This window comes from Helianthus annuus, chromosome 16 (genome assembly GCF_002127325.2).
Source record: "Helianthus annuus cultivar XRQ/B chromosome 16, HanXRQr2.0-SUNRISE, whole genome shotgun sequence".
Taxonomy (NCBI): Eukaryota; Viridiplantae; Streptophyta; class Magnoliopsida; order Asterales; family Asteraceae; genus Helianthus; species Helianthus annuus.
Genome location: NC_035448.2, coordinates 143489741 through 143633919, shown reverse-complemented (window position 1 = coordinate 143633919; position 144179 = coordinate 143489741). Strand labels below are relative to the sequence as shown.

At 39.4% G+C, this 144179-nt stretch overlaps 7 protein-coding genes, 1 long non-coding RNA gene and 3 other non-coding genes across 11 annotated transcripts; 5 read left to right on the top strand and 6 right to left on the bottom strand.

Annotated features, from left to right (window-relative positions):
• Positions 1–3709: 3709 nt before the first annotated feature.
• On the bottom strand, positions 3710–4958 carry LOC110919704 (bromodomain-containing protein 4-like). Its single transcript, XM_035985523.1, has 2 exons — positions 4113–4958; positions 3710–3847 (listed from the first exon to the last, which is right to left on the bottom strand). The coding sequence occupies exons 1-2, from the start codon at positions 4956–4958 to the stop codon at positions 3710–3712; spliced, it is 984 nt and encodes a 327-aa protein (XP_035841416.1).
• Positions 3735–3840, top strand: LOC118488556. The gene has a single exon (XR_004885100.1). It is a non-coding gene; the product is annotated as a small nucleolar RNA R71 (small nucleolar RNA).
• A 35908-nt stretch (positions 4959–40866) lies between the features above and the next one.
• On the top strand, positions 40867–42172 carry LOC110919737 (uncharacterized mitochondrial protein AtMg00810-like). The gene is made up of 2 exons (XM_022163995.1): positions 40867–41148; positions 41435–42172. The coding sequence occupies exons 1-2, from the start codon at positions 40867–40869 to the stop codon at positions 42170–42172; spliced, it is 1020 nt and encodes a 339-aa protein (XP_022019687.1).
• Positions 42173–44847: 2675 nt separating this feature from the next.
• LOC110919738 (plant-specific TFIIB-related protein PTF2) lies at positions 44848–48589 on the bottom strand. The gene is made up of 3 exons (XM_022163996.1): positions 48267–48589; positions 47237–48177; positions 44848–45041 (listed from the first exon to the last, which is right to left on the bottom strand). Exons 1-3 carry the CDS (start codon positions 48587–48589, stop codon positions 44848–44850), a joined length of 1458 nt encoding a protein of 485 aa, XP_022019688.1.
• A 24449-nt stretch (positions 48590–73038) lies between these two features.
• LOC110916397 lies at positions 73039–80973 on the top strand. Its single transcript, XR_004883873.1, has 3 exons — positions 73039–73457; positions 73548–73741; positions 79393–80973. It is a non-coding gene; the product is annotated as an uncharacterized LOC110916397 (long non-coding RNA).
• On the bottom strand, positions 74174–77729 carry LOC110915992 (E3 ubiquitin-protein ligase AIRP2). Its single transcript, XM_022160740.2, has 5 exons — positions 77449–77729; positions 76654–76804; positions 76496–76562; positions 76152–76386; positions 74174–74733 (listed from the first exon to the last, which is right to left on the bottom strand). The coding sequence occupies exons 1-5, from the start codon at positions 77526–77528 to the stop codon at positions 74523–74525; spliced, it is 744 nt and encodes a 247-aa protein (XP_022016432.1). The 5' UTR covers positions 77529–77729; the 3' UTR covers positions 74174–74522.
• A 7243-nt stretch (positions 80974–88216) lies between the features above and the next one.
• Positions 88217–88319, top strand: LOC118488640. The gene has a single exon (XR_004885184.1). It is a non-coding gene; the product is annotated as a U6 spliceosomal RNA (small nuclear RNA).
• A 14069-nt stretch (positions 88320–102388) lies between these two features.
• Positions 102389–106468, top strand: LOC110918615. The gene is made up of 3 exons (XM_022162903.2): positions 102389–104171; positions 104978–105068; positions 105983–106468. The coding sequence occupies exons 1-3, from the start codon at positions 102495–102497 to the stop codon at positions 106174–106176; spliced, it is 1962 nt and encodes a 653-aa protein (XP_022018595.1). The 5' UTR covers positions 102389–102494; the 3' UTR covers positions 106177–106468.
• Positions 106469–108761: 2293 nt separating this feature from the next.
• Positions 108762–108833, bottom strand: TRNAQ-UUG. The gene has a single exon. It is a non-coding gene; the product is annotated as a tRNA-Gln (tRNA).
• Positions 108834–116910: 8077 nt separating this feature from the next.
• LOC110916165 (mediator of RNA polymerase II transcription subunit 16) lies at positions 116911–127261 on the bottom strand. Its single transcript, XM_022160915.2, has 16 exons — positions 126774–127261; positions 125984–126052; positions 125126–125214; positions 124745–124857; positions 124433–124534; positions 123772–123856; positions 123091–123684; positions 121239–121860; positions 121075–121154; positions 120900–120982; positions 120586–120822; positions 120341–120512; positions 119314–119807; positions 118610–118786; positions 117421–117795; positions 116911–117334 (listed from the first exon to the last, which is right to left on the bottom strand). Exons 1-16 carry the CDS (start codon positions 127055–127057, stop codon positions 117185–117187), a joined length of 3726 nt encoding a protein of 1241 aa, XP_022016607.1. The 5' UTR covers positions 127058–127261; the 3' UTR covers positions 116911–117184.
• A 7761-nt stretch (positions 127262–135022) lies between these two features.
• LOC110915963 (actin-related protein 2/3 complex subunit 1A) lies at positions 135023–141242 on the bottom strand. Its single transcript, XM_022160715.2, has 16 exons — positions 141082–141242; positions 140911–140986; positions 139639–139724; positions 139216–139292; positions 139040–139134; positions 138863–138932; positions 137898–137967; positions 137737–137810; positions 137591–137639; positions 137407–137488; positions 136839–136927; positions 136671–136756; positions 136506–136569; positions 135540–135631; positions 135395–135453; positions 135023–135304 (listed from the first exon to the last, which is right to left on the bottom strand). The coding sequence occupies exons 2-16, from the start codon at positions 140978–140980 to the stop codon at positions 135240–135242; spliced, it is 1128 nt and encodes a 375-aa protein (XP_022016407.1). The 5' UTR covers positions 140981–140986; positions 141082–141242; the 3' UTR covers positions 135023–135239.
• Between the last annotated feature and the right edge of the window lie 2937 nt (positions 141243–144179).

The window sequence follows — 144179 nt, the reverse complement described above, 5'->3', positions numbered from 1 at the left end:
TTTGCGCACCAAACACCTCTAAGCCTATATCTAAGCTATATAAATAATAAATGGGGTATGTTTAACTCATGGACATATTCCGGAAGGTCCGTTATCAAACGATTCGACCTCCTTTTGCAGTTTGACGTAATTAGTCCCTTAATTGCGCAAAGTTGCGCGAAATGCCGTTTAATGATATCTAAGCCTTCCATGGCCCATAATAATCATTCCTAAGCATATACGTAAATAATAATACGCTCTCGTTCGCTTAAATGGTCCCCGAATGGCGTAGATTCAAAAGTTGACGCTTTAGGTCCCTCTATTGCGCAAACTTGCGCATCTCATCATTTAATAGCATTGAAGCCTCATCTAATCCATATTGGGCATTCTTGTAAGTATTATTAAACATCACGATGCTTCGGGTTCGCTAAAAGGTCATTCAAAGGTATAATTAAACATATTGACACTTTTAGCCCCTCTAATTTGCAAAGTTGCGCGTAACTTTGCTTACAGGCATCAAAACCTTATATGGCCATTACTTGGCATTCCCGAGAGTATAATTAAACATCATGAAGGTACCGGTTTGTTAAAAGGTCACTCAGAGGTAAGGATTAACATGTTGACGCTTTTAACCCTTCATCGCGCAAACTTTCAATTAATCACGCAAACGGCTACACTTATTCATCAAGTGGCACATTTGTGAATATAAACATTGTAAGAGGTTATTTAAAAACTTATTTTAGGTATGCTAACACGTTCAGTCCTTTTATAATCAAAGTTTTAAATTTCTCGAAAAAATTAGTCCCTAAATTTCACTGTTTGACTTCATTAGGGTTTATTACACGTGTCAATACATCATTGGACGTGATTTTACAAGGTGTTACAACCCGTCACATCCCCACACTTAACCGTTGCTTGCCCCAAGCAACCCGTTCAACAAAACACAATTTATTCAAGCGATCAAGCACAAACCAAGCAAACAATCCTCATTTACTAATTGTTTCTTAAAACCGCGCATAACACACCCCTCACAATAACTCTCCTCTCAGTGACAAATAATACTAGCAAAAATGAGCTAGAACACACTAAGGTAAATGGGTAGTTGAACAATAATATGCTTGTACTCAAATCCGTCCTTCGCCTAAAGAATTTGCTAAACATGCATGCGGATCAAAGGGACTTAAATGTTGTAACACGGCTAGGCATACGGGTAGGATATGGAAATATATGTAGTAGCTAATGATTCGACCCGGTCTTTTATTTCTATCTAAACATAACATCTATATACAATACATCAATCTCTTTTTCTCTTGTTTTTTCATTGCTTTTTCTCTCTTTTTTTTCTTTTCATTTTCTTCTCATTTTTTTTCATTTTCTTTTTTTTAACAAACAATTGAAACATCACATAACAAACATACTACTACAAAATGCTAATACTACTAGACCGGGTCGAATACGGGTGAATTTTTTTGGGAACTAGCCAAGGGTTAACAAATGATTGGCTTAAAGCTCAAAATGGCTACTAAAAGTCCAAACCCCCGCCCCTCTCGCTACCATGCTCATATATATGACTTATGACTTATGAGGTCCAACCCCCCAAATTCCACACTCGCACTCACCAAGACGAGGCTACCTAATTGCCCTAATTCTTTTCACATGCATATCAAGCTAAGGCGTCAAACCGCATTCAAGCACAAGTTCTAATGCACCACCACCCATTTCCACTCTCATCAAGAAAAATGGATTCTAATAAATTCAAGTAGTTGCTCAACTCTCACCAAGAAAGAATAAGGGGATATGGGTTGCCGGTGTGTCATGCAATTTAATACTCAACTGTTCAATTTGGACCATTTTTTGCTTGATTTTAAAAAGATTCACAATTTTTTAAAATTTCCCCTCATCCCCACACTTGGGATACATTGTCCCCAATATATGGTTTTGAAGGGAAGATCGCTTAAACACTAAAAACATCAACTTTGTTTTTTTATTTTTTATAAATAAAAGCAAACTAATAAACTAACAATATTTCAAACTAAAGAACATGACAAGTCTAAGGAAAAAGTACATTGACATGGTGAAGTTTGACACAACAGATATTGTAAATGATCCAATTTCCTATCACCACCTTCACACAAATATTCGCACATCTTCCCCACACTTGAGTGTTGCCATTGCCCTGAAACATAGAAAACTAGAGAAATAACAAGATCAGTATAAAACCCCAAGTTGCCTCCCGAGCAGCGCTAAGTTTTCAGTCTTCAGCCAGACCATGCCACCCCCATTTATGGTGGCTCAAAGAATCGGTTCCTATCACCTCCCCCACTGTAGCTTGTCATTGGTTGAAATGCATCCATCAAATGTCCATTCGGTGGATAGTCAACTACATATCTGCTCGAACCCTCATACTTCTTTTTACACCCTGGTGGTTTGTTTGTTTTTATTCTTTGGTGCACATTTTTCAGATGGTCACTAGACTCTCTACTCTCCTCTTCAATAGATTCATAACTAATCTCCCTAGTATGAACATCAAAGTGCAACTTACGGTTCTCTTCGGTCATAGTAATGATCCCATCTCTACAGTTGATTTTAGCACTCGCCGTATAAAGAAATGGTCGACCTAAAATTACCCTTTGTTGTGATGCCAATTTGGTAGGGGCATAATCTAGGACCAGAAAATCCACCGGGTATTCGAATTCTCCTAACCGAATCATAACATTCTTAACTATTCCCCATGGACGTCTCCAACTTTCATCCGCCAAACTCACCATGGTGTCTGCATCTTGAAGCAGACCAAAATCATACATATCATATAAGTCACCTGGTAGCACACTCATACTCGCCCCATAATCCAATAATGCATGGGGAATTTTTAATTTTCCCACTCGGATCGGCACAAGTGGTGCTCCATGCTTCTTGTCCGTTTCAACCTCGGCATCCCTTCCTATACCTGCACTCACTTGACAAGAAGAAGCAAGAAATGTTTCATTATTAGGAACGGTGCTTACCACATTGATATTAACGCTTTTTATGTTCTTGGGATTTGTCACCGTGTCACTTTGTAGTTGGCCTTTTGCTTTCTTCAATATCGCCACATCACTCACAAGTTGACTCATTTGAGTAGTCAACGACTGAATTGCTTTATCACGGATTTCATCTTTTTGAATGCGAGCATCATCAAGCTGATTCCTTTGTTGCATCTCAATTTGCATCGCTTTCAACATCTCCATGACTTTGTTTCCACCCGAAGAGCTTTGACCCGAAAACCCACCATGCACATGACCCGTTTGATATGGCCTTTGAAATCCTTGGTTTCCTTGGAAGTTCGGGTTGACTTGATTTGACGGATTCCCGTATCTAAAGTTCGTGTGATTTCGTAAACCGGGGTGGTAAGTATTGGAATTCGTGTTGTAATTTCTACCACCCCCTCTTTGACCTTGCACAGCATGAACCTCTTCATATTGCCCTTCACCTCCTTGGCAATTTTCAGCCGCATGTCCTATCTCATTACAAATAGCACAAACATCATAAATTTTGTTAGATGTTTGAACATTACCATCGTCTACCGCATGCACTTGAGTTCGGGTAATGGCCGGTCGTGCTCTCCTTGATGCTTGAGCTTTTCTTTTTGATGTAATTGTCATTTGCTCCAAAAACTCCCAATCATCATGTTCATAGTTTGTGCCAAAAGTGCCATTGGTAATAGACATTAAATCACGAGCATCTTCGGTACTTAACCCCTCATGGCCCAAAGCTCAATCCCATGATGAGGACAATTCTTTATCATCATGTTAAAACGTTCAAAAGCCTCATGGAACATTTCACCTTGTTGTTGTTGAAAACTTCTCAACCCTTTCCTAGCATCATTCGTCTTTTGAGCGGTATAAAATTCATCTAAAAATATTTGTAGGCATCTCCGCCCATGTGTAGATAGATGCTGAAGGTAGAGTGTAAAACCACTTCTTTGCTTTGTCTTCCAAAGAAAATTGGAATAGTACCAATTTGACATCGTCAGCCGAAAATCCTTGACTCCCAAGAGTGTTGCAAATCGAGTCATAAGCCTCCAAATGAAAATAAGGCTCCTCCGTTGCTAGACCCTTATATTTTGGCAAACTTTGGAATGAATTGGTTCTCACCTCAAATGTCCTCCCTTGATTATTGTGAGGAATAACTACCGGTGAAGGATTGTGAGTGATTACCGGCCTAAAATGCGCTTCAATGCCTCTCGCATGTTCTCTATGATGTCTTCTTGGTACACCCAACCGACCCCTTGGACGAATAGGACCCATTGGTCTTTGCATAGGCCCTTGGGGTATATGTGGTTGAAATTGATGTTGTGGCATCGGTGGGTGTTGAATTGGCCTTTGAAATTGATGTTGTACATTTTGTGGACGAACTTGTTGCAATGGTATAGGACGTTGCACTTGTGGCCCTTGTGGCCTTGGCCGAATATGTTGTGGTATAATTTGTTGTTGTTGAATCCCACCAACACTTGGTATTCCTTGAGTTTGACTTTGTACATAAGTAAACTCCCCTTGATCTCCATCACCCCCATATGTATATCCTTCTTCCTCATAACCCTCAAAATCCTCATACCCTTCGTCATATCCATCTCCTCCTATACCCGAAGATTGCCCAAATGGAAAAGATGAATATTGAAAACCCGACTGGTTCGATGGTCTAAATGATGAAGTAGCATGAACAATGGTTGAATTTGGTGGTATTGAATAGGTTGAAGATGATTGACCCGCACCTGGGGAAAAATGGGAAAATGGTGGAATTGTGGTAGAAGGGTTAAACGTAAGTGTCGGTTCCTCTTGGGTGGTAATAGGTTGTGTAGTGTTGGTTGGTGTAACATCATGAGGTGGAGTAGGGTCGGTAGTGGTGTTAGGCATGGTGGTATTTGGTGAAGGTTGAGTTGATGATGGTATGAAAGGTGGTATAAGCTCACCCGTAGTGGGTGGTGGTGGCGGTGGATCCATGTATCTGAGTGGTGTAATTGGTGTAGTTGGTGTTGTCGGTGAACCGCTGATTTTGTTCTCTCTTAACAAGATTCTGTTTCCTCTTAAAGTTCGTTCAATCTCTGGATCAAATGCCAATGGTGATAGCTTGTGAGAGCTTCTAGTACGCATGAACCTATAAATACCTGCACACTAACACACCCAGCGTTAACCAGAAAAATAACAAACTTAAAGAGATCAAAAATAACACACGTTGCGCACTACTCCCCGACAACGGCGTCAAAATTTGACACGATGTCGTGGACACAATCAAATTTAATCCAAATACTACTAATAGATAGCGGTAAGTGGGTATCGAACACAGGGAGTTTGTGGAATGTGTGTTATTTAAAGGTTTATCTAACTTGACTAAAATTAAACTAATTGCAATAAAAATAAATTCAAGAGTTGGTTTGATTGGTTGATTTTTAAAACTAAGATTACTAGTCTAATTGCAAAATGAGAATTTAGGTTGTAAACAATTTAGAGACAAATGACCATCTTTAGTTTCCGGTTTGCTTCAACATTTATGCTAACATTCCACTAGAAAGAACTATATAGACATAGTTCATGTACGATTACTTGTTGTGATGAATGGGAACTAAGTACTCGGATTCCTAGAACGCGAGGTTGTTACCCGATGACCAATTAATCAATACCCAATCCTAATTCTACCCATGATATCTCGAGTGCCAATAGCACCAAGAACGTATGGTTTCAAATTAGATTAACAAAAGAATTAACAATTTACAAACAAGCAATCACACACCATAACAAACAAATCATAAAGACAAGTTCATTATTCTAGAAATATGAAATACAAACATAAAGTCTTACGCAAACCTTCAACCAAAGATAGTCACCATAAGTTTAGCCACTCATGACTTGGACAATCATCATCACATACATATCAATGTTCATAAGAATTAAAAACACTAACGAGATGTTTAAAAATTGTTTCAAGCTCTCAAGAACACCCAAAATTCGCCTCTAGACAGCTGGTAACCGAATGGGAATGATTGGACTTGAAAGGGCATCATAAATCCGCATTAAAAGGTGGAAGTTACACATTTACGTAGGTCAGCACCGTAAGCTACGGTGGCCACCGTAGCTTACGTTGGCTTGGAATGGCTTACGGTGGCTTTATCTGCCATACAGTGACAAAAAGTGCCAGTCGGCGCCGTAAGCTACGGCCCTTGCCGTAGCCTACGGCAGGCGTCAACATGAAAACTTGTTTTCAGCACAACTTTTTCGTTTCAACTCCGTTTTCTTCACCGTTTTCACCTACGTTCTCGTAATTCCGTCCTCTATCATGCTTTCCTCTTAATTCTTCAATTCCAAAAATTGATTTTTTTCATTTTTTCTCCGTGTTCCTTCCATTTTAAGCTCCCGTTTGTACCTGAAACACAAACAACCGTAGTTATCCAATTCTAGACGACTACCTGATTAAATGAAGGATTTTATTATCATTTATACCACTTAAGGGTTGTCCTACGGACTACCCGTCATCTACTTGATATTGAACGAGTATGGTGTAACCATTACCGACAACTATATAATGAAACATGCCATTATTAAAGTAAGATGAGAAATTAGTAAAAAAATTGGTTATATGATCAGACGTACCTGTGTCCATGGTCCACGATCATGATCTCGATTAGTAGACGCGTTGAGAGCAGTGCACGCAATCTGGGCAAATTGTTTGGCTTGATTAATTTTGCATTCCCAAAATAGAGGAGAAATCTTGTAATATTTATAGGGATTGAGAGATCAATGAGATTCACGTTCAGTTTCAAAGACATGAATTGTTGTGTTTCTATGTTATTTATCCGGGAATACAAGCTTGTGGTCTAATGGTTGGCTATGGGTGCAACTTGGCACTTATAAATGTCGACCCCGGCTTGACTTTAAGTCCATGTTAATACTTAAAACGCGTGGGTTTGGATGGGATAGTGATATGTTGGCCTATTAAATCCATGTGAATACTTAAAACGCGTGGGTTTGGATGGGATAGTGATATGTTGGCCTATGTTCAAGTTCTGATAATTTTGTGTTTTAAATTGTTTTTTACAAGCTAATAATTGATTGTTGTACTTGATTAACAGGAAGGGCAGATGATGAAGACTATAGTGTACTTGGAACCTAAGCAGTCAATCTCGGTGCTATATCAGTGATATCTTGGTGCTATATCAGTTATCGGACATCGAGTAACATATCGGTTTCAAATATCAGCATTAATCTCGGTGCCGAGAATATCGGCGATAATTACCGAGATATCGCCAATATTTTGTGTATTTCATAACAGCCATCTCGCCGAGAATATCGGTAGGCCCAAATTTTGTTCTTTTCCCTTTAAAATCTACCATATCCTCCTCAAAGCCCATTCCATTTTCATAATTAGGGTTTTATTCTTTGAAGATGACGGCTGTATCAACAATTAATGCTTACCTGGTGTTGCGCTGAAGAAGAAAGACGACAGATGGATGTGTGGTGTGGATGATCTAGAAGAAACAAGGCATATGGAGAGTTGATGAAGTGAAGAAACAAGAAGATGAAGATGACAGCTGTAAAAATATAATGCAAACTTAAATATATGGTAGGGTTTTAAGATGTTTCATTAAGCCCCTTCAAAATTTAAGTTTCACCTTTTTATGTTTTTGTCTTTTAACAATTCTCAACTTCGGTCCAAGTCCATGCTCTTTAACCAACTAATAACTCCATAATTTTATATTTGTTTATCGAGTAGGCTACTTATGGCAGATTAAGTTTTTGGATGTAAACTACGCATCTATGACGGTGAGGTGAGTATTTATAAAAGTGGGATTTTCTTAAAACTTGGGCCTATTCCTAAAAATCAAAAAATTTTGACTTAGCCCAATGAGTTCTTAAGGTATTTATTGGAAATTTAAAGTATTATTTTATTTTTTTATAAGATATATATAGATATATTTATGTGTGATATTATAAATTACCGATATCTCACCGCGATAACCGATATCTCAAAAATATCGGTTTTTGACCGATAACCGATATTTTTCCGCATTAACTGCATAGCTTGGAACTTGCGGGTCATGCTGATGAGACTGGTGCAGTTCATGTGACGAATGTTAATAAAATAACTTTCATTTGTTTTTAGTAAAATAAAGCATCTCAGAAATCGGGTTGTTTGTAGAACTTAACATTCGTTTCACTAGACTTAGGCTACTTGATATGATGACCATCCTCTAAAGGAGGATGATCCGTCACCTAGGCGTCACGTCATTGTTCCTTTGAGGATGGTCCAAGACACTAAATCAAGGGAAATAGGAGGATGATTCTACCCCACTAGTTTACCTTTTTTTAAATCATCTACTTTTTTTAACATTTACTAAATAAAATAGAAAAATAATTTCAATAATATTAAAAAAAACCATTACATAAACTTAAAAAAATAAACATAAACTTAAAAAAATCATCTACTTTGATGCTTCTTCATGATGTCTTCTTACATTTTCTTTAAAGTGGAGCATTTTGCTTTGGGATAATTATCAACATCCATCATCAATATCTTCCACTCTTTGAGCCGAACCTTATCATCGGCCACGCGTACCTTTTCTCCCGCCACGCGTACCCTTTCTTCGACCGCCCGTTTCTTCGCCTTCGCCTTTTGGGCCGTGACCTCCGTGTAAGTTTTAAATTGTCATAAACGCCTCCATCTTCGAATCGCTAACCTTTTGCTTTTCTTTCTTTGAGGCCGCCTCCCTCTTTGATTTGTCCCGGCCCGTGGGACGTTCCTCTTCCCTTACGATGTACTCTTCTTCATCGAACTCGGCGTCGTCGTTTAAATTAATGTGACATCTCGTGTCCGAGCCGCCGGCGCTAAAACTACCGGTCTCCAAGGTTTTTTGACGTTTTGCCATCTCAACCTCGTTCGGAACTGGCGCCCACTTTGGGGCCTTTCGCATAACTTCCCAAGCCCGAACGTATGGGAACGCGGTTTTATGATTAGTCTTGTATTTTTTCCAATGCCGCATTGAAGACATCCTCGTCGCTCATCCAACTACGACGCCTACTTGTATATATTTTATTATATTCCTCTGAAAAACCGGTTGACGATCCCACTCATCTTTCGCCACTTCGAAGATACCGAGTCGAGATCTCGATACGGTCCTTGTTCCATTAGATCAAGAAACTTCGCTGATGAAACAATGGTTAACCGGGCAGGGTTAACACACTGGTCTCGTCAAGAAGGGTTAATCCCTTCCTCTCGGAGATCGCTGGCTGGGTCACCGGTGGATGATCTCCTGCACAAGGAAACAAGCCGTGACTCGTAACAAGGAGGATGGGGTGGGGGGTGCTCCTTGTTACCACTCTCCGGCGTGAGAATCAGTAGTTTGCTTGGGAAGCAAAGTAAGATAGTAGTAGTAGTGAGAGAGTTGTGAAGAGAGATATACCTCAAACCTGGTTTGGGGTCGGTATTTATAGCCGAGGAGTGAAGGAGGAGATTGATGGATGGGCTGACGACGAGCTGCACCGTTGCAGGTGTGTCAGTCTCGCCGGCCGTGGGGGTTACGCCACGTCAGCCCATTGCTTTAATAGCTCTGACAGGGGACTGTCGCCGGCGCCACTTGCCTCGTGGTGTCAGCCACTTGCATGGCGTGTCAGTCCACTTGTTGGATATGCAGGATGCGGTGCGAGCCGCATCGCTGCATGCGGTAACGTCTGAAGTTACCGCGTCTCCTACTTGTGATCAAGAAATACGCGAGATGCGGTGTTGGCCGCGTCATCGCATGTGGAGACTATTTGCTCGCTTCCCTTGTCGTGACGAAAATGGCCATATGATGCGGTGCCAGCCGCATCGATATGTTCATCTTCTTTCGTACTTAGGTCAAGCTATTCATCTTCGGACCGAATGGGTTCGAAGGATGTGACCGCGTGGGTGCGGTTTGCTTACTGGTAGGGGTTTGTTTGATGCGGGTAATGGTCGTTTTGGGACCATACCCCTTCAAGTCCCCCCAGTCTAGTGTTGCTACCTTGTGCAAGTTGCACGTGGGAGGAGCACTGGACTTATGGTGTAGGAAGGTAGTTTGGCAGTCTGGAGAAAATTCTAGGCCAGATCAAACTGGTGATCTGGTAAAAAATCCGGCTATGCCTCTTCCGTACCGGTGAAGGAGTTTCGCTTGATGCGAAATTCTCAGCCGTTGCATGTCATCAGGTGGGTTGCCACCTGTTGTTGTGTTGAAGGCCTGTTAGGAACCTTCATAGTAATGCTGCACAAACTTCGAACCAACCTCTAGGATGGTGGTTCGAAGGTTTGCACATGTTTCGAACCTCTTGGGGGTGGTTTCTTCTTCGAACCATTTGCCAGAATGGTGCACGAAGAAGAAAAGAAAAGCTTTTAAACCAACCTTTGCGGTCGGGTTTGAAGGTTTTGGATGTTGTGTTAGAACTTTGCTCAAGTTCTATGTTCAGCATCCTATGATGAGATGACCATCCCTTTTTTGTGGGGTGTGCGTGTTCATCTTGATAGCTCTCAAGTAACCGTACGTTCTTTGCGGTTACCTCGTTGCGTCATTGTTTGCCCTGTTTGGTCGAACAATGTGGATCTAAACTATGGGTAAATAAACATGGTCATAGGCAAGGGGATGCCCATCGTTGTTTATTCCATGCGGTCCATTGGTAGGTAAACAAAGTCCTAAGCAGACTTGTTACCGCGGTCCGTTGGCAGGTAAACAAAGTCATAGGGAGACTTGTTACCGCTGTTCGGACACTTGCTGCTTGATAAGTGCTTGTTTAGAGCACGTATCTGCGTTCTTTCTGGAGCCACTTTCCTTCACGCTCCAATACCGAGTTTACAACGAGGTAGCCTCGTTCGGTGATGTGGAGTGAGCTTTGCTCTACCATAGCAACCACTCTGCGGAAGCTATGATTATGTCTGTAGCTCTTCATGGGTGTCTGCGATGTTGCAGTCCCATTTTCGCTCAAAGTGTGCTTGTTGCACGGATGTAGCTCTTGAAGGTTCAGGAGTCAGGGCTGCTGATGTGCGGTCGCGTAGATTCCGTTCCTTCTTTTTGCTGAAGAAGTTGTTCATGCACCCTCTGTGGTTGTGAACCGGACAGGAGGGATTTGAAGCTTGAAGAGAATGAAGGCAATGCGCTTTGCCTGTTCCTGAGATGCGGTTCAGTCCAAAGAACAACACTGGTTCTGAGCATCTGACACATCTGAATGGGTTCATGTGTGTCACTTCCGCATATTTCACGTGTGCTCGTGAGTGATGCGGAAAAGGTAATATATCCCTTTATAGTATAGATAGATATATTTCTACCTATTTTTTAGGGTATATAAAAAAACGACATGCGGTATGGGTTATGGTGCGGTAAACCAGAGAAACCGCATGCCGCTTATATTTTGTTTGGATAATGTTGTCGCTTTTTCTTGCCTACGTGGCTTGATCGCACGTGTGAGTTGGTAGAAGTTGGTGAGACGTTTCTGCATGTGCTGAAATGAAAGGACACTCGCACTGCCCGAGGCATTAAATGCACTGTAGCAGGGAGTGTAAACGTCTTCTTTGTCAGGCGCGTGGGCGGCCACGCGCGCGTGATAACCGTCAGCTAAAACGGCGCTCGACACGTGTTGTTGTAAGATACGCTCTTTTTGAACGTGATGATTTGCTTTCTCCCTCCGCATTAATTGCGATGGGTATATAAGGGGAAAACCGTTCGTGGTTTCCTCTCACTTGGTCGAAAATTCAAAAAATTTGCCGTTTGAGAGAAAGTTGTCATCTGTCTTCTCCGACGATTTTTTCTGAAATTCCGGTGAGGGTGACACTGGTGCCGACGCTCCGGCCGGTTATGTGACCATGTGGTCTGATTTCTTCGGAGATTGTAACCTCCGATTACCGTTGACGGTGTTTGTTGTGGATATCTTGGAGTGGTACAAGGTCCACATTTCTCAAGTGAGTCCGCTTGGGATGATTCGGATTCGTAATTTTGAGTTTACCTTCCGTGCTCTTGGCATAGAGCCTACCGTCGGAGATTTCCGACGGTTTTATCAGATGACAGTGTCCATGGGGTTCTTTTCTTTCCGTCAACGAGACGGTACCCCCAAGCTGATGACTCCCCCCAAGGGGATGACGATGTGGAAGAAGAAATTCTTCTACATCAAAGCTGCTGCCATTGTTGCAGATATGACGTTTCGGAATGTGACCGAGACGATCATCGCGGAGACCATTGCGGTCCCCAGTTTGAAATCAGTGCAGTGGTTTCCGCAGCTGCAGACTATTGAGTCTGTGAAGCTGACAAATACGCAGCTGTGGTTGTTGCGCATGATGCTGAGGAGGAGTAAGAACTCGAAACCCGTGGTGCGGGAAAAAAGCGGTGGTACGTACTTTTTGTTTGTTTACGTTCTTTATCCTCACGTGCGTTCCTGACTTTTGTGTCTACTATCAGAAGATGCTCCCGCATGGAGGATGTTTGCTCCGGATTTCGAGGGTACGGTTGAGACCGTAGTTTGTGCGGATGGTGAACAGGATCACAATACTATCATCCGTAGTAACTTCCGGGTGCCTACTGAGGCTGCACTGGCAGTTGAGTTACCAGTAGGCAAAGGTATACTATCGAAGCTTTGCTACTTGTGTTGATCATGTTGTGTTATTGACGTATTGATTCCATGCAGGTGATCTTGGGGCCTTGGGGGACCCTGAAGCGAAAGGTGTGCCAAAGAGGCAAACTGTGAAGGGCGTGCGCTTTCGCCAAAAGAAGATAAAGGAGGTCACTACTGTGCCTCATCTGGTGCCGCAGGCAGCAGGTATCTCTCATTCCTCTTTTCGTCGACACAAGGATTATGTGATAGTATCTGATACCCTTGAGGGTTTGGGTACAGCCGCGGAGTCACTTTCTGGTGCTGCGAAGAAGCAGGCAGAAGAGGCGGCTGCGGGAGGGACAGCTGCGGGTCCCCCTGTGATTGGTGAGAAGAGGAGGCCAGAGCAGAAAGCTGCTGGTGGTGTTGAAACCAAACGTCGGAGACTAGTAACCAAAAGGTCTGCTCCGACGCAGAAAAAACCTGCGGTTGTCGTTGGTAAGTGTAGGCTATCTAGTCTTAACTGTTGTGTAACTAGTTTTGATAGCTATTTGACTTTTTTGTAGAGCCTCAAGATGAAGATTTTTCTATCTTCGATGCTCCGGAGTCCCCCCCGCGTGCCACGGGTGCGGGTGCAACGGAGGTGCCGTCGACACCTCCCGTCAAGGTGGTACCTGAGTCAACCGTGCAGAAGGAGGGTACCGCAGAGAATGCTGCGGCCCAGATATTTGATACTGTCGACTCGTCCAACAATCTGATCTCTCCCAATGAGGGAGACGATTTGAGTGTGCGGTTCACTGCTACTGGGAAGCAACATTCTGATGCTGAACCGCAAAAAACTGGCGCTGAAGCGCGGCAGCATGATGCTGGGCCGCAGAAGTCTTCGGTTGATAAGGGTACCAGCTCGTCTGCCGGTGGTGCGGGGTATGACGGGCCTCCAATTCAGCCTGGGGAGTCTGAATTGGAGTATTACTACCGCACCTACTCCCAGGATCGCAGTACGGTGTACCATCGACCCCCCTGGACTGTATTGCAGGGGGATGATATTGCTAACGACCCTGCGGCCTGCAGGGAGATCTTGGGTGGTCTGGGGACCCCCTTTGAAGTTGAGCGGGCTCGTGCCGCATCGCGGGAGCTGCGTATAAACCAGCTCTCGACCATGTTGGTAGGGACTTCCATTGTGGCGAATGCCATGTTGGAAGACTATAAAGTTCTGAGCCGCCGTGAAGAAGAGGCTGTCCGCCTGCGGGCAGAGGCGGAAAAGCTGGTCCAAGCTGCTCGTGCGGGTGCAGAGCAGCTGGAAAAAGATAAAGCTGCTTTTGAGAAGCAGAAGCAGACCTCTGAGTGGGCTGCCACTGCCCAACTGAAACAGGTGCGTACCCTTGCTAAACTCCTTGCTGATGAGCGTAAGCGTTGGGAGGAAATTTCATCCAACGAGCGCAAGAAGTGGAACGAATCTTGGGCTAAGCAGAACAATCTTCTGTTTCATACTCGGCAGGAGCTAGCAAACGCCAAGGCGGCAAATGTTGCCTTGGGCAATGAAAAAGCTGCGGCTGAGGCCGCATCGGCTAAAGCGCTGCAGGCGAAGGACGAGGCCCTGAAGGCGCTTGAAGAGGCCAAAGAGGCCGGGGCTCGTGCTGTGAAGGCCCTTGAGGAGGCAAATGTGGAGCGCCTCCGTTTAGACCAAGTCGTTACCAGCTTGCAGGTATGTCTCTTTAACTGTGCTTGATATTTCATCGCTGGTTCGTAAATGTTTACCTTGTGAACTGTTTGCTATTGTTGACAGGCTGATGTTCAAGCCCGGGAGGTCGCGGTTACAGATCTTACTGCCCGCGTGTCTGCTGCGGAGGAACGTGCTGACTCCGCTGTGGAGGCCAAGGATGCCTTGGTGTCCTCCCTTAATCAGTTGGAGGCTGACCGTGAGTGGATGCGGTCATGCGGTATTTCGCGCGTAAGTATCTTCGTGTTTTAGCTTTCTGTAGACTAACACATGGGACTTACGTGTTGGTTTGAATTTGCAGATTGTCGAGGCGATTATGAATGCCCCTGAGACTGCCGCTGGTTTGAATCTGGTCCGGGATCGCGCTCGGGATGCCGGTTTTAAGGCAGGGTACAACCGCTGCATTGGCCATCTGAACGTGATTACCAAGGGTAGTCATACGGATGAGCGATCGGGGTTCCGTGGCGTGGATACCGAGTCGCACCTGAAAGCAGCCGAGGCCTCCTTCTATGACACGTCCCTTGCTTGTATAGAGGAATTGGACAGTTGTTTGGAGGCCGCGGACTATGTAGACCGCTTGCGGAGGCTGTATCCGGATGTGGAAGAGGACGACGCTGCTGGTAACACTAGAGATGATGCGGGGACCAGTGGTACAAAGTAGGGTTTAGGTTGGCCGGTGTGCCCCTTTTTTGCTGTCCTCTTGTATAGAATAGGAAACCTTATGTAAATCTGTGTAAGCATCATGTTGGTGCCTGAATTTTTTGAATATAAGGTGTTTTGTTCCATTATACAAGTATTGTCAGTTCTTGTATGTTTGAAACGTATGTATGCGGGTCTCTACCCATTGTGAATGGGGTTGAGTATACTCTATACTATTGCGGTATGAGCATGTGTCAATTCCATTGTTTGCCTTTCTGGGCTCAGGAATTGTATTAGGTAAGAAATATGTTTATCCGGTTGGATAGCACTTAAGTCTTTTTTTGCCTTGTGTTGGCCTATTACAATAGTTGCGTGTGGCTACCACTTTGTATAGGTATCGTAAATGAAGATTTTGCCAATCTGTTTTTTGGATACCGCGAAGTGGAAACACGCATTTGTAATAGTAGTAAACAAACAATAATGTATAAAATGACTTGTTTATTTATTTGCAAATGACCTGCGGTCCGTTAGGTTACATGGGGAGTGTAAGAACATAGCTTACATATAGCAGCGTCTAAGCTGTTGTGCGTTCCATGTTCTGGCGATAGGTTCGCCCTCTAGTGTTTGTAACCTGTATGCGCCCTTCCCTAAGACCTCGCTGATGAGGTAGGGTCCTTCCCACTTGGGGGCAAGTTTTCCTGGGCGCTCGGCGTTAGATGCCTCGTTGTCACGTAGGACGTAGTCCCCTGGATTGAAAGTACAAACGCGGACTCGCGCGTTGTAATACTTTTCCAGTTTGGATTTGTATTTGGCCTCGTTGATGGCGGCGTTCTCGCGCCTTTCTTCTAGGAGGTCCAAATCGATCCTACGTTCCCTGTTGTTGTCTAGCTTTTCGATAGCCAACATTCTAGGAGATGGGAGGCCCATTTCCGCGGGTATCACCGCTTCAGACCCGTAGACGAGGCTGAAAGGTGTTTCCCCATTGCTTGTTTTTGGGCTAGTGCGGTGAGCCCATAAGATGCTTGGGAGTTCATCGACCCAGCCACGCCTGGCTGTTCCCAATCGTGCTTTGATTCCTTCGACTAGGCCTTTATTTATACTCTCGACTTGGCCGTTCCCTTGCGGGTGTGCGACTGACGAGAATATGTGTTTGATGTTCAGCTCTTCTAGCCATTTTTGGAATTCGTCGGCAGCGAAGTTGGTGCCGTTGTCGGTAACAATGTACATTGGTAAACCGAAACGGCAGATGATGTGCTCCCAAATGAACTTTCTTGTTACCATAGCAGTGGTTGAAGCGAGTGGTTTCGCCTCTACCCATTTTGTGAAGTAATCAACCGCCACTATGATAAATTTAACTGCACCTGGTGCGTCCGGGAATGGTCCCACTACGTCGATTGCCCATTTTTGAAAAGGACATGCAGTAGTGACGGGGACCAGATTGTTCTTTGGTCGCAAAGTTTTTGGAGCATGGCGCTGGCAGTCCATTGATCGGAGTGTCGCGCTCCGGTCAAAGATAATATTTATATACCCTAATTACCCTTAACAAATAGCTAGTGGTAGCAAGGGGTCGAACCACGAAGAGTATGTGGTTTGTGTGCGGATTTGATTGAATTATGAATAGTTGTCACTTTTATGAAGCTTGCTAACTTGTTTTTGAATATTTTGGTTTGATTGAAAGATGTGAGTTGAAATTACTAAAACGATTAACTAAAATTAACTACTAATTGCAAGAAGTGGAAATGATTGTTTAAACAATAATAAGCAAACAAGGCTCACACCCGGTTTCAACAATTGCAAGACCTAGGGTTACTATGTATTTTAATTAGCTTTACTTGAAATAGTTCGTTAACGGGTCGCAATCACAAAGCTTAGGTGTCAATCGCTATCAACGTTGTAAACAACGGACCATGATACACTTCGTTACTTTGGACTAACAAATCCTACCAAAAGACAAAGCATAAATACGTGCATTCATTTCACAAAGTCAAATTTAATCATTCACTCGACAATTTGCAAATTCAATACCAACGTAGGACAATTGTCTAAGATTCAAACGCAATTCAAGTTGTCACAAAACAATCAACAAAACATAGTAAACCCTAAATCTTACAAAAGTCTACACCGGGGTGAAACCTCCAAGAAATTAGCCGCTCATGGTGTAAACGGTACAATCAACGGATGCACAAGACTTCAATTGGATCATCTTGGAGCTTGAGGATGGATGATAGAATGATTAGGGTTTGGAAACGGTTGGTGGTGATGGATGGATTGAAGGTGGTAGAATGGTTGTGATGATGATGAACTAGGGTTTGGAATCAAGAAGATGATGGTGCCTTTGTTCTTGATTCCGGATGTAGAAGTGATGAATGATGGATTGGTGATGAGATGATCCTCGAATAATGGCTCCAAGTTGTCTTTTCAAACTCAAAACTAGGTGTAACTCCCGAATTGAATGAGCTTGGACCCATCAAAATCGAACTAAACCCCAAATTGATCAAATTCCCGTTTTCTGTTTTTGGCAGGCCGTCGCCGACGGCCATCAACCCGTCGGCGACGGGTCTTGGATTTTCACTTTTTGTCCGACGGCTAAAGCACCTGGTTACGGGCATCACTAGCCTACGGGCATTTTAAGGGGGCGTCGCCGACGGCCTGGTACCCGTCGGCGACGGGTTCTCAAAACCTGATTTTCAGTTTTCGCTTGTTTCGCTCCCGTTTGATTCGTAATGCGTTCCGATGTTCCGTTTTTCAATCCGATGACCCGTAAAGCTCCCGAAAAGCTCCTTAAACTTCATCAAACCTGCAAAACACATTCTTGATTAAAAGTAGGCTATTCGAAACTAAAACTCACGTAAAAACGTTAAGTTAAACAATTACAAGCACCGGTTTTCACCCACGTATCACATCCCCACACTTGTCTTTTGCTTGCCCTCAAGCAAATCTGTTTTTCACTTTCACGTGGGTCAAACAACGAACATACATCCCATTCCCGAGACAAGGTTAAGGTCTAATGTCATACAAAAGTTCAAACTCTTTATAATATTCAATGAATTTAGCGGTGACGTGCTTTAGATACACAAATGGTTACCCAAGATTAACCCGCCCGTAAAACTAACAAATCATGCATATCCCTCACAATGTGCTCTCCACTCGGCTTAAAATTTGCTAACATGTGTAATGTGTTAGCTTTTCAACAATTAATCGCTCAAAACCAAATAGAACACGTACCCGCATAGGCTTGCAACTCAATCATTCTCCACTATCGAACACAAATACTAAGCACAAGTCAAAAAGGTCTTTGAGGGGTTGTAACGGGGCTAGGCGAAGGGTAGGAATAGGGTATTTTTAAGTGGCTATGGTGATGAGAAATTCGAATTTTATTACCAAAGACTATCCTAAACAAAAGCAAACTATAAACATCCAACATGGGCAAAAACTTTCGCCTTTTATTCAACAACTACTAACACATCTTTTTGTGTTTTTCTCACTGCTTTTTCATTCTTTTTCGTAACATTTTCTGATTTTTTTTTTTTTTTTTTTTTTTACAAATATAAACCACAACTATACAAACAAATAATCCTAAAATCGAATTTCCATCACACGGGTTTAAAAGAAAAAAGATTTACGGTTATGGGCTATAGGGTGGTCAAATGAAAGTTTTAGGCTCAAAGTGGGCGACTAGGGGATTTATTTGGGTAAAGGTAAGCAAATGGTGTAAAAGAAAAAGGTTTACCTAATGCCTTAATCATTCTCGTGCTTGTATTCGGTCTATAGTCTCGAATGTATCAAAGTTGCAAGTTCTACGATACGCGACTAATGGCCCACTCAACAAGGAAACATGTAAATGTGAATCTATGATGTAGAAAGGCTCAAACCTCACGTATAAGGGTATGATATGTGATATGCATACATTGCTAGTTCCTTAGGCGAATTATTCTCAAATAACCACCCACTAAATACCCGATATGCTTATTAATTTGAACTTGACCATGACAAAAGACCAAATGGTTTGTGACATCCCTCGTTGACTTGGTTACTTGTGCTTTTGAGATTGCTTTGAAAACAAGACATTTTTGAAAAATTTTTGAAATTTTCCCCCATCCCCACACTTGAGGTAAACATTGTCCTCAATGTGTAGTATTTAAATGATCGGGTCAAAATCGAAAATTTTTACTACTCCCCCATCCCCACACTTGAGGTACATATTGTCCTCAATATGTAAGAACTAGAGTTTGTAAAACGCAAGGAATGTGACACGGCTAACCTCCCCAAAATTACACCCCGGAAAATAAAATACAAAATACACTCCACTTATTTGCTAACTAAAGATCAAAGGTAAAAAGAAACGTATGCACCTGGTTTTTCGCTAGTTCCTTTTGTGCTCTTCATCTTTTCACCAAGCAGTTGTCTCACGAACATAATGTACCTACAAATCTTAACCCTTGTGTAGAAGCATGCTTCTCACAACCATCAAAATTTGTTAATTGCCTAGTTCTACCACTTTTATGAAATTATTACCAAGCCATACGTTATTGTACCTTTGACTTTATGTGGAACATATTTTACAACAACAATCAACCTAACTCACTTTCGTAGGAATCACGGTTGCATTTAGCTTATGCAACAAGCCCTTTTAAACCTCCCGATAGCTCGGGAGGACGAGTAGGTCTCGTGAGGGTTATATAGGGAACACACCCACAAAGTTCATTTAACTAGGCAATAATTAAATAAAAACAAAAAGAAATAGCGGAAAATAATATACAACAACAACAACATAAAACATACCATACCTCTACCGCTGATATCGCTCGTTTGGATCCATGGGCGGGTTGGGTTGGTATGGATAACCAATGAGGGCCTCGAACATCTCCCTATAGTTATCTAAGGGGCTTTGCTCCCCTTGGGGTGGTGGTTGGTACGGGATTGGAACGAAGCTAGACCCTACCGCTTCAGGCCAATGCGGAGTCGGGTCGGATGGGCCTTGAGGATAGGGAAGATCGGAGTAATTTGTCCACCCCGAGTGCTCGGCGTAGGGGAGGCCAGCTTGGTAGTCTCTGTGGTGTCGCTCCTGATCATGCAACACTTTGGCGTTATTAAGCGCCATCTCTTGAGAGACATACAGGGCACTCCAACGGCGGCGGTTCAATTCTTCTTCTTGTTGTCGACGCGCCGTTTCCGCTTCTTCCCATGCCCGCCTTCGGGCTGCTTCATCCTCCTGTTGCTTTGCTAACTGTTCCATATGTGACCTTTGCATGGCTTGAAACAGTTCTTGCTCTTCCATGAACTTATTCATTCTTTCACGTTGGGCTCCTTGAGCGTCCCAATATTCTTGCATTGAAGCTCCGTAAGACCCTTGCCAAGCTTCTCTCCTTTGATTGTATTCCCGACCCTCTCCTATACACGCGGAGACATTATCATATATCTCCTGTTGCCCCCTGTCAAAGTTTTTGTAGGAGGGTACCCGTCGTCGGGTCACAAAACCTGCCACCTCAGCGTTTATCTCCCTATGTGGCCGCATATAACGTTGCCTTGGCCTTCGTGCCTCGGAGGGTTCAGCTTCCTCCTCTTCTTCCTCTTCTTCCTCCATCTCCACATCCTCTTCCTGCACGGGTGGTGCCCCGGAAGTACGAACCTCAAACTTGTTCCCCAACTCATCGGTCACCACATACCTATTTCCCGAAAACTTGACCTCTATCTTCCAATTTTTCTTCATGTAACCCCAAGTAAATTCCTCCACTGGCTTAGAAACCCATAGCGCATCCACGGGCAAACAATTCTGCTGCACAAGCATGGCACTAATGAGGCGTGCATACGGAATAAACCGCCTCTGAGACGACTCCCTGGTAGCCCATGTGTTCATCATGACTATGTGCCTCCACGACAGTGTCGGGGTCCCATACAATAAGGCATGCGCCACCCTGCAATCACTTACTCTCACACCCCCACGATCACCAAATCTTGCTAAAATGTTCTCAACCGAGATCCCTTGAAGGATCTTTCCCTCGAGTGACATATGCTTTCGTTTCATATCACCCCCTGGGTGGGTTGGCAAGATAACATCTACCAATTGATCTATGTCGTTGGTGTTCAAATGATTATCCAAAAAATTTTCAATGGATGGATAATCATAGGCTTGTACCCCCAAAGAATCAAACCTAGCAATACGATTCATAGTTTCAAAAGACATCGTCATGTTTCCTCGAGATGTCTTCCCCACTAACTTCCATTGCGAAGGGGGTTCACTCTTGTTGACAAGCTTCAATGTGGACAACCACTCACATACTTCTGACAAGTAAATCCGGTGAGTGTTGTCTTCACACCAATCCAATACACTCTCCCAGCCCAACCTCTCAAACATTTGTACAATCCCGATGTTCCGGAATTCTTCTACATTCACGGTCCGTTCACATATCACTCTTGTTGGAACCGACGTGTTCACCCCATTTGTCATCTTCCATTTCCACAACTTAGCTTCCAACTTTCTATCTTGGTAGCTCGACAACTGCTTGTTCTTCTCATCTTCCCAAATTCGGGCATTTTGACTATCCCTGAACTTTGCCCATTCCCAATCTTGTCGGTATAATCTTGGATCATTTTCTGCAACAGTGCTCGGTTGTTCCCATTTCTTCGGTATTAAACCGGAAGAAGACCCAATCCCGGATGATGACGCTTGACCCGTAGTCTTTTGTCTCTTGCTTCCTGCCATGACTACAATCACAAACAAGCAAATCATCAATATAGATTCAACCTTCATTAACTCCCAAACTTTGAACATGAAGTATGATGTTGACAATTTAATTAACGAGTATATGTAAAGTCGCCTCTTTAAATTTCCAAAATCGCTTACTTTATCATAACTTATTAATCTTTTGTCAATCTTACAATATCTTATAATTTCAACAAGAATCAACATCATATTCATGTTCAATCATGTTCATAACAGTGTAATTACTTCACTATAGTTATGGCATGCTCAAATTCCATTCAAAATTACTAATCTTGCCCAAAATCATGCTATCATAACATACATTGTCTAAACAACCTACTCTTAAACCAAAAAGTTTAAAATTTCGGAAGAAAAACATTAATATATAATAATCACGCATAAATTTAAGAGAAATCCATACCTTTGATGTTGTTAGACAAGAAAAACTAAGAAAAGATGACAAGCAAGCACTTTGATGAACACCCTTTCAAAAACCCTCAAGAACACGCCAAGAAATCTTGCACAATAGCAAGAATTGATGAAAACCGTGTTAGGGGTTTTGTTCGTCTTGAAAAACTACTCAAGATGGACCCAAGAATCAGAGGATTTGGTGGAAAATTGAGGGAGTTATGGAAGCTTGAAGGTTGCTAGGGTTTGGGGAAGAAGGTGAAGAAGATGGAAGTTAGGTGAGAGAGTGTACAAGGAATTTTGTGGTGAAAAACTGATATGGGGTGATGTGGGAATGATGTGGGTCGAGTTATGTGGAGAAAACTAAGTTTAGGAGGTGTTTGAGAGGTTTAAGAAGTGTTTGGTTCGGTAAAAAACGCTAAATAACGAAGCTGCGTCGGACCAGATTTGAGAACCCGTCGCCGACGGGTCCCACCCCGTCGCCGACGGGCTTTGGATTTGAGGTGTGGGGCCGACGGGCTAATCATCTGCCGACGGTCAAAAGGGTGCCCACGGGTCATTTGCAGAAGCCGTCGACGACGGTCATGACCCCGTCGCCGACGGGTTGTCAAAAACATATATATATATATATATTTTTTTTTTCTTTTTTTTTTTTTTTTCTTTTTTTTTTATAGAGGAAGAAACTTATGAATATTTACCAAAGGGACTATTTACATCAAAAAATTCCTACAAATTATTAAAAATGTTTTTGTGATTTTTATAAGTTAAAATTTATAAACAAATAACCGTTAACGGCCCTACCACCCCCCAAAAATTCGTGTATTGTCCTCAATGCACCAAATCAAGTCTAAAACATACCTTGTATCGTCATGACCCGTTTGGAATGCCCGAACTTCACACAATCAAGAAAGGTTAGTATGAACCGGAAACGATTCACATCCAATTACGCAAACAATTAAATAAGTGTACATAACTTTACAAAACGTGTTACCGGACCTTTTAATTTACCTCATATGTTGGTACGCTTCCCAAGAAACATACCAACTCCACATTTGCATCCTTTTTCTCTTCATTACCATCAAGGAATGGTTTAAGGCGGTGACCGTTAACCGTTTGCTTCGACCCGTTCTTCGGGTCCTTGATCGTAACATCTCCAAGTTTCCCGACTCGTGTTATCACATACGGGCCCATCCACTTGCTCTTAAGCTTTCCCGGGAAGTATTTAATCCTCGAATTGTAGAGCCAAACCTTTTGACCCACTTCAAACTCCTTTGGCTTCAACTTTGCATCGTGTGCTCTCTTCATGTCATCCTTGTACTTTGAAGCACACTCGTACGCTTCTTCCCTAAGCTCCTCCAACTCGCAAAGCTTCAACTTTCGCTCCTTTCCTGCATCGTCATATTTCATGTTAACCTCTTTTATAGCCCACCAAGCACGATGCACAAGTTCCACCGGCAAGTGACAATTTCGCCCATAAACTAAGCGATAAGGAGTAGTTCCAATAGGTGTTTTATGAGCCGTTCTATAAGCCCATAAAGCATCATTCAACTTTGTTGACCAATCCTTTCGGTCGGGTCGAACAGTCTTTTGCAAAATTTCTTTTATTTGCCTATTGGAAACTTCAACTTGACCGCTTGTTTGTGGGTGGTAGGGGGTAGCAATTCGATGGTCAACACCATACCGTTTCAAAAGTTTGCCAAAGTTAAAATTTTTGAAATGAGATCCCCCATCACTAATGATTACCCGGGGAACCCCAAATCGAGAAATTATATTTGTTTGAACAAAATTGCAAACAACGGTATGGTCATTCGTTTTGGTGGCAATCGCTTCGACCCACTTGGATACATAATCGACCGCCACCAAAATGTATAAATTGCCATGCGAATTAGGGAATGGGCCCATGAAATCGATCCCCCATACATCAAAAATATCTACAATAAGGATCGGTTGCATGGGCATTTCATCCCTTTTTGAGATACTCCCCAACTTTTGACACTCAACACAGTTTTTAGCGAAATGAAAAGCATCCTTAAAAATAGTCGGCCAATAAAGACCGCTATTCAGCACTTTGTGCCCTGTTTTGTGACCACTAAAATGGCCCCCACAAGCAAATGAATGCAAGTGCATCAAGACGCTAGGAATCTCCTCGTCGGGTATGCATCTTCGAACAACTTGATCCGGACAAATCTTGAATAAGTCCGGTTCTTCCAATGTGTAGTACTTGATTTGAGACAGGAAATGCAACCTCTTCCTTCTATCCCAATGAGCCGGCAAGTCACCTGTAACCAAATAGTTGACAATATTAGCATACCATGGTAATATGCCAACTTTTAAAATGTGCTCATCTGGAAAAGTCTCATTAATTTCTTCACAGGAAGAATCCTCTACACTCAACCGAGACAAATGGTCCGCGACCACATTCTCACTCCCTTTCTTATCTCGAATCTCCAAATCAAACTCTTGTAATAGGAGTACCCATCGTATCAACCGCGGCTTAGCATCCTTTTTCTCCATGAGGTACCTGACAGCACTGTGGTCAGAATAGATAATAACTTTGCTACCCCATATGTAAGCCCGGAATTTATCTAATGCATAAACTACCGCAAGTAGCTCTTTCTCAGTTGTCGTATAGTTAAGTTGTGCATCTGAGAGAGTCTTACTTGCGTAGTAAATGGCAACCGGCTTTTTGTCTACCCGTTGACCCAACACGGCCCCAACCGCATAGTCGCTTGCATCACACATAATTTCAAATGGTAATGACCAATTTGGTGATTGCAAGATTGGGGCTTCAACCAATTTCTGTTTCAACACATTAAAGGCATTTTCACACTGTTTGTCAAAATTAAAGTCTCGGTCTTTTAACAAAAGATTACATAGGGGTTTTGTAATATCACTAAACCCTTTTATAAACCTCCTATAAAAACCCGCATGACCTAAAAATGACCTAATACCTTTAACGGTCGTGGGATACGGTAAAGTAGATATGACTTGTACCTTAGCACGATCAACCTCTATCCCACGACTTGACACCACGTGCCCCAACACAATTCCCTCTTGAACCATAAAATGGCTCTTTTCCCAACTTAGGACCAAACTAGTTTCAACACATCTTTTTAACACTTTGTCTAGTTGGTCCAAACAAGTCTCAAATGATGATCCAAAAATTGAGAAATCATCCATGAAGATTTCTAAAGACTCTCCCACCATATCGGAGAAGATACTCATCATGCACCTTTGAAAGGTGGCGGGAGCATTACATAATCCAAACGGCATCCGCCTAAATGCGAAGGTACCGTAAGGACATGTAAAGGTAGTCTTTGCTTGATCTTCCGGATGGATGGCAATTTGGTTATAACCTGAATAACCATCTAGGAAGCAATAAAATTTTTGCCCCGATAATTTCTCAACAATTTGATCAATAAACGGTAAAGGAAAATGATCTTTAGAAGTTGCGTTATTCAACTTCCTATAATCAATACAAATTCGCCACCCGGTTACCGGCCGGGTAGCTACCTCTTCACCTGCGTCATTTTTGACGACTTGTATGCCGGCTTTCTTGGGAACCGTTTGTGTTGGGCTTACCCATTGACTATCCGAGATCGGGTAAATGATACCCGCATCAAGCCACTTCAACACCTCTTTCTTCACGACCTCCCTCATGTTTGGATTTAACCGTCTTTGCGCATCTCTAACGGGAGTCACATTCTCCTCCGTGATGATTTTGTGCATCACCACCGAGGGGCTAATACCTTTCAAATCCGCGATGGTCCATCCAATCGCCGCCCGATTGGTGACCAACACCTCCATCAACTTTTTCTCTTGTTCTCCGGTTAAGTTGGATGCAATGATAACCGGGAGAGTATTGCCCTCTCCAACATAAGCATATTTGAGATGCTTTGGCAATGCTTTCAACTCAACTTCCGGAGGCTCCACTAAAGACGGCTTCAATTTAGTATCAATGCTCTCCGGTAAGCTCTCGACTTGGTGCGTCCATGTCGGTTTTCCTTCTCTAACCGCAAGCACCTCTAAACTCCTCACTTCCTCGTCCATGCTTCGTTCCACCTCCACCTGTGACCTGTCAAACACATAACAATCCTCCATTGTGTTTTCCCCATAAACGACTGTGTCGCAAAGAGGTATACACGTGTCAACAATGTCTGCCATAAAGCATTCATCATCAACTGAAGGGCTCATAAGTCCGGAAAAAACATGCAACCTCAACCTCCGGTTTCCAAATGTCATGTCAACCGTCCCCGTTCTGCAATCAATTTGAGCATTTGCAGTTGCTAAGAACGGTCGACCCAAAATCACCGTAGGTTGCTTGGTTGGGTCCTTGGCCACATAATCAAGTACAAGAAAGTCCACCGGATAGTAAAAATCCTCGATTTTCACTATCACATCCGAAACAACTCCACGGGGTAGTTTAGGTGTCAAATCGGCTAACACCACGGTGGTGTTTGACGATTGAAGTGGACCAAACTCATATTGGTCATATAAACTACCCGGTAGGATGCTTACACTAGCACCAAGATCTAGAAGTGCCCGGTTGATTTTAAAATCGCCCACTTGAATTGAAATGATAGGCGCACCCGGATCTTGGAGCTTAGGTGGAAGTGTACCCGAAAGGATCGAACTCACATTTTCGGTTAAATCTAATTTCTTTGGAAATTTGTGAGTGCGTTTTTGGGTACACAAATCTTTCAAGTACTTAGCATAAGACGGTACTTGTTTAATTGCATCCAAAAGAGGTAAATTGATTTTTACTTGTTTGAAAATTTCCAACAACTCTTCTTGTTGTGGACCTCTTTTGTTTACAACCTTTTTTGTTGGTCCCTTCAATGCTTCGAGATAAGGGGCGGTATTAACCTCCACACCCTTTTCCTTAGCCTTGGGGACGGGGATGGCCACAACGGGGGTAACATTATTTTTTTTCAAATCGTTTTTGTTTTGACCCGTTTGGCCATCCTCAAGCTCATCATCACTAGCATCTTCCACCACTATCAACAACTCTACCACTACGTAAAGTAACTTTATTAATTGGTACCTCACGTGTGTTCCTTGAATTCGACCCTTGATGCTTAGGGTTTACGGTGGTGTCACTCGGAAGCTTTCCCGTGCCTCCCTTGATTTGGGCTACTTCTTCCGCTAGTTGGCCCACTTGCTTTGCTAATGCCTCATGTGCTTTGTCTCGAATCTCATTCTCCTTCTTAGATTCTTGCATCATCGAGAGCATCACATCCATCTTTGTATTCAAGTCATTGCCACCGGTTTGGTTGTTTGACCCACCTCCGTTACCGCCTTGGTTATTGTAATTCTTTTGGTATCCACCTTGGTACCCTTGATTGTAATTTCGTTGGTAGCCTCCTTGGTTACCACCTTGGCGGTTTTGGTATGATGACCCGCTTCCCCCTTGATTACCCGCTTGGAAATTCGGGTTCATTTGATTTGAAGCATTACCATACCGAAAGTTGGGGTGATTTCTCAAACCCGGATGGTAAGTATTGGAGTTCATGTCATATTGCTTCCTATCTCCATACACTTGATTGACTTCTTCGGGGTAACCACTCGAACCCATTGAACATTGCTCGGTCGCATGTCCAATATCACCACATTCCTCACATACTTCGAATTGGACCGCGTTCACCTCTTTCTTCTTTTTCAATTGAGCTATCTCCCGTTCTAAGGAGGAAATCCGATCCTTGGAATCAAGATCAGGAAGTGATCGGGAAACCGGATGCCTTTTTGCTCTATCGGCCGATTCTTTTTGCTTGGACCGTTTGCTCATCCTCTCCAAAAATTCCCAATCGTCATCCTCATGGTTGCTCAAAAGTGTGCCATTGCTTGTCGTCTCAAGCCGATTCCACGTCGCATCATCTAAGCCCCGTACGAAACATTTCACCAATTCCCATTTTTCTATTTGGTGATGTGGGCATCTCCTCATTAGTTCTTTGAATCGGGTGAAGGCTTCATGTAAAGGCTCACTTGAAAGTTGACTAAATGACCGAATTTCATCTCTAGCATCATCGGTCTTGGCCATGGAATAGTACTCGTCCAAAAATGCTTGTTGCATCTGTTCCCAAGTTCGAATACTATTAGGTGGAAGTGTAAAGAACCACTGCTTTGCCTTATCCTTCAATGAGAATTGAAAAAGGCGAAGCTTCACTTCCTCCAATGCGAAGTTGTGTCCTCCAATAGTATCACAAATGGATGAGAACTCCGTTAAGTGGTTGTACGGCTCATCATTAGACCTTCCGTTGAAATGAGGAAGGATGTTGATGTAATGTGGTTTACAATCAAACATCCTCCTTTCACATACTATTGGAGAATTGTTTTCGGTCACTATCGGTCGGAAACGGTCATTGACTCCCCGTGGAGGTTGTGGACGACGTTGTGGCCCGTTGACTTCTTGATCGACTTGTCTCCGATTATCCCGTCTTTCATCCCTTCGCTCCTCTCTTCGATTATCTCTCGGGTTACCACCTCCCACAAAACGAGGAATCCGGTTAGGGTTTACATTGTTGTTGTTATTGTTGTTGTTGTAAAACCCTTCATTCCGGTTTCGTCGGTTGTTGTTTTGTGGTTGACGGTTGTTCCCATAACCCTCATTTCTTCCACCTCCATAACCATATTCATCTTCCCCAACGTAATTAGCGTTTTGAGACCCAAACTCCTCATCATCATACCTTCGAGCATTATATACGTTTCCCCTATTCAAGTAACCCCAATCTTCATCATCATTGGCTCGATCATCATAATAACCCCCATCGTCCGAATTTTCCGTATGAATACTCACGTGCTCCGGCGATTGATAACCGGGAACACTATACAGTTCGTCATCGGGAATTGCATTCCTTAAATCGTCAATGTTAAAGAATGGGTCTTCGTTCACGGGATTGCCGTGATCACGGTTACCTCTTCGATCGGAGTTGACATTCCGATCATCAAGGTTAATAGGCAACGATGCTTGTCGGTGAATAGGTTGTTGCTGAGGTGTTCGTTGGGTGTTGTTGGTGTTTTGGTTTCGGAAAGGTGGAGTGGGTGGTCTTGCATTGGTGTTACCACCCGGTAGCTCTTGAGCGGGGAAAAAGGTTCCTCGGGTTTGGAATTGATTTGGGTGGAGGTTTTGGTTTGGGTTAAATTCTTGGTTGGAATTGTGGTTCGCCATTGAATCGGTTTCAATGGTCGGTGTGAGTGGTGGTGTTCGGTTGGTTTGATTAGAAGCAAGAGTTGCTTCTAACCGGCTTGCTAAGTTTCTTCTTGCGAGTCTTTCAATTTCCGGTTCGTAGACTAGAGGTGAAGTCCTCCCGGAATTTCGTGTACGCATGCACTACCTGTAACCTGCACAAGTAACACACCCCGCGTAACAAGGAAAAAGACAATACAAAAAGAAAGCAAAACAAATTAAACAGTTAATCACACAACTTCAAACAATATCCAAACACAAAGCGCACGCACTCCCCGGCAACGGCGCCAAAATTTGATCGGAGTGTCGCGCTCCGGTCAAAGATAATATTTATATACCCTAATTACCCTTAACAAATAGCTAGTGGTAGCAAGGGGTCGAACCACGAAGAGTATGTGGTTTGTGTGCGGATTTGATTGAATTATGAATAGTTGTCACTTTTATGAAGCTTGCTAACTTGTTTTTGAATATTTTGGTTTGATTGAAAGATGTGAGTTGAAATTACTAAAACGATTAACTAAAATTAACTACTAATTGCAAGAAGTGGAAATGATTGTTTAAACAATAATAAGCAAACAAGGCTCACACCCGGTTTCAACAATTGCAAGACCTAGGGTTACTATGTATTTTAATTAGCTTTACTTGAAATAGTTCGTTAACGGGTCGCAATCACAAAGCTTAGGTGTCAATCGCTATCAACGTTGTAAACAACGGACCATGATACACTTCGTTACTTTGGACTAACAAATCCTACCAAAAGACAAAGCATAAATACGTGCATTCATTTCACAAAGTCAAATTTAATCATTCACTCGACAATTTGCAAATTCAATACCAACGTAGGACAATTGTCTAAGATTCAAACGCAATTCAAGTTGTCACAAAACAATCAACAAAACATAGTAAACCCTAAATCTTACAAAAGTCTACACCGGGGTGAAACCTCCAAGAAATTAGCCGCTCATGGTGTAAACGGTACAATCAACGGATGCACAAGACTTCAATTGGATCATCTTGGAGCTTGAGGATGGATGATAGAATGATTAGGGTTTGGAAACGGTTGGTGGTGATGGATGGATTGAAGGTGGTAGAATGGTTGTGATGATGATGAACTAGGGTTTGGAATCAAGAAGATGATGGTGCCTTTGTTCTTGATTCCGGATGTAGAAGTGATGAATGATGGATTGGTGATGAGATGATCCTCGAATAATGGCTCCAAGTTGTCTTTTCAAACTCAAAACTAGGTGTAACTCCCGAATTGAATGAGCTTGGACCCATCAAAATCGAACTAAACCCCAAATTGATCAAATTCCCGTTTTCTGTTTTTGGCAGGCCGTCGCCGACGGCCATCAACCCGTCGGCGACGGGTCTTGGATTTTCACTTTTTGTCCGACGGCTAAAGCACCTGGTTACGGGCATCACTAGCCTACGGGCATTTTAAGGGGGCGTCGCCGACGGCCTGGTACCCGTCGGCGACGGGTTCTCAAAACCTGATTTTCAGTTTTCGCTTGTTTCGCTCCCGTTTGATCCGTAATGCGTTCCGATGTTCCGTTTTTCAATCCGATGACCCGTAAAGCTCCCGAAAAGCTCCTTAAACTTCATCAAACCTGCAAAACACATTCTTGATTAAAAGTAGGCTATTCGAAACTAAAACTCACGTAAAAACGTTAAGTTAAACAATTACAAGCACCGGTTTTCACCCACGTATCATCCATGCATTTGCGTAATTCTTTGACGGCGTCCAGGTGCATGCCGGGCCAGTAATACCCGGCATTCATGATTTTTGCCACGACCGTGCGTGGTCCAGCATGTATGCCACATATGCCCTCATGTATCTCTCGGATGAGGTATGTGGCATCTTGTGGATTAACGCATCGGAGGAGCGGTCCGAGGTATGACTTTCGGTATAAGATACCGTCTCCCATTTGATAGTGGCACGCTTTGTATTGCAACTTACGTGCCTCTGTTTTGCTCTCGGGAGTCACACCTGACTGAAGGTATGCGATAATTGGTGTCATCCACGACGTTGTTCCGTATTGGATGACACTGACCTGGCGTAGAGGAACCGAAGGATTTTGCAAAATCTCGATACGTACCTCCTTTGCCAGGTGTTGGAAGCTGGTGGATGCAAGCTTTGATAGTGCATCCGCGGATTTGTTTTCGCTTCGATTAATGTGTCGAATATTGAATGAAGCGAATTTGGATTTTAGCTGCAGGGCTTGCTCGAGGTAGAGGATCATGATATCCCCTTTGGCGGCATAGTCGCCGCGTACCTGGCCCGCAACTAACAAGGAATCGACGTGCGCTTCCAGATGTTGCACGCCGATTTTGACTGCTAAACGTAGCCCGGCTAATAGTGCTTCATATTCTGCCTCGTTGTTTGTGCTTTTAAAATCGAGGCGGATGGCATATGTAAGCTCTTGGCCGTCAGGGCTGACGAGTCGCAGACCTGCGCCCGCGCCTTCCTCGTTGGATGCACCATCGGTAAATAGTGCCCATACTTCTGAGGAGGGCGGTGGGGGCGCAGGATTTTGGGATTCTTCGCATTCTTGGATGCGATCCGCTGGTACTTCAGCGGCGAAATCAGCTAAGATTTGGCCTTTGATGGCAGGGCGCGGTTTGTAATGTATCGTATGTGCGCCCAGCTCAATTGCCCATTTTGCTAATCTCCCAGAGATGTCGGGTTTGGACAGGATCGGGCCGATCCTGTAATTGGTTAGCACTGTGATGATGTGGTTTACGAAGTAGCGTCGTAACCGTCTTGAAGCATGTACCAGTGCTAGTACCAATTTTTCCATGATTGAGTACCTCGTCTCCGGGTCGTTGAGCATTTTGCTGATATAATAGATGGGTGTTTGAACCCCCGCTCGTTCCACTATTAATACCGCGCCCACTGCGTTGTCTGCAGCGGATAGGTATAAGATGAGTGGCTCGTCTTTGCATGGTGCGGTTAGTGTTGGGAGTTGTATCAAACACTCCTTCATTTCCCGGAAGGCCTTTTCAGCCTCTGTGGTCCACTGGAACTGTTCTTTCTTTGAACAGCTTCGCAGGGTCTTGATGAAAGGGTATGACTTGGCTGCGTGGTTAGCCAAGAACCTGTTGAGTGCCGCCAGCCTTCCGGCCAGGCGTTGCATATCTTTCATCGATGCAGGCGATGGCATGCGCTCGATCGCCTGCACTTTTTCCGGGTTTACCTTGAATCCATCTTTGGTGACGATGAACCCAAGGAATTTGCCTTCTTCCATTCCAAACGAGCATTTCCCTGGATTGAGCTTCATGTTGACGCTTCGCAGAGTTTGGAATGTTCGTTCTATATCGGTGAGCATGGTATCTTCCTCCATGCTCATGACGACCAGGTCGTCCATATAGATTTCGACACTTTTGCTTATTTGACCGCGGAAAGTGTCGTTCATCAGTTTTTGGTAGGTTGAGCCCGCGTTGCGCAACCCAAACGGCATTTTTGTATAGCAGTAATTTCCGGTTGGGGTCCGGAATGCCGTTTTGTCTTCATCCTCAAGTGCCATTTGTACCTGGTGGTACCCTTTGTAGCAATCGAGGAAACACTTCCACCTAAATGGCGCGAGGTTATCGACCTTTTCGTCGATTTCTGGAAGCGCGTAACAATCCTTGGGGCAGGCCTTGTTAAGGTCCTTGTAATCGACGCACATGCGCCAGCCCCCGGATGGTTTTTCTACCATGACCGGGTTGGATAACCAAGTCTGGTACTTGACTTCCCGCAGTATACCTGCGGAGAGCAGTTCTTCGATCTGCTCTTGCATCGCCTGATTTTTAGCTGACCCAAGGTGGCGTTGGCCTTGGATCACTGGCTTGATGCCTGGTTTGGTATTCAAATAGTGCTGCGCTATTTCGCGTGGGACCCCTGTCATGTCTGCGGGAGTCCACGCGAAGATGTCTTGGTTCCTGAAGAGGAGCTGCTTCAGGTGCGCTCTGGTGGTCGAGGATAAGGCGTGACCCAATGTGACCTTCTGTTCCGGATGCTTTGGGTTGAGAACCCATTTTTCCGGTTGGCCGACGGGGTGGGCCTTGCGATCTTTGTCGGACGTGCTTCGTCCGTCATCATGACGTCCTTGCGGGCGTAGATGATTGCAACCCCCGATTCGGTTGGGAAACCAACCGCGGAGTGGGGGACGGATGTGATCATATTGAAATCTCCCTGGGATTCTCTCCCAAGGAGGACGTCATAATTGGAGGTGTGAGGTAAAACCATGAAGTTTACCTCCTCCGTCCGCGTGTGTTTACCATTGGTAAGACGCACGGGAAATGTAATTTGACCTAGGGGAAAGACTGTTTCCCCTGCGAATCCGGCCAGCGGGTAATCTACGGCTTGCAACCGATCTTTGTCCTCTTGGTCAAATTGATTGAAGCATTGCTCGTAGATTATATCGGATGTACTGCCCGGGTCGATGAACAGACGCTCGGTGCAGTAATGGGCCAGCTGGCCTGAAATGACGACGGCGCGTCTATCACGCGGTCCGCCTCGGACTTTTGGGAAGACGACTTGCTCGTCTTTCCAATCATTGTCCGGTCTTCGTGCCGCTTTGCGCGGCCTACCCTTGCCTCCGTAGATCATGTGGGTGGAAGCCACGTACATGGCTTTCTTCCCGGAGGAGGTACCTTCGTTGTGAGGGGTGATATGCTTGGTGGGCTTTTGTCCACCTGGCAAAAGGTGTTGCAGTTTCCCCTCTTTCAACGCCCGCTCAATCTCCAGCCGGAGACTGATGCAGTTGTTGGTGGTGTGGCCCGAGTCCTTGTGGTACTCACAGTATAGTGTGAGGTCCTGACTTTTCTTGGACTTCATTGGTTGGGCTGGTCGCAAGAATTGTGGGTCTGCGAGGAGGACCTCTCTTGGCGATTGGTTGATCTCGGTCCATTTGCGGTCCCGAGATTCTTTTCTTGGTGCCCGAGTGTCTCGGGCAGGGTTGTAGCATTGTGGGTCAAACGTGTTGGGTTGCGGGAAATACGGTTTAGTAATATCCCGATTTCCTGCATCCCGGTTTCGTTTGTTGTTACGTTTGGACCCTTGGTGGGATGTTTCGGCTTGGGGCTTTGCCTTTTTGACGTGCGGTTCGAGCGACCGCTGTGTCTGGGCATATGTCTTGACTGCGGTCATGACATCCTCCCATTTTTTAGGCAAACCCTCCTTGCCAGAGATGGTCATGATCATCTCTCTGTCTTTGACGGCCCGAATAAAATGGTTTCGCGCCATTTGGTCCGCCACGTCGCCTATCTCTAGGCATTCTTTATTGTAACGGATGACGAATGCCTCGAGCGATTCGTCATCCCTTCGCCAGATGTTCATGACGTCCAACGAATCGCGTTCGTGGCGTCGCTGCTGGCTGAAATGGGCGAGGAACTTGGCGCGCAAGTCCTCGAAAGAATCCAGTGATCCCACTGGCAAAGAATCAAACCATGCCCTCGCCAGACCGATAAGGGTCTGGGGGAAAAAATTGCACCAGGTGGGTTCGTCCCACCTGCCATTGACGCCTGCGCCTGTGAAGATGTTCATGTGGTCGTCCGGGTCGGTCGAGCCACTGTATTTCCCAATGTTGACTGGGAATTTTGTCGTGGTGATATCGGCGTTGGCGATGTGCGGGACGAATTTTGAATTTTCGGCCGCGGCCCTTGGCCTGTATGGTTCGTGCACAGGGCGCTTTGCCGCCCTGAGGTATGTAGTGCGGGGGTGACTGGGAGGAACATAGTTGCGTCCCCCCAGTCTGCTGCTGGTGTCGTGAGACTCCCCGCGGTAGGTTTGATCGTCAGGGTCGGTATGACCGTACCCTTCCGTGTAAGGTTGCGGGCCCAGTCGGCTCTGGATGCCTGGGCCGCGCCTGGAGGCTGACCGCCTCCTATCTTCGCCATAGGGGCCCAGGCGGGTATGCACTGGCCCTCTGGAGCGGGACTCATATGAGGAAGTATCCTCGTTGAGTGTATCGACCGAACAGTAAGATGATCCACGGTCGTCATGTCGGCTTCTGGAAGCCGGACGTGAGTGTAACCTGCCATCGTATTGGAGTATACGGTTGGCAGGTGTGTGTTGTATTGGAGTAGGCCCAGCTTGTACGTTTGCTTCCGTACAAGCGCGGTTGTAAGCCGCTATCAGCAGGTCAGTCTGCTGTTGGTACCAGGAGTGTAAGTCCACGCCTGGTGGGAGCACAGTTGGGGCCTGTGATAAATCGTGTCCGAACGCAAAGGATGGGATCCTTTGGGTGGACGTGCCAATGTGTCCGGGTTGGGGGGTCGAAGGGTGGACCCCTGTTGGGACCGGGGGATTTGGATTATCCGCATTGGTGTTTTGGTTATCAGTCATGATCTTGAGAGGGAGAGGGATGGATTAAAAAGTGCTAAGAGTAGCGGTGGGCGCCAATGATGAAACAATGGTTAACCGGGCAGGGTTAACACACTGGTCTCGTCAAGAAGGGTTAATCCCTTCCTCTCGGAGATCGCTGGCTGGGTCACCGGTGGATGATCTCCTGCACAAGGAAACAAGCCGTGACTCGTAACAAGGAGGATGGGGTGGGGGGTGCTCCTTGTTACCACTCTCCGGCGTGAGAATCAGTAGTTTGCTTGGGAAGCAAAGTAAGATAGTAGTAGTAGTGAGAGAGTTGTGAAGAGAGATATACCTCAAACCTGGTTTGGGGTCGGTATTTATAGCCGAGGAGTGAAGGAGGAGATTGATGGATGGGCTGACGACGAGCTGCACCGTTGCAGGTGTGTCAGTCTCGCCGGCCGTGGGGGTTACGCCACGTCAGCCCATTGCTTTAATAGCTCTGACAGGGGACTGTCGCCGGCGCCACTTGCCTCGTGGTGTCAGCCACTTGCATGGCGTGTCAGTCCACTTGTTGGATATGCGGGATGCGGTGCGAGCCGCATCGCTGCATGCGGTAACGTCTGAAGTTACCGCGTCTCCTACTTGTGATCAAGAAATACGCGAGATGCGGTGTTGGCCGCGTCATCGCATGTGGAGACTATTTGCTCGCTTCCCTTGTCGTGACGAAAATGGCCATATGATGCGGTGCCAGCCGCATCGATATGTTCATCTTCTTTCGTACTTAGGTCAAGCTATTCATCTTCGGACCGAATGGGTTCGAAGGATGTGACCGCGTGGGTGCGGTTTGCTTACTGGTAGGGGTTTGTTTGATGCGGGTAATGGTCGTTTTGGGACCATACCCCTTCATTCGCCAACACCGATTTTCAAAACCCCTCACCCGTTTGATTGTTACCTATATTCGACAAAAATATATATTACAAAAAAATAAAAAATTAATACTAAAAAGTATATACTAAAAAAATTACAAGTTAATTTTACCTACCTTTAATGGGGTGTGTAGATGAGCCTATATAAGCCTTCGCTAAGGCTTCCTCATCGAGTTGCGTCCATTGTTTCGGCTTCGGTTTGGAAGGTTGGCTTTGGTCAACCGCAACTTGCTTTCCTTTTTTTCGTTTGGTTGTTTGCGGCTGGGTATTGGGAACGACTTCAACGACATCTTCATCGGGAACTATTGGTTGAGAAGTTCGAATGGGTTGCGATGGTTCGGAAGGTTGAACGGTTTGCATGTTAAAAGGGTTACACATCATCAAGTTTTGTAAGGCATGAGTTTGTTGCGTAGTCAAAAAACGTTCGGAGAATTTTGGAAACCCGCAAAAGAGGTGGTGGAAAATTGACCGAAAGGGTTCAGTTCCATTGTGGGATAGTACCCCGGCACCGAAAAGACATTCGGGTTTGGATTCGGGTTGTTTGGGTTGAATGGATCCATTGTAGAAGAATGTTTTATAAAAAGGGAAGAAGGTTTAAAAAAAATTGAGAGAGAGATGGGGTTGTAGCGGGTGAAAAGTGGTGTAAAAGTGTTGAATTTATATAAAATTTGGTTGGATTTTGGGATAAATTTGAATTATGGCCGTTATTTATTAAATATGGAAATTATTTTTTTTTAAACAGTCAAATGTGTGGGAAATGGACATCTTTTTGTCCTTTTGTGGAACGTCCCCAATGTCCCCAAAGCGATGGATACGACGAAGCCGGGGGGTGGCGGGATGGTGTTTGGAACGGCGTCGATCCAGAACGGGTGAGGGACGATCCCCATACCGTGTAGTCTTATGCGGCAAAATTACTACAAAAAGTCCAATTGTGCGCGTTTCACTAATTGTACGCGTTACATTGACTTTTTATAGTAAAACGAAAGCATTTACTTTCTTATATTTGATTTGAATGTGCATGCATTCCAGCCCAAAAAAACATTTAATCAGGACAAAAAGTCTTGGAAACTTGCATTCAAACTTTCTTGTTGCGGACACTAATTCACCCGTCAAACGCCTCATTCCTTCGACGTCATATGAGCGTGACATCCCATAACCGATATACCTTTGACACTAACGTACTTTTCCTAACCGGTTGGTTGAGTTCTCACAATAATTTTCCTCGTTTCATTAAATAATCAAGGTATCTTATTAACACCCTAAACATTCTCGTGTAAACATTACAACTATTCATATAAATGTTCCACAACTTTTGTGTATCCGGTCCTAGTGTCGGGTAATAGCATACAATTAGCCTTATATTGTGCATAGTTTGTTAGGCATTTATTTTGTAAATGTTATCTCCAAAAATAGGAGATTTCTGTATTGCTATATATTGTTATCAATTGAATGAGAATAGACACTTCGAATTATTCTATTCTACATGGTATCATTACCTATCGATCCTCTCCTCTTCTAACCCTAGTGTCGCCACCTCTGCAGCCCCTCATTCAGCAAGGCCCTGCTCCTCATTCAACAAGACCCTGCTCCTCATTCAACAAGACCCTGCTCCTCATTCAACAAGCCCTGCTCCTCATACAACAAGGACCTGCTCCCTTGTTAACAAGGCCCTGCTCAATTCTTCTTACCTATCTCTCTCTCCCCTCTCAATGGCTGCCCCAATACACCCTGCCATGACTATTTCCAACATCAAAAACTTTATACCCATTACCCTGGAAGTCGAGACTGACCACTATTCCACTTGGTCAGAACTATTCCAAAACTGCTGCAAAGCATATCAAGTTTTTGACCACCTTCAACCTCGTCCCACCGCTGCCACCTCCTCCACAACTGCTGATAAGGCTGCTGACCAGACTGCCGACAAGGCAGCCAAGGCTGCTGCAGAAGCCTTATGGTCCAGATTGGATACCATCATCAAACAATGGATTTACGGCACTATTTCAACGGACCTGCTCCACACCATTCTGTCCCCCGGGCAGACCGCTCATTAGGCATGGACCACCCTTGAAAATCTCTTCAAAGACAACAAGAACTCTCGGGCTGTTTATTTGCAACAGGAATTCACCAACGTTTGGTTAGACAACTATCTGAACATGGCAGCCTACTGCAGGGAAGTCAAGCTTCTGTCTGACCAACTCAACAGTGTCGGGTGCCCTTGTTGACAACCAACGTCTCGTTCTTCAGCTACTTACAGGTCTCAGCGAGCAGTATGATGGCATCTCCACCATTCTTCAAAACCGTGACCCACTACCAGATTTTAACGAAGCTCGCTCTCGTCTATGGAAGAGAAGAAAAAATCTCACCAAGCTGCCGCCAATGCCACCGTGTCCGCCACTGCCTTGGCGACTTCCACTCAGCCATCATCTAACTCGGCTCCTCCGACCCACACCAACCTTGCTCGATCTTCAGGCCGCCCCAACTCAGGCCCTACCAACAGCCGCAACCGCAGCCGAGGCAGGGGTCGTAACACCTCGGGACGTGGAAACCGAGGTCAGCCCTCCTCCCAATCGTTCTCACCGACATCTTTGACTCAGAACCCTTGGGCTGCTCAGCTTGCTGCGGCTGCCTCCGGCTTTCCGTGGCACCCGTTCACGGCTCAACCACCCTGCCCATTCCCTTCCACCCCACGTCCCAATGCTGCACCCGGAGCAGGCATACTTGGACCTCCTCCATCTCAGGCGTACTCAGCAGGCTATACACCCACTGACATTGCTCAGGCACTTTACACCCTTTCTCTGAACCATCCTGACAATTCCATTATGGATACTGGTGCAACCGGCCACATCGGTACCCAACAAGGTATGACTTCCCCGTCTATTTTTAATACTTGCACTAATAAAAACATTATCGTCGGCAACGGCATGACCATACCAGCTCATGGACAGGGCAACATCACTTTACCTCCTCCTTTTCCTCCTTTAAAACTTAATGATTACCTATTTGCCCCAAACCTAATTAAAAACCTCATTTCTGTCCGCCGCCTTACAACCGACAATCTTATTTCTATAGAATTTGACCCTTTCGGTTTTGTTTTAAAGGATCACAAGACTCGGGAACCTATCCTACGATGCAATAGCACGCGGGATCTATATCCGCTCACCTCACCTGTTTTCTACAACTCTCGTTCTTTTTCAACTTTTGCAGCCATCACTCAAGAACGCTGGCATCAACGTCTTGGGCATCTTAGCATCAATTTATTACAGTCTTTAAAAACATCTTGTATTGATTTTAAAAAAAATTACCGATTCCCATTGTCAATCTTATGTGTTTGGTAAAACAGTTAAATTACCTTTTCGTGAGTCATTAAACCATACATTGTTACCCTTTGATATTATTCACAGTGACATATGGACCTCACCGGTCCTTAGTACCAGTGGACACAAATATTACATACTATTTCTTGACGATCACACCAATTTCTTATGGACCTTTCCTCTTAGTCACAAATCCCAAGCCTTCTCCTGTTTCACCACCCTCTATACACTTATTAAAACTCAATTTGAACGTCAAGTCAAACAATTTCAATGCGATAACGATCGTGAATATGCAAACAACAACTTTTATAATTTTTGCAAACAAAATGGCATGACGTTTCGTTTCTCTTGCCCCCACACCTCCTTTCAAAACGGGAAAGCAGAACGTAAAATTCGCACCATCAATAACATGGTACGCACTCTCCTTTCCCAAGCCTCCCTACCGACCAATTTTTGGCACTACGCTCTTGAAACCGCTACTTACCTCTTAAACATTCTTCCTAATAAAACCCTCAAATTTCTCTCACCTACCACTCTACTCTACAATTGCAACCCCGAGTATGCACACCTACACGTCTTCGGGTGTCTATGCTACCCACTTATCCCTTCTACTACAATACATAAACTAGCCAACCGCTCTAAACCTTGCGTCTTTCTAGGCTACCCACCCGATCACCGCGGGTACAGGTGTCTTGACCTCACCAATCACAAAATCTTCGTCTCCCCTCATGTCCATTTCGAAGAATCCATCTTCCCCTATAGCATTCGCATTCCCACTACCCCAACTTCTTATGATTTTCTAAACACTTCTCTCCACCCGATCTTCTGGAACCATATATCTCAGTCGAACCCCATCACTGACCCGCCTCCTACCTCCCCTACTTATAACAACACTGACCCACTCAACACTAGCCCACCTCCGTCCCCCACGGGTCCGTCCTCACCAGCCCGAAACACCCTTCCACCCTCCTCTACTCGGCCCATACTCACCTACTCACGCCGCCCACCCCCTACGGCCCAACACCCACCCCCTACGGCCGAACAACCGGCTCCTAACCAGCCCACTACTGAACCGTCCACGACCCATTCTCAACCTGAGCCCAACCCTCATCCTGTCTCACAACAAACCCCGTACCATCCGCACTCGTTCTATGGACGGTATTACTAAACCTAGACAACTATTCGACCTTCACACTTCCACCCTTGTCCCACTCCCCAAGACACCTAACGCTGCCCTGTCCTCGCCTGAATGGTACAATGCTATGTATGACGAGTTTAGTGCTCTTATTAAAAACAAGACCTGGGAACTAGTACCCCGGCATCCCGACATGAATATCATTCGGAGCATGTGGTTGTTTAAATATAAGTTTAAGTCTGATGGCAGTCTAGAATGGTACAAGGCTCTTTTGGTGTGTGATGGTCGTAAACAGCAGGTTGGTATTGATTGTGGTGAGACCCTTCAGTCCAGTTGTTAAACCGGCTACTATACACACCGTTCTCTCCTTGGCTCTTTCAAACTCATGGCCAATTCATCAGTTGGACGTGACAAATGCCTTTCTTCACGGCAACCTGGATGAAACCGTTTATATGTATCAGCCCATGGGTTTTTGTCATCGGGACTACCCGGACCACGTTTGCCTGTTGAAGAAGTCTCTCTACGGCTTAAAGCAGGCACCTCGGGCGTGGTATCAACGTTTCACTGATTTTGTTCTTTTGCAGGGATTCTCTCAAAGCAAGTCGGATAACTCCTTATTTATTTATCACAAGAATAATCAAGTTGCATATCTACTCATTTACGTGGATGATATAATTCTCACCACCTCTTCCGATGCTTTACGTCAGCAACTTATACGTCTTCTTGCTGGAGAGTTTGCCACGAAAGACCTTGGACCACTTTCATATTTTCTGGGCATTGCGGTTACTCGCACGGGAAATAACATGATTTTGTCTCAACATTCCTATGCGACGGATATCATTCACCGAGCTGGCATGGAGTCGTGTAAACCGGTAGCTACTCCAGTTGACACTCAGTCCAAGCTTGGTAGTAATTCAGGGCCCCTCTTTGAAGATCCTACTTTGTATCGCAGTTTGGCAGGGGCTCTACAATACCTCAACTCCACTCGTCCAGACATCACCTACTCTGTTCAGCAGGTATGCATGCATATGCACTCTCCATCCGTTGAGCATTGGAATGCTCTAAAGCGCATCATACGGTATCTTCAGGGCACTTCCAACTTTGGCCTGCATCTCGGGCCGGCTTCTTCTGTTTCTCTTGTTGCTTATACTGACGCAGACTGGGCCGGGTGTCCAGATACTCGACGCTCCACATCAGGATATTGCGTTTACTTGGGTGATAATTTGATTTCTTGGTCCTCTAAGCGTCAGTCCACTATCTCCAGATCCAGTGCTGAGGCTGAATATCATGGTGTTGCCAATGTGGTCGCCGAAATATGTTGACTTCGCAATCTTCTTCTCGTGCTTCACTGCCCTCTCTCGCACGCCACACTTGTCTATTGTGACAACATTAGTGCCATTTGTCTCTCTGGGAATCCGGTTCAGCACCAACGAACGAAACACATTGAGCTTGACATCTTATTCGTTCGTGAACAGGTCCAACGAGGGCAAGTTCATGTTCTTCATGTCCCCACTCATCATCAGATAGCCGATATCTCACCAAAGGCCTTCCCAGAGTTCTATTTGATGACTTTCGTTCCAGTCTCAGCATACGTCCTCCTCCCGCTTCGACTGCAGGGGTGTAATAGCATACGATTAGCCTTATATTGTGCACAGTTTATTAGGCATTTATTTTGTAAATATAGCCATTATCCACTTTAAAACCCACTTGAATTCAAGCCTACAAATTCACATTACTATCTCATAGTTTAAACAAAATCCTACTGTTAAGATTAAAGGCTAATCATTTTGATACATAGCATCAAATTAAGGGCTTTGGGTATGGGGCCAAGTCACAATCAACCATGTTACTCCCATTTAAAAAAAAAGGTTATTAGATTTTATCACCCTTAACTATTAGCTATTGGCCGCTACCACCCCCAACTATCACTTTGACGCCTTTCACCCTCAACTTAACACTTAGTGTGTCCTGTCACCACGTCGTTAACTGATCACTAACTTTTGATCCTGTTACTACACTTTTTGGGGTGTCATATGAGGGATCTTGGGAAGGTTTTAGAGATCTTAGGACACCCCCAAAAGTATATTATCAGGATCAAAAGTTAGTGATCTGGTGACAGAACACACTAAGTGTTAAGTTGGAGGTGACGGGAGTCAAAGTGATAGTTGGGGTGGCAGCGGCCAATGACCAATAGTTAAGTGTGATAAAATCCAATAACCCTTAAAAAATAGATTAAAAATTAATTGTGTTTTAGTTACCCACTACACACCTGTGAAGGTTTAGTTGGTTAAAACCTCACCGCTTATGTGACAGTGACATGACCGAAACTTTTTCATTAACTAAATCACTACATATAGTCTCATAAATTAATGAATAGACGCACATAAGACTTGCAACAACATCAAAAACGATCTTGCAAAAAGATCAAGATTGAGACATTGTAGATTCAACCTCAAAAGTAAAAAGGGTATACCTTTTAAGAATGTAAAATAAAACAAAAATCAATATATACACTAAAGAATCCATCCCATAGTAAAAGAAAAAAAGATGGAATCGAAAAGGTAAATGACATAAATAGTTCATATATATGTAGAAGGTTTTTATATAAATGCCAAACCTGTACATACAATTAATATTTTCAAGTAAGGTTCAAATTCATATGATCTCCAGGACCAAGAAATTAGATAGTTTAGCATTTAAGCATATACATACAGGAGTAGGATCAAATACAAACCACATTTTGCATATAAACTGTAAGAATCTTTTAAAAAGTATCACGTGGCATCCAACCAATTATAGAGAAATGATAAAATAATATCCTAAATAATATCAATTGTATTGAATTCCCTATAAATATGCTAACAAGCAATTAATTCTTTATTTGGATCTTTTTTTGTTTTCAATGTGCTGATTAAGAAAAGTGCTGATATCATTCAAATATGTCCTAAAATCAATTATCTTGATTAATTTTTATGTGCTAATATAATTCACATGTGCTACTTTTATGTATGTATTGTTTTGGTATGTGCTAATTTAACTTTTTTCATGTGCTAGGATCTGTTCTTACGGTTTGTAGGATAAATATGGTTTGTACCAGAACCAACCCCTATACATACATATATTTACTACATACAACAACCATCATTTTAAGCTGCAAGTAAAGTTACTAACTATCAACCCCGTGCCCACAAGAAACTTGAGCCGGGCTCATCTCAACAGCCAACGGCCACTTGATTTCTAGAAGCCTAAACAAACCCAAACGAATATCGGGCTTTCTTCATTTCACGAAGGGGATAGATATGTAAATTAGTATGAACGCGGGGGGGGGGGGGTTAATATATGCTTACATCAAATGCGAATCGTAGGTGTCAAAATTCGAGGTGGGAATGACGAGAGGCAGCTTGTCTATATACATGAAGAATCGTTTCATATTTTCTCTTGTTATTGTGGCCATGTTAATCGCTTCTTTGTAGTAAACATACACCCACAGCTCACTCGAGTCAACCCTCTTTAGGCTGACCCAACAAAAGTAGCATGATAGGGATCTTGTACGCCTGACATACGACACAACCACATTTAAGGTTAGGTTTAAGGTGTCACAAACTTAACGTTTGGCTAAGCTACGTTAGATTAGGCTGATGTTCCCACCACAAGCAACTAATCAACTATAGTCTATGAGTTTTCTTTATGAAAAAAAAAGGTAAATTACTTTTTGAGTCCCTGTGTTTTATTAGTTTTAACTAGTTGAGTCCAAAAGCAAAAAGTTTAACGACCTGAGTCCCCATAAGCATTTTCTTTAACCATTTGAGTCCAAATTTCTAACTCCATCCACCAAGTTTGTTAACTACAAGGGTAATTTGGTCATTTACACACAAAGTACAAATCTTATATACATAAGAGTATAAGGAACAAGTCTTTAATGCATAAATATTTTAATATTACATATAAAATAAAGGGTAAATTGCTCATCTGCAATCTCTCTCAACACCAGATTCATCTACTTAGAACACCTAGGACAGTTAGCTTCCGCCCGTATCACCACCGTTGTCTTACCACCATTATAATCCGAACCACCATCACCACTACCACCGTGATACCATTTCCACCTTGCTTGCACACCACCCAACACCGCCGGAGCCATGCCCGGACCTCCGGTGCCGATGTACAACACACAATTTGCACGCTTTGATGCTGCAAATGCAAAATATTGAATCTATTTCCAACTCCACAACCCAGACATCATATCAAGAAACTATATAATCCAATTCATTCAAAAGGGTATACAAAATCTTGAATCTTTTTGCAATCTATTCAAATAGGTATGCAAAATCTTTTTGAATTTCTTTCTTGCTTCACTCATCAATTGATTGCGAATCTGGAATTTTGATTTCAAAGCTTACATACCTTCTATACTGAATCTGGAGTCTGGATTTGAAGCATAATCAACCCACCGCGAATTTCGATTTGCTTCACATACCTTCTATACCTTTAGATTTGAAGCATAATCAACCTAGTATGAATCGAGTTCGGGTTTTATGGAAGAACCGACATACCCGATACATATATTAACCATCAGATCTGACAAATGCTTTGATATTAACACTGTCCATGAACCGTATAAACTCTGACGATGGTGGAGGTGTTGTGGTGTTGCCGTGTTGGTGCGAAGGTGTTGGTGGAGGTGATTGTGCGGTGGTGAGGTGGTGGAGGTGATGCGATGGTTGTCAAAAGCGAGCGCCTTGTGCGCCTAGGCGCAATTTCCAGGCGAGGCGCATCAATTGCGCTTTTCTCCAAGCAATGGTTCAGGCGCATTTCCGGTGAGATTCTCAGATTCCGGCGAGATTTTGGCGAAAGTTCTGCACATTCCGGCTAACTTCTGGTGGTGAAAGAAGTAGATTTACTCTGGTGGATAAATTATGTGATGTTGCAGATTGCCGGAGGCTAGAGTAGCAGGTTAGTGAAGGAGATAGTGAGAGGAAGAAGAGAGATGGAACGGGGTGGGGTAGACAGGAAAATAAAAAGGCAGACTTTTTAAATAGTGTTTATTCATGTGCCTTGGTAAAAAGTAGCTATTGTTCTTTGTCTAATATTAATATGTGAACAGTGACTTATCACAAAAGAGTGACTGGGTTGCAGAGAAAAGAAAGTGCAGAGCTGAAGGTTTTCTATACTTGTTTTATCATCTTTTAAATGAATTGTGTTTAATTTTAAATGAATTATGCCATAGGTTTTTTTTCAGGCATACTAGATTGCAAAATGAAGGCATATAATATATTATATATTTATATAAGTTAGGACACAACTACTTGGTTAAGAGTTTCTTTTACACTAATTTTTTTTTTTTTTTTTGGGTTTTAAATTCGCTATTTTCACTAATTATCTTAAAGGTTTTAAATTGTTAGATGCTAGTTAGATGATTTTAATGTCTAATTATATCAGTTTTAAAAATAGATTTGGAGATTAACAATATCTATAAAACTAATATAATTATGTAACATTATATATATAAATATATATATTCATTTAAGTGCGTTTTTTTTTTCTCGGGCCCGCGCTTTTTTTGCGCTTTGCGCCTAGGCCCTAGGCGAGGCATATGCGCCTTGAGTGCGCCTAGCGACTTTGATAACTATGATCTTTTCTACAGTAATAGGATTTAGGAGCTCATTTTGTTGGTGTCAACTGTCAACCTCACACTTTCACAATAGATATAATTCATATGCATAAACACACACATACACATACAAATATGTGTGTGTGAATCTACTCAATAATAATAAACTATTTTAGGTTTTTTACTCTGTCTAAATACCCCTAAATTAGCCAAAATAGGATTAACCCACATGTTAAGAAGAATCAACGTTAATCAATATAAATTAAAAGGTATCAATCAGAAGATAACTGATTGATACTGCAACTGGATGCATAAACCGCTTTGCAAACCATCAGAAATGTAGTAAAATATGAACCAATATACATGAGGCAAAGATCATAATGATATAATATTACCAATAACCACTGAAACAACCATAGATTCCTATAAAAGTCCTTTACCACTTTGTTTAGTTCTGAGCTACAATATGTATGGCGTTGTTGCCCCACTCAAGATCTTCCATGATTTCATCATATCAGAAGACATTACACCTTTTGATCGGTCAGTGGAATTTAAATGACTTTTCTGAGAGAAGATCAATTCGACTAAACCAAAAGTGACAAAAAATCAATTGTATTTTCAAATCGCTTGGAAAACATGAAGATCCAACAATGTATTGTAATACCCTTTCTCTATTTCCTCTTCTCTTACATCATGTAGTAACAAAGTTTCAATAACAAAATCTTCCCAATCAATATCAATTTTCTTTCTCTTTCTCGAATTCACCATTAACAACCGGTCATCGCTTTCATTAACGGCCGCCTTATCTTTTCGATTCTTATTTTAGCAACTTTTATCTTTTCTCTTATCCTTTGTGTTTTCACACACCCATTCACAAAAGATACAGGCATCGCATTCAATCCAACATCTTTTTCCAATATTTTATCAAGAAAAAGTTTCTTGCTTAGTTCCGAATCTCCACTCCAATACTCGGTTGTATCAACAAAAAAATCGAACTTTTCACCACCATCTATAATGGTATCGTCTACCCTTTTCAACGATGCGTTCATCTTCGAATATTCTTCCAAATACTTCGAATAAATTGCGGATAAACATTCGGGTGAAACCTTAAGCTTCTTCAAATCTTCAATTTCCCAATCGGCTGATTCATTTAAACTGTCATCGTCTTGGTTTAGACAATTGCTCAATAAACACTGCAAATCAGCATCAACGTTATCTAAACTTACGATTTCTTTTCTGTGATTGCACGTTGATTTCACCTCCATATACTGAATAACAATCTGTGCGTTTATCATAATATTCTTAACATTAACATCATCTCCCCATGGTAGATTAGCTCTTGCAACATCCACTAAACATTTTAGAAGTTCTTTGTACCGTAATTTGCACGTTGCAACCGCCACGTTTAACTGACCGGCTAAATCATCGATACTAATCTCAACGTCATTAAGTTCACAAACAAACACCATCACTGCCACCACCGCCGGCACTGGCCGCCTGCCGGTTGTCATGTACCACTTGATCATACATTGTAGCAAGAAAATCCCCTGTTTCACCATCTTTGCGCTTAGATATTTCCCGATATTATTATTCCTACCACTAACCCATTCTTTAAATACACGATCGAACAGCCCTACTATATCAAAATCCGGCAGCTTCAAGTCAAGATGATCTACGACACGCGACACCATTCGACCCAACTCGTAAATATCACACCTACGGAATCGCATACACTCGTCAATGGTAACAATTTCTTTGCTTTTCGCATGACTACGTAGACACAGGCGCCAACTAGTACAGTAAACCAGTTGCCTGAACCGTACTCCTCTTCGGTTATGATTTTAATCATGTTATTAACCTCATCAAATCTTTGTTGTAAATCAAGGCGTGATAATATGTCGGAGATGATATTTTGTGCTTGGTGAATTTTGGTTTCGCGGTAAGAATAGTCGTATCCAGATCCTGATGAGCCTAATCGGACGTTTTTACCGACTGGTCCGTCAGCGTTGAACGTTTGTTGTTCGAAATTGTTGAAATCTTGGACGACGCCGCATGAGGAGCACTCTAGGTTTCCGGTTACTGAATCGACGATTAGGCTTGTGGACTTGCAGCTTTTGCAAGAACCCATGGATTCGAAAATGATCGGGTTAGCCTACTGATCAAGGTGACCACACACCCGCCGTGAGTTTTGTGTTCCAACTTCACAACCAGTATACACTGTAAGGAAGGAACAATGCTTGATTTCACAACAAACAAAAAGAAGAATTGAAATGATAAAAGTTAAGCAGATCTTTTTTATCAACAAAGTTTGACTTAATTTGTTCAAATTACAACATGCAAGAACAAATTACTTGACAGACCTAAGGCTTTTTTTGAATTCATCAAAGTGAGAGATCATGATTCGGTTAGTTCAGTTACAGTCCAAATTAAGTGAAAACATTTATGATATGAACCTAGGGTTTTGTTTCAGAAGATGATAAAGGAAAAAGAAAAACAAATCGATATGTAAATAAAAGACAAATAGAATTAGGGTTTGATGAAAGAAGAATGAATACTTACAATTGTATCGATGGTTTTACACTCTGTTCCCGACCGAGTCTCATTTAACAAGGGGAGGAGAAGGAAAATGAATTAAGAGAGAAAAGGAGGGAAAAGATGTGATTTTTTTCGTGTTCCCGAGTCTCATTTAATTAACAGGCGGAGGGGAAGGAAAATGAATTAAGAGAGAACAATTTTACCATTATACCCTCCTCTAAATATATAATAATTTAATCAACGAAAAAGTTACAAAATTGGTGGTCACATGGGTGCATTTACTGTGTGAATAATATTAGATGCCCAATCCAAATTGCTAAAGCTTTAGGTCATAGATGTATGAATACCATTTTGATTACGTATGGCAATATGATTTCTTCGTAGGTACATGGCAGACACATGTTGTTAAAGATAAAAGATTCTGGCACAAACTTGATAAAGATACACCAGCGGAATATGCTGCCACAGTGACAATTAATCCTTTAACTGCTCTAAGGATGATAGAAGATATAGTGGATCTCAAATCAGGTGCTAAAATGTCTGGTGATATTACTTTTTTCATGTTCTAATATGCTTTCACCTGATGAAGGTTTATTCTATAAATGAATAGGGGATGCGATCGTGCAAAATGGAGCAACCAGCATGGTTGGCCAATGTGTCATTTGATCCTTTTAAAGCACTTGTACACACGTAAAAGTATGCCTGTATACCACTTGTTTGTATTTTCTACATCCTCGAAAAACAGAAATCACATAATTGCATATATGAGTGAATAAGTTCTTTATCAGCTGCAAATGTAAATATTCAAACAAAGACGGCAATGTCAAACTTTACTAGATAAGGTCAAACAAACAAGAAACAAATAAAGGGTCAAATAAACAAGAAACAAATAAAAAGGTCATAAACGTACTATGTTATCAAACAAGAAAAACTTTACTAGATAAATGCAAGCCAAAGTTCTTAATTACCTAAACCCATCATACCTCTCAGCAAAGTCAACCGCATATTAGAAGAACAACTAAATAATGATCTTGCTTTAGCTTGATTCTCCACCAAATAATTGAAAGCCAATGGTATTTCTTGAGGTTCCAAACCCATCGGTTCCAATTCTTTAATAATTTCATCACCTGTGTACTCGCGATGATGAACTCTTTCAAGTATCTTATTGCTTTCATGATGAACTCTTTCAAGTATCTTATTGCTTTCATGAATAATTTTATTACCTTCAGCAATAGCATTAGCTATGCTGCCAACACCATTCATAATCCTTGAGGTTAAATCATCATCTACTTGCTCGACTTTTCTTTTTCTACTCTTGTATTTCTTTGCACTAGAAGACTGCCCGGGTAGAGAAGACGTAAGATCAACCACATGTACATCATCATCAAGATTGTATTGGCTCTCTAGAGTTACATCATTGGCAACTAAGAATTCATCCAGTTCTGTAGGTGTGTCTGTGTTAATGCCATCATCCTTCTGCAACCGGGCATTTCTTTCTTTAGCAGTTTCAGCTTGTGCACCTTGTGCACCTGATGCCCTATCCTTTGCGAATAGTTGTAGCATTTCATCATAGTTTGTGACTTTCTTCGTCTTCAACGCCGCAGCTTTTGGCTTTGACTATTTAACAAAATCAAAATAATTAGTATTACAGACGATAATCTGAATATTTTAGTAAATAGTTAAAGCACTTACGTCTATTAATTTTTGCCAGACTTCATCCTCCGCTTCAATTAGTTGAGTTTCAGGATTCCATGAGAACCCACTTAATGACGTTCCCTGAAACATATCATACCAGGCAGAAAAACGGTTTTTCAACATCTTTAAACGATTCTTCAAATGAGCTTTGGTAAAAGTCATTTCAAGAGTTGTGCTAAGCTCCTCAACCATATTTTTGTATGCATGTGTAGTAAAATTTCCACCAATCCTATAACCATTGATCTCTTGCGTTATCATGGATTGTATGAATGCATTATCCATAGCTTCCGTCCACATCATGTTTTCTTTTTCATTAGTATTTTCACTAACGTCATGTTTGGTCATGATGAATTGCAATCTGCAAATGTAATAATAGTTAATAATACAACTTCAACAAGAATAGATTGTTAGAACAATTAAAAAGTTGCAATTGGTAAATGTAATAATGTTTAATAATAAAAAAAAACCAAATAACATAAATAGTTTCAAACACCAATCATCAATACAATGTCAAACCGAACTACTATAATGTACTATTCTAAAACTAATTTGACATATCTATTTCATTATCTTGTAACATCAAATAGTTGGTCCACATTTGATTTGCAATTGAATTCCTTAATTGGTCTGCTTCAGTACTACCCTCACGCATGCCGAATGGTGAAATCCCTCTAATTTGGTGGTGAGTTGCAGTGAAAGAAAGAAATCTTTGGGGGATTTGGTGCAACGGTCATTATTGTGTTCGAGAGAGATGGCTTCATTCGTTAGACTATGGGGGTATATGGCGGGGATTGGGACGTGGGTTTCAGCTGGGCGTTGGGCGGGGCTACCCACATGACATGACGGAACCTCATTGGCCAAGAGCATTAACCCTTTGAAATTGACTTTTTTTCCATGCCATCCTAGCCACGCCCCACCATACCCCTTTAAAATTGATTTTTGGTCTTGTGTGCCCCATACTCCATGTGTCGCACCATGCCCCCAACCCACGCCCCACCAAAACCCACGGTCTTAATTGTGTTTTGGCAGAACATATTTGTGTGGGTTAGAGTTGCTATGCCACTCAATGCGAACTCGGTCCACGACATTACCGATGCTTAGACGGTGGGGTATGGTGGGGCGGGGGTTTGGGGCGTGGCTCGACACGTGGATTGGGTAGGCTTCGCTGGGCTGACCCACATTGAAGATGGTATGGTGGGACGGGGGTTTGGGGCGTGGCCAACCCAAACCTCCATATTTTTATATTTTTTATAAACAAATTTAAATTTGTTAATAATGTTTTTAAATAAAGGAAATTATATAAAAAAATTCCTAGTGTTTGGAATATTTTTTCTTTATCTCGTCTCCAACATTAGTTCCAACTCTTCACCTGATAGGTGATCGATGGACTGGGCTAGAAATTTCATATCATCTCGTCTTTGTTTCAGGGCATCCCTAGCTTCTTTGCTCTTCCAATTTCGGCCCTTTGTTTTTGGAATACGTTAAATGTATCTAACTTGCATGCAATGTCTTCAAATTGATCACTGTATACTCCCCTACGCAAGCCCGAACTCCCAACTGAAGGAGATGGCGTACCCGATCTTGATTTTTGAGCGTGCCTTTTTGCGGCATCTCTTCCGTATTCTGGCCGGTTTGGCAAATCATCCACATCGTCCTCCAACTCTTGATCTCGTGCATCCGATTGGGCTTGGGACGAGGGTGTCCTTGACCTTTTGGAAGACGTGTTAGTTTCGCTACCACTAGGGATATTCGCCCACTTGGGATGGAACTTACAAATGTCCCAACAATGCATGAAACGGAAGTCGCTCCCCACATTCGTTTTGTATGTAACCAATGCATTTGTCACAAAGTCGGCTTCGGTTTCACCACTTTTTGGGGTTTGCTTTACCTTATGTAAATAACCACTAAATTTGGTGAGGTGCCCGCTTATCTCGATCCACTTCGAGGATAAGCTATCATTTTCATGATAAAGCTCCCTTTCCATTTCTTCATGGAATGCTTTACTGATCGCGTCCCACAAATGGTTTCTATATTGAGAATTTCTTATTTTAATAAAAACAACATTTAATATATTACAAAGTTATATAATAAAAAACATAAATATTAAAATAAGGGCTACAAAACTTTTAAAAATACCTAAAGTTTGATGTAGAGATTTCTGAACCCAGGCTCTCGCCAATGCAACTTCTTCTTTAAGGACCCATCTTTGTTGTTTTCGTTTGGCGCTTTCAAGTGCTTTCTCGACCTCGGTTTTTTTCTTGTGACTTCTCTTCTTGATGGGTTTGGATGCAGAAGGACCATCGATGGGGGGTTGAGTTTCGGGGACGGTTTCGGTTTGGGAAAGGTTTATGGGTGAAGAAACACTGGTTTAATTGACCGGAATCAACTAAACCAGGGGGTTTGAATATGCATAAAAAGGTTTAAATCTTCTCGTTCGATTCGTGGGTGAATGATCTTCTTCCCCTAGCAATCACTGCAAAACAACCGCCGTCATAACTCGAAACCCGAGTCTTTTGACTTTCCCTCCGCGTTCCCGTTTCTCGGTCTACGCATGTGTTTAAATCCTTACCCATCAACCGGGTGTTTTACCGAAGTTGTTATCATTGCAACCCTTCTGGTATGCATTAAGACTTCGCTTCGATTTATTTGGTCGTCTTAGCAAAATCCATCGCTCTTATTCAACCATGTCTTTTATTCCTTATGTGACCATCCCTGACGGCCTTATAGATTCTAAGTGACGATTATCATCGTCGTCCTCTCTTTACTACGACCAAAGTTAACAACATTGATTATCTTTTTCGTGTGAGCAATACCTTTGTTCTTATGACCCTACGGATCATCTATACTTTGGTTTTACTTGCCCATTTTGTCAACCATGGCTCTTTCGTCCAAAATGACTTATTTTCGCGTATTTTCCTTAGGTCATTCATTTATATCTTCATTTACATTAATCCTTGTGCCTTCTCTCGGGCTCGTTATCCTAATGTAATACGCTTCCGTCGTCCGGCTGTGCGTTTACATTATTATTAAATATTTTGCTCATTTGATTCATTTGGGTACTTTTTAATTTGTCCCACTCACCCCGTCCTCACTACATCGGACGTGAATGTGTCCACCACAAGAAGTTCATAGAATCATATGCCACTACTTACTTGGCCAGAGTAAACGATCAACACATGATACACATGACCTTTTTATAGTTTTCACATCATGCCCTATGTAAGTAACGCCTTTATTTATTTCATATCTCTGATTTCATTTAGTAAAACGTTATTTAATTGCAAAACAACAATCATTAGTTTTACTAGTTTTACATTTGAACATATAAAATGTTTTCCTTTCTATCGAGCTATTATATAATCACATTCATTAATGTGATCGCTACTTTTCTCAATAGCATTGTATTGAGAATTTCCCACTTGGATAATTACCCCCCATCCAAGTTTCCATATGAACTAATCCTATTATTTCTTTGTTATTCATCATTGTGAATAACACATGTTTCTATTAAATTTCTCTTGGAAATATCATTCTGAATAGATATCCTATTCAGGTTTTCCAAGTTCTATCATATATATGCAACTGTCATTCCTTACGTGTTTGTTGCATATTACTACTTGTGCAATTAAATTTAAAACGTGCACCTGGTAATGCTTGCCCTAACGGGCTTCTCTTGCCGTTAACCTTGTTCGTGGTCGTCACGCGATTTAGGTCCTTGATGAGTATGCTCTGCTTGTCATACCACGGACCGTCCCACCGGCATATCTACAATCCGTTCAACTCTCGTCATCTTCAGATGTGAGTGTCCTTCAATTAAAACATTCACAAAAGTTAGTAACGTCGACATCAACAATCGCCCGTATTATAATACAAGGCTTTTCCACTATACGTGTCAACACAAGTAATTTCGTTAACCATATCAATTATTTTAATTGGGGTGATGTGTATTACACGATAACCCTATGTGTTGTTCTCAACACTTTAATCATACTAAGCCATTAATATACATGTACTTACCGGATTTGCGATCAAGCATCGAACCAAACACTTTATTCTTTTAACCTTGAGCTCTGATTACCAACTTGTAACACCCTGACTATTAATTATCGGTTTTCGTACAGATATCGAAAATAAACATGTAATTATGATTACATTTATAATGAAAATACAGGTTAATTAAAACTACACTAAATTTTAATTCGTTACATCTTTTTAATAGGAATTCGTCGTTTAAAAATAACAACGAAACTATGTGCGGAAGCTTGTAATTGCATCGTGTTCGGTTCTTCGATGAGCTTGATCTTCATCCGGAAACTCTTGATATTTACCTGTGATCAAAACCAACTTAAAAGTTAGTTTTGATAGTTTATTAACAAGTTACTACAAGTCCCACGAGCCAAACAAACAAAATAACAAGGATTAGCAGGTTTTACACCCGTCGCGTGCCGCGACGGGTTTGGTGTTCCTTTATCGCGCGCCGCGACAGGTGTCGCATGCCGCGATGGTAAAACCTCCCATCTGTCGCGCGACGCTAGCACCCATTTTCGATAGAAAGTTCCCTTTTGTTGCAGCATTTGCCCAGCTACAATACTTAACCAAATTCTAACTTAAAATACACATAACTTTCATTCTACAAGTCCGTTTTGCGTGATTCTTTTTCCTACACGTCCGTAATTTAATTACGGACCCGTTTATCATCTTTGTTTGCATCAAAATCTGGTTTATAAACAATTGGCTTATAAATCCCATTATACACTTATTCGACGTGTTTAGTTTTAAGTTGCCTTGCATGAATGATAACAAAGATCTTTTCTAAACATTCCTACCCATCCCGGGCTTATCATGCACTAATGTTTTCTCTCCCCTTACGGTTCGCGTATGCATTTACATTTTCTGTTTCTTTTGTATCTTCCTAAACACCTAAGCACATTTAACTTCTTAATTTATTTTGACACGTTTAGAGGACTTTTGGGCATTTAAGCATCCAGCTCGCTCTTTTCTTTTCGCACTTCAATTCACATATCAAGTAACTACTTATCTTACACCACAACTATTTTGTGGTGGATTCAACATGTTATACCCTTCATCCCAAGTTTTTACCATTCGATTAATCAATTTACGCAATTGACTCATTCTTAGGCATTTAACCAACAAAGTTCATGCCTATTACTTTTATACATATTTAAGGATTTCATAATCATATATATACAAATTTCTAAACAACCCATAAGGGTCGTTCACCCGATTCACCCATAAAGGGCGTTTTGGTCAACTTTAGTCCCTCATTTACGACGAAGGACTTTCACCAATTGTTTGACCAAAAATCGCGCTTTAAGCTATAGACTTATTTATGCATACCTGGCCCGGGTCATAATATCGACCCATTTCAAAACCATTCACTATTAATCACTAGTTAGTAGTAACGCGAACCTTATGTTAATTCCTGTGAACACAAAACTCAATAAGCGATTATCAAATGTTATTGCCAAATGGTGTTAACAACACCATTTGACCCATTTAGTCTAATTGACCATTCGTCCGTATGAGATGGTATTTAATTACCATTTCACCCCTTTAAACCTATCCCGGTTTTCTCCTTAAACTTGTTTTACTTAGAAACCGTTGCTTATTTGTTCGTCGTTACATGACTAATTTACCATTTTACCCTTTTACCATAATTCATGATTTCTTACCATTTTCCCTTGTTCCGACTCGCATTAAATCGTGTCGGAACATCGTATACCAATCACTTAATAGAATTCATATACAATACTTGCAATTAAGTAATTTGTAAATAATGTAAAGGGGTGTAAGCTTTACTTACCTTGTGCTCAAATACATTTTTCCTTCATTCGTGGCTCGTTTGACTCGTTTCTTCTCCAAGCAACCTAGCTTATCTACCATCAAACTATCATTTATAATTCGCAAGATGGTCAGATTAGTCATCATTTTTCATGACTATGTCATCTTACATATTGTATATCAAAATTGTTATTCAATCATATTATAGGTCAGTTTGACTTTCAAAAGTCAACTGCCTTTAATCATATAAAATGCACAATCTAGTTCAACCACTCATTTAGGCATTTTATCAAACATCTTGTAGGCGAGATTTTTATGCATTCATTGTTCAAGTGCATGAAAATCTCTAACCATATTTTCGCATCATAATCAAGCCTTGATGTCTAGTATACACAAACAACATCTATTACTTGCATTTAAACATCAAGTTTCACAATTTTACCACTCTAACTCAAATGTTCATCATATTTTCACAAAACCCATTTACCACTTACAAAGTTAATCCTTCAATCACTAGTTCATGACACTTAATTACCAAATTTCACATCTAGGGTTCGTTCCTAGACTTGTACTAGTGTCAATTTCACTATAGCATTCAACATTCACACTAGAATTTCATTCATGCATGATTATCACAAATTTCAAATGTCACCAAAATATAAATTTTGACATACCTTACGATCCCCTTGACTTGGTGATCATTTATATGTATTCAGATTCGAATTTGGCCTTCAATTGTTCCTTCAATTTGAAGATTTGTTTGAGCTAGGGTTTATACCCTCTCCTTCCTGCTCCTGGTCGATCGAACACACACACACACATGTGTGTGTGTGTTTTGATTTTTAATATTGTTTTTAATTAAAACCTTTCCTAAGTTGCCCACTTTTAGTCCCTCGTATTTAGAAGTTTCATAAAGAGGGTTAAAAGTCTTGATCTTTATTCATTCGCTTAATTACACTTTAATAACTAGGTTAACTATTCCTAATTAACTTAGTAGGTTCCGGGGTTATAACCCGTTTTATTCTAAGTCCCGTTAACTCGGGCCTCTGCTCAAAAGCTTTTATTCTCTTTCCAATTAATATTAGGTTTATTTATTTAAATTCCTAATATTTACCAGGTTAATTTTTTTACCACTGACGGTATTTTACCGTCATTACTATTAACGTGGTTTGATTACCAAACCCGTTTTTGGGGTGTTACACAGGCCCAACTTGATTGGCTGCAGACAGTTGCCAATTGTACCGACGTACTTTCATGGGCTTTCACGGTTGCACATAAGTGGGTAAATCCCGCAGAGGAAAAATTTGGGACAGGCTAGGTGTTTTGGCAGTTGAGTGTGGTTACGGCCCAACATACGTATGACTTACGCGACATTTGGGACTATAGCCCTTCAGGTCCCCCAGTCCAGTGTTGCTCCCATGCACGGATGGCAAGTGGGTGGAAATCCGGACTAGATGAGTATCCTTACCTTCGGATGATTTTTTTGAGTGTGGCCCTGCTTTAGCGGTGCGCACACAGTCATGTGGGCTACTGTAAAATATTCGCCCTTTGGTGTGACTTCTGGAAGTTAGCGCATGGTGCGCATGTCTTTGGCCTTGAGGAATACGTATACCCTGTGTTTGAATCTTTGTAAAATGTTGTCTACAATATTTGCGCGTGTTAATCCACTTTGTGTAGGTTATCGTGAATGAGAATTTGCGTAAAGTCGCGTCAGGGTAATGAAGTGGAAGCCCGAGCTGCGCTAATCCTCAGGTGTGCCACAACTACAATCCGGCGTGGCGCAAGGAGCTGCGGCTTGCCTCGAAGATTGTAGGCGTACACGAAGCTTTGTTTTAGCCAATGTGTTTTTGCGTATACCCAAAGCCAGGCACGCATTTGTAGTATAGTTTATATTTTATAAGCCTGAAATAATGTAAAAGACACTTGATATTAGTAGAACGACTTTGGAGAAACACCTTAATTACCACTTATTATGATTTTACGTATTACAATTTACGTGATCGTATGTAAAGGAGCTTGCGCACGCATGGGCAATGTGCTCGTTTGTAAGGAGCATGCACACATGGTGAGTTACGCGCACATATTAAAGAGAGAAAGACTAGAAACATCTCTAGCCATTTTCACAGTTGATCAATTTGGCGTGTAGGTTATACAGTTCAGTGTTGCAACATTGCACACAAAAACAAATGTCGGCGTGGTGGAACACATTTGGCAAGCGTTACCCGTGATGGCGGAGATTGACCGACATGCAGTGTACCCGCGACGATGGAGCATGTCCGACACGTAGTGTCCTCGCGCGACAAGGTTACCGCGGTGGCGAAGTATGTCCGGCAGCAGTGTACCTACGCGGTAGAGCATGTCTGGCACGCGGTGTACCTGCGCGGCGGGGCATATTCGTCACGCAGTGTACCTACGCGACAGAGCCTGTCCGGCACACGGTGTACTCGCGCGGCAAAGCATGTCCGGCACGCGGTGTACCTGCGCGGCGGAGCATGTCCGACACACAGTGTACCTGCACGGCAAAACATGTCCGGCACGCGGTGTACTCGCGCAGTGAGGTTACCCACGGCTTGCGAAGTATGTCCGATGAACATGATCTCTTACGGTTTTGAAAATGGCCTATCTTTTTAATCTGAACGAAAAGATAAAGACCTTTATTTGAAAGCAAGGACATGCTTGGCAGCCTTATTTGTTGTTCAAAGAAAGCAAGCACATGCTTGGCAGCCTTAGTTGCTGTTCACAGTTGTACACTTTTTTGAGAAAGGACGCATGACAGCGACTACACTTTTGTTATGTTGTGTAGCAATTTAAAAAATGAAAAAAAAAGTTTAAGAGAACTTCGTTTTCTCAAAACAAAATGCAAAGTTTGTCAATCACCCTCCTGTGAGCTTTTAATAGTCAACAAATAATAAATTAATTGAGCTAGGGTTTGAGGTGACATAAGAAGACCTGGTAATCTGTTTTCCTTTTGACAAACCTTTGCTAGCCATTAAAATTGTTTTACAAAACTTTGTCATATGCATATCAAAGAAAATGAGGTAAATGATTTACCTGATTTGGCGTATAAACTGTGGCTAGCTTTGTTAATGTAGGTATAGAGCCCCACCAAACCTGAATCTCAAAATTATTCTTCTTGAAAATCTTGTATCACAACAAAGTTACACCCCATTGCCGCCGTCGTATCCCGTTCACACAAACGTTGATTCTAAGGGTTTTACAGCCGAAAATATTGTGTGAATCTTGTGACAAAACGCAAATCTAGAAGTTCAAGTAGAGAAAAATAACAAGATGTGGTTGTTGCGGCCCCACGGTGGGTGCCAATGAAGAAACACAGAATCGTCGTCGGGATGATTGGACCACTTTCTGTAAGAGAGACTGAGAATCACACCTTATCCTTTGATATGCACAAAATGTAGCATATAAATTGTATAAAATACGATATAAAAACAACCTTTTCAGTACTAATGTTGGAAAAAAGTGCGTTTCTTTGTGTACTTTTGATTTTCAGGATAAAATAAGCTCAAATAAACAAAAGGAACAAATCAATGACAAAAACCAACATAAAAGACGAAGAAAGGAAGTTGACACATTATGCAGACCCTCCAAGCTTCACCCCAAGCATGAAAGCAACAAGTCAGAAGCCCAACACGGGGTCATGCCTGTAAGGCATGGGTCGTGCCCCAGTCAAGATTCCTTAGAGAATAAAGACAAACAGAAAATGACAAAGGACACGGGCTATGTCACCTCAACACGGGCCATGGTCAACTCTCAGATTCGCAAATCTGGGTTCGTACAACAAGTACAGAAGACACGGGGCCGTGTGTGCAGAAGAGCTGACAGAACATTTAATGAAGACAAAGAAAATGAAGGACACGGGGCCGTGCCCACCAGGCACGGGGCCCTGTGAGTCTCATGTTTCCAACTATAAATAGAGGTGCTTGGCTCACTTGCAAACCATCACTTGGCAAACCATTTCTCTCACTTCCACCACCACAATACCATCATCTTCCACCACTTTAGTAGAGTTAGAGTAGTCTCGGGATCCAAGATCGATAGTAAGAGCTTTTGTCAAACTATGCCCATTCTTCGCTAATCTCTTACATTACTTGGTGAAGACGAAATCTTTTGTGTATTACTTTTGATTTCCAACCTTTGGTTACTTTTTAATTGGGTATATATTAATGACTTTAATAACTAGTTTTTTATATTGAATGTAAAATTTTATTCTATCATTCTTCATGTTTTGTTGATTCACTCATTATGTCTTCACGGTCTATATAAAGCGCGTTAACTGCCTGGAAGGGGGTTAGAAGGGTGGTTTGGGTAAAGTTCTTGCCTCGTTCAATGTATAGATCCTGCGAGGACCTGATTCAAGCTTATTAGGACTTCCCTTGAAGCGGATAGCATCAAATCGGGGGAAGTAAGAATGGCTTGTAATCCCTTATAAACAAACTACTATTAGAACTTTAAATCGGCCTTGCGGGACTGCATCCCTGCTGACTCAGACGAATATGGCCGAGGGTAGCGTTGCCTTCAAAAGAGGGACATGCCACATTTTGCATTAATAACTTACTTAATTATCTTACAATAATCCGGCCTTGCGGGACTGTATCCCTGCTGACTCAGACCAATATGGCCGAGGGTAGTGTTGCCTCCAAAAGAGGGACATGCCACTATAACTAAGATAATCTCTTAAAAAACCCAAAGTGCGGAAATTATCAAAGGATACGTAAAAGATGAGTCAGAGTCAAGTGATTCTTTCTTATTATTTGTTTCTTTTATTTATTTTATTTTCTTTCTTTATTTTTACATGTTCAAAACTCTATCTCAAAATTTGGGTTAATTAGACGTTGACGATAAACCAGTATTAAAAGGTCTTGTGTCCTTGGACGACCCCAGTATCTTACCATCACTATATTACGCCAACGATGAGTGCACTTGCCCTAGCGTGTTGTAGAGAGTGATAGTTCTATATCGTGTTTTATAAATTTAAAGTTTGATTAAAAGGTAAAAAGGTACTAAAAATAACATTAAAAATCCGTAGTCATTCTTCCTCCGGTATCTAGATCTGCAAAAGAGAAGAGATAAATGTAGGACTATAGAGATGGTCAGTAAAGGAAGAATCATTTATTTCCAACTACAAAAGTGTGGTGGCTCCATATTGCCTGCCCTAATAATGAGGTGAACACCTCTTTATATAGGAGACATGGGCATCCCTTAACCTCAATGGGCCAAGCCCAGTTAGGGGTTATCTCTACAAGTTCCCAGCATACTGTAGCATAAACTACATCGCGATAGGCCTCGCTTTGGGTTAGTAAGCAATAATATATATATTATAATCAAATCCAATACCATACCCATCAGGAGTGAGGTTATTTTTCGATGATTTTGGGTACATGGATGGTGTATAAGCGTTATTACAACGTTTCTTTGAAGGTAGTTCCGGTCAGGCCGGAGAAACTAGAGGTGTTGGTGGTTCTGGAACAGATGAGGGGGAGGGTTAACCAGCTAAATGAGATGCCGCTCGAGAGTGAGGCTCACAACCAGCTCCTCTAAGAGCTTAGCCTGAAGCTTGAAGAGTTGGAAGCAATTGTGAGACAATTGACGAAAAATTATGGCATCGTAGAGGAGCAGTCGTCCTCGTCGGGCTGACGGTGAGGTAGTTTCTGATGTTGAGTTTTGATGTTCGTACTTTTGATTTCTATATTGTATTTTGTTTCAGATTGCTATTGGATTTGAATGTTTGACCTAAGTTGACTGATTTTGACTGATTTTGAGATTTGGATTTTAATACTGCATTATTCAACCTAGTCCAGTTACTTGTTTGATTGTTGGATTTTAATTGAGTTGGTAAACACACTTGATTTCGGCTTTGGTTTGCCGGGATACCTTTTGAGCGTGGTAGAGCTGCTGGAATTTATATAGAACCTGCAGCTCTCAGGTAAGAAGAAAAAGGTTGTCTACTTGATCGTGAACGAGTATGGTGTAACCATTACCGACAACTATATAATGAAACATGCCATTATTAAAATAAGATGAGAAATTCGTAAAAAATTTGGTCATATGATCAGACGTACCTATGTCCATGGTCCAAATAAGCTTATTATATAAGCTAATAAGCATAAACTTAAAAAGCTACACCAAACATCAAATTAAGCTTATTTTGTAAAAAAAAAGCTAAAAAAGGCTATAAGCTTTGTTAAAAAAGCTAGGCCAAACACCCCCTAAGTTAATCCAAACACCCACTTTAGAAGACATAAATGAGACCTCTTTCCAAGTGGTGAAGCAAAGATCAAAACACGATGTGATAACGAGACAAGAATGGTGGGATTTTAATGTAAACTTGTAATATGGTTTGTCTTTTGTTTTGTTCTTCTGTTCTTTTTTGAGATGTCCAGCTCCTGGCTAGGAGTTTTTGTTTGTTTTTTATTCTTATTTTTATAAATGAAGGTTCCGTTTGGCGATTCAAAAAAAACACCCACTTTAGATAGCGTCTGGGTTCCAAAAAATGGAAGAGATTGGTCAACACCATTGTTAAGGCAACTTTTTGGAGAATCTGGTACACTAGGAACAAAAAAGTGTTTGAAGGAAGGTATCTTCGAGTTATCGAGCTAGTCGATAAAATAAAGGAAGACTCTTTTATGTGGATTAAGCATCGAACCAACCTCCCCAATGTCACTTGGGAGAATTGGCTCGCTAGTCTTCTGTAGTTCGGTTTTCTTCGTTGTTTTTTCCGTTATAAACTTCCCAGCGGCTTGCTGGCTCTTTTTATCTAGATATAAAGTGGTTTGCCGTTAAAAAAAATCAATACGTCAAAAACGTTCTTTGCACCTAGTGCTACAATCTCTTTACACAATATTGTGTTAAAAACATTTCTTTGCATTTTACCCTGTAAAAATTCTCTTTTACCATTAATTAAATAAAATAATTTAGGAAAAACACTTTCATTTGTATAATAATAGCATTTAATGCTAACATGCTTTCATAAACAATCATGTGTGCATGCATTTGAGCCCAAAAACATTTAATCTGGAAAAAAGTCTTGGGAGCTTACATTAAACTTTCTTAATGCGGACACTCATTAACCCGTTTCAACACCTTGTTCCTTCGACAATCAATATACTTTTGATTGAGTCCCTGACCCGAGGAACGTTCATACCTTATCCTTGTTGTTTCAACAATCAATATACTTTTGACATGAACATACCTTTCCTAACCGGTTGGTTGAGTTCTCACAATAATTTTCCTTGTTTCGTTAATAATCAAGGTATCTTTTTAACACTAAACATTCTCATGTAAACATTACACTATTAATGCTTTTATGAAGATATATATATATAGGGGAAGGTTCAAATGAAAACCACTAGTTATTGTGAAAACTAGAAAACTAACTAAAACCCACTAAAAAGGAGGGGGGAAGACTTTTAATGAAGAAGGGGTAAAATTGGAACAAAAAATATATAACTTTTCAAACATTTTCCATTTCTCCATACGTTATCATTTTAAAACAAAAATGGCACCATAAGATCACAAATTTTCTTATCTTTCATTCAAGTATATTCGAGCATATTTTTCATGACATAAAAAAAGATTTATGGTGTCGTCTTGTTTTCAATACTATTATTATAGTAGTGCACATGTGCAATATAACATGTACTACAATGTGCATTACATGCTTAAAATTAGCTTTTTGAGTCTAGTTTAGCTTTTAGGGTTAGTTTTTTTGGAGGTTTAGGATTAGGATTAGGTTTTTGGGTATGGGGGAGAGGGGGGTTTAGGTTTTTGGGGGGTGGGGGTGGGGGGGCGGGGTTAGGTTTTTTTCGGGTTTATGTTTAGGGTTTAGTTTTAGGTTTTCGGGAGGGTGGGGGTGGGGGGGTTTAGGTTTTTGGGGTGGGGGGGGGGTTAGGCTTTTGGTGGGAGGGTGAATTTAGGTTTTTTTTTTGGGGGGGGGGGGGGGGGTGGGGGTGGGGGGTTTAGGTTTTTGGGGGGTGTCGGTGGGGGGTGGGTTAAGTGGTTTAGACTTTCCGTATTAGTGCACATGTGCAGTACAACCAATTTTTTTTTTTTTTGAAAATTTTTTTCCATATATAAAAAGTAGCGATTTTTCTAAAAAGAATTGTAAAAAAAAAAAAAAAACTTTTTTTGTATGTTTTTTTGGTTTTTTTAGGCTTTTTTAGTTAGTTTTCGAGTTTTCACAATAAAAGTGGTTTTCATTTGAACCATCCCCTATATATATATTCCATCACTTTTGGTTATCTCGTCCTGGTGTCGGGTTTCAACTATTATCCACTTTAAAACACACTTGAATTTAACCTTACAAATTCACATTACTATCTCATAATTCAAACAAATTCCTACTGTTAAGATTAAACATTTTGATAAATAGCATCAAATTCTTAAGATATGTCAACATCATCCTAAGAAAATTATATTTTGTATAGTTAAAAACCATGTATTTGTGTATGCTTAACTCCATATAGAACTATTTAGTACAAGGAAAGAAGTCCCAAGAGTTCAAATTTGATTTATGCAGAAAAAAGATAAATCGTTTGGCCGAAAGAAAACCAGATTCCATGCATTATCAGACTGCCCGTAGTGAGCATTAACCCCCCCCCCCCCTTCTTCGTTGCCCCCTCAACGAGCGTTAAGGGCTTTGAGTATGGTGTCAAGTCACAATCAAACATGTTACTTCCATTGAAAAAAGGAAAATTAATCATGTTTTTATTTAGGGGTTGTTTGTTTACCTTTTAATGGGGCTCTTTATGGTTTAGGCTTCTTACTGGTTCCAATTAATGGTTCAGACTGTTTGTTTCGTGAGCAAATGTCTGAATAGTTCAGACATTTGCCTCTGAATGGTTAAGCACTATACTAAGTCTGAATGGTTAAAACATCTATTCTGTCAAACATTTGCCTCTACACGGTTAAGCATTATACTGTCTCTTAATGGTTCAGACCTACACTTAATGATTCAGACTTATTACTGGTTCAACACTTAACTATTGGTTCAGCACTTAACTATTCAGATGTTATCAAACGGCCCCTTAAACCGCTGCACACTTGTAAAGGTTTGGTTAGTTTAAACGGCCAATAATGTGATAAAAGCTTTTTTCCCAAACTAACTAATCCACTACATATAGTCTCATAGATTAATGATCAAACACACATAACACTTTCAACAACATCAAAACAATCTAGCAAAAGGATCCTTCAATCTTGACAAGACATTGTATATTTTCATAATATAAATAAGCAACATTTTGTTGCATTATGTTGTTGTATCATATGTATAGGGTGTGTTTCAAAAAAAGTTTGATTTTTCATTTTTCATTTTTCATCCAAAAGTTTTTATCTTTTCATTTTAACATTTTTGATTTTTTTTATTTTTAACCCAAAGACTTTTATGTTTTGCAATTTAATCCCAATACTTTTTTATTTTCATCTTTGGTCTCCTATACTTTTTATCTTTTGCAAGTTTTTCGTTTTATGTTTCTTTCAAAATTTTGTGAGTCAACACACTGCAACGTGTGTGTGGTTCAACGTTTTTTGTCTGTTTTTCCCATTTAAAAGGCCCGTCGCAGAGCATCTATTATTCTCCGTTTCGTTTCCAATGTGCGGGTCCTAAATCGACTTATTTTTTTCTTTCTACGTTTTACGTTTCAGTCTAATTTTTTCGCATTAACACACTGCAACGGGTGTGCATGATTCAATGATTTTACGTCTGTTTTACGTTCAGTGTTATTTTTCTTTTTTTATTTAGTTTATTTTACGAGCTCTTCTGTTGTTGGTGGTGTGACATTGGAGCTACTTGGCACCATTTTACAAACGTGTTTAACCTATTAAAATTTTTACTAAACATAATTTGTTTCAAGTTTACCCCTATACCGCCTACACTAAAAAAAACTATTTTTTACATGCATATTTTTATACATGTGTCGGTATGAATTCGATTTGCTCTATTCGACGTAAACTTTTTCTTTCTGAAAATGAGTCAGATCAAATATAATACATTTTTGTTAAAAAAATATTTTTTACGTGCATACTTTTATGTACATAATGTTTGAACTAATCCATTCGATGTTTGCGATGTATCCGCGCCACAACGTGCGCGGGTGTTATTGCTAGTTTCTTTAATTTGGCATCAATCATCTTTTCGCTACTTATAAACTACTTCAACTTTTATTTATGCATCTAAATAATCAGAGTAGCGGAGCCAGAAACTTTTTCTTATGATGTCATTTTTATGGATACCCCGGTTTATAGTAACCTAGAGTCGAACTTTTTGGATCGGTTTGGATCAAGTCGGATCGAATCACATAATAAAAGCAAATATCACAGTAAAAGTACAATGTCAATGAATAAAAACATATAATAAAATTACAAAGTCATTTGAAATATATAAAAAATTCATTTAGTAGTTGCTCTGTACGCATTTTCATGTTTTGAAAACGATTCATAATGTTTTCAACTAGTATTCGAGCATGCGCTTCGCAGCGGGTCGTAGAAGGTTGATGGTGAAGATTGGAGCCCACGCTTCGCGGCGAGGTCGTAGAGGTTGATGGCAAGGATGTATATATTTCATGATGGTAAAATTAAGCAGTCAACACAGTTAAGTAAACAATTTAGAGTTAAAGTTCCATTTAACTATAATGTGGTAAATAAAAAAAATGATAATATTTGTTATCTTGTATATTTTATGTTTAAGGGTTAAAAAGCAACCTGATTAAATAACCATGTCTATTATCAAAAGTTAGCTTTAATTATATAATAAATAAGAACTAAACCTCTAAAAAGGATAACATAACAGATATTTGTTAAAAAAAGAAAAAAATAAGTTTATTAACTTTATTAAACTTTAAGGATCGTATGATAACTCTATTGAAGTTTGGGGGTCGAAACATAAATCGCTTATAAAAAATATAATTATATTAAACTTACCTATGATAAATCTATTAAAGTTTAAGGGTATATGTAAATTGTTTATCAAAAATTTATTATAGTTTAGAGGTTGTGTGATAACTTTATTAATGTTAAGGGTTAGAAAATACATTAATTATAAAAAAACGACAATAATATTATAGCCTTATAATTATGAATTAAACTATTAAATGACCAAACATAGACTTATTACTATTCACGTTTTGAATTTTATAGTGTAGAATGGCAACTTGCAAAAAAAAAAAAAAAAAAAAAAAAAAACCTCTCCTTTTCATTATAACAAACAAGTGCAAGCATCATTCAGATGATCATCAAACATCTGGTTCCGGTTAGGTTAAACAATTGAAACAAAACCAATTAGACATGGACCTATAATGTTTACTAAACAATTGAAACAAAACCAATTAGACATGAGCCTATAATGCTTACTAGCGTAGAAAAAAAAATAAGCACGGACCTCTAATGATTTAAAGTTTACTAATTAAATTCAAGTATCTGGGCTTAATTTTTTGAACTATAAATTTGTTTCTTGTCTAATTCTTTTAGAGGAAACAAAACGATGGTGTTGTTTGTAAAAAGACAATGGTGTCGTTCGTAAAAAAAACAAAGGTGTCGCTCAAATTTTTCCTGTTATACGTTGTATTTGCTACACAAAATTCAATGGTGTCGGACGACACCGTTGTTCAAAGTGTGACTCCGCCACTTTAAATAATACTTTAATATTATAAGCAAACTATTTAAGATATTGATATCTAATATACCTTATCTTTGTTATAGATACTTTTAACTCGTTGCGATTAAAAGGAATTACAAAGGCAAACCTTTTTAATTAAGAAGGTCAGAGATAATGAATATGATGCTGACGCTTATTGAAGCTTATATGCAGAACTCTTTAAAACTTTGTTATTTTATCGAAATTAAATTCAAAACTACATATTTTTTATTAACTAATATAAAATATTTGATAAACTAATATAAAAATCTCTAAAATTTACTCCAGGAAAGATTTAGGGGAAGATTTAGGGGCTGTTTGTTTACCTCTTAATGAGACTCTTAATGGTTCAAACCTCTTACTGGTTCAGCACTTAATGGTTCAGACTGTTTGTTTCACGAGCAGATGTCTGAATGGTTCAGACATTTGCCTCTAAATGGTTAAGAGTTAAGACCTCTAATCTGAATTGATCAGACATTTGCCTCTAAACGGTTAAGCACTATACAGGCTCTTAATAGTTCAGACCTCGGGTATGTTTGGCATGGAGCTTTTAGGAGCTTCTGGCTTTAAGCTTTTAAGAAAAGCTCCTACTCAATAAAAAGTCTTGTTTGGTTGAAGGGGCTTTAAGCTTTTAGGTTAGGAGCTTGAAGCTTTTGGTTGAACGCTACTAGTAGTAGCGTTTAGAAGAAGCTACAAGCTTTTAGGGAAAAATGACTATTTTAACCTCTAAAAATAATGAACTTTTTAATGCACCAACTTTCTAAATTTTTAGTTATGTCCATTTTGGTCATTTTATACATTTTATTAAAAGCTCCAGCAACTCTACCAAACACCAAATATATCTAAAAACCTACAGCTACTAGCTACCAGCTTCCAACCACCAGCTATCAGCTTCCAGCTACCAGCCACCACCAGCTACTTTTGTCAAACATACCCCTCTTACTGGTTCAGCACTTAATGGTTCAGACCTCTTACTAGTTCAGCACTTAATGGTTCAAATCTCTTACTGGTTCAGCACTTAACCATTCAGATATTGCCAATCAGTCCCTTAATTGAAGAATGCCACATTCACTTTACCCTTATTAATGATACCCTTATTAATGATCACATATACAATAATTAAGCATAATGCGTCCAAAGTGAATAAAAACCACTTTTCACTAAACTTTTCCAACACAACTAGGGAGAAAGCCCGTGCGATGCACGGCATGCATAATAGCTATTGTTTGTTCGTAGGAAGACGTTTTACACTGCCGATGCATAACATGTAAGACAATACGCCTACAAAGGGGCGTGCTTAAACTTTATTAAACCATGGACCATAAGTTGTTTCCTTGGCAAAACTTGCCGGCCAAAAAGAAGTGAAAAAAGATGTCTTCCAAGAAAAAAAAAACATGAAACAGAAAAAAGAAAAACGCATAAACTCTCGCACGCCTTCCTATCTTATTGGATAACACATAGACCAAACTTTAGCTAACGCATGCCACCGTCATCCCCAATCCCATCACCAGCCAACTGACTGCAGTGAAATAACAAAAAGAAAAGTATTAAAAATGGTATACTATGTTTACGTATATATGCATCGAAAAGTAGTACGGGTTTTCATTGCTAACACTAAGTGCAGACGGTATATCTTTCATATGGGTCACTGTCAACTGTTTCTTCTGAATCCGAATCTGCATAAGCAGGCCTGGGAAGGAAAAGCGCGAAACATTTATGTAGACGGTTATCCAAAAATAAATATGCACAATTACATTGTTTATGGAAATCAATCAATTATAGTTGAAAGTTTTTTTGTTGCCTTTCCATTTATAACGACACCAAGTTTATTTTTTTCAAAAGCCAACTTCTCCCCTTATATGTCTTTACACATTCGAAGTGATGTGTTACCAAGTTTTTTTATTCCTATTTTTTTAATGTAGAACAATGCACTTTTATATTTACGAACTCAAGTTTCCGACTGTTGTAGCCTCCTAATTTTAAAATAGAGTAAACATATACCAGGTATGTAAATAACATTTCAGATCGAGTAGAAAGGTAAATAGCACATCTTTAATTAAAATGGTTTATTAAACAGGGCACGAATAAAGTGTAAGCTGATATATACCTTACGATCGCTTCAACGCGCTTAACTGGTGTCGGTATGGGTAGCACCCCCTTGTCTTTAGCGGGGATCGATGGAGGTGTGGAAGAACCAAAGGGCTTACAACCATTCCCATCTAGCAGGACATTCTTGCAGTTGAAGGATTCAAAATGGCCATGATCATAATACGTACACGAATCAAGCTGGAGGGTCTGAGTGCTGCCCATAAGAGAGTGCAAACAATTCGGCAGTGTTGAAATGCTTCCATCAGCGTTCCTTACCATCACCGGAGTGAACTTATCCTGTATGTCAATGGAATAAAGGTTGTAGACGCGTGACAGGCCAGACTCTGCTGTGAGTATACTATGAGCAGTGGTCTTTGTCAAGCGTTGGGCGGTGTCTTCAAAGCAGACAACGACAGCTTCGGCTGTTGAGTCAAACACCTCGAGTTCTAGCCTGAAACTGTGCAAGGTTTGTAATTTATTTTCAGTTATAAGCCTGCATGAGAATGGCTACAAATTAATACAACTAAGCTAAAAGGAATCAGATACATATCAGGTAATAACCATATATAGACTTAATTAACTTAAGCTGCACACATAATAAGGATAGGCTTCACATTCACTACTTCCACCCCACAAGGGTCATCTTCCACCATCGCCATCGCCATCGCAGTCACCGCACTTTCGTATCGCTCCACAACTTCTCCACCACCACCCTCCGTCGTCTTAGTTTCAATTTCTTCCTCTTCTATCTCGCTGTCGCTGCTTCGGCTAGAATCAACCGGATACACTTCCGCGTTGGACGCCTTTATGTTTGGCATCACCAGAGTGAAGCACAACATTCAGGTTTCTTTGACACCGATTATTTTTTACTACAATTAACTAATCTACTTTCAACTATTTTCCACGCCATTTGAGTAAAAAGAAAAAAAAAAGGACATTTTCTTAATTCTCTTAAAAAAATTGTTTTTATTCATTTTGAACTGGGGAGTTTTATGTGTCAAAATGGTTAGAGACGTGCAACTTATAAGCCTTTATTTATATATAAGCATTGTTGGGAAAGTTCACACTAAGATAAGCATTTATACTAATGCAATTGTGAGCATTGTGTAGTTAAACAGAACAAACGTAAAAATGTTGAATCATGCATATGCGTGGTAAGGTGTTAACTCGCCAACTTTAAACCAAAACGTAACTATTTATTATATAAAAAATAACTATATTGAAATGGTATCGCGTGTTTCAATTAATAATATAACCTTATAATACAAAAGCTTTCATTGTATAATTAGTTTTTATTCGATCTCGTTTTCTTTTAAACATATAATTATTTTCATGTTTGTTAAAATGAGCTAAAAACAAATATTTTGAAGATCCAATAATAAAACTCTGGGAAAAAGGAGCTATAACAAATATTTCGAAGATCCAATAATAAAAACTCTGGGAGTTTTTTCAACTATATAATTACATTTTATGTAGGCATTTTATAAGTTTACTTCTAATACAACTATATTTAAAACATTAAATTAATTATTATTATTATTATTATTATTATTATTATTATTTTGTTTTATTTTATTTTATTTAAAGAAGAAAACCATTAGGTGGTTTAGAAAACCCTGAAATTCTTTAACTACCGTCTTTCACGTAAAAAAACATGTATTGGAAGAGAGGAAAAGAAAAATATATATGAAATCTTAAAAAACTCTACAACCCTCTTCTACACTTTATCTCTGCTTCATCTCTCTACATTTTCTCAAGTCTCAAAAACCATATAATTAAATATGGCTGACCAAAAAAAGAAATATGACAAAAACTGTAGGTGTTTCATCCTAGTCAGTCCTTGAATTGACTTGGATTGGTGATCTAGTAAGGTGTAAAAGAATGGAAAGCTCGGTTCTTGTTCCATGATTTATGGGACAAAAATTTCTGGATTTGCAAATCTCTCAACAACCTTAACTGGTTTTGAAGCCAGAAGATTTATTCGTCTTTTGTTGAAGACCTTTCGCTCCAACCGTCTGTAACCCACCTTCAACCATCGTTTCCCTTGCCATAAACTTTACAACATCTCTCCAACTCTAACCCATCACATCTTCCTTTCTACTCTTTTCCCCTCTCTCCACCATCATCGATCTTCTCGTCAACCTCTGCCACCCAACCCGTCGTCGCCGCTGACCACTGCAAAACCCTTACCTTGGGTCGCTCTCTCATCTTTGTTCCTCCTTTTCAACCCTCTTTTCACCATAATTAATCAACTATGGTGCTGGTGGTTTTGGTTTTTCAATGAGGTTGTACCATCTTCTTTGATTGCTTGTACAATGTGTTAAGTTTTGAAAATAGTTTACAACATATGAGACTGAGAAATGGACAAATGAGATGAGAGAAAATTGAAAAGTAAATATGTGAGAGGAGAGTAATTTGCTAATTAATATAGGGAAAATTCGGTCAGTTACAAAACCTTTGAATTTTTTTTTGTTATCACTAAGTCTCTACATAGTCTCTACATTCAAGACTATATTTATTGTATTTATTTGGAAATTATGGCCATTAGTTTAACACTTTCGAAATTTAATAAGCATTATAATATAGTAATCATTTCTAATTTACTATTGGATTTATGCCTCCTTAATGAAAAGGACAATTATGTCCTTGAAAGACACAAATGTATTTTAGAGGCTCATAATGAAGGTTGTAAAAAAGTTCATATAACTAAATTTTTGAATATATATAGATAACATCAAATATATGTATTCACACGTCATTTAATTCTCCTATACTATAATTTAAATTTAAAATCAAATACATATGTCAAATTAATAAAAAAGATGATGGAAACACTTTACACTTGCCAAATGCCAATCTTCCAATTAAACAATTATTGAGAAAAGATTCCCACTCCCAAAACAAAACCCCACATAATAATTGACTTTTACTAAACAACAATTTCAATTAGCCATGCTTGAAGCCTTTCATATTATGAGACTTTTGATCACATCTGATTCCATTTCTTCACATCTTGTTCTTGTTCATGGCTTGTTAAACCAACAAAAACCACCATCTTCTTCTTCATCATCATATTCACACTACACATATGATGTTTTCTTAAGCTTCAGATACTCGAAAAAACTTCATTCAACATCTCTACATAGCTTTGACCCAATCTGGAATCCACACATTCAGGCATGACTATGAACTACCAATTGGCAATGACAGATATTTGGAAATAGCAAAGGTAATCCAGAGTTTCTATTATTGTGTTTTAGAAAAACTATGCTTTTCCGGTCGGTATCTTGATAAATTGGTGACATTACTGGACTGCAAGGAGTGGGTAGTTCTTTCGGTTTACTACAACATTGACCCGCCTCAAATTCGTGAACAAACCATGACTTTTGGTTGTGGTTTTGGTAACGATGAGAAGGGTTTGGCTATGGACATCAACAAAGTGGAAAGATGGCAGGCCGGGTTAGCCAAGGTTGCAAATTTATCTGGATGGGACTTGTAAAACATCGCGCATGGGTAACACTTCAATTTTTATATATGCATTTTCGTTGCATATGTTTTACTACATTAGGTTTGATAAAAACTGCAGGCATGAAGCGAAGAAGTTTATCGAAGAAATTGTCACGCATGTTCATAACATAGTAAAGCATAACAGACTACATATAGCAAAGTATCCTGTAGGATTAGAATCTGTTGTTAAAAATGGTATTGTTGACCGGGTCAAATGAGGTCAAACTAGTTCAACCTCAAAAGTAAAAAGGGTATATCTTTCAAGAATGTAAAAATAAAACAAAAATTAATACATACACTCAAGAATCCATCCCATGGTAATAATGTAGTTTCTACAATCAGATTCACATGATAAACATTTATATATAAAAAAAAAAGGAATTATATATAAAAAAAAAAAAAAAGGAAACAGAAAAGGTAAGTGTCAAGAGCATCATATATGAAGAAAGGGTTTTTAATTATATAAATGCCAAACCTGTACATACAATTAATATTTTCAAGTAGGGTTCAAATTCATATGATCTCCAGGACCATGAAATTAGACAGTTTAGCATTTAAGCATATACATACATACATATATTTACTACATACAACAACCATCATTTTATGCTTCAAGTTAACTATCAACCCCGTGCCCACAACAAACTCGGGCCGGGTTCATCTCAACAACCAACCACTTGATTTCTAGAAGCCTAAACAAACCCAAACGAATCTCGGGTTTTCTTCATTTCACGAAGGGGGTAGATATGTAAATTAGTACGAACGCAGGGGGTGGTTAATATATGCTTTACATCAAATGCGAATCGTAGGTGTCAAAATTCGAGGTGGGAATGACGAGAGGCAGCTTGTCTATATACATGAAGAACCGTTTCAGATTTTCTCGTGTTATTGTGGCCATGTCAATTGCTTCTTTGGAGTCAACATACACCCACAGCTCACTCGAGTCAACCCTCTTTAGGCTGACCCGGCAAAAGGGGCATGATAGGGACCGTGTACGCCTGCCATAAAAAAAACAACCACATTTAAGGTTAGGTTTAATGTTTCATAAACTTAATGTTTGGCTAAGCCACGTTAAAGATTAGGTTGATGTTCCCGCCACAAACAACTATAGTCTATAGCTTTCCTTTATGAAAAAAAAAATAATAATAATAATAATAATCGAGTTTGTGCCCTGAGAAAAAACATATGAGAAAAAACACTAATGAAATAATGATATTTTTGTATACATATATGACGAGCTAAGTACGTACAATAAGCTATGCAGTTAATGCGGTAAAAAGTTGGATATTGGTCGAGGACCGATATTTGAGATATCGGTAATAGCAGTGAGATATCGGTGGGATATCAGTACTTTTGATATCATGCTGAATCTATATATATAGCAATTTAACACTAACAATTTAGTATACTCTCCTACCATTAACAAATTAACCTTTTGCAACTTGCAAAACACTAACAATTGTAGCAAGTAGGAACTGATTAAGACTTAAAACACTAACAATTAACAATTAAGACTTAAAACACTAATAGTGGCAATAAGAAGAAAGACGAATGGTAGAACTAAGAAGAAAGGTACTCATATCGGGAAAATCGTTGATATATCGATCACATATCCGTCAAATATCGGTCAATATCGCCTGTAATATTGGTACCAATATTCCAACCGATATTTTGCACCACTATCTCACCAGGGGACCGATAACCGATATATCACATCGGTGATATATTGGCGATTTAACTGCATAGACATTGTACAAAGTTTTTTTATCAAAAAAGTGGTTTGAGCCAACCCCACCCGGCCCGTACTTAAAATTATCGGTTTTTGACCCATTTTTCAACCCAACCGATCCCCCTATTTTGCATTTCTAGGTTTAAACTCCTAATCAAATAGTAACCTTTGGAATGGATAGAATGGTTAATGGTAAGGTTTTTCTTCTGTTTTTGTAGCACCAGATGTTAAACTTACATTTACACGAATCGATTTTGCTATGATTCTTTACACCAAAAAACTGGCCGAGCATTTTATTTATAAGTTTAGCCACAAGATCACACATTTGAAGTGTACTAACGATTGTAGAATGCATTTCCGTCCAGTTGTTTTGTTACAACTTACACAGGCACAAGGATCAGATTTAATACAGATTATATATAATATGAATATGAATGGCTTATTAAATCATGAAAAAATAGTCTCTTATTGAAATGCTAATGAACGACTACGAACAATGCCTCAGTGACGTCTCATATATGCATCTTCCATATTAACTTATATGATTAACATATTCTTTTTGCAATTATAAGACATGATTTATATATTCTACAGAGTAAGAGTTCAAAACTTATATGAGATTTTCAATCACCAAGCACATTGAAACGAAGAAAAATTCAACTATTGATAAAAGATAGAAGGTTGTACCAGTCATTATAGCAATTAGAGCACATGGCGTGGTTACATTTAGGCAAGACGAGTTTGCTATTCATCTCCATGCAAATACCGCATTCTTCTTCACGTTCAATATCGATATCAGAACGATGATTGTAATCTCCATCTTCTCGTTTTCTATACCTTTCCATGCATACCTTCTTTTGTTTTTTCTCTTCGGAATCAGTCACGCCACTTTGAAGTTGCATTAACGACGGATATATGATACCTATTCATTACACCACCCTAAATATTAACACCCTTTAAACAAAAAAAAAAAAGTATATAGATAAAGAATATAGTGATCCAATAATCTCGTTTGGGCCGTTGGATCATACCATAGAATTCTCTTATGCTCGCCTTTCTTTCATGTGTAGACATGGTGGTGGTTCCATCATCATAAACCTGTAGCATGAGCAAGCCGGAAACTTTATCAATGGATATAAATGCAAAATCCTAAAAGTAGAAAAACCCGAAAAAAGTTTGACTGTTTAACCTGAAAAATCAGAATCCTCAGGAGGCCAAGAGCACCGGCGAGGTGACAGTCGGACCATTGAACAAAGAAAAGAAAAAATTGTGCAGCCGGGCTATATGACATTCTCATCTGCACACACGCGCCATCGTACTCCCTTGGAAAATCAGACGCCCTGCATTATCATACACCAAACACACATACAAATAAAAACATCAACAAAACAACCCTGCAAAAGATCATCTTCAATCCTGACTGTAACACATTGTAGATATAACCTCTAAAGTATATATCTTTTCTACAGTAATAGGATTTAGGAGCTCATTTTGTTGGTGTCAACTGTCAACCTCACACTTTCACAATAGATATAATTCATATACATAAACACACACATACACATACACATACAAATATGTGTGTGTGAATCTACTCAATAATAATAAACTATTTTAGGTTTTTTTACTCTGTCTAAATACCCCTAAATTAGCCAAAATAGGATTAACCCACATGTTAAGAAGAATCAACGTTAATCAATATAAATTAAAGAAATCAATGTAAACAAAAAAAAGTCCTTTGAAATTTAAAATTGGGAGTAAAATTGAGATTTTTATAATCCAAAGTTCAGAGATTAAACTGAATTCAAATATCCTAAAGTCAAAATTAAAGCCAAATACGAGTCAAAAATCATACAAAAAAACCCTAAATTCATCTGATGAAACGTCCAAACCCTAAATTGAACGATTAACGAAAAAAAACATCAATTTCACGAGAAATAACCAAAAAAGCATCGATAATGAAGAGAAATTATTAACTTCTTACAGCGTATTAGCGTGTTGAAGATCTGCTTCAAGAACTTTGAGAGAATCCTTGAAAGATTTTCTCATCGATCCCACATACATCTCTGTTTTTTCTTCAATTTCTTTAGGAAAAAGGGTTTACACCACCATCTAGTGATTCGTGATGAGTCTCTCTCTGTCTAAAAAATGGGTTTCTCTCTCTAGAAAGAGTGGAGATGAGTGGTAAGTTGTTTTGAGAGAGAGGGAGGGGGAGAAGTGAAGAAGGAGGGAGAAGAAGTGTGTCACTGTCAAGCTGACACGTGGATAAGAAGCTGGATGAACTTTCAAGTTTCTATATAAACATTTTTTATCTTTATTTTAATACGATCTAGTGGAAGATTATTATACTATAATATAATATAATATAATATAATATAATATAATTGTATTTTATTATTGATTAAAGTTGGCTTTAAAAGAATCAAATTATCCCTTACCATTCCAAGAAAAGATAATATCATTTTTGTTTTTATATTTATATTGTTTTTTTTTTTTGGAATGTGACTTTCTCTGTACAGGACCGAAGTGGTCACCGGGGTCATGTCGAAGACATTCCCCCGTCAGCCCCGCTCTTACGGACGCGATGTTCGATCGGGCCCCGACCGGTGCGCAAGCTGACTTCCGCCCGGAAACCATACTGTCCTCACACGAGAGACTCGCTGGGGTAACAGCTGGGTATAACCGGGTTGCCCTCAGGACCGCACCATGCCTCGGTAGGAACGATCCATCATTGGGACGTCCCACCCCCCGTATGCCGCAGCCGAGAGTCGAACCGGCGACCTCCAGGGAGGAAGCCGGCCCGACTTAACCAGCAAGGGGATACCCAACTGGGCTAGGGGGCAGGATTTTATATTTATTGTTGAGTTGATAGTCAGGATGACTCAATATTTTTAGATGTCCTAAACAAACTAAAAAGTCAGGCTTTTATTAAGTTCGGTTTCTGTTTGACATTAAAATAAATTAGTAAAAATATAACAAATAACAAAGAGATGATATCCAGAATGTCAACAACAATACATATAAATTCGCATAACTGCATAAACAAAAAATTGGGAAACAAATCGCCTTTTCAATTTGATGATTGCCATTTCAAAGTTGATGATCAAAATTCTTCAGTTGTTTCCTTTCCATTAGTTTCGAACGATTACTCGTGAGCTCTGCGTAATCGATTTGGAACCATGTGTATGTGTGTAGTCGTATAGGACACGTTTAAACTTCTTAGCCTAGCTTCACCTTCATCCACACAAGACAAGCCCTGATGGTAGTAACCCTTTCCTATTTGTTCCTATGAATTTGATATGATTTTTCTATGAGTTAGTATTTGATAAATATAATGATATTTTGAGGTTTAATAAACACAACTCCAGGTAACGAGTCTACTTTTACTTGTGTATCAAATTGCATTCTCTTTAATAGGACTTTAATGCTATAATATGTGGAAAGAGTTAAGTGCTACTTTCACCCATATGTCATTATACAGTGTTTCATCAGTGGTAGCTAGTTTATAAAAGTTCAACACATAAGTGGCTTGGCCTTGTGGATTGTATATTTTTTTGTGTACTTGTTTTGGAAATGACAACATGTTACTTCGGGATATTGAACATATTTATGCTTTCTCAAACACAAGTCTGAAAATCACACAATTACGTTTGTTATATCGATACAATGATTATTATCAGACATGAAAGCCATTTAAACACTATCAGACATGAAAATCACACAATTAAGGATATGTATGTTAGGACTGAAACTAGGGTAAGGACACCTTTTGGGGATACAGATTTTTTACCCATGGAGGTAGGACTCCGTCAAGGGTCTGCGTTGAGTCTGTTTCTGTTTGCAATTGTCCTATATGAGTTATCAAAGTCGATTCAAGAGCCAGTTCCATGGTGTTTGCTTTTTGCTGATGATATTGTTTTATTTGCAGAGAGTAAACAAAGCTTAAATGAAAGGTTAGAGGAGTGGCGAGCAGCCTTAGAAGGCAAAGGGTTAAGGGTTAGCCGCTCCAAGACTGAGTATCTACACTGTAATTTCAAGGGTGTAGATGACAACGAGGACACTCATATCAGCATTGAAGGACAAGTAGTCCCAGGGAAAACTAAGTTTTAAGTATTTATGATCGTTTGTACAAAGGGATGGAGAGTTGGATAGTGACGTAGCCCATCGCGTCCAAGTTGGATGGTGTAGGTGGAGAGCAACCACCGGTGTATTGTGCGACAAGAGATTCCCAACTAAATTAAAGGGAAAATTTTATAAGGTTGTAGTTAGACCTGCTATGTTATACTGAACAGAGTGTTGGGCCATCAAGAAGACACAAGCGCGTAAGCTGGAGGTAGTAGAGATGAGGATGTTGAGGTGGATGTGTGGGCACACTAGGTTGGATAGGATAAGAAATGAGGTTTTTAGGGAGAGGTTAGGAGTAGCTAGTATATCAGATAAGATAAGGGAGGGAAGGTTAACAAGGTTTGGGCATGTCAGGAGAAGACAAGCGACATTCGCGGTTAGAACAATAGAAAGTCTCATTGCGGAGGGGCGGAGGAGTAGAGGTAGGTCGAAACTCACTTGGGAGGAGCGAATTAGAAAGGATTTGTTACACTTACACCTCTCTGAGGACATGAGTTCGTGGAGACGTAGGATTAAGATCAAAGACTTTTAATGGGTATTACCTCTTTGTATTAGTTTATTGTCATAGGAGCTTAGTGGGTTTTGTTAGTGTCTTAAAAGGATTGTGCATGTTATCTCCTGTCTAATGTGTTATGAGTGTGTTAATTGCCTGATAGCTTACTACGATTTTTATTAGTACAATACTTTTTCTTTGTCTAGCTATGTGCAATTGTATGTTTACTATGGCTCTTATATATGGAATCATCATTGGAGCCGAGGGTCTTACCGGAAGCAGCCTCTCTGTCCCTTGGGATAGAGGCAGGGGCGGACCCACATAGAGTGGGTCGGGGTCCCCGGACCCCAATGTTTTTAAAAAAATTAGTAGATCCGGTATATTAAATTTTATAAGGACCCAATGAATACAGTTAGGTGGACCCCATAGAAAGAAAAGGAAAGCTGGTGTAGTGGTAAATCCTTCTCTTTACCACAAGAGGTCATGGGTTCAATCCTTGTAAAGCTTTTTTTATAAATCTAGTTCAAACCTCTCTCTGCCCTGACCCAAACGAGGACTGACCCGAAAATTTTAACGCTTTTGGTTATGAAAATTTTGAACATCGAAAAAATGGACCCTATTGGAATAAAATCATGGATCCGCCATTGGATAGAGGTAAGGTGTGCCTACATCGCACCCTCCCAGACCCTACTAATAGTTATTATGGCTATGAGTGAGATTATAATGGGTATGATTGATTGATTGAGAGTTACTTTTACTTAGTTTGTAACCTTGTCTTCATGTAAATCAAGATTGTTGAGTACCAAGATTAAGTAGAAATCATTTATCGACATTATTTTCATGTAAAGGTTAACAAAACTAAAGTTGAAATTGATGATCAATATTATCTTCATGTAGCTTTGTCTATGTCTAAACTATCTAATTTAACTTCATCGTCAAGTTTGTTGATTTATTCATTATATAAACTGCATTTGGAACAAACAACTACATACGTAATTAAGCTAGAGAAGCATTGAAATAACCTATTGGTTCGAGTGTATTTTGCAAGCTACATAATTAATGAGTTAGGCTATAGGGTGTGGGGAGCATGATTGGGTCATTAATTGCCATATAGGACCATTAATAAATTGCTACACCATCCATTTGCTTAATCCATCATGGTTGGCATGGATTAAACCATGGCAATCATGAGCCTCCTTTCCTTTTTTAATATTTTTTTTCCTTTTTTACAAATAAATTAAAATAAAAGAATAGTGGTTTGGGTCATGACCATACCCATAGGGTAGTGGTTTTGAATGATGAATTAAAAGCAAGTGACATGGCGCTGATGTGGAGGATCATGGAGTCCATAAGGATCATGACCACACCCTATAGTTATAAAGCGTATGCGACTCATATAAGCTTGTTTACCTTTTGTTGCTAGTTTCATTATTTTATTTAAGGTTAAATTCTACATGAACTAAAATTCCCTAATTTAGCTTAAGGCATTCACTTGGCAAATTCGATAGTTGGTGAGACTTTTGTAATGCATACAAATTATATACTAATAAAAATCGAATGGAATGAACAGTGATATTCAACTAATTAAAAATATATTCAATAATGGGGCGGGGTTGTAACGTGGGTTGAGTACAAACGCCCAAGTCACCATCCCGGCTGGGCTTGGGTTTCGGCGTAGCCCCTTGGGCAGGGGTTTCAGCCAGGGCGATGGGCGGGGCTATCAAGATGACATGGCGGGATCTCATTGGCCAAGACAAGACAAGTAGCTGTTTGGGCTAGCCGTTGGCCAACGGCTATGTGTTAAAAAAAGATCTAGTAAATATTATAATATGGGGTATGGGGCGTAGGTTGTGGCGTGGGTTGGGTACAAATGCCCAAGTCACCACCCCGGGTGGGCATGGGTTTCGGCGTGGCCCCTTGGGCGGGGGTTTCAGCCCGGGCGTTGGGCGGGGCTATCAAGATGACATGGCGGGATCTCATTGGCCAAGACAAGTAGCCGTTTGGGCTAGCCGTTGGCCAACGGCTATGTGTTAAAAAAGATTTAAGAATTATTAGAATATGGGGTATGGGGCGGAGGTTGTGGCGTGGGTTGGGTATAAACGTCCAAATCACCACCCCGGGTGGGCTTGGGTTTCGGCGTGGCCTCTTGGGCGGGGGTTTTAGCCCGGGCGTTGGGCGGGGCTATCAAGATGACATGGCGGGATCTCATTGGCCAAGACAAGTAGCCGTTTGGGCTAGCCGTTGGCCAACGGCTATGTGTTAAAAAAAAGGATCTAGGAAATATTAGAATATGGGCTATGGGGCGTGGGTTGTGGCGTGGGTTGGGTACAAACGCCCAAATCACCACCCCGGGTGGGTTTGGGTTTCGGCGTAGCCTCTTGGGTGGGGGTTTCAGCCCGGGCGTTGGGCTGGGCTATCAAGATGACATGGTGGGATCTCATTGGCCAAGACAAGTAGCCGTTTGGGCTAGCCGTTGGCCAACGGCTATGTGTTTAAAAAAATATCAATTCACTATAAATACTCACACTTCTATTCATTTTTTACCACAACTACTCCACCTCTTCTATAATGATCTCTATCTTATTTTAAAAAAAAAAATTCTCATCCAACCACAATACGAAAAAATGAATCCTCATAATCGAGGTTTTGACCCGAAAAATCCGTGGGCATTCCAAGAAACACCTAGCCCAGCATCCAATCGTCCAATTGCTCCCTTTTTAATGCACTCCACGATGCCGGATATGACTGGTTACGCATCGTTTATCTTGAATCGTTTGAAGAATGATGTCAGTCAGTTTACTTACTGTGTGTATAAAAGGTAATCTAAACTGTGCAATTACTTGTATTGCTACATTGTTACAGGATTTTATGAGCTCGGTACCAATCGGTACCGAAAATACCGTTACCGAAATCCCCAAAAGTATGTATCGGTACCGAATATACCTGGTACGGTACGGTTCGGTACCGGTTGGTACTGGTACAACACCGGTATTTGAGGGTAAAAATCGGTGAACACCGGTGCCGAACCGGTACCGAAAATAAGTTACGTTTTAATTCGAGCTACTTTTTGTTATTTGACATGTTTTGTCATTCTTATAGAACGATTTGGTTTAGCGCGCTGCAACGCGCGCGCATGGAAACAACTAGTTTTCTTAATAACAAATTGCTTGTAGAAACTTGTCAACCAAGGTCTTAATAGCGGATAAATCTCTTCCATATTAGTAAATCTTTCACAGTCAGTCATCAGTGGAACCCCTTCGGAATGAAAAAAAAAATAGTGGAAATCTTGGATGATCTATGAAAAAAATAGTAATAATCTACCAAAAGGAATCCTTAGAAAAAAATTTATAGATCTACCACTGACTGTCATGATCATAAGACCAACTCAAAAGGTTGTATCTTCATAAGAAACTAATATTTTTATTGACATGTGTTAGAATAAGTAGTTGTAAAATAAGTTATAAATAAACACGATACATTTATATTTTATATGAAATCATGGTTTAGGAAAAAAAAAAAAAAAAAAACTCACCATATCACCGTTCCACCATGTAGAGTAACGTTTTTTAAAGGCGGCATATTATTATTAGAGAAAAATGCCCGGATAGTCCCTGTGGTTTTGCCTTTTTTCACCTATAGTCCCCAACTTTCTAAAATTACCTGAATAGTCCTCAAGTTTTCAACTTTCGTTCCCGGATAGTCCCTAAAGCGGATGTGGGTTAGTTTTTGGTGTTAAATAGGTGTGAAATTACTAAAATACCCTTATCATAAAAATAAATATATACACCCACATATTATCCCTTTCTCTTCATCCCTGCTCTCTCTCTCTCTCTCTCTGGTACCACCACCACCCCCACCACCGTACAAATCCACCGGCACCCCTTCTTCCCCCTCCCGTTCCTCCATCCCCGGTAAAAAATCAAAATACTCAAAACCCCCAAATTCAAAAAACTCTAATTCACATTCACACCCTGCTTTTAAACGAATTGTAAGAACTAGAAAAATCCCAGATGAAATTCAAGCGAAAGTGATGAAACAGTGATTAAAGTAAGTGATAAGGGATTTACATATGTAATACCCGAAACATCATTTGAATTTCAGTATAGTTATACGGAAACACCGAAAGTGAACCCGTTGAAGCTTCGGGAGCCTACGATAGCGCCGTTTGGGCCGGGGAGTATGCCGAGGCCGTGGACGGGGAAGAAGCCGTTGCCGAGTGGGAAGAAGAAGGTGGAGTTTGACTCGTTTAAGTTGCCGGAGCCCGGGAAGAAAGGGGTTAAGCTGGTACAGGCGCATGGACCGTTTTTGAGTGGGACCGGGCCGCGGTATGTGGTTAAGAGGGAGGAGGTGTTGGGGGAGGGCTTCGATTAGAGAGGAGGTGCTGGAGATGGTGGCTGATGGTGCATATCTGGTAGAGAGAGAAGGGGTATAGAGAGAGATGGGTTTTAACCATGTGGGCCCCACCTGATTTAATATACTAATTAATTTATTTTAATGACTTAATAGTTATTTTTTATATTAAGGGTATTTTAGTAATTTCACACCTACTTAACACCAAAAACTAACCCCCATCCGTTTCAGGGACTATCCGGGAACGAAAGTTGAAAACTTGGGGACTATTCAGGTAATTTTAGAAAGTTTGGGACTATAGGTGAAAAAAGGCAAAACCACAGGAACTATCCGGGCGTTTTTCTCTTATTATTAAAAAACCAAGAGTAAATTGCCATTTTAGTCCCTGAGTTTTGTCTAAATTTGCCATTTTAGTCCAAATAGTTTTTTTTTTTTGCCTCTGAGTCCCTGACTTTTCCCTTTTGTTGCCATTTTGATCACATACACTAACTTCATCCAAAAACTCCATCTTTAACCAGGGGTATTTTGGGGATTTTCATTTTAAATGTTTTCAATTGCCATTTTGATCCAATTCCAAAAAATCAAAAAAATTCCAAAAATCAAAAAAATTCCAAAAAATTCTAAAACTTCTAAAAAAATACAAAAAATACAAAAAATTTGTTTCGAACCCGAACCGTTTCGAGCCGAACCGTTTCGACGCGAACCGTTTCGACCCGTACCGTTTCGACCCGAACCGTTTCGAGCTGAGCCTTTTCGACGCGAACCGTTTCGACCCGAACCGTTTCGAGCTGAACCGTTTCGACGCGAACCGTTTCGACCTGAACCGTTTCGACGCGAACCGTTTCGACCCGTATCGTTTCGAGCTGAACCGTTTCGACGCGAACCGTTTCGAGCTGAACTGTTTTGAGCTGAACCGTTTCGAACTGAACCGTTTCGAGCCGAACCGTTTCGAGCTGAACCGTTTCGAACCGAACCGTTTCTAGCTGAACCGTTTCGAGCTGAACCGTTTCGGGCTGAACCGTTTCGACGCGAACCGTTTCGACCCGTACCGTTTCGAACCGAACCGTTTCGAGCTGAACCGTTTCGACCCGTACCGTTTCGAGCTGAACCGTTTCGACCCGTACCGTTTCGAGGCACGGTTCGCGTCGAAACGATTCAGCTCGAAACGGTTCGGGTCGAAACGGTACGGGTCGAAACGGTTCGCGTCGAAACGGTTCAGCTCGAAACGGTTCGGGTCGAAACGGTTCGCGTCGAAACGGTTCAGCTCGAAACGGTTCGGGTCGAAACGGTTCGGTTCGAAACGGTACGGGTCGAAACGGTTTGCGTCGAAACGGTTCAGCTCGAAACGGTTCGGTTCGAAACGGTTCGGCTCGAAACGGTTCGCGTCGAAACGGTTCAGCTCGAAACGGTACGGGTCGAAACGGTTCAGCTCGAAACGGTACGGGTCGAAACGGTTCGCGTCGAAACGGTTCAGCTTGAAACGGTTCGGGTTCGAAACGGTTCGGGTTCGAAACGGTTCGCGCCGAAACGGATTTTTTGGATTTTTTTAGAATTTTTTAGAATTTTTATGATTTTTAGAATTTTTTGGAATTTTTTTGATTTTTAGAATTTTTTGGAATTTTTTTGATTTTTTGGAATTGGATCAAAATGGCAATTGAAAACATTTAAAATGAAAATCCCTAAAATACCCCTGGTTAAAGATGGAGTTTTTGGATGGAGTTAGTATATGTGATCAAAATGACAACAAAAGGGAAAAGTCAGGGACCCAGAGGCAAAAAAAAAACTATTTGGACTAAAATGGCAAATTTGGACAAAACTCAGGGACTAAAATGACAATTTACTCAAAAACCAAACATCTAGCAAGTAACTAGACGTGACAAAAGAAAAACAAAATTACATAATGGGGTTCCTTATCCTCTCAACTAACTAGAGACACATTTTTTATTCCTAACCGAGTACAAATAAAATGAAAAATAAAGAACCTCTTCAAATAAAAAAGTGGATGGATTATGATCACCGTTGAAAAGCCGCTTGTTTCAAGGTGTTGCCAACAAATTTAACAGTGTCTGACATATTAACTAGGACTAGCAACTGATCAACAACACATTGTGGATAGAAACTCCCAACACATAACACTTGTGGGTGTAGATGTTTGTTGTTATTGATATTGTAACAACTAATTTCATAATTCTCTTTTTCAACTAAGCTATTTAACCTAATACTTTAGTAGATATCTACAACTTCTAAGTTGTGATTTATATAGACTTTGTAGACCACTTCAATATAAATTGTTTGTAGGAATGTATGAGAAAAAGAATATGTTAATACAAAAAATAGAAAGAAACATGTGAGTGATCCCAAACTCAAGGACTATTTATGCATTCACTGATTTGAAGAAATTGTTATAACATAGATCCATGTCTTCATAAATCAAGGTTAATGTGATGTATTTAAGTGATAATAAAAAGAGCAAGGAGACGAGAAAAGATAAGGGCGCAACGTGCGTATATGGTTCAACGCTTTTACGTTTCGTTTTACGTTTTTTTCTAGTTTTTGCGAGTTAACACGGCGCAACATGCGTGTGTGGTTCGACATTTTTACGTCGTCTACTTTTTTCCTATTTGACAGGTTCGCAGCACGCGAGTTCTAAATTGACTTAGTTATTATTTTCTATACTTTATGTTTCGGTCTAATTTCTTCACATTAACACGCCGTAACTTTAGTTTTGATGGCGTTGTCGATGGTGTGACATTGGTGCTATTTCTCACGGTTTTACGCCCTCACCTCAACACAGGGGCTTAGTAGTAATTGATCTGAAGAATTATTAGTGAAAAATACCTTTATCCATGTTATAAAAGGTTGATGTGACAATATTAAATAAAATGGTACAATGTCAAGAAAATACTCTTATTTAATTAGTACTGTTATCTTATATAAATTTGATATTACCTTCTATAATCTTAAATCATTTTCATCATCACCTTTTCTAACGTCGGTAGCAAGCGGCTAACCACCTTGTAATCAACACTATATGTTGTTGTCGTCCTTGCATGTGTTGTCATGACATGTGTCACGACATGTATTACATTTGGTTGTATTTTTGTATGTCATTTGCATTATTTGAAAGATGTGAGTTTTTAGACGAGATCCGAATTAAATTCGGTGTAAAAGTGTGGATTAGGATCAAATACAAAGGATCCTAATTGTAAGAAGTGTAAGAAGGATTTATAGAGTGACAAGTGTCCAATAACCTAAAACTAAACCCACTACACAAAAAAACACCACTACAAAAAAAAAAAAAAAAAAAAAAAACCTTAAACATCCACCACCACCAAAGGGTTTAGGTTTTTGGGTGGTGGTGGGGGTGGGTGTTTAGTTTTTTTAGATTTTTTTAGGTTTTTGTGAGGTATAGTTTTTTTTTTTTTTGCCCGAGAGGGGGGGGGGGGGGGGGTTAGGTTTTTTTAAGGTTTTTGGGGGGTGGGAGGTGGGGGGTTAGGTTTTTTGGGGGTTTTTTGGTGAGGTATAGTTTTTTTTTTTTTCCGGGTGGGGGGGGGAGGGGGGGGGGGGGGTTTAGGTTTTTGGGTGGTGGTGGGGTGGGGTGGGGGTGGGTGTTTAGGTTTTTGGTGGTGATGTAGTGGGTTTAGTTTTAGGTTATTGGACACTTGTCACTCTATAAATCCTTCTTACACTTCTTACAATTAGAAACCTTTGTAGAATAACTTGACCCGTAAAAGTGTATGTGTTTGAAATTAATTATTTTGTAATCTAGGCGTTGAATGAAGTTGCTCCTTCGGGGACCTCTGATAATATTGGAACCATACATGGAAGATTAGCATGGTCCCTGCGCAAATATGACATACACAAATCAAGAAACGATGGATAACATTATTCAGATAATGAATTACATTTATGTTTTCCCTCCTCGTGTCAGGGTTGTTGAACGAGCCATCGATCGTCAAAATATAAGTTTAGGCTCGAGCCTATATAAAAGCAGAGTTAGCTCGATTCAATATTTTCACTGAGCTCGTATTTAACTCAGCTCATCGCTCAATGAGTTGACTCGTTTTTCTTAACTCTGTTGATTTTGCACAAAAAGGTAAAAAAAAATCTTAAGGTACACCGATCTAAACTAAGGAAATTAACTAATTTATTTGAGCCAACGTGCAAGTCACTTGAGATAAATCAATTTGAATTTTTATGTGAGTAAGCTAGTTTTTTCTGCTTGAACTAAAGTTATTAGCAAGTTAATTTATACAAGCTAACAAACGAGATATACGTCATGAACTATTTGACCGAACATGAATATGGTATCTAGAAAGAGTTATTTTTATAATGCTTAAATACATCTAACATATCTTATGTTTATAGAATATCAAAGGGAAAAAACGAAAACACTCTAGGGACCTAAACATAATACAATTTGTCCTAAAATTAATTGATTTATATTATGGGCCAAAACTAAACATTGTTAAAGGGTAATTACGAACGTATAAGTTATAACCTTGTCTCTTTTGTTTTTGTTGTCACTTTTTAGTTGCTTGATCTCCATGGTGCGTTGAATAGATGATCATTACTTCTAAATATTTTAATAACTAGAACGACTTTAATACTTTACTGGTATTAAGCCCCTGCTTTGCAGCGGTTTTCATAAGACTGCGTTAAGTAGTAGCAATACTATACCATTGTCAGCGACCACCAACACCGGAAAAGCTCGTAAAAACAAAATAAATAAAAACGGGAAAAAATAACGTCGAGCGAAAAACAGACGTAAAATCTTTAAATCACGCGCGCTCGTTGCTGAGAAATTAAACTGAAACGTAAAACATAGAAAAAATAACTAAGTCCATCCAGGACCCGCGTGTTGGACGAACTTGTCAAATGCAGAAAATAGATGTGATGCGACGGGGCAGTCAAACGGGAAAAAATATACGAAAAATGTTGAACCCCACACGCACGTTGCGGTGCGTTAACTCACAAAATTTAGAACGAAACGAAAAACTTGGGAAAGATGAAAAGTATGGTGGATCAAAATTGAAATAAAAAAGAGTTGGCATTAAATTGTAAAAGATGAAAAACTTTTGGTTAAAAGTAAAAAAACAAAGGGTCTAAATTGTAAAATTGAAGTTATTTATTAATTTTAGATAAAGATAAGGATAAAAATAAGTGGTATTTATATATTAGTCATTAATTAATATTAATATTAAAAGAAATTTATTAAACAAATATAAATAAAATTTATGAGGTTGCAGAAGAAAATGCCATGTGGCATTATTTGGAGTCTTTTATTATAAGTTAGCTAAATGATTATGATGAATAAAAATACTCAAATCCAATGGAAAGTCTGAAATCTGAAACATTTCCAACATGTAATGTGACGAGTATTCAGATAAAGGACTATGCGTAGGCCTGTAAACGAATCGAACGTTCATGAACTGTTTGTGAACTTGTTCAGCGGGAAGTTCGTTTATGTTCGTTTATTTAATAAACGAACGAACACAAACAAAAAAATGTTCGTTTAATTAAATAATTAAATGAACGAACATAAACACACCTTGTGTTCGTTCATTTATGTTCGTGAACGTTCGTTTATGTTCGAGAACGTTTGTTTATGTTCATTTAAATTTTAGTAATTACATAAATAGTTATATTTATATAAATATTAGGTTTTCTAACTACTTATATATATATAACTAATTAGTAATTGAGTTTTCTAGTAATGAAAAAAATGAAATGTTAATTTTTTTCTTAGATTGTAACTAATCACTTACTTAATATTTAAATAAAAAAAAACACTACTTACTTTTAGTATCTGTGAACCCTAATTAAGATGTGTTTTCGGATGAACTGTAATATAATAGACTTGTTTGTTTGTACTCACTAATGTTAAATTCTCTTTGTTTATACTTGTTCAATTACGTTAATTTGTGTTCGTTTATGTTTGTTCAATCATGTTAATTTATGTTTGTTTATGTTTATTCAAATATGTCCAGTTATTTTTTTTGTTTATGTTCGTTTATGTTCGTGAACTGTTCGTTTAGGCTTTAAACGAACGAACATAAATGAACGCGAACATGCCCAATTTCTTAATGAACGAACACGAACAAAAAAATTTGTTCGATTGTATTTTCGTGTTTGGTTAAAGTTAAATGAACGAACACGAACATGCCTATGTTCGTGTTTGTTCGATTCATTTACAGGCCTAACTATGCAGGTTTTAGACGGGTTTGGGATGGTTTGGAGGGGGAGGGGTTTCTCAGAAGTATACATACATATATAGTTAGGGATTTGTATAGTTAGAGATTAAACTTGTGTCAATGCGCTTATAGATGATACGGATATCTCTGATGTGGAGATAGGACTCCACCAAGGATCTACATTAAGTTCGTTTCTTTTCGCGGTTGTCTAGGATATTGAGTTGTCAAAGTCGATTTAGAAGACAATTCCATGGTGCATGTTTTTTTTGTGGGTGATATTGTCTTAGTGGTGGAGAGTAGACAGAGCCTGGATGCGAGGCTGGAGAAATGACGAGCAACTTTATAGGGCAAAGGTTTAATGGTTAGTTGCTCTAAGACTGTCTATCTTTACTGTGATTTCCGTGGTGCAAACGATGACGAGGACACTAAGATCACCAATGAGGGACAAAAGGTCTCGCAAGCACCTAAGTTCAAGTATTTAGGATCGTTTGTACAAAGAGATTGACACATAGATAATGACATAGCACACTCCATCCAACTTGGATAGTGTAGGTGGAGAGCAACCATTAAGGGTATTGTGCGACAAGACGTTTCCAACTAAAGTAAATAGGAAATTTTATAGGGTTGCAATTAGACATGTTATGTTATACAAAACAAATTGTTGGCCATCAAGAAGACACAAGCACATAAGTTGAAGGTAGCAGATATGAGGATGTTAAGGCGGATGTGTGGGCACACCAGGTTGTAGAAGATAAGAAATGAAGTTTTAGGACAAGATTAGGAGTGACTCATATATTAGATAAGATGAGGGATGGGAATGTTGAGATGGTTTAGGAATGTCAGGAAGAGAACATACGACAACAACATTTAGGACCGTGGAAACTTTCATTGTAGAGGTGAGGAGGGGTAGAGGCAGGTCGAGGTACCTAAGAGGAGTAGATTAGACATGATTTGCTAGACTTGTACCTTTTAAAGTTGATGACTCAGTGTAACAACCCGCACCTTCGTGCGTTGTTACTACTCGATACACTCGTTACGCCTAGCACCGGAGATTCGGATCATAATGTAACTATATCAATTATATCGCTAAATCGAAGTACAATCGAATAACTACGCATATTCTATCGCTATTTACAAACCTATTTTGCATAACACTCACGATGATGTCGAATATGGGCCTAAACTACCCTTCTCGATAAGCGTGAGGTGTCAAAATGTGAGTAATCAACGCTAACGAGGGTTATCGGGTGAGTACTATGACTCTAACCGTCATGACGATGATGGCAAAATGAGTAAGTGGTGCCCCGATAATCATTGTGGCACATCACATCGAAGAACGCACTCGAAGGCACGCGTAACTCGATCACCGCACTGAGAATTGGATACATAAATACGTATATACGGCCCTTTTGTGATTAATAATAATAAATAATTTAATAATTATATAAATATATGAAAATATGGCTCAAACCGTCGAAATCGCACCAAAAACGGGATCAAACGGCTTCCGAACGGACCAATTCGATCAGACTAGCCCAATTGGTCAGACCGGCCCAATCAGATAGGCCAGTCCGATCGGATGGGCCAGTCCGATCGACTGGGCCAGCCGATCGACTGGGCCAGCCGATCGACTGGGCCAACCGATCGACTGGGCCAGCCGATCGACTGGGCCAACCGATCGACTGGGCCAGCCGATCGACTGGGCCAGCCGATCGACTAGGCCAGCCGATCGACTGGGCCAGCCGATCGAACGGGCCAGCCGAACCAACTGCTGTTTTTCCTCCTTTTCTCCTTCCTTGCCTATAAATACCCCTCCATTCACTCCCAAACACTTGTGTTGCTGCTCCTAACCGACCAAGACGTTCCAGCCCTCAAATCTCTCGATTTCTTCCGATTCTTGTAAGTTTTCAACCCGAATCTTGTACTTTCTTGATCCAAATGCAATCCTTCATCTTTCTATCTTTCAAAATCTGAATTCCAACCGTGAAATCAACGGATTTGGGCTGTTCTAAGGTGATGTCACCATAAAGTTCTTCAAAGGTGATGTCATCCCATGAAGAACAACTCAGATTCGGATGATTTACATACGATTTTTCATGAATCTCAACCAAATCAGTGTTTTCCTATCAAGATAGTCATGGATCTGAGATGTTCTGACTGATTTCATCACAAGTTCTTATGAACTTCAAGGTGTTGACCTCATATCATCAAGAACAACTTAGATCTAGGGCATTTCCTAAGTAAAATCAAGGTTTTTACATCAGATCTATACGTAAAAAGGGTAGAACCAGAATTTAGACCAATCTCCTACACATTTCTAGTGATAAAATGATCGATTTCGAGTTAAACACTGAAAAACCGACAAAAACGACCAGTTCCGACGAACGGGGTGATTCCCGGCCGATGAAACAGGTTGGAATTGACGGGGTTTCAGTTGCTTAACTCCTCATTGTAACGTCTCGACCCAAAACGCCGAAAAACGCTCGAAAAATCATCGAAAACAGCCGAACAGGATGGCCAATCGAACAGCTGGTCGATCGAACAGGCCCAATCGATCGAACAGGCCCATTCGATCGAACAGGCCCAATCGATCGAACAGGCCCATTCGATCGAACAGGCCCATTCGATCGAACAGGCCCATTCGATCGAGTGGCCTGTTCGACTGGGCCAGCCCAATTTCAGCATTTCGTCCAATTTTGACCCAATTTCGCCCGATTTCACGCAAATCGATGCCGTTTCACGCATAGTAATCTATCACTCACGTAAATTATCTGAAATCAGGATATTCTCCGGCACCGGTTCCGCAAACCTAACCGAAAACGCGCTGTGAGTATACTTGACCCCTTTTATCGAATTTTGGGTGTAACATACGTTCCATAAAAACCAAACTTATCAAACGAATGATTTAATTGGATTATTTTTCACTTGCGAATAACTGTTTGCATAGATATACGTGATGCTAGTACATGTATGCTAGGACTTATACTCGTGACGTCCCACCAAGACTAGTATAGTACTATTTCGCCCGACGGGGTCTAGTTATGCCATCAAGAGTCGAGCATCGAGGACTTAGCTGGTAGTATCAGTTTTGTGAGTATATATGTTGTGTATTACGTTTATGCATGTGGAAATTCGCAGCACTTTCAATCTATCACACTATCGCATATCAAACCTGTATACTCGCCAATACTTTTGTATTGACAAAGTTTTAACGTATGTTGCAGGTTTAGCCGAAGTTTACATCAAATCAAGCTAGGAAGTCTAGAAACTCATCTAAATTATAGGTTGTCGGATTTGAATTGTTCGAGAGAACAAGAAATCTGTGACAACTTATGTGATTGTATTGTTTGTTAGTATGGGATGACAAATGTAATAAATATTATCGCAATATAGTTGTTATGGATTCTCTTGAGCAATCTGATTCGCCTAGTGCCGCGCCCCGATGATTCCGCCATCGGTTGGGGTGTGACAGATTGGTATCAGAGCCATAACTATAGGGAATTAGGCAAAGTTTGAGACTCGACCTAGTCCGGGTCGATGTCTTAGAAAATTGACCTAGTCTATAGTCTAAGTACCCACAGGCCGACTCTTACGAACTCGTTAGGGTTTGTTTGGGCCAACTTGCTACTCTCGATCGAATTTTTTTTGAAAGTTACAGCTATTGTGTGAACACCGCATACTATAGCTTCACACAAAGAGCCTTTCCTAAGGCTAGAATATTACTTAGCCTTCCCTAAGGCCGACACAATACACATGTTTTCAAAACTACTCGTGTAACAAAACCGAGTGATCTAGTCGAGACCAGGTGTGAAAACCAATAACTCTCGATAGGATCACTCACTCAGCGTATTTTTCTAGCACGAGAACTCTTCGTTGAGCTAGGAGTGACATCCACATCTCGACAAAAGGTCTCCATTTCGAAATTCTGGTGGAACTCTCGGATTTGTTCGATGAGCACAACCACAAATGGGAACGAAGTTGTTAAACCAGGGGTGAAACCCATACCTTAATCAACTGTTCCACTCTATAAAATGGTTTACAAAAGCTCTCACCAAGGACACGACCATAACAACGACTCAGGCTGTGCGAAGACTAGAGAGACGAATGTTAGGAGCTGCATCCCAGTGGAAGCGTGAGTCCTCTAGGTCAACGCGTATGCCCGAACCTGTTGGTTATAGTCGGGTTACTTGGGTAGTCAACGCCTAAACACCCAAGGCATTCCATCTAAATTTTACGTGTATGGTTTACGTCTATGAGTTTTCAAATTTAAGCTTTACGATTTACCGATTTCTCGATTTATCGAATTTACGAACCTCGATTTACAAAGCGCACAACCTGCACAGCCATCGCAATCTAAAACAAAGACTGAATGATCACAACAAAACCAACGTCTAAGTACTCGAATTCGCTTACGCTATTTCTCTCATCGCGTCCTCACAAATTCTGAACCAATATCTATGTATAACCTATAACTATATCTATATATGTATTAAATACAAAACGAATCAATTATGTGAAAGTTTAGGAATCTAGAATTTTCCTATGTGGCTCCTATGTGTTTAATTAAATTCTATGACAAGTTTTGATCAAATCAAATCGCATCAAAAGTTCAGAAATCATTATGATCGAATCTCATTCCGAATCCTTCTGTCTAGATGCCTTCCAACAACTCAATCTCGAGACGAGTAGCTAGGAGAAGAGCCCAACGACGCGCCGATAAGAGGATTGCCTCAATTGTGACCAAGGAAGTGGTCAAGCTCATTCCTCAAATTGTCGCGCAAGTGCACTCTCAAAGCCACTCTCGAGCCCCGGAAGACGTCAAGACGGAATCTGCATTCCTCTACAAACACTTCAAAGCCTGTGATCCGATGCCTTTCACGGGTGAAGGAGATGTTTCTCAATTACTCCAGTGGTTCGATGCCATCGAGGTTACCCTTCGTCAGAGTGGGTGCCCCGAGGACCTTCAAACTACTTGCGCCACCGGAGTATTCCAATCCCGAGCACTCGATTGGTGGACCGCCGAACGCAACAAACGTGGGATCTCCGCAGCTTACGCCCTCTCATGGGGTGAGCTGAAGGAAATCATGAAGGAAGAATATTGTCCTCCTCACGAAGTCCAGAAACTAGAGAACGAATTTTGGGAAATCAAGCAAACCGAAGGTGACAATGCGAGCTATACAGCAAGGTTCAAACAGCTCAGCATAATCTGCCCAAGTCAAGTCGACACTCCGAAGAAAGCTATCGCGAAGTATATTCGTGGCTTACCAGAGTGTGTGGGTGATTTTGTCGAAGCTGCAAAACCTACTACCATCGAAGAAGCCTACCGTCTAGCCGCAGAGCTCAACAGCAAACGAGTCGTAAACGGATCCTTCACCAAGAAGCCTGTCACACGAGCTCATCAAGCAATCATCATCCACTCATCCGACGATTCCTCTGGAGAATCGGTCGATGGTTCATCTGACAGCTCCTCGGAGGATTCTTCTAAGGATTGCTCCGACAATGTCTCCGTCAAATCATCAGGCGAATCCGAAGACGACACTGCATCAACTCAAGAAGCCCAACCGAGCCGCAAACGAAAGACCGTGAGCCCAGACTCTTCAACAACTGGATTGCCGCAACCCGAACCTCTCCGATCAGTTCCAGTTCAGTCAAAGCGAGCTTACAATGGATCTCATCCCCTGTGTTTCACATGCACGTATCATCACCCGCTAGAAGCAAAATGTCGCTATTGCGCAAATTGCAACTGGTATGGGCATTATACGTCGCAGTGCCATACAAGACCGTAACCTGGAAGGAAGTCATCAGCAACCGCCGTCTCCGCAAGTATCCACAACAACGTTATTTTGATCCTAATGTTGTTGTAATAATCCGACTTATCGCTATCATTTCTGGAACTTATTTCATATATCATCGTGTGTGGATTCTATTTCTCTTACAACCGAGCACTATCTAAACGCTAGCACTATGTACTATATTATGTATTTTATCCCTATAACACTCTTAGAATGAGCTACGGTATACGTGCAAGGGACAACTAATCACGGGTGCACACGGGATTACCTTGGTCAGTGCACGGAGATCGTAGTGAAGTTCTAATGGTGCCATAACGTTTAAAAGCGCGGTCAAGGGTCTTGGTCGTGTCAACAACGTGTGACACCAAAGCACGGGGCATAAGTAGTAGGGGTGACGCGGGGGTACGCTTTACCATACTACCGAAACTTCGTGAAGAAAGTGCCATAACGTTTAAGAGCACGGTCAAGGGTCTTGGTCGTGTCAACAAAGTGTGACACCAAAGCACGGGGCATAAGTAGTAGGGGTGACGCGGGGGTACACTTTACCATACTACCGAAACTTCGTGAAGAAAGTGCCATGTGGAGTTGGACGTTATTAGACCTATTGTACTATTATGGTTAATTTGACACTCTACTATCAATCACAAGGCGTAACAAAACTAAACCGCATCACTGCGAGGCTTCTCGTAAGTCCGCGTACACAAATTGCCACATCGATGAACTTAGGTAAGTTCACCCCGAAGAGCAATTGGAGCAACGCGAGACTGGTCGGAAAGTCTAGAACGCAACTTAATCGCAGTTTTGCCGGATCAATCTCGCAATCAAATCATTCGATAAGTGGCTCGAAATCGCAATCGCATCATGTGTTTGTCTAGAAATCTCTAACGCTAGTTGTTGTCAATTGTGTGAACTTCTATCAGCTGGTGTGGATCGTCTATTGTGGATTCGCTAGACGAGTATCGAGAATCACTCGCCGCCTTCCACTCTTAACGCGCCTCGCACCTAATCCACCAACTCGATACTCTTATCATGGTTCGCTATTACTTAACAATGCACGCATTCTACGTGTCATGTTAGCGCACAAGACCTCGCTTCACGAGACGAAACTAACAAGGTTGAAACATGGTGATGTTTTGACCATATTAGTTGACTTTGTGGAAAAAGGCCGTGTGGGCTAGCCTTAGTACTGTTCGTGGTGTAATCAGTTCAATCAATCGTCTATCACTCGCAACGCAACAATCGACGCTTATCAATCTGTCGGAATCTATTGTTTATCGATGCTCGAATGTTACTTGGAAGTCATCGCAGGTGGTGTAATGTTAGGGTGCATGACATTGCTTCACAAGATAAAACTAATATGGAAACATGGTGTTTGTCATATTAGCAAGTCTTGTGGAAACGTGCCATGCGAACTTCGTGTGGAATCAAATCGAAATCTCATTTACCCGAATCAAAATCGTGTCATTCGTTGCCCAACCAAGCATACCATATCAGCGTTGTGCGACCGGACTACTCGCACCCGCTGCCTACGCTTGGTTTGCATCCGACTTATTTATATTCAAAACTCGGTCTAGCACCTCATCGCTAGGATCAAGGGAATCGAGATTCTATCTGTGTCTTATCGGCACGCATGACACTGCCTCATGAAACAGAGTTAATATGGGTAAAGCATGGTGGATACGCCGCTGGTACTTCCTATATATAAGTGTTTTAACCATATTAACGAACTTTTGTGGGAAGGTGCCACGTGGGGCCCGATGCAAGTTATTTTTCCATAGTATTAAGGAAAACCTATTTTTATAAAATTTTTACTAAAACCGTTGGACAAATGAAATTCCTTACAACATGGAGAAAACATTGAATCAGTTTGGCTCCGTGCCCAATGAAAATTTCATAAGTCCAATTCTTTTCTTAAAAAACCTTTGCAATGACCGACAGGAATCTTCCCAAGAACGAGGGTTCAGCAGTCGAGTTCCGCTCGAACCCACGTTGTAGGAAAGTTTTCTTAAAACTTATTTTGCCACCTGATTCTTTTAAAATGTAAAACCCAAAACCTGTTATCAAATAACAAAACCCTCCACATAGCGCTGGTGTGGACATCAAAACGGTCGACACCGCGCCATGAGGAGATTTTTCTTAATTAACTTCGGAAATTAATCGAGTATTGGTAAGTTTAAAACGCTATAAAAATTGCTTTTTGTATGTGTTAACACTTCTAAGTAATCGAATCGTATGCTCTCTCTATTTTCACTTGCCAAATCGTAATCGATCGCTCGTTATCTAGACGCTAATAATCTCTACTCTCAATCGCATCAACTCTTACGACCCTACTATTGGATTAATTTCGGGACGAAATTTCCTAAAGGAGGGGATACTGTAACAACCCGCACCTTCGTGCGTTGTTACTACTCGATACACTCGTTACGCCTAGCACCGGAGATTCGGATCATAATGTAACTATATCAATTATATCGCTAAATCGAAGTACAATCGAATAACTACGCATATTCTATCGCTATTTACAAACCTATTTTGCATAACACTCACGATGATGTCGAATATGGGCCTAAACTACCCTTCTCGATAAGCGTGAGGTGTCAAAATGTGAGTAATCAACGCTAACGAGGGTTATCGGGTGAGTACTATGACTCTAACCGTCATGACGATGATGGCAAAATGAGTAAGTGGTGCCCCGATAATCATTGTGGCACATCACATCGAAGAACGCACTCGAAGGCACGCGTAACTCGATCACCGCACTGAGAATTGGATACATAAATACGTATATACGGCCCTTTTGTGATTAATAATAATAAATAATTTAATAATTATATAAATATATGAAAATATGGCTCAAACCGTCGAAATCGCACCAAAAACGGGATCAAACGGCTTCCGAACGGACCAATTCGATCAGACTAGCCCAATTGGTCAGACCGGCCCAATCAGATAGGCCAGTCCGATCGGATGGGCCAGTCCGATCGACTGGGCCAGCCGATCGACTGGGCCAGCCGATCGACTGGGCCAACCGATCGACTGGGCCAGCCGATCGACTGGGCCAACCGATCGACTGGGCCAGCCGATCGACTGGGCCAGCCGATCGACTAGGCCAGCCGATCGACTGGGCCAGCCGATCGAACGGGCCAGCCGAACCAACTGCTGTTTTTCCTCCTTTTCTCCTTCCTTGCCTATAAATACCCCTCCATTCACTCCCAAACACTTGTGTTGCTGCTCCTAACCGACCAAGACGTTCCAGCCCTCAAATCTCTCGATTTCTTCCGATTCTTGTAAGTTTTCAACCCGAATCTTGTACTTTCTTGATCCAAATGCAATCCTTCATCTTTCTATCTTTCAAAATCTGAATTCCAACCGTGAAATCAACGGATTTGGGCTGTTCTAAGGTGATGTCACCATAAAGTTCTTCAAAGGTGATGTCATCCCATGAAGAACAACTCAGATTCGGATGATTTACATACGATTTTTCATGAATCTCAACCAAATCAGTGTTTTCCTATCAAGATAGTCATGGATCTGAGATGTTCTGACTGATTTCATCACAAGTTCTTATGAACTTCAAGGTGTTGACCTCATATCATCAAGAACAACTTAGATCTAGGGCATTTCCTAAGTAAAATCAAGGTTTTTACATCAGATCTATACGTAAAAAGGGTAGAACCAGAATTTAGACCAATCTCCTACACATTTCTAGTGATAAAATGATCGATTTCGAGTTAAACACTGAAAAACCGACAAAAACGACCAGTTCCGACGAACGGGGTGATTCCCGGCCGATGAAACAGGTTGGAATTGACGGGGTTTCAGTTGCTTAACTCCTCATTGTAACGTCTCGACCCAAAACGCCGAAAAACGCTCGAAAAATCATCGAAAACAGCCGAACAGGATGGCCAATCGAACAGCTGGTCGATCGAACAGGCCCAATCGATCGAACAGGCCCATTCGATCGAACAGGCCCAATCGATCGAACAGGCCCATTCGATCGAACAGGCCCATTCGATCGAACAGGCCCATTCGATCGAGTGGCCTGTTCGACTGGGCCAGCCCAATTTCAGCATTTCGTCCAATTTTGACCCAATTTCGCCCGATTTCACGCAAATCGATGCCGTTTCACGCATAGTAATCTATCACTCACGTAAATTATCTGAAATCAGGATATTCTCCGGCACCGGTTCCGCAAACCTAACCGAAAACGCGCTGTGAGTATACTTGACCCCTTTTATCGAATTTTGGGTGTAACATACGTTCCATAAAAACCAAACTTATCAAACGAATGATTTAATTGGATTATTTTTCACTTGCGAATAACTGTTTGCATAGATATACGTGATGCTAGTACATGTATGCTAGGACTTATACTCGTGACGTCCCACCAAGACTAGTATAGTACTATTTCGCCCGACGGGGTCTAGTTATGCCATCAAGAGTCGAGCATCGAGGACTTAGCTGGTAGTATCAGTTTTGTGAGTATATATGTTGTGTATTACGTTTATGCATGTGGAAATTCGCAGCACTTTCAATCTATCACACTATCGCATATCAAACCTGTATACTCGCCAATACTTTTGTATTGACAAAGTTTTAACGTATGTTGCAGGTTTAGCCGAAGTTTACATCAAATCAAGCTAGGAAGTCTAGAAACTCATCTAAATTATAGGTTGTCGGATTTGAATTGTTCGAGAGAACAAGAAATCTGTGACAACTTATGTGATTGTATTGTTTGTTAGTATGGGATGACAAATGTAATAAATATTATCGCAATATAGTTGTTATGGATTCTCTTGAGCAATCTGATTCGCCTAGTGCCGCGCCCCGATGATTCCGCCATCGGTTGGGGTGTGACACTCAGGATAAGAATTTGTGGAAACGTAGAATTAAGGTTAAAGACTTTTAGAAGGGTGATACTATTTGGTGTTAAGAGTCTTGCCTTAGAAGCTTAGGTTTTGAATTTAGCTTGGGGGCATTTGCATGTTATAACTTTTCTATGTACCTATCATCATCATCATACTCAGTAAATCCCATCAATAGCACAGCTTAGGTAGGGTATGAGGAGGGTCAGATGTAGACAACCTTACCTCTACCACTTATGTGGCAAATAAGTCAAAGTTTTGATAATGTAAACTCTTTATGTTGTAAAGTTTTGATGACGTGGACTGCTTATGTGGCAGTTAGCGTCAACAGAAACTAACTGAGTTAACTTTTAGTTAACATGGGATCGTTGAGACAAAATAAGCTAAAAATGGGGACTATCACAATATATTTTCTTATGTTCTTGGTTAAGATTGTTGTCTGCTGCTATGCTAAAGGCGAGACTATTAAAATCCAAATTTCCGTTGTCTGCTGATATGCTAAAGGCGAGACCATTAAAATCCAAAATTTCAAATAAATAAATAAAGTTGTATAATAAATAAATAAAACCAGACCAGTTTTAGGGGTTGTTTGTTTACCTCTTAATGAGATCTTGCTGGTTCAATACTTAATGGTTCAGACTGTTTGTTTCGCAAGCAGATGTTTGAATGATTCAGATATTTACCTCTGAATGGTTAGACATTATACTGAGTCTGAATGGTTATAACCTCTAATTTGAATTGATCAAACACTTACCTCTAAATGATTAAGTATTATACTGATTGTTAAACTGGTTCATCATTTAATAGTTCAGACCTACCACTTAGGGGGTGTTTGGCCTAGCTTTTTTAACAAAGCTTATAGCTTTTTTTACAAAATAAACTTACTTTGGTGTTTGGTTTAGCTTTTTAAGCTTATGTTTATTGGCTTATATAAGCTAATTTAAAGAAGCTTATTTGATGATGGTTTTTTAGCTTATTTGAAGAAGCTTCTTTGTGTAAAGGCAAATGATATAAAATAAGTTATAAGCTAATCCAAACACTTAAAAAGAGTTTATCAAATAATATAAAATAAGCTATAAGCTACTTTAAAATTTAAAATATAAGCATAAGCCAAAAAATAAAAGCTAGGCGAAACACCCCCTTAATACCAAACACCATGTAACATTTATCCGTCGAACATTTCTCCGGCAACTTTACTCACTCTCCCGGCGATGAAAACCCTAATTTCAAACCCTAAATTCATCTCCAGCTTCCCATCACTTCCTCACAACAATCACACATTTCTAAACTTCAAAATCACAAAACCCATTCCACCACACCCCTCAACCACGTCCTGTTCATGTTCAACCTCAACCGACCACGGCGGTTGGGCCGATCTCATCTCCACCAGCAACTCAACCGAATCAACTCACCTCAACAGGCTACTGAGCTCACTCGGAATCGATGAAAAAAAGTACACATTCGTCTACCTATTTGGTTTTGTTTGTGCTCTAGGGTTTTCTAGGGTTAGGGTTTCATCAATTGTTGTTTTTCCCGCCTGTTTTCTTGTTTTTGCTGTTGGGTTTTCGTTTGGGGTTGTGAATAGGTGGGATTTTAATGAGGTTTTGAGTAATAGTGGGAAGAAAAGCAAGAAGAAGGGGGTGATTAAAGATGAGGAATTTAGGGTTTTGAGTGAGGGTTTGAGGAGTTTAGTGGATTTGTTTGATGGGTTTGGTTTAAAGTTTGGATCTTTAAAGGAAAGTATGAGGAAAGATGTCGACTGTAATCGGGTTAGTAAGAGTGATTTGGTTGGTTATATCGAGAGTGTCGAATCGATTGAAGAGGCGATAGTAGAAGCTAAAAGCATGATTGAAGGTTATATGGTGGTTGATGGTAATGATGTATCGAAATCTTTGAATCATAAACCAAGTGATCAGACGAAGAAGCCTGAGGGAAAAGGGTTCGATATCTCGCGGTTGATTGCAGGTTTTCAAGAAAGATCTTTTGGGTCGAAGGTTGGTAAGATGAAAGATACGGTTAAGAGTGATCGGAATCAAGAAAAAGTCGTGGATCCGGTTGTTGAAGATAAGACGATGAAATCCGTGAACGGTGAAGATAAGAGCGCGTATAATGATGGTGATGTCAGGGTTAAGGAAACGTATGGAGGGAAAACGATAGGTCGAATGGGTAGAATGACGTTAGTTGAGACGGAGGCCGATGCTAAACAAGTTTTTGACACGGATGAGTATGTGTTTAAGGATAATAAAGCGCGGTTTTATGACCAAAGACGGACAAAGGGATATTATGAGCGAGAGCAACAGGATTACGGTAAATATAACAGAACTAATATGCTTTATGATGACTTGGAGTCAAGTGAAAATGAAGGTTATGAAAACGAGAACATATTTGATGAGTCTCCGTCTTCAGAGATATCAAGTGATGTGCTTTTCAACGATTATTTAACCGAGGCAAACGGGCTTTTGAAACAAGCCCGAGAGTGGCTAACGCATAGAGGGATTGAAGAAGACACGGAACAAATGTTGTATAAATCGACGGAATTGTTGTCTAAAGCCGTAGACATGAAGCCGATGAGTTTATTGGCTGTGGGTCAGTTGGGAAACACTTATCTTCTTCATGGAGAGTTGAAACTGAAGTTGAGCCGTAAATTACGAGCGTTACTAGCGGAAAGTGACTCCAATGTGATTGGAAGATTAGACGATGAAGTCTCGAATAGGGAAAAGTTTGTTGATTATCTTGTTAATGTTTGTGAAGAGTGTGAAGAACTGTTAGTTAAGGCTGGACGGAAGTACAGGCTGGCGTTGTCGATTGACGGAGATGATATGAGAGCGTTGTATAATTGGGGTCTTGCTCTTTCTTTCAGAGCTCAATTGATAGCTGATATTGGACCTGTAAGCACCGTTAGTCAATATATGAATAAGGAAAAACACATAATAAACATGTTGAGTTAAGTTCTTGTGAAAATAAAATTATCGTACAAAACGTACGAAGTGAAAGAAAGTCAAAAAAGTGGCGGTGGCATTTTGGTAATTATCAGCAACTTCAAAATTACTCTAGTAGAGTAATTTTGAACTTCTGTAGGGTAATTTTGTAAAAGCTCAAGTAGAGTAATTTTGGTCGTGTAGGGTAATTATCAAAATTGTAGGGTAATTATCAAAATTACACTAACCCCCCCCCCCCCCCCCACCCCCAAAAACCTAAAAAAACCTAACCCCCCCCACCCTCCAAAAACCTAAAAAAACCTAAACCCCCCCCCACCCCCAAAAACCTAAACCACCCCCCCCCCCCCCCCAAAAAAAAAACCTAACCCCCCCCCCCCCCCCCCCAAACTAAAAGCTAAAAACTAAACCATAAAGCTAAACCCCATAACTAAATGCTAACAAAATTACTCTACAAGACATTTCCCAAAATTACCCTACAGAAGTCAAAATTACTCTACTAGAGTAATTTGATAATTACCCTACATTTCTCAAAATTACTCTACAGATGCTCAAAATTACCCTATTGATGCTCAAAATTACCCTACAGATGCTTTTTGCTTTTCCCCAGTACAGTACTATTGAAATTGCTGATAATTACCATATTGCCACCGCCACTTTTTGACTTTTCTTTCAATTCGTACAGTTCGTACGTTTATTTTATTTTTATTTGATCTTTTACCTAAACATGTTATAACATTAAGGTTTAATGTTCTCAGGAAGCAGCTTTTGATGCTGACAAGGTTTACTTGGCAGCCATTGACAAATTTAATGCAATGATGTCCAGAAGCAATGCTCATACGCCAGATGGTACAATGCACTTTTGTCTTTCAGACATGAACCATGTTATGGGCTTATGGCAATCAAAATAACCGCAGTAGGGCATATATTGGATTAGGGGTGTTCATAAACCGTTGCAACCGACCGGACCATTAAACCAAAGGTTTGAAGCAAGTCGGCTGGTTATATGGTCTGGTTCACAGTTTGGTTTTGGTGGGTTGGCGGTTTAACGGTCTGGCTAGACAGTTTGGAACTTGGAACCGGTCGTGTAAGCCTATCGGGCCGTTTAACCTTTTCTTTTTATTTTTGGCGCTTTGTAACACATTTAGTCCCTAGCTTTTTTCCAAAAGTACATGGATGGTCCCTGCGATTTGCACTTTGTAACGCATTTAGTCCCTAACTTGGACATGCTAAAACCTTTAGATTCTTGGCTGGGGACTAAATGTGTTACAAAATCTAAAATTTTGGTAAATCACAGGGACCATCTGTGTACTTTACTCAATTTTTTTTATTTTTCAAAATCGTTACTAGGTATTTAAAATTTTAAAACAATAAAGACGTTTAACAAAATATAATACGCATGCATAACTGCCAAAATCCAAAATTTTGGTAAACCACAGGGACCATCCGTGTACTTTTAGAAAGCTAAGGACCAAATCCAAAATTTTGGTAAATCACAGGGACGATCCGTGTACTTTACTCAAAAGAAATTTTTTACAAACTGCCAAACCGAACCGTTAAACCGCTCAACCCGACTAGTTTGGTTTGTCATTTCCCGAAACCGTACCCCTAAAATTGTTGTCAAAACCGGCTGAACTGGAACGTGAACACCCATCATTAATGCTTCTTTATATTGAATAACTTCTGCATGACTATATAAGCAGAACCTGAAACACACCCTTAGCCTTTGCTCGTTTTTTTGACGTAAAAGTGTCGGTTTGCAGCTCTTTTCAGATGGGGCGTTGCATTACAACAAAGATCACGTCTAAGAACAAGAAACTATAGAGAGAAAGTGAAGTTATTAAGTCAAGCTAAAAGGCTTTATGAGGATGCGCTTCTCATGGACTCCAATAATCCGCAGGTAAAACAAGCCCTAATGACTTGTGAATCTGAACTAAGGTACAAGAATCGACTTTGACCCAAAAGTCAACTGCTTCTGCCGAATTTGGCAAAAGGGTGCAATTTTCCTTTGCGTATTAAACCGATTTATAGCATTTAGAATAAATTTCATTTCTAGAATGATGATATACATAGCAGATGTGCAGCAATGAGTCAATGACTCATAATTGGTACATGAATATTGTACGTTACTTTTGATTCGGATATGTTGTCCTCGGAAGAAGGCATGACTCTTGTCGAACTTCCAAACAGTGTAACATTTAAAAGTTCAAAATGTTGTTGGTAATAATAAATTGATCTTGTTGTTGTTACTTACTAGCCTGCTGCTTTCACAAGTTGATATGAATATGACCCGTTCAACTTTAAAATTTTATTTTATTTTATTTCTGCAAATTAATACTATAATATGTAAATTAATACTTCTTTCTTTTGATTTTGGCGTAAAGTACCCAATTAATTTAAGTTAAAACTATCAAATATAAAAAACTAAATGGGTTAAATGGGTCAACCCAGGACTCGAACATGTCAACCTGAACACAACTCATTAGCTAAATGTGTTTTGTCTGTTGACCCGGGCCCGTTTAGTCTAAACCCAAGCTTGGGTTTGCGCCATGTCAAAAATCACGATATGTTAAGTAGGAGTAAACTATATGAAGAAACCACAGTACACTGTGCTAATCGTTTAAAGTACAATAAAAAGGACACAAAAGTTAATATGAATATACGATGATGATGATAACCGAAACCTTGTGTTATTGTATCCATGTATTCTATTCCTCGCGTTTATTACATGAACCAACAATGCTCCTAAATTGCTCAAAATGTCTGTAAACGTCACAATTCCTACCAACCATAATCCTCTATAAACACCCAAGCATGGCTAACACAACGAGCAATCTTCGTAACCGTAAAAGCCTGATAAGTGTTCCTTGAGTTGCAAACAATCGCTTATGACCGCCTGTAACTCTGTCCGGTCCCACCATTCTCTCCTGATCCAGATTCCTGATCGGAACTTGTAGGTGAGGAAGAAGATCAAATGTTATGTATAATAATCATCCTTCAAATTTAACAAGGCGGTCATGTATCCCTCTTGCAACCTTGGTCTGACCAAGTGGACCAAATCCTCAAGACGGGCCACTATAGTCGAGGTAAACCTTGAGATCTCCGGTGGACAGGATGGTGATGGTTTCACCTGTTAGTATTTAATGTGCTGTCCTGGTTAACCACTGCCATAGAGGTTTGGTTCAAATGATGATCAAGGGCAATGCAGAAAAAGCAGGGTCATCATATGGATGATTGGATGGTTGGTGTTTTCATTGGTTTAAGACTTGTTAAGTTAAATGGGTTGTGTTTAGGTCAACCTTCACCCTTGACTTGCTTAATTATATACTTCCTTTTTAGAAAGTGTTTTTATGATATACGTTAAGAAAATTGAGTATTATATCAGAAAGTTTAAAAAAAATAACATAAAGATAAAATGAGCATCAATTTTGATAGTACATTTGTATTTTTGTATACCTGTAAATTTAGAATATTTAGATGAAAATAAAAAAGGTAAAATAAAATTTTGGGTTAGATGTATCGTGTTTGTATGGTGAAATCTTGTGAGGTTCAGATTCATATATGTAGCATGATTTTCAAGTTGTGTCTAAATTTCGGGTTTAACCTATGTATATGCAAACACGATAACACGCCTAAAAATCACTTATGATGTTAAAAGAATCACTTAAGAAGTAATTATATATCAAAAAATAACAATTTGTTTTTAACATTTTTATCATCTAAAATTACATTCTTTTAACAGAGACATGTAAGCGGTAATGATATTATGCAGATTTAATCTTTGGAGCTAAATTTTGAAAGAAAGCATAAAGTTGCTATTGTTCAAACGACACAGCTAGATTTTAAAATATTTGGTGTTCGACATTAGCAAATTAGAGATGAAGAAAGTATTAATGATTTTAATAATGCACGGAGTAACATTTTTGAGAACCAGAAGTAATCATGAAGATAAATATTTAAACGGTCAATAAATTTATAGTTTCCGTGTATAACTTTTATTGTAAATATCATAACTTAGACATGTATCCGTGTATAACTTTTATAGTAAATATTACAAGTTAGACGTGTATATTTTAGGATTAAATATAACTAGTGCTATTAAATCCGCGTGTTGCGCCTGAAATCCTCGCGTTGCGCCGTGGGTGGGTATTAGTTCGTTTAACTTCGGTACTGACACTTGTTATAGCAACCAATAGAGAAGACATGAACAAAAATATACCAACATAGCGGGAATTTGATCGGTATTGGGTTGTTTTGTTACGCCCCCTATACTCGTTACAACAATCCATAGAGAAAAAATCTTGATATGACCAAAAAATATCGACACGTAATTTACATGGATAAAAAACAAACGCAAGTTATGTAAGATATATAAAAAACCACATAATACATATAATACTATTCATTTAGTTTGTCTATTAATAGTATGCAATTTTTTATTAAATCAATATAATTTTTTATAGTGCATATGTTCAATATCTTTTTCTATATATTAAAGATAAATAGTTTGAATAAATAAAAATTGGAAGAAACAATAAAAAAAGGTCCTACCGGGAGTCGAACCCAGGTCGCTGGATTCAAAGTCCAGAGTGCTAACCACTACACCATAGAACCAATTTGTTTATACTCTCCTTCACACAGGCTTAAATATATGAACAAACTCAACAAAAGAAACCAAACAAGAACATACGTAGGTCTAGAAAATAAAAGATATATTTATTCTGTAACATAAGCCAATTCTTTTTGTTAATTACACGTTTTAATAACATAATTTACAAATGATGTTTATGCTGGTAATTATTATTAACAAAAAACATTTATAGGTAATACATTATGATTATGATTTCTAACTGTTCAAGTAAAAGTTATTATAATAGTTCATAACATGTAATGGCCATTATTAATATCTTTATTCTTGGTGTTTAAAACTAACAAATTAAAACATTATCTACAAAATGTGTGAATTTTTTTAAATACTAAACACCTCATATATACATATAAAGCTCGCCAGACTTTTAAAGTCTAAATGCCTCACCTTTTTAAACCAAGGTCCAAGTCTCCAAGAGTACAAAATGACCATATGCCCATTATTATATTATACTAGTTTATGCTCCGTACATTACACGGGTTTATTTTAGACCATAAGATCAATATTTCAATCAAAACAATCATAAGTCCATAATGCTTTACGTTTTATTCATTAATTGATTGCGATTGCGATTAATTTATTATATGCCTAAAAATATGAATAAAACATATAAATTTACTATTAAACCAACAAACACTATTAATTGTATGCCTAAAAACTTGAAAAGACAATGAATGAAACCAAAACACTATAATAAACCAACAAACATATTATCATGAAAAGGGTTAAAATATATTCAAATTCAAACATTGTTGACCAAGTCTTAATTATTTTAAGAAAACATAAACATGCAACCATAAACCATTACAAATCATTATGGCTTAAAAAGAATTCAATGAAAATAAATTTGTTTGGATTTTTGTTCCTCTTTTTCCGAAGCAATGTTCTTTAAAGTACCTAATTTTCATGTTGACTCAGATTTCTACTATCAGAGATAATTCATGGCTTTTTTCCTAGCCAGAGAGGAAGATTTTATTCAAACACAAAGAATAGACTTCTTACCATTACAACACTAAAAATACATAATGCCACATGCTGAGAATTATCAATTTGCTCACAACATTACAACGCTAATCATTAATAGATAAAAATACAATATAATTATGGAGCATTTGCTCAATACGTTAAATTGTTCTTATTCAACATATACAAAAATAAACTGCGGCAATAGTACTTTTATTGTATTGGTTGAGTTGGGTGGCCACATGCCCCCATAATTTTTTTTCCCAAATTACGATTTTGCCCCGTTTATATTCATAGTCATGCATGACACTCCTCTATTGGCCCAACAAATTTACGATTTTATCTCCTTTGAAAATTACGATTTTACTATCAGTTCAAAAATGTGCTTTTGCCCTCATTTAAAAATAAATTTACGCTTTTACTCCCAGCTAAAAATTTTCTATTTTGTCCTCTGTTCAACATTACGATTTGTCCCGTTTAAATTTACAATTTTGCCATTAGGTTTTTTTCCTTATAATAACGATTTTGCCATCTTTTCAAAATTATGTTTTTACCCTCATTTAAAAAAAATACGTTTTTGCTCCCAGCTAAAAATTTCAATTTTGCCATTGGTTCAAAATTACAATTTTGCCCCGTTTAAATTTCCTACATCTACGTTTATCATGGCAGGGAATAGTGTTTCCCTGCCATTGGTCAAAATGGACGGCCAACAATACATCATTGGATCAACCAGTTTATTATTTTTTTCTGCTTTAAAATTGCATTTTTACCCCCAGTTTAAAATTACGTTCTCGCCCCAAGTTCAAAAAGTAATTACCCTGTTACCCCCAGCTAAAAATTACGAATTTGTCATCGGTTCAAGTATTACGCTTTTACCCTCCGCTAAAATTACATTTTCGCCCCAGCTCAAAATAAAAATATGTTTTCCCCTATCTCAAAATTACGCTTTTACACCAGTTTATTATTATACATCTGCTTTAAAATTATGTTTTTGCCCACAGTTCAAACTAAAATTATGCTTCCGGCCCCAGCTAAAAATGACGATTTTCCCCTCGGTTCAAAATTATGTTTTCACCCTCAATTCAAAATTACGTTTTTTCCTCCAGTTCAAAATAAAAATATGGTTTTCCCCTAGCTAAAATTTACAATTTTACCTCAGCTAAAAATTACGATCTCCTCATCATTTTAGTTTTCCTTTCTAACAAAACTATAGTACGGTTCTTTTAATTGGTTGAGAATTATCTGGCCATCGCCCTGCAACACGGACGGGGCACCAACTAGTTATATACCATATGTGAAACAAAGTCACCTCATAACTTGAAAAAATATAATAACGATCTCTAAGTTAGTTTACTTTAAAGTAGCATAGCTCATGTACACGTTTTATAGATTTTGTAAAAATATATTACCTATAAATCTATTAAAAAGGTTTGTTAAACAAAATCTTGTCTATTAGTTGTTTATTATAAACCCAATAAAGTAAATATTACATAGTTACCGAGTAGTTTTAACAATCCCAATGAAACTTTCTTATACCTTTCTCCTTCTCCGGCTTGGACTTTTCAGGGCATGTTTGGGTAAGTTTTTTGAAACAACTTATTGACTTATTGGCTTTTTGAAAAGTCATAAGCTTTAAAATGATGTTTGGCAAAGAGGGTGTATGTGAGGAGGAAAAGCCAATAAGTCAATAAGTCACAAAATCCTGACTTTTCCAAGAAGCCAATAAGTCAATAAGTTGTTTCAATAAGCTTACCCAAACATGCCCTCATACTCTACTCCGGCATTGGCGAAAATAACTTTGAAGGTTTCGATCATTTTTTTTTTTTTTTTTGCGATTTCTTCTGTATTGAGTCTTTAAGTTGTTACATTTCGTTTTAGTTTCTTGATTTGGATGCATTGACTGTAAAGCATAATGTGGTGATGATAAATACAGAAATTTATATGAAGTTGTTTTGTTTGTTTTATAATAGGATTTATATGAACTTGTTTTGTTTGATTTCTGCATTACCTCTTTCGTAGATATTTGGATTTATATTTTCCGATTGATTTTAGGTTTATTGTATGAAATTTGATGTAGTATTGATATATTTGTTGTATCAAAGTTAATTTTTATAAAATAATCATTTTTTGGGTAACATTTCTAAAATAACATTTCTGATATATTTGTAGAAACAGAAAACAATACTTATAAATGCCGACTTAAATGAGACTACACAAAAACAGAAAACAATACTTATAAATCCAAACTTGAATGAAACTATAAAATGTATAAGGACTTAAAGATTAACCTCTTCCTGAAATTGGTAATTTCCTTAACATCCACGTTGATAAACAATCGACTGCCAAAACATGCATTTTGAATATTTGGGCTGCCTACAAAGGTAAAATGAAAATATCTTTCGAAAAATGCTATACTTTTACAGATAACGATTTGATATATATAAAGTACCTTTCGAATTCCTAACTTTGGCAAATTGAATAAGAACAATGACAACTTCATCACTTGAATAACCTTGAAGAAATGTAGAAAATTGTTGTGCAAAACTATCCCACAAATTACAACCAATCGTCTCTCCACTATAACCAGAATAAAAGACTATTATAAAACATAATGGCATATACATAATTAAATCAATAGCATATATGAAACATCAATTGTAAACATCATTTCCATGAAACTAAAATAATTATACAAAACATCAAAGAACATAATTATAAAAGGCAAAGGGTATCATCAGTTAACAATATCAATTGTAAACATCATTTCCATGAAACTTATCCTCTTGCTTTCCTTTCCGGAACGATTAAAAATTCCATGTCGGTAGTAGATACTACATAACCCATTACATCTAAAAACGCAAAAACAAAAACAAAAACAAAATTAACATTAACATAATAAATGACCAAGTCTAATTAGTTACATTTAATGCAAATAACAAAAAAAAAAATATTAACCAATTGTTGATTCAACGATAACATCGCGATTTATTATATGGTGAAAATCAACCAACTGAAAACCATATAAAGGTCCGTCGAAATCTTCACAACGTTTGACATTTGTTTGACGGTAGAAGATGAGCTTATACGAATGCTTGATGACAGGAAACTTGTCATTCATCTCACTAACACCAAACTTGCTAAGAACGACTGCACTACCTTCCTCAAGCTGATTTTCAAACACAGACATCAACACCTTCTTTACACTGGCCTGAATCTTATCACCCTAAATAAAACAGAACATCTATTATGTAGCAGTATAAAAAAACATAAAAAACATAAAGATAAGAAGTTGTAATAATCAAAATATTCTCGTCCATCAAAATCATGTCAATCTGATAGGCTTGCTTCCCCAAACGTAATACTCGCACCTACAACTTCCATGTATCTTTCTCAGTAGAGATTTGCCCAATATAACTAACTACATCATTATCCATTGTTGCTAGGACGCAAGTACAATAATTGTTGAGATTTTAATAATAAGAAAGAGGTAAAAGAACAAAGACGACGATGAAATCGGAGGATGATGATGAAAACATACTTAATTTTTTTGTTATATTATTAAAATATAATTATTAATTAAATTCTTAATACACTTGTGATTTATTTATTTTTATCTACTTTTCGTAATAAATTTATTCATAATCGAGTCAAGTCAAATATATTTAAGTTTTTATTTCTTTATTTTAATACAATGAGTCGGGTGAAATATAGTTGGTATTTTCACAAAAGAAAATCCATCATAACTTTTCGTATATATACTAGATTTTTGCCATAGGCCGCGCGTTGCGGCAGCGACGACGCGTTAGTTTGTTATAGCTACTGGCACGTTATTTGACGCGTTAACCATATGAAAACGCGTCTTATAAAATAAACAGAATCATAAGTCGAAACGAAAAAAAAAACTCACGTAATGAAACATTGACGTCGAAATGACGATAAAAAGAGAATTTTTAACACGTCTAAATAAGCAAACCGCACTATTAACCAATTTTATTAGCACATTAATAAAATATGTGTTGATTTGATAATTAGACCTTTTTTTTATCATCCAATTTCACCTGACCCTTCTTCTACCATCACCATCACTATGAAAATTGTAGGCATATCAAAAGATTTTATACATCAACATGATCAGCAAACAAATTTATTTGAGAAAGATGTTATTTTACAAATATAGTTATATGTGTGTGAAAATAGTTTTGTTGAAAAAATCGAGAAGGGACATATCAAAATGAATCTTTAACATATAAAAAAGTATTCAATAAGAAAAACAAAAGTGTAGAAAAAAAAATCAGAGTGGCAGTTACAATTTTCTAAGCAATTTTTGTTTTTAGTTTATTACCGACCCTATTATTCATTTCATTTTTACATTCTTTTTCCTCTTGTACTTCCCCTTTGTCATTACCAACCCTATTATATCTCTGCTCTCTCTTCTTTATGTCATTACCAACCATTTGCAAACCCCAAACTCTGGATCTTCGTAGATCTGCGTGTGCATTCACCAGAAAACCCCTCGTGTGGTCACCAAAGGTGGCTGCATCAACAAAATCTAATTTGCTTCATACCCCTACCACCGCTACCGCCACACGTGCCACCGCTTCAGCCGCCCCCGACACCACTAAGCACACCGAATTTCAACCCAATCAGACCTCAAACGTCACAACCGGTAGCCGGTGGGCTCCTCGACACTCCGGACCGTGGGTCAATCTCGATGCGACGGTGAAAGCAATTAGTGTCAAAAACTTTGGTAAAAAAGGAAAAACAAAAATCGTGGACAAATGCTTGACATATGGACCAGTAAAAGAACTTGGTGGCAATATTGTCTTTTTGTCGGTGACATTGTTGTCACCGACCTTCTTTAATATTATATAAATTTTGTTTTATATAACAGTTTGAATATCGTGCTATAACTTTCTAATGTGTTATAGAAGTTTTATTTAAAACTAGTAAATAAGACCCGCGCGCGTTGCGGCGCGGGTACTTCGCAAATATCGAACGCATTAATCCAAGCGTTATGTGATGTATTAACCATATGAAAAGCACGTTTTGACATATCTGATTGAACGTAACGTAAATCGAATTTATATTGTACAATCATAACGTATTCCGACTAACTCAAATTTATATCGTCAAGCCAAAAACTCTCGAGGGGGTCAAAGTGCCATTTACAAAGTTCATAAAAAGTTAAGTGGTTAAAAATTGCATATCCTAAACTTAAAGGCTAAGAAAGTGTAAGAAACTATAACAAAGTTGGGGTTGAAAAAAAAAATTACCACAAAGTTGGAGTGTCAAAAACAAACTATTTGTAAAAGTACCACCGACTTTGTCTTTTAAGATATAGCTAGTAATAAGACCCGCGCGTGTTGCGGCGCGGGTCCATTGCAAACGTCGAACGGATTAATCAAAGTGTTATGTGATGCGCTAACCTTATGAAAACACGCGTTTTGACGTATTCGGTTGAACTCAACGTAACATATTGCTGCATTGCGATTGGATCAAAACGTAACGCAAATCAAATTTATACCGTACAATCGTAACGTATTATATGCGAGCTGACTGACTTGAATTTATACCGTCAAGTCAAAACTCTCGAGGGGTTAAAGTGACATTTTACAAAGTTCATAAAAAGTTAAGGTGTTAAAAATTATATTTCGTAAACTTAAGGGCTAAAACAGGGTAATAATGAAATTTGACAAAGCTAGGATAAAAAAAACTATACTAAAGTTGTAAATAATACTACCCTAAAATTAAAGGGTAAAAACCAAAGGCAAATTGGATTTAAATAATCCCAACTTGCTCAATTTGGCCGATAATAATCCCAACTCAGTTATTGGCCGATAATAATCCGAACTGGTCCACTTTTGGCCTATAATAGTCCGCCGTTAAAAATAGCTTAACGGAGTTAAGTTTTTTTCTGAATTACAAACCGATGTTTTATGGATTTTGATCAGAACGAGGATACGATTCGATTTATGTAAAATTACCTCGAAACGGTGCTTCAAACGACTTGATTTTTGTTAATTGGAAGTTTAAACACCCGAATTGAAGCACTGTTTTCGTCGTTTGGGGAAGTATTTCAAGGTAAATTTTATATCAATCAACTCGTATTCTCGTTCTGATCAAAATCCATAAAACATCGGTTTGTAATTCGGAAAAAAGCTTAACTCCGTTAAGCTATTTCTAACGGCGGACTATTATCGGCCAAAAGTGGACCAGGTCGGATTATTATCGGCCAATAACTGAGTTGGGATTATTATCGGCCAAATTGAGCAAGTTGGGATTATTTAAATCCAATTTGCCAAAATCAAACAATTGTACAGTGGCTTGAAAACGACTAATTTTTCGTTCTCAAAAAGATGAAGTGGAGGTGCTGCCACTTGGAGGGCTGAGCCCAGAGAGCAGAGTGTTTCCGAATACAGCCGAATGTCAACAGCCAAAATCTTTTTAATACTTTGGGCCACGCTTTGGGCTTTGTCAACGTAGCCCGCTAATTGGTAAAAAGTGTGAGGTCGGTGGAGTAAATCCACCGACTTTGTAATTCAAGATAGATAGAAATGTGTTGCAATATAAAATTTTTGGAAAACATAATTGCATTCGAAACAAAATACATCTTTTTGGTATCATAGGCTGCGGCGACCGCCGAGTGACGGTATTGTGACGAACAAACTGATATTGACATTCATTTTTTTATGGTTTATGATCTATCTAAAACATGAGTCGTTATTCACAAGTTTATTCTTCGGGTTTTCCATTTTGGTTGCTATACCAAGAACCAGTACTGTTACGGTATGAACCGACACCGACTAAAATCATGCCGCGTAGCGTGAAAGAATCCCACTAGTTTTCCCAAGCGAGGCAACTTGTTTTGTCAAAACACCAATCGACCGACGGTGGGTTGAAAACAATAACCGACTAAAAACAAAGCTAAAACCCATAAGCGGACCATAAAATAAGTGAAAAGAGACCACAGTGTCTTGGTTACATTTCACAACTGTGTCAATTCAGCCAAAATCTGCTATTTTATGTCCATCCCCAAAAACTAGACTTCAAACTTCGCCAAGAAAGCAAATGACGAATTCGTTTTACAAGAGTACAAAGACAATTTACTTTAGATTAGACATCACCATGCAAATGACATACAAATTAGTAAATACATACTTTCCTACATCAGTGTTTACTATCTGACATCTAACATGTTCATTTCGACGACAATTCCAAAAATAATTAGAAAACACTATTTTAATGCATGAAACACTTCTAAAATTTCGTGAGACAAACCTGCCATTTTGTGTGGCAATTTTAGAAGTTATACATAAAACTTAAAGCTAACCTACAGCTTTACTGAAGCAGTCGTCTATACAACACGAACCCATGTCCCTCCACACATTGGACAACCATGAACCCAACGGCTGATCCACCATGTCTCACGCTCATTTTGAGTAGACGTGCTACTGTTGCCACCTTGTGAGCCAAAAGCTGAAGTTTGGCGCAAACATCTTATACACTGCATACAACATACACTTGGTTCAATAACCAATAAAATAAACGTAACCCATTTAAAACGGCTTTTAACACTAGAAAAGACAATACCTTGTACCAAACTCCTTCGAGACCCGTTTTCCAGACAGCTGTCGTTACATCTCGCCGGGAACCCATTATCCCGAGAAACGCTCCCAACCCAACTGAAGTGTTCAACCCGAACGCCGCATCTCTCTCCGACATCCTGCGTTTCCTAGGCCATAAGCGTTGGGCTTCGTGGTGCACGTCATTGCCATCAACCGAGCTAAAGCTGGCCCAATCTGTGGAGGTGGTCAGTCTTGACGAATCATCCACACCCAGATCATCCGGGTCAGACCAGGGCCCACCAAATGTATTCCGTCTATGCCATTCTTCAGCAGGAGGATGGAGCTCCAACTCTCTGAGTAGCAAACCCGCTGCGTCTGCGCCTCTGGGCCGTGGCATATTCTACATAGAAAGTTCATGATAAGGCAAAAGATTATTACATTGATGATTAACTAGTATTTTGACCCGCCACGCGTTGCGACGGCGTCAAAACTTAAAGTAACTCAAACTTATACCGTCAAATATTTGACCCAACTCGTTTTTGAACAAAACTTATATCAAAACATAGACCAACTGAAAACGCACATGAAATAAGCATGAAAACATATTATATTTTGACCAGACTCAGTACCTAGAGAATTTACGTCAAAACGTAAACCAACTTGGATTCATAACGAAACGTATTTAAAAGTAAGCACGTAAGAAAATAGTTTTCTTTTACGTTAAAGAACGGTACCACGCGCTGCTGCAGAGTCGAAACGTAAAGTAACTTGAATTTATACCGTTTAGTGAAAATGTATTATATTTGACCCGATCAACAAAAAAAATACATAGGAATAAGCACGAAAACATATTATATTTGACCCACGTACATAAAAATAAGCACGTAAAACTCGAGAGGGGTCAAAATAAAACAAACATAGGAATAAGCACGAAAACGTATTATATTTGACCCACGTACATAAAAATAAGCACGTAAAACCCGAGGGGGGGGGGGTCAAAATGACATTTTACAAAGATTTAGAAAGCTAAGGGGTGTAAGTGGCAATGCTAAAAGTTAAGGGTTGAATACAACAAAAGAGAAAAAAAATCACGAGTTGGATGGCATTTTTGTAAATTTGATAAAGAAGAATAATAAAAAATAGAGGTTGTGTGTTTGGGACTATTCCTAAGACACCCTCTTTTGTTATATACATAATGTCAAAGATTGCAGTACCTGCATATGTGGACCAAGGGATGCTTCAACAACCTCTGGCAACACTGTATAATTTCCGTCTATGTAATGTAGACGGACCTGGATGTTACTGCTCCCGACCTGAGAGACGGGTAACGGGTGTGCCAGACCCGATGTTCTTTTACAAAGATCCATTAGTATCAGGAACAGCACCTTTACCTGCATCATATCACAGTAAGAACACCTATCAGCATCCATATCTTAACCAGCAAAATTTAACTACCAAAGAAAAGGTATGAGTAAAATGCCATTTGGCTACTTTTGCGACTTTCGTCCAAAGGTTTGTTTTTCCACATCTGGATCCAAAAGGTTTAAAATCTTTCCATTTTCATCCAACTTGTTAACTCCATCCATTTTTAATGTTAATTCAGGGGTAGTTTCGTCTTTTTATACGGTTTTTATGATGATTAAAGGGTTTGGGGTGGGGAGAAACTTGACAGAGGTGGTTTTTTATTTCTTACAATGTTTTTTTTATTTTAATAATAAAATGTCTACAAAGACAGAAACGCCCCTCATTTAACGGAGAAAAATGGTAGGAGTTAACAAGTTGGATGAAAATGGCAAGATTTCAAACCTTTTGGATCCAGATATGAATAAACAAACCGCAGGAACGAAGATCGCAAAAGTGACCAAACTTCTAGGACGAAAATGGCATTTTACTCAAAAGGTAAGTGAAGGCCTTTTACCTCGTCAAATGTGTATCCTTGACCCGCATTGCCAGAACCATACCTAGACTTATTTGCCGGGCCGTCTTCAGAGCTTTTGGCTCCAGAGCCAACCTGACCACCCAAAGCTGACGTGGCTTTTGTAGAGACGGAGCTGATTTCTTCAACCTTTCCGGGGCCACCAGACTGAGGTTTATGCACAGCTGAATCTGTGTTGTTCCTTTGAGGAGCACCTAAAAATCGGGGTAGGTGTATTCGCCGAAAGAAATAGCAGAATAACAAAAGCTGGCACAATCTATGCAGGAAATGGCAGTCTCCAATAAGCCTGACAGCTGGCGTTCCAGGGAATGTTCCGGTGTTTATACTTATAGGCATGAATGACGATGGTCCAGTTACGGGATTAGGAGTTGCGTTAGGAACTCCATCGGAAGTGCTACTGATCTTAGCAATAGCTCCTTGTACCCATGCTTGGATCGGAGTGCTTGCAGTAGAACTTGCACTACCATTTTGACCACCTGGATAACAAAACAAAGTACATATGTTTTAACCATTATCCTATACATTCACAGTAACTCAGTAAATAACTAAAATAAACCGAGTAAAATGCCACTTTCGTCCCTGAGGTTTGGCCAGTTTTGCGATTTTCGTTCAAATGTTTGTTTTTCCGCATCTGGATCCAAAAGGTTTGAAATCTTGCCATTTTCATCCGGCTCGTTAACTCCATCCATTTTTCTCCGTTAAGTCAAGGGTATTTCCATCTTTTTTGCTAACTTAAAGAGCAATTCGGTCTATTTCCGAGGTATTCGGTTTTTTTACATAAAGTGAAAACGACCGAATTGCCCTTTAAGTTAACAAAAAGATGGAAATACACCTGACTTAACAGAGAAAAACGGATGGAGTTAACGAGCCGGATGAAAATGGCAAGATTTCAAACCTTTTGCATCCAGAAACAAACCTTTGAACGAAAGTCACAAAACCGACCAAACCTTAGGGATGAAAATGGCATTTGACTCTAAACCAACACATCACATGTTTCGTAAAAACTGACCCTGTGCAGCTCCAGGAGTGCCAGTACTTTGGGTGGGACTGATCACCATGTTGCGATTGCCACCCGTACCAGTATTTACAGCATGGCTTGCCAGTGTGCGACAAAAACTAGCATAGCGACGCAAGCGTGTAATGAAATGTGAAGCTAAATCAAGGACAGCATCAACATACGCCTGCACATTGATTTGTGTTAATTCGGATGAACATTACAACATCATAAAAGAGTTGGGTGCAAAGTTTGCAAACCTGGATGTTTAATACAAGTGCAGGGTCAATAGCCATCGATTCAGGGTCAAGACTGTTTAACGTCTCACCAGATGCCAGCCATGGCTCAACTACTAAAGCCGAAGGATTAACGAGAGCTGATTCTATTCCTTTTCCAAGCATATCCAGTAATAGTCTTGCTTGCATATCCAACACCATTGCTCTCACTTCCTGAGCGTTTGTACCTTCTAATAGTCTGCATTTTATCCTGTCTAATCTCTGCGTAAATCAAAACCACCATTGTGATTATTTGAACATTAATAACACAGGTAATGAAGGAGGTTAAAGTAACATACTGGGCCATATTGTTGTCTGTGCTGAGTGGAAGGAAGAGAATGAAAATCAGCATCCAGAACCGCAATCACGTTGTTTAGTGAAACTAAATAAAAACCACACAAACAAAATTTCAACACTAATTCATACTAAACTGTATGAATTATGTAATATCGATATAACCATTCACAGTCTTACCGATGCCATCCTCAGCAGCACTCTGTGTACAGCCAACAGCATCCCACCAATCAACTCCAACCATAAGACTCCACCAAAACCTGATACCACAGATCACAAATTCAGGACAATTACAATGATTACCAAAATATATACTTTCGGTTCATTTTTTACTACACGGATACCTTTCAGCAATTGCGCGTTCCCATGTTGAGGAGTTAGCTTTCACTTGACTGCTTGGAACTGCGGGAGGAAGAACACGAATTATCTTCAACATAGTGCAATCCTTAATCGTATCATGCCAAACAGTAGCAGAACAGCAACTTGTAGAAGAAAACGCAGGAGAAGCAATTGCAGAAACAACATTGATCTGATAATTATCAACAGGCGTAAAGCTTGAACCAGAAAAAATATGGATCCCACCACGTAGAAAAGCAACAGCAACCTCACCACCATGAGCAGAATAGACTATACGAGCAAGAGTTCTAACATCACTCGGCAAATCAAACGGGTCAAACACGACACGTTTTGACTCTTCGATTCCAGGCTCAGATGTATTTAGACTTCCCTCGGGAGTAGATCCGCTGGGACCCGTTTGGTTACTTTTTAAATAATCGGTGGCTGGAATGCTTTTATTGACTTTTGTGACCCACACTGTCTGCATCGGAGGCTGCCCACCGAAACTAGATGTAGGATTCCCAAATATCGGGTGTAGGACAACGGGCTCTAGAGAGGACTCCCAACGTTGAACTCTCCATCCGGTAATAGACGGACCCTCATCAGGATCATAGGGAGACATGTATTGCCCTATATACACAATGCCAAAATCTAATAAGTTTACTTCCTAGAATAAGTGTACCTACCTAGGGTTAGGTTCAATAGGGAACACAAAAGAAGTGGGGAACCGTAGTTGTTAATAGCGGCTATAGCGCGCTATGTAGCCATGCGACCAAGTGTCGCTATATGGGTCTTAGCGATCAATAGCGAACTTAGCGACAGTTAGGTTTTTTTTATGTTAATACCAATTAGATATAGCTATAAAATAGCTGGATTTATAGGTTTTTGTTAAATATACATGTAAAATAGCATATATACAAGGGTATTTTGATGTAATATACATATAAATATTTTCAAAATTCTTTTTCTAGTGTAATCGCTATTTATAAAATAGCCGTCGCTATTCGCTACGTAGCCTATAGGTGCCTTGTCGCTATTCGCTATCGACAACTATGTGGGGAACCGACTCAAACGAACTCCAATTGGACTCATTCCAGTGGCATTGGAACCAGCTCGTCGAACCCTAACTAGAAACTCTAAACCCTAAAGCTAACCCTAAACCTGAACCCTAAAGCTAAACCATTAGACTAAAATCTAAGCTAAACCGTAAAATCTAAACTATAAACCCTAAAAGCTAAACCCTAACACTGTGTTCCAGAGTTTACTAACCGAAGGAAAGGAAAGGAAACAAAAAGAAAGCAAAAATATTTTGTGTTCCAGAGTTTCATTTAAGGAAGGAAAAGAAAGGAAAATAAAACATGTCGTGTTCCCGAGTTTCATTTAAGGAAGGAAAAGAAAGGAAGTGACAGGAAAACTAGGCTAAATTCTTTAATTTTTCTTTCCTTCCGATTTGGGAGGAAACGGTGGGAAAGACATCTTTATTTTTCCTTTCTCGTCCTTTCCTTTCTCACTTTTGCTTTCTTTTCTTATCCCTCATTAAGTTAACTCGGGAACAGAGTGTAAAGGCTAAAACCTAAAGCTAAACCCTAAATCCTAATGATAAACCCTAAAGGCTAAAACCTAAAGCTAAACCCTAATATAAAACCCTAAAAGCCAAACCCTACCCTAACCTTAAAAGCTAAACCCTAGATATATATAATATAGGTTCGACGAGCCGGTTCCAATGCTGCTGGAATGAGTCCAATCGAAGTTTGTTTGATTCAGTTCCCCACTTTTTTAGTGTTCCCCATTGAACCTCCCACTACATACCTAAAACAACAAGTCAACAATAAATTCCATTAAAAAAGTTGAGGTTAGTACCTTCAACAATCACAATAGCAATCACGGACCCACCACAAGTAGGGTCAAATGCAACTGCAGTGACACCAGAACCCCATGTAGTTGTTGCTGCTGATTGAGCGGAAGCCTCGGGACTCACATATGCAGAGAAATTTGAAACGGGAGAACAATGAAGTGCAACCATGTCACTATAATCTTGTTCTGTATGCTTCTTCCCTTGCTTAGCTTCTAAATAAAGATATTCCTGCCAGCTAAACAAATACGACGCTAACGGGGCAAAACCGTCCCACGACGATGGGTTAAGAGAAGGAGGGATTCCACTACTGGTATTCGTTTTCGGAGTAGCTTGAAATCCATTTCCGGGACCCGGAGTGACCTCCCAGACAACAACAGTTGACGGGTTCACAATTGGAACTCCTGCAACATGTAATGCTCCTGAATCTGTAACGATTGCATCAGCGGCCATTATCCCACTGGGGCCTGCTCCTAAAAGGCCTTTGCTTGTGCAAAACCATTTAGATGTACCACTCTGATTTGATGGCCACTGAGACCAGTGGAGCTGAATAGATCCAGATGAGAAGACAGAACATACACATAGAAAGTTCGGCCATCCAGCTGGATTTTAAGAAAAAAAAAAGTACAACGTAGTTTAAAAACAGTAATGATGAAAAACTACGAGTAGTTAAAGGTAACAGGAACCACCTGGAGCTTGAGGCTGTTGTGAGAGAAACTTCTCCTCAAATGTTGACTTTGTAGAACTACTAGATCTTGAGGAAAGCCACCTATACTATTTTCACAAGAAAACAAATAAATGTCAATCATGCATCACGTTTTGAATATTATATATATATATATATATAGAGAGAGAGAGAGAGGCCGCTTATTGTACAATTGGCCTTAATGTACAATGCGTACGCTGTGAAAATATAACATGCGGCTTCACAAACCCGGACAACCTATATCATGCGGCTTCATAAACCCGGACAGCCTATAAACATGCAGATTCGCTAACCCCGGACAACCTATAGCATGCGGATTCACTAAATTCACTAAACCCGGACACCATAACATGCGGATTCACTAAATTCACTAAACCCGGACAGCCTATATAACATGCGGATTCACTACATTCACTAAACCCGGACACCATACATGCGGATTCACTAAATTCACTAAACCCGGACACCATATCGGAAATATAACATGCGGAATTCCTAAACTCACAAACCCAGACACCTATAACATGCGGATTCACTAACCCCGGATACCTATAACATGCGGAATACTCATTGCGTACGCTTGTACGTTAAGGCCAATTGTATTTTACACTTTCTCTCTCTCTATATAGGCGTTAACTTCGTACAGGAGAAACCCCAGATAGCCACTTAGTAACAACTGCAATATCCTGCCGCCACTCGTGCTCTCGCTGCCAGCAGCTAGCATCTTTACCCAAACTACCTGATCCCTGTAACATCATAAATCAAGTAAGTTTCAGCATGTTGAATTTGGCAAGATAATAAACCAATCATATGCTCAATAAAAGAGAATCGTATATATTGTTTCTGCGAAGAGTTTTCCCTTACGGAAAAAGAATAACAGAACAGTGAACCAATGACCTTGGATTATATGTATAAAAACTGGAAAACAAAAGTCTAGATGGGCAGACAAAGCTTACATATGAAGGCTGGGTCCATATAGTTATCCGCCCATGAAAATTAGCAATTAGTAAGGCGCGGGGACAAGACGAAGGAGACCATTCAATAAACTGAACCGAATCACGTGGAGAATCTGGCATAATTATTCAATAAGAAAATCATTACTTAAATACCTAGCGTAACTCCATAAGAAACAGCAAAAAAGAACTATCATGCTTTGCCAAACAAAAATCATAACTAACACAATTGCAATTATGAATCGTCTTTGACGTGTGTGATAAGAGTATACATTCTATGCAGATAAGTGCACAGAAAAACACCCTATCATTCAAATAACCAAACCAAGAACTACTGAATCAAAACAGAAATGATATAATGTAGCATAACTTTATACACATTACCTGCAATGACATTAAATACGGTTGACTCAGTAGGTCGTTCAGGTATCACAATATGAATTGGGATCCAAAATGGTGGATTTGCATTAGAACTACAAAAAAGAATAAAAAATCTTAGAATGAAAGGTCTTAACCCAAAAAAACTGCTCTGTCATTAAAGCTTAGCATGGGATTTTGATGCATGTATCTTGATTGCAATTGTTTATTAACAGGTGCCACCAGAAATTGAACACTAAATGATTGAATTCCGTAACTCCAGTGATACATAAAGACCTCTATAATAATGCCCTCAACAATAACGACCTACTGAGACTTATACATCAAAATCCTACCTATAAGTTGGAAATGAGGCCAAGAGGTTACCATAAGATAATACTAATAAAATATATGCAACATCAAGTTCTTTTGAATATGCAAAAATATGCTGTCTCATAACCAAATCATCCTAGATAAACAAAATATGTGTGCTACTGTCAATGGTTAGATTTTTTTTGAACGGCCAACAGAATCAATCCCGATCACTCTCGGGGCACCCACTGGACAAACGGAGTACTCCGAGAGTAACCCGAGTCCACCACCAATTCCGGGGGAAAACCCGGTAACCCACCCACCCGTAGGCACGACAATGAAATTACCGGTAAAACCCGTTTGGCTCAAGGATCCAACCCAGGTTTCCCTGGGTCTCCTATCATTGCCCACCAATGCCTCACTCTACACCAAGTGGGAGTTGAACCTGCATCTCTCAAGAGAAATGCAAGCCTTCCACCACTTGATCTAGAGATCATTGGCGTCAATGGTTAGATAGATAAACAAAATATGTGTGCTACTGTCAATGGTTAGAAAAAGAACAATGTCACATACCTGGGTATACGTGCACAAGTTTCTGAAGCACATGCTATGGCATTCAGTTTTCCACACCAAGCAACGGCACTGTTCCAGCAAAAAGGTAAACTTTTACCCAACGGACACATATTCTAGTTGCATATAATAATTCAAATCTTGAAATAATCAGATAGATATCACTGCTAGTGCTAATATCAAAATATGCCAACCAACCAAAACCAGCTGGAAGATACTACTTACTAACTCACTTCACTAAAACACACAGAAAAATATACGAAAATCCACCAAATGCTCAAACCAAATGTATTTCCTGTCACCTAATCAAAAGATATAGGATCGGTGTTTGTTCAATGTAAGCTTGTTACTTTTTTTAACTTGCAATAGTCAATACATATGAACCTTGATATACAGTTTTTCAGCTCCTAAACCAAGTCATTTTAACCGCTTTCATATAGCCAGATCACATATATCACAAAACTTCTTTTACATATATCACTATTGATTTTACCCGAATCTACATACACGATCATCAAAACACCAAATAACATTTCCTAATCTGTTCCTTATTCTGTTATTCAACATTTCAACCACATAAAAATACACAGTGAATCAAACAACCAACCAGAAACTAAGCAAATTAAACCTAATAACTAATTATCCACCAATCAAACACAAATAAAACTCATATAACCTAAAAAATTTAAACAAACTAAACCTAATAATCCACAAATCAAACACAATTAAAACTAAAAGAAGCTGAACTACCTAAATTACCATCCATTCAACCACAAAATAACATCAAAATTACCTAAAATTGCGACACAACTCAGGCACACTCATCTTATACTGCAAATTAGCCCTAGGCTGCTTCAACCTAATACAAAACACAGTGGCCGGATTATTAACAACATCCTCATCCATCGGATCACCAGCAGTACCACCGCCTTTATCCATATCACTATCGTCTCCACCACCGGCACCGGAATCAGCAGCTACAATCGCACCGGAGTCTGCAGGCTCAACAACAGCAGAAGTAGCAGTGGCATCAAGCGGAGATGATGATTGTTGGTGTTCGTTAGAGGATGCAGTCATTTGAAAGAGCGATGAAAAGCCCTAATTTATATATATATATATAGAGAGAGAGAGAGAGAGAGAAAGGTGGAAGTGGTGAGAAAGTCGCGATTGAGGGTGACAGCAATGACTGGAGATAGAGATTTTGATTTGTTTTTGTCTACAGATTGATAGTGGGGTTTGTTTGTGTGTAACGAATAAAAGGGGACATACATGAACAAATGCTGCTTGCTTCCTGTTCAAACAATTCTTCAAAGATTTCTATTTCCATATTTTCCGAGAATTTTGAATATTTTTTTTAAATTAATAATGCACAACGTATCGGTGTAAACGAGGTAGAGCGGCTTGAGGGATCTCTGAGATCGGATCGGTAAAAAGCTCGAATGAGTCGAGTCTTAACATGCCTGAGCGGATAAAATATGACTTGTTTAGTTATTGAGCTCGAGCTCGAACTTTACAACAGGCTCATGAGTCTAAACGAGTTCAAAAAGTTTATATTACTTTATATATAATATATACTTATTATTTAATATTGGCGAGTCGAGCTCTAGCCTAGCTTTTAGCTTACTTATAGTTGTGCTCAGATTACCTTGAATCGAGCCGTGCCAAGCCAAACTCGAGCTCTCGGGTTTTACTTTCAAGTCGAGTTCGATCTCAAAATAGTAGGCTCGAATCAAACCGAACCGAGCTCGAGCCTAGTCGGACTCAGCTCGTTTACACCCCTGAGCATGAGGTACATTACTTTTAACTAATGGGATTTCCTGGTGGGAATTCGGTTTTGATCGGTATCAGTTTGTTCGTTTCAGTGTCGATACTCAGTATAATTTACGATATTAAATTTGTAAGGATACCAGCACGTGTTTTACACTGATCAAAAACCATGAAAAACAAATATCAATATAGGTTTCGGAAAATCCGCTAATATAAATATTGTTTAGGAAAAACCGATATTGGTATCGGTTAAAAAATACTTAATTTTGACTAAAACTCCGTTTTTAATAAAATTTGTATCTGAATGTCGAAAGGAAGAAAAAAAAACACGTGTTTTCAAAAAAAAGGTTAACTAAAAATCAAACTAAACGAAAACCAAATGAATTAAAGATGTATATTATTTAAAATAATTTCTAAGTTTCATTAATTCTTGTCTTTTTTAATAAACTAGTGTTTTTCAATGACGCGTGTTGCGCGAAAGAAATTGGTGTTTTCGACCGACATCATCCTGCAACTCTTCTTTTAACTGTTTCACTTCTTGCAAAGACTGAACGTAGACCCTAACTCTTGTTTCACCACTTAATCACTGTAAAAATTACAGGATTCATTATATAATTAGTACAAATTCAAGTAATATTATTCAAACTGAGAAGTATAATTACAGATATACCTTTGTTAGGTTAATCAAAACTAAATCAGATTCAACTAAAACCCCCATACTTTGAGTAGACAAACTCCACAAATCCCACATGGGTTTTATAGACAACAAAATTGATTCATCTTTTCAAACCCATGATCGCTGATTTGGATTTTTAACATGTTCTCACAACAGTGGTTTCACGATGTCACCGTCGGCGACCCTGTAACCAGCGATCTCCAGCAACATAAGGCCCTCGCAATGCAATATTGACATCCTCTGTACTTGGTACAAACCGTAGCTCTTTTGGACATCTCTGGTATCTACATCATTTCACTTTAGTATAAGATTATTTTTTACATTCATTTTATTTTTTAATATATTTTATGATGATCATTACAAGTTATGAAATAAGTTTAGTTTGAAACAGAAAGTAATTAGCATAGGTTGTCACATACAGCTAACTAATTACTAATCCTTTTTAGTATTATCATGACAAATACTCATATCCCCTTATTAATTATTGGATATGTCAGTTGCACCAACTATTTAATATACTTCAACTTTTAGCTAACATAAACTCCCCCAAAGCATAAGACCGTGGGGTATGGTGGGACGGGGGTTTGGGCCATGGGTTGACACTTGGACTTCGAGCCCCCTGCTGGTGAGTGACGTGTTGGGTCGGTATGGCGAGGCGTCGCTAGCCCGCGTGGGTTGGCCAGTTTTATAAAAATAAAAAAAACTAAAATTAAAAAATACACCCATAATTAAAAAAAAAGCCTAAAATTATTATTAAAAGTTCCTAAAAATTACAAAAATTTACAAAAAAAAGGATTACAAAATTAAAAAAAAAAAGCATAAAGCGTTAGGTAGATTTCGAACAGGGCGAGCTTGTCAAACGGCTTCCGCTCCTTGCCCCGGAACTCGATGTTGGCCACCGCCACCGGTCTTCGTGACTTATATCACCGCCCGGGACGCTATCGTAGTAGGCTTTAAAACGGTCGAGCTTCGGTCGTAGCTCGCGCCACTTGTGTTGGCACGCGTTTAAATTGTGCCGGTCGTTCCCCACGTTGTGCCGGTAGCTAGCGAAAGCTTCCGGCCAGTAACGGGTCTCACCGGGTTGGCGGCCCTTCATCGCGTTGTCCCAGTATCAAGTATGGGTAGCGGGTTTGGGTAGGTGGAGTGAAGGGTTGGGGTAGCGATGTGGACAGACGGTGGGGTTGGAGGGTTTTATAGTGACTTGGGTGAACGCTCGGGCTGAAATTCCCGCCCAAGAGGCCACGTCGAAACCCAAGCCCACCTGAGATGGTGACTTGGGCGTTTGTACCCAACCCACGCCACATGCCTCATAGTCTAATAAATGAATATAAGGTATTGCTCAATATAAAAAAGAATCACATAATAAAGAATTTAAAAAAGCACTGTTATCATATATTAATTAATGTTTTTACTATCAGTTTAGCAGGAACTATACAAGAGGTTTCACTCGCTTCATAAAGCCTAAAAACTATTCAAGATGTGGAATGATCTCGTTTTATCTAATAATATTCATCCATACTCCAGAGTCACTACTATAGGATTTCCTAAATGAAATAAAAGCATGGTCATAGGGTTGAACTAAAGTAAACTACATAAATAAATATGCTTGTTTGGTCACCTATATACTCAAATAATTTATTCTATAAAATCTCCTAAACATAAAAATAAGAAGGGTAAGAAAACATTAGGGTGAACGGGGCGTAAAACGGGGAGGGGTTCGGTGACCCTATCCACCGATCGGGAACACCGCCGCCGTCCATGCGGGGACCCGAATCAGTGAGGGTAATCGGTGTGGAGTCACCGCGTTGAATGGCACGAGATTCAAAAATAGGACCGTTGGCAACGGTCAAATTTAAAAAAAAAAAATCAATTTTTTTAACAATATAGATATAACCAACCTAATCAAATTTTTTACCACACCCACCACTCTCAAACTCACAAATCTACCAAATACAACACAAAATGGATCCCTACCCGACTTTCCCGACGATGGAGATGCATCGTCAAGCGATGGTAGCTTAATTTTCTTCCAAAATCTCATCCAACAAGCGGAGATACTACACACGGCATCGTCTAGTAAAAAAAAGTAGTTCGTCGAGATCGTGAGGGAGGCCATGAGACACTCATGGCCGATTATTTTGTTGAAAATCCAAAATTTAATGCCGATACTTTTCGTCAGAGATTTCGTATGTCCAAGTCTTTGTTCCTAAAAATTGTTAGTGACGTGGAAGCGTGTGACGAGTGGTTTCAAGAGGGCTTAGACGGGAGAATGAAGAAAAGTTTCACGCCGTTGCAAAAGGTTACTTCGGCGATTAAAGAACTTGCAACCGGTAACTCACCAGACGAAAACGACGAGTATTTAAATATGTCTGAAAGGACCTCTCGTGAGTGCCTTGAATATTTCTGCGAGACGGTCTGTAAAAGGTATGCCGGTGAATTCTTACGTAGACCAACGAGCCACAACGTTGCGCTATTGTATAGGCTCATGAGGAGAGGTATCACCTACCTGGTATGTTGGGTAGTCTGGATTGTACACACTTCGTCTGAAGAATGTGCCCCACAGAATTGCATGGACAATACATGAGAGGCGATCATCAATACCCGACGGTTATGTTAGAAGCGGTGGCGTCTCAAGATTTGTGGATTTGGCATGCTTTTTGTGGCCCGGCGGGTTCACAAAACGACATCAACGTGCTGCAACAATCTCCATTATTTCTTGCTCAACGAAACGGAACGACGCCAAATCGTCCATTTCAAGTGAACAACCACTTATACAAACGCGAGTATTATCTTACTGATGGGATCTACCCTACCTGGTCCGTGTTTGTGAAGTCTTTTCCATATCCTCACATCCCGAATGAAAAAAAGTTCAAGAGGCAACACGAGGCCGCAAGAAAAGACGTGGAACGGGCGGTTGGTGTGTTAAAGGCGAAGTGGGGAATACTAAATCGTCCAATGCGTTCGAAAATGGTGAAAAAGATAAGGTTCATCGTGTATACGTGCCTTATTTTACACAACATGATTATAAAAGACGACGGAAGGGTGATAGCACCGGTGCATATTCAAGATCCTCCAGTCGAACCCGTCTTCGATGATACAACTTATAGCGAGCTCATTGACGAAGACACGCATTGGAGACTAAAACACGATCTCGTTGAACATCTCGGAAGTTTAGATCTACCTCACCTTGAAGTGAGTTCCGACGACGAGTAGTTTGTTTTTATATTTTTCTAGTTTGAATGTAATTTTTATTTTTTTAGGTTGTTTTTTTTTAATTTAATGAAATGTCTTTTATTTAATTTTTATTTTTATTAATATTTTTTTAATTTATAAACATGCATAATTTTACAAAAAAAAAAAACCCAAGTCCCCTAAGAGGGGAGTGCCGCCATCAAAATGGGGTGTTAGGGGAGTTTAAGAGGGGAGTTGACGCGACACTAGCTGATTGGTGGTGCGTAAGAGAGGGGACTCCCCTCTTAGGGGAGTGCCTCTTACACCCTTATAGAGTGCCAAGTGTTCAAAAACCTAAAACCTAAACCCACTACACAACCACCCAAAATCCTACCCCCCCCCCCAAAAAAAAAAAAAAAAACCCTAAACCCCACACCCCCACCCTCTGGCAAAAAAAAAAAATAAATTTTTTGGTGAGTGAGAAGGGGGGGGGTTTAGGTTTTTGGGTGGTGGTGGGTGTTTAGGTTTTTTTTTTTTTTTTGGTGTAGTAGGTTTTTTTAGGAGTCTTTGTACACTTCTTATTTTTAGGAATCTTTGTATTTGATCCTAAACCTATACTCAAAATATACTACGTTTCCTTCATTCCTTGTTTAGTGCTTTTTTCCAGTGTATCGTCACTTTAAATTATTCTCCACTTTGGGGAGAATAGTTGTGGCTATTAACTTGATCAAATCATCATGTACATAAAACTTCAGAAGTTTTGTAGTTAAAATACCAGTTTATTTATATGTTATATCATTAAACCTCTTAACACTACTCTTTCTAGTTTCTATTTCTACTCTTAATTTGAATGTCACAAAGGTACATAGAGTGTGGGGTCAACTCATCCCTCAATCTATATGTAAGTAAAGTATACTGTAAAGAAATTGGTTGATACGAACCATTTGGCATTCATGTTAGGGATACAACGTATTTCGATGACTCATTTGTGTATAAATTGACGCATATTCGCATGCACACACATGTGCAAGCCATTGTGTGCGCATCTTAATTTTCATTAACAACGAACACACATGCCATCCTAAAATCTGCTCCTAAAATCCTTTTTAACGGTAAATATTACTCATACTCTACTTTACACCAATAATCCCTAAATACTCCTAAAATCCACCTAATGCCTACTTTGTAGGACTTTGACATACACGGGATAAACACCTTATGACACTAGATCAAGTGACCATTGTCATTTGGTGCGCATCTTATCTATCAATAACTTTTTAACACGAAACAACCCCTGAATCTTGTGCTAGGAGTTTAAAATTTCATTAACATAGTTACATTTACTAGAGTTTTGTTCAGGTGGCATGCTTTTGCTATGATCAGGAATGAGTGTAGGTGAAAACCATATAATAATCACTAGAACTTTGCTTACCAAAGTTTATTTTTAGGGTTTATTTGACTCGCATAACATAAAAAAGGTTTATTTTCATGTCGTCGGGGGCAACATGGCTCTTTAAGGATGAGGAACTCCTTATTCTTATCCCTCACATCTATGACACTTTCTCTCATACACATTAGCGTCACATTAGATTTTTTTTTTCTTTCCATCACTAAACCATGGTATCCCTAAAACCCTAACCATTCCTCGACTTATTGGATTGTATATCGAGCTACTTTAGTTGTACATCACACGATGTTCCATAGTGGTGCCCTCATCCACCTTGGCCGAAACCCTCCCACATGGAAGGCACTTCCACCACCCTAATCTACCAAAATTGGCGTGTTGCATCAGCGGCCCTGCCCTTTGAGCATCGGGGTTAAATGACCCAAATAAATATAAATAATTCGTGTGGTGGAAATAAAATAAGGCATTTGGTTGGATTGGTAATCATGTTGCCCCTCCACCAAAAGAAGCCGAGTTTGAATCCTATACGCGTTTTTTACTTCCTTTACAGGACACTAAGAATGATATAAGAAAATGATAAGGTTTCAACTTAAGAAACCATAGACGAGGTGTTATACACAACTAGCTAGTTGGTATTGTGTAAAGCCAATAACCAATATTAGTTGAACATGTACAAAGAATACTTACTTCCAAACATAGTTTTGCAATCACCGTAATCAGACCAAAACCCTATATTTACACTCAAAACCTAAAAGAATATCGGTTACGTAACCTAGAGAATCAAATAAAATTTATGATGCTAACATGTTCTATATTACAAATCCAGAGGTTCATGCACTTTGAAAGTCTAAAATAGTAAAATTCACGATTAACAGACCAACATTAAATATAAACTAGAGAAAGAGTACTGTATCTACGTAGTTATTCATGAACAATCAATATCATTTAAAAAAACTAACACAAATTACCCTTTCAAAACAAATAAGGGTGGAGGGTATCATTCAATCACTTTAGGGTGTTTGAGTTACCGTCTAGCCAATAATATCATGCCATGTCAAGTCCCCATTTTGAACTCAATCACCGGCAGTGATTCAAACACCTAGAGAGTGGTAATTTTTTTTTTTTTAAATTATGGTTGGTTGAAAGAGATTGGGACCCACCATTCACCATCTCTCTCCCACCTCTCCCCTTCTTCACCGAATCGGTGAATACTCACCGAAAAAGGCAATCACCGAACACCACTTAGGGGGGGTGACGATTCACCGAGCGGTGAAAACAACTCCCCGATGGAGTCCCCGCTATCATACCGTCCCCCCTAGAAAGGTTAGCTCAAAACCATTATCAATAACGAAAGCGCCAAAACCAACCGTTTTGATTTGTCGTTTTCTTAAACTTGTATCGTTCTTTAAGTTTTGTCAAACCAAACCTTAAAACATAAAATCTTACTTCTAAATAAAAACAAATGCATTTTTTTGTATCTTCCTTATGGTTAACTTATACCAAGTGCTATTATATTTTAATAAATATGGTATATTTTACTAACTTTATGTAAAATAAAATTTAAATAAAATTTAGAGATTACGATTTATACCTTTACAGTTCAACTACTCTAATATAATAAATTGTTATTACTTTATACATTAATTAATATTTCTTTAAAGTAATAATAAAGGTTTTTATTTTTTATTTTTTTAACTGAATATTACACTCTCCGGGTTTTAAACCCATGACCTTCTCCTTTTTAAACACCTAAAGGGTTTTCTTTCTACCACTAGTCCAAAGCATCGTTGGCAATTAATAAAGGTCCTACCATATAAACTTTAACGTGAGTTCAGATACCTTAAAATGACCATTTACAAATATTACGTTGGGAGAACCAAAGTGTAACAAGTCTCTAAATCTCTAATAAATAGATGACCCGTACAATTAACAAAGTTTAAAGACAGATAATATCTGAAAACCGAACAAACTACATAGACGATGTATGTAACCTACACTACATGTATCCAGAGATTTAATAGGCTTTGCATGAATCCGGTAGACAAGTTTGACCCGAAAGTCAAACTTCTTCGGAAACTCTGTAAGATGAAAGGGATATCGAAATGTTTGATCGATACTACATAAAAAACAACCAAGTCGTAGCATCTTTATATAATGTTTTATTTTATATAACACCGCGAAAAACAAGCATACGGTCCTAGAAATCTTAAAAACACAAATACCCATGCATCATCCACGATTTAAAGATACTCGAGCAGGTCTTCCTGACTTTTCAAATCCCATATCACCACTTTACCATCTAGTCCTGTAATGTTCATCATAACGAAAACAAATCAAGAAACGGATAAGAAACAAAGAACCAAATTTACATGAGAACCGCAACAAATATGTTTACCTGAAGTGCTAAAGCTGGTCAATTTGGTACCCTCGGATTTCTTCAGTGGCACAATGCAACTACGAATATACAAAAATGTGGGAAGTTAATTAAACAAAATGTGGAAAAAATGGAATACGAAAGTAAGACTGACAAAAGGATGTACGTGATGCAGTTGTCGTGAACACCAGCACGACCTTTATCATTGCTGGTTCCCTGTTTCGAGCTTCCGTAGAACTTTCCAAATGCTTCCGTAAACTGAAAACGGGATGATAAAATGTTAAGATACAATACAAATCTGAAGTACGGCAAAACAGGTGGTCTGGTCAAATGGGTTGACCAAAAAATAAACTCGGGTTATAATAAATCGTTCTAGGAAGAAAAAAAGTCTCAAAATGGGTTCACCCGCTATATGCCTATATGTACCATGTAAAATATAATTGGTTATTATTCCAAGTAGAGTAAAATGCCAAACTCGTCCCTGAGGTTTGGGCTGATTTACCTGTTACATCCAACGTAACTTCTTTTTTGTATGTGGACACATGACGTTTTGATTTTATTACCATTTCCATCCAAATCACAAACCCAGTTAAAATGTATCGTTAACTCAGGGACGATTTTGCTATTTACCCATTTATTTTTTCGGTTTTTAATTTTTTAAAACTTCCGTTTTGCTCCCTGTGGTTTGGTCACTTTAACGGTTTTGGACCAAACCTTTAAAAACAGCCATTTTCCTCCAATAGTTTGCTATGGTTTTTCCATTTTGCTCCCTACGGGGAGTAAAATGGAAAAACAGACAATTTGGATGGAGTTAGAGGCGGGGAGCAAAATGAAAAAACCATAGCAAACTATTGGAGGAAAATGGCTATTTTTAAAGGTTTGGGGCAAAACCGTTAAAGTGACCAAACCACAGGGAGCAAAACGGAAGTTTACTCTTATTCTTTTTTATATGGGATTATGGGTAAATTGTCAAAAATCTTCCCCGAGTTAACGATACATTTTAACTGGGTTCGGGGACGATTTTGGCATTTTATAAGTACAAGTAAGTGATTTATCTTCAGTTGCGTCTAAAATTTCATATCTTCAGCTTATATAAAACATCAAAACGAAGAGGTCAGATTTCGTGAAAAACCTGTGAACCGTATCTTCCACTAGAAGATGTCGTCTTTTTTTCATCAAGGTACCTGACAAAGCTCCTAAAACAGAGATATAAATTGCAGAAGTCAGATCTTCATGCCTATATAATACCATGAACAAATATTCTTACTAAAGCCAAAGGTAATAACTAATATATTACCATAAACCTGTTCCATCTGCTGCAAAAACCATGGGATTGCAGTCAAAGCCGGCACCAATTACTAGTTTCTCAGAGACAAACATAACCTGATAAAAACGCCGTTTAACACAGTTTAAATAAAAAGAATGGCGAAAACAAGGCAGAACTTTAGAGAGGATGCTGACCCACATCACGGAGAGGCAGATCACGCAGTGTTACACTTTGAGCCAATGGAGAAGGTCCAATTTGGTCAACGAAGTATATCATCGAATTATGGCCTGGTTCATCCCAACAAAAATAAAAACCATAAGCAATTATAATTGGGGTGCAAACGAGCCGGGTGGCTCGCGAGCTGCTTGAGAAAAAGCTCGAAACGCGCCAACCCTTATCGAGCCCGAGCCGAGCCCGAACCTATACATAAGCTTGTTTAGTAAACGAGCTCGAGCCCGAGCTTCACTTATCGAGCTCGCGAGCCTAAACGAGTCTATTATTTATGTTACTTTTATTTGATATATTAATTAATAGATAATAAACGAACCGAGCCTGAGTCGAGCTCAAGCTTGAGAAACTACCAACGAGCCGAGCTCAAGCTTGAGAAACTACCAACGAGCCAAGCTCTCATATGTTAATTGAGCTCGAGTTTGAGCCTGGTCGAGCTCGGGCTCAGCTCGGCTCGTTTGCACCCCTAATTTATGTATTTATAGCTTGTTAACGCGTGGTACCATGAATAAGAAAGCAACAAAGTAAATTCTCTCACCGACATAGGCTAAGCTATTTCCGCTTGGGGACCATTTGACACCGAACGCCCAGCAATATGAGAGATCGAGTTGAACGATTTGCTGGGCAAACAAATAAGAAAAAAGTTACACTTGGGCTTTATGTTCGTAATTATTATAGCAGGAAGTATAGGTTTATAAATGGAAATGTAAATAGACACCAACCTCTCCGAATTTTGCATCTAACGAGCCGCTTCCTGATTTTTTTGGTTTACTGTCAACCGAATAGATATCAGTGCACATGTTTCAGTAAACATGTCAAGTGTAGGAAAAGATGAATCCTCTAAAATAATGAAATTTTGTATACGTACCCTGCATCAACTCCTTTAATAAAAGTTGAGAATACTCGGCATTTTCCATCAGTAGATGTTGTAGCAATGAGAACCTGTACGACAAAAATAAGAATAAATAAACTGTACTGTACGTCATCAACATTTCAAAAGTTATATGAAATATGAGAGAGAAAACGAACGTTATTAGGATGCCAAGCAACACTAGTCACAGAAGAATCATGCCTTTTCCTGATTAGCTTACTAACCCACCTACAAAATATATAGCATATGTTGATCAATAAGAGTTTAGATTTGTAAGAAGAAAGAAACTTCACTGACTTATGCCAATTGGTCAAAGCTCTAATCCGTATGCTGTCAATTTTTTTTTTAATCATCTACTAGATTCCACTAGGGGTGTGCATGGTTCGGTTTTATGGTAAAATTTTTGGTTTTGAAAATCGTTCGGTTTTTCGGTTTTAGCAACGGTTCGGTTTTTGGAACAAAATTACGTAAGATTCAAAATTCAAAAAGTATAATCCAAAATTTAAGTATCTTTCTTAAATGTCAGCATTTATGTTATTATATTCAACCTTCTTTAATTAATATTGTTTACATAAACCTAACCTTCTAATCTATTTTTATGTTTCTCCAAAGTTTTTATTGAGACATTTTCTTTTATAGTACTTTGAAAATCATTTATTTATGTTAAATTTTGTTATTTCTTGCAGGCAATTGATAAATCATTTCAAAGGTAAACAAACATGTTAATGTTTTAAATATAAATACTTAATATTCAAGAATAAAATTAATAATTCCTAAGTCAATATATAACAAACATTTAAAAAAAAAGATTTTTTAGTTTATTGGGTTCTGTTCGGTTTTTTTTTTTTTTTTTCATAAAATGCAAAATCATAACCTAACCGTAAATTTCGGTTCGATTTTTTTTTCACTTTTTTTGTGCAGTTCGGGTTTTTCCGGTTTCGATTCGGTTTTTTCGGTTTTCCAGCTAACCCTTAGATTCCACGATGGGAAGTTTCAAAGATGAAGTTTTTAACCATACAGTATATGTCAAGAAAAGAGAGAGAAACAGACTTAAGAATTAACACAAAATGACAAGTTTAACATTTTATGTATTAAGTTAGAAATCTAAAGAGCAGGGTGTTACCAGTTATTCTCCTGCTCATAGTAGCATATACAAACAGTTTTAGCTCCACTTCCCACAGCAAACTTGTTTCCTGTAAACCATAATTACCACGTATAAATGTATAATATACATTTGCTTTAGATATTTTTAACAAACAGTGATCAAGAACATTAGAAGTCATTTGGATGGTTAGAATACCTTTAGGACTCCACTGCACACAAAGTGCAGCACGGTTAAGCCTAAGGATAACAAGTGTAGGCACCCATAAAGATCCTTCCTCGTTCCACACATACCTGCAAAATGAAAGAAGTTCAAAACATAGGATTTAATGAATAATAACATATATATGTACAAACTTAAAAACATTCACTCACGAATTCCGATCATGAGACACAGTAACTATTCTGTTTGATGATTTACTCCAATCTATCCCCACTATGATTTGGTCATGCTGCACCAAGGTAAAAAGAAACTAAGAATAACACTAAATGCATAATGAGGCAAACGCCATACTCACCAAAAAAAAAAAAACCCGTACATGGGGGGATAGAAAATAAACAAAGAGGCTACACTAGCATGCTACGCATGTTACAAGTACTTTATGCCAGTCACCAGTATTATCTTCCATCAACATTGTTTTACCTTTAGCATGCATGTCATTACACAAACTATAATTTATATAAATGTTAAAGACTACTAAAGAAAATCTAAATGATAAGGTACGATGTAGGTAGTCATCCTCGAGCAGAAAGAAACTAATAGAACGGACGTTATAGAATACACTTAAAATAAAGTACCTTTTGGAGAACATGAATCCTTTCCCAACTTTCTTCCACTAGTTTATAGATGTGAACCTCATTGTTGTTTGGGCAAAGAGCAAGCACTGCATGAATGCATATACTATCACAACTTATAACGACAAGTGCCAATAAAGTTAAAACCAATACGTATCGTACACAGGCTACATTATCATAGAACTAGAAGAGGAAAACATGATACCATATTCATGGTAACTGTAGGTAATTAATGAACAGATCAACTAGATTTCCAACATTTATATTGACTGTAAAAATTTTCAAGAAAAATCAAGAACCTTATTGAACTTCACAATATGTAACAAAAACAAAGCAATGGTGATACCAAGTTTATGACATACTCCATATGCATTTTTGCATGTGAGAAGTATTGAGTTTGACCTTAAAGAGTCAAAACTTCCAATTGGATCAAAGAGTAGGGATGAGATTGGTATGGGTACCGTAGATACCGAAATTGAGCTAATACCGTATCGTATATGTTCGTACTGGCTAAGCAGTCAAGCGGTGGGATAGCAGTTATCGGGCTCTTCCAAATTAGCAGTGTCAAATAGCAGTCCAGAATAGCAGAACCATCGGCGCTATTGACCAATATTGGCCATTATTTTGGATGCCTTGGTTGATGTGGACTTGGAAGAAAATTTCATGGCTTACGATTAGATCATGTATCAAATATTGGCACTTTTAAGTTTTGACTTTTAATATTACTAGTGATATTATATACGTTTTATAAGTTTTATATGTGTGTGTATAAGTTCTACATGATATAAAATTACCGTCCCACTCCGGTAACCTATAGCTCAAATATCAACCCTTGACCGCTATTTGATTTTGGACCGCTATAACTGCATAGCGTACTGGTATGGTACGCTACTGTTAAAAACTCCCGAACGCGTACCATACCACATAGTTGATAGTACATTAGTACCAATACTGAAATTGAGCTAAACTCAAAACCGAATACTGTAAGTAAGTACCGGTAAGATAAAGTACCGGTATTCGGTACGAAATTTCTCATCCCTATACATGACAATAACCGTGCCTACTAAAACCAAAAGAATTATTATTACTACTACTATTATTATTATCAAATCTACAAAATTCAATTTGTATTTCAAAATAAAATCATATCTCTATAATCAAACAATCAGGAACAAAATTGGATCATTTTAAATTTGTTAACCTAGTTTCAATTTCACATAAAAAAAGACAAATTCGGTAGTAATTGTATAAAAAATGTATGAATCCGTATCTTACTGGATTGATCGGGACTCCAAGCATGACAAGTGATGCAATCGGCAAACTGATGAAACGCAATTGCCGCCATTTCAATCTGCAAAACCGAAGAAACAAATTACTTTCATGAGCTGTATCGATCGATCTTGTTACAAATAGTGAGGATGATGAGAGAGATAGAGAATTACTTACAATTAATTAGATCGGAGAACAAGAGTAATCATGAAAATTATAATCGAAGCAAAGGCCAAGATCTGTGCGAGTGACTGAATGAAAATCCTTGCGGTTTTTTAGGGTTTAAAAATGATATTCTTTGATTTTACCTTTGGCTTATTCTATTAACCATGACAAAGGCTTTTCTTCTTTTCAATTTCTTATTTTTTTTTTTTTATTGAGCATGTATACTTTAATTATGTCTTCAGTAGCTTTTGTTGTTGGTGAGGGGCGTAAAACTATTCTATCAGTGTCTCTGTCTCGAGGCGTAAAACCGTAGTAAGTAGTAATTGAACGACGACTAAAATTAGAAAAACATAAAACAAAAACACGATATTTTAATGACAAGTGGCTCACTTGATGTAAAAAGTAAAAAAGACAAATACACTTTTTCTTACATGCTAATTAATGTTTAAAAGATTGTATTGAATTTACATACTATAAATTTACAACATTTTTGTGTATAGAGCTATTGTATGCAAATTTAAAAAAAAAAAAAGTTAATTACTGTTTTCGTCCCTTTGGTTTGTCAAAAATCACAATTTTTAAACTAACGAACTGAAATAGTGATTTTTGACAAACCACAGAGATAAAAATAGTAATTAACTCAAAAAAAAAAAAAAATTGAATATCACACTTTTAAACCAAAACTATTTAATTCTTTACATTTAACTCAAAACTTTTCATCTTTTGCTATGTAACATCACAACTTTTTTTACTTTCAACTTTGGTCCCATATATACTATTCATATTCCGCATTTTTTTTGTTTTACGTTTTATTCTAAATTTTGCGAGTTAACATGGCGTAAGGTTCAACGTTTTTAGATTTTGTTCTAACTTTTTGCGAGGTAACATGACGCAACGCGCGTGTGTGTTTTAACCACTTGAGTTCAAAATCAAAAGTACAAGTGTTAAAAATTTGACTCAAAACGTTATAAAATGAGAGGTTAGTGACTTGAGCGTTAAACTTTTTTATTATAAACTCCAGTGATTAAAACCACTAAAATACAGAGAATCAAAAAGTAATTTAGTTTGGATCTTATATTACAAGCAACACGATGTCGTTGAATACCCACTACTTTATAAATCAAAATGGTGTCGTTGTAGTACTTTATTTATTGTTTTTATTGATTTCCCTAAACCATGAAAAGCACAAAATATGCTTGTGTTTTTGTTTCTGTATATTTGTTTGGTTATTTATCACCCCAAGTATTCTATTTACTTGGTGCATACTTTATTCGTAGACTTCTTATCCCCCATGTTTTGTTCTATTGATGATGTGTGATAACGAGTTACCACCCTTATCATACTTACACCTATCATTATATTATAACTAGAGTGGAGTTTACCATTCAATTAAGTTGGGCCACTTCGGTTGCTATAAATTAACTTGCTCGAAATAGTGAAATAGAATGCGATAAGTGAGAGAGACTTAAGGGTGGAGGGTATGATTCAGACACTTTAGGGTGTTTGAGTCATTCTCTACCCAATGATATCATGCCATGTCAAGTCTCTATTTCACTCCCCATTTTGCACTCAATCACCGGCAATGATTCAAACACCTAGAGAGTGGTAAAGAATTAAAAAAAAATTAATTGGTTTAAAGGGGTTGGGACCCACCATTAAACCCCCCTCTCCTCCTTCCCTCCTCTTCCCCGCAGCGGTGAGTATACACCGAATTACCCGGTCCCCACTCACCGAATTAGGGTCGGCGATCAATCACCGCTCGGCAAAAGGACTCCCCGAACCAACTCCCTGCATTCACACCGACCGCCCTAATGACTTGCAATAAATCGTGTATGAACTACTTTTACAACTTTATCAACAAAACCATGGCGCCTTGAGATTCAACCTTGACTTTGTTCGAACATTTAATCAAAGGATCGAGTGGATATAACGTAGTCTACAATGGACGTATCAAGACTCAAGTTACCGCTTGAAACCATTTCTAACATTGAGAATCAAGTCCGTCATAATTTGGATCAATTAAATGGTAACACACCAGATTAACTTCCTTGCCTCTCCGTGACAAATCTAGCTTATGAATCTGAATTGGAAGTTCGGTTGAAGCAACATTCATCATTGGTTGAATAAGGTGCGGGGAGAAGAACACAACCAAATCGGGTAACTAAAATGATCCAAGGGCGTAGCTTTATATAGGTCCGGGGGTGCCCGACCCCACCAGTTTTTCGCTTGTAGTGTTAATTTTACCAAATATTCCCGAAAATTTATTTTTTGTAGTGTAAAATATTTGATTTTTAAGAGTCCAGCCCCCCACTAATTTGGATTTTGAAAGTCCGGCCCCTACTGAATTTTCATTCAAGCTCCGCCACTGAAGTGAACCATATATACGAAGAACCGAATATTTCATCAACTATTGATTGGTAATCAAATAAATGAGAGGGTACATGTCTTGTGGAACATGAAGTTGAATATTTAAAGCCAATCAATACCTTGCGAGGAATATAAATTGAGGTGGTAATCTCGTAATTCATCATGAATTTCTCTCGTCTTAGGGTCGACGGGGTGCCTTCGGCAACCCTTTGCCGCTTGGGTATGACCACCGCCAAGGGAGTGAAGGTTATAGGCAAGAGGAGAGAGGGAAAGAATTCGACGAGAAGTTGCCGATGGGGAAAGAAGAGAGAGGGAAAGAATTCTGTGGGGGCCATACTTGGTCAACCAATCACATGTGTGGTTTTTTAAAAAAAATAGTTTGCCTAATCTCAAATAGGCATGCACCCCTTGTGTTTTTTGGGTAATAGTAAAAAATTATAGGCAAATTACATGGCATAATTCAATTGAATGAGGGAAACTTTATCTAAAAGGATTAAGCATGCACCCCTCTCACCTCTCACCCTTAACTATCTCATCTAACAAAATGCGGGATAAATGTGTCATCTGAAAGGGAAAAAAAGGCATAACAATAGTACGTTTAAAAAGAGAGGGGAGAATGCAAAATAAAAGGCATTTGAGGATATAACATAATATGTCAATCAATTAAAATGGCTGAGTGTTCAAGTATCTTCTAAGACAAAATATAAGTATTACGTGAGTGTTAGTATGTTATATAAAACCAT

Bases quoted from the DNA above. Each gene is read 5' to 3' on its own strand.
- LOC110919704 (XM_035985523.1), bottom strand. From the start codon at position 4,958: ATGGATCCACCGCCACCACCACCCACTACGGGTGAGCTTATACCACCT. The intron at 3,848-4,112 runs GTGAGAACCAAT...ACCGCTCAAAAG, and splicing joins ATCAAGGGAGGACATTTGAG to ACGAATGATGCTAGGAAAGG.
- LOC110919737 (XM_022163995.1), top strand. From the start codon at position 40,867: ATGGACGGTATTACTAAACCTAGACAACTATTCGACCTTCACACTTCC. The intron at 41,149-41,434 runs GTTGGTATTGAT...GTTCTTTTGCAG, and splicing joins GTGATGGTCGTAAACAGCAG to GGATTCTCTCAAAGCAAGTC.
- LOC110919738 (XM_022163996.1), bottom strand. From the start codon at position 48,589: ATGGGTTCTTGCAAAAGCTGCAAGTCCACAAGCCTAATCGTCGATTCA. The intron at 48,178-48,266 runs GTTTACTGTACT...GCGATTCCGTAG, and splicing joins GAGTACGGTTCAGGCAACTG to GTGTGATATTTACGAGTTGG. The intron at 45,042-47,236 runs GTTGTTAATGGT...TTGCATTTGCAG, and splicing joins GTTAATGAAAGCGATGACCG to CATCAAAGCGTGCAAATTGT.
- LOC110915992 (XM_022160740.2), bottom strand. From the start codon at position 77,528: ATGTATGTGGGATCGATGAGAAAATCTTTCAAGGATTCTCTCAAAGTT. The intron at 76,387-76,495 runs GTATGATCCAAC...TGTAATGAATAG, and splicing joins GAGCATAAGAGAATTCTATG to GTATCATATATCCGTCGTTA. The intron at 74,734-76,151 runs GTACAACCTTCT...TTTTTATGGCAG, and splicing joins TCTAATTGCTATAATGACTG to GCGTACACGGTCCCTATCAT.
- LOC110918615 (XM_022162903.2), top strand. From the start codon at position 102,495: ATGAAAACCCTAATTTCAAACCCTAAATTCATCTCCAGCTTCCCATCA. The intron at 104,172-104,977 runs GTAAGCACCGTT...TAATGTTCTCAG, and splicing joins TGATAGCTGATATTGGACCT to GAAGCAGCTTTTGATGCTGA. The intron at 105,069-105,982 runs GTACAATGCACT...GTCGGTTTGCAG, and splicing joins CAATGCTCATACGCCAGATG to CTCTTTTCAGATGGGGCGTT.
- LOC110916165 (XM_022160915.2), bottom strand. From the start codon at position 127,057: ATGACTGCATCCTCTAACGAACACCAACAATCATCATCTCCGCTTGAT. The intron at 123,685-123,771 runs GTGGTTCCTGTT...CTTAAAATCCAG, and splicing joins ACAACAGCCTCAAGCTCCAG to CTGGATGGCCGAACTTTCTA. The intron at 117,335-117,420 runs GTATTGTCTTTT...TGTTGTATGCAG, and splicing joins TCGAAGGAGTTTGGTACAAG to TGTATAAGATGTTTGCGCCA.
- LOC110915963 (XM_022160715.2), bottom strand. From the start codon at position 140,980: ATGGCGGCAATTGCGTTTCATCAGTTTGCCGATTGCATCACTTGTCAT. The intron at 137,811-137,897 runs GTTCGTTTTCTC...TTTGTCGTACAG, and splicing joins TTGCTTGGCATCCTAATAAC to GTTCTCATTGCTACAACATC. The intron at 136,928-137,406 runs GTGAGAGAATTT...GGGATGAACCAG, and splicing joins AAATAGCTTAGCCTATGTCG to GCCATAATTCGATGATATAC.